General features: G+C 31.3%; 2 protein-coding genes across 2 annotated transcripts; one reads left to right on the forward strand and one right to left on the reverse strand.

The window, feature by feature from the left end:
* Positions 1–2592: 2592 nt before the first annotated feature.
* LOC142329249 (methylosome protein WDR77-like) lies at positions 2593–37944 on the reverse strand. Its single transcript, XM_075373665.1, has 7 exons — positions 37724–37944; positions 32289–32455; positions 14730–14911; positions 7248–7420; positions 5989–6172; positions 3936–4010; positions 2593–2924 (listed from the first exon to the last, which is right to left on the reverse strand). Exons 1-7 carry the CDS (start codon positions 37848–37850, stop codon positions 2789–2791), a joined length of 1044 nt encoding a protein of 347 aa, XP_075229780.1. The 5' UTR covers positions 37851–37944; the 3' UTR covers positions 2593–2788.
* Positions 37945–43120: 5176 nt separating this feature from the next.
* On the forward strand, positions 43121–72337 carry LOC142329047 (uncharacterized protein CG1161). The gene is made up of 5 exons (XM_075373316.1): positions 43121–43279; positions 45525–45625; positions 55346–55454; positions 66251–66376; positions 71757–72337. The coding sequence occupies exons 1-5, from the start codon at positions 43229–43231 to the stop codon at positions 71913–71915; spliced, it is 546 nt and encodes a 181-aa protein (XP_075229431.1). The 5' UTR covers positions 43121–43228; the 3' UTR covers positions 71916–72337.
* The last annotated feature ends 33916 nt before the right edge of the window (positions 72338–106253 follow it).

The following is a 106253-nucleotide window of genomic DNA, read 5'->3' on the forward strand; positions in this document are numbered from 1 at the left end:
CTATTAGCTGCACAGTTCTTGGAGCGCACTTAGCAGCCATGGAACAGTACCTCTGATTCTTTACGTTTATAAAAGTAACAAAATGTTAAATAATTGTTGTGGTGACAGCACACACTGCCAGCCATTCAATGCAAATCCTACAATTGTTTCCTGGTCATGTAATTTCCAGGTTCAAAGATGTTCCTTGGCCCCTTTGATCTCTTGACCTGAGTATGTGTGACTTCTTCCTCTGGGGATACTTAAGGGGCGGGTGTACATCGAGAAACCCTGTACGTTACAGCAAATGAAGACAGATATTTGTAGGAGATAAAACAGATTACGCAGGCGACACTTGAACAGGTGTGGGTCAGCTTCATTTCTCAACTTGAAACATGAATCAAGGAAGATGGTCATCACCTTCCAGATGTAATTTTTGCCACCAAATAAATGGCATTGTTTCTCCACATGTTCCAGCCAACCTAATAAAGTTTGGTGAAAAATTACCTGTCGTGTTCATTCCAAAATGGGAATACATCGCTCTGTCACCTATATTTTGTTTGTAATTCAAAAGTTATCTTCCTGAATGGTCCTAGTAAATGTGAAAGGAATGGTGTAGTAAATTTACTACAAAACCTTGAAATGAACCTCAAAGAAAGGCTTAACAGTAGAAGACCAGTGCTGCCACTACCAGCCTCAGAGAGACATCAATTCTATTTTTGACCATTGTTTTTATAATTAAATTATGTACAACGATGTTAGTGTGACTCTTATTAATAACACTAGACTGATTTGTTTCTCTGTCAGTATAATTATATCTGTGTACTAATGTTGATTAAAATATTGCAATATACAATATGGGATGTTAATATAGATGGCTACTTGTAAAATTAATATGTTCTACACCAGTGCTTGTATAGTTCATTGTTAGATTTAGTATTAAATTGACCCCCGGTACTGTAAAACTGCAAATAACAGCATATGCATGAAAATGAACATAAGGTATTTAAAAAAAAAGACTGAACATTTCTACTACATTAAGCAGACGCATTACTAATGCATCAAAGATTTATGATTTGGGTTCCCCTATTTCCAGGATCATAGTTAAAATCGTTCTACAACAAACATGCTCAGAAAACAAGATAATATTAAAAATTAAAAAAACACGACTGCCAAAAATACCATTGCTCTTTAATATAGGATAATTAGAGCATGGAAGTGATCATTTTGTATATAGTATAACTTTATTTAAATATATATATATATATATATATATATATATATATATATATATATATATATTTATATAGCCTGTGACACTCCAGGTAACATAAGAGATTCCAATGTAGGGTCATACATCTAAACTGGTTCAGCCGTTGAGGTCAGTGGAACAAACATATACCCTAAATACATTACACTCCTTTTTACATGACTGCCCAGTTTTGTATATGCATGTTTTTTAAAATTTATTTTAACACATATATATATATATATATATATAGCCTACAACAATCCCAGTAATATAAGAATTCCAACGTGAGGGTCATCATACATCTAAATTAGTTCAACCATTGAGCTGCTACAGTGGAACAAACATTCATACATATACACACTCTAAATACATTATACTCCTTTTTGGGCAGCATGTAATAATACAATGGCACAGTTACACCAGTAATGCCATCTTATTGTACTGAGGCAACACAGTACAAACTAAACTTTACAACTAAATAGGAACACAATAAACAAATTGACCACCGACATTACAAAAAACAGAAATAAACTGTCAAAGTACATAAAAAAACAACTCATAACAGGCAATTATGTACACCTTAACCACCTAAACTCACAAAAAGAATGGACTATCTACACCCACGTCACCTGAAGATCACATAGATCTTCACTATAAAATTAAGTAAACAGTAGATTGGAGTAATGATGGGAAGTTTATATAAATGTATCAGTGAATGGATAGATAGAGAAAGGCGAACATTTAATAAATGCAACTTTTAGGTTTAAGTTTTATAATTTAAAAAAAATAGTGTATTTTTTTAGTAAATGATATTTTTTGCCCTTGCTAAAAGATCATTATTTTTAGTCTGATTTGCTGAACTCTTTAATGAATTATATATAATAGTATTGTCCAAGACAATCAGCAGGAAAATTTTATAAACCACCTAATGGCAAAAAAAGTAATCAATTCAGTTTGACTGGTCATCTAAAATAGTTAATTTCATACATTAAATATAACAATAATAATTTTAAGTCAATTATTCACCATACTGAATTGCTGGAGGATTTTGTGAATCTCTGTGTTCTAAATGAATCATACAATTTATAGAAGGATATGCAAAAAAAGGGTTAAATGAAGATTTCTACAGCAGTTCATTCTATCAGGTCAGATTTATTACATGTAACAGATACTAAAGCAAATGAATAAATAAATGTTTTTCCTGTTCACTGAATATAAGGAACTGGAAATCTCTTCTTATTCATATTAACCTTCATGATAATGATGATCTTTATTATAAAATACATGCATATGATATTCAATCAAACCGTATCTCAATTATAACTGAATTCAACAGATATAAGGAATGTAAATTAAGACAAGACTACCATATTCAAAAACTTTATATTTAATGAAAAATGTGTTTTATATAATAAACAAACAAACAAACAAACTGATAAAAAAAAAGTAACACATGAAAAAAAATTACATTCAATAATTGTACTTTTCTTAACTTCTCATAGTCTATGTTATTACAGAATGTTTAATCACAGTAAAACAGAATTATATTTATAAGATGTATCAACTGCTTATGGCATCATCGTTTATGGTATGACAGAGTAATTGTTCATCCAAACCACAGGAATATAACTGATAACTGCGAAGTGGATGCCATGAAAGACCTCTAACAAAATAATTATGCTCCTCGCTACTATAACTGAAACAAAATAAAAGCTCTGTAAATCAAAATTCCTTTAAATCCAGTTATGAAAACAAAATGTAATCAACTAAATTATAAACTAATTTTACTATTATAGATAGTAAAATATCCCCTACCAGTTTTTCTTTTATTTTGAGAGAGGCAGGTAGTATGTAAGAGCTGTGGGCCCCAAACAAATGTTATTATAAATACCTTAATTTGTTGTTAATGACTACTTTTATAGCAAATAACAGTTGAGAACTTGACATTTACAAAATTAATTTAATAACCAGATTCATTACCTAAGAAATGCTTTTTGTATTTAGTATTGGTTTATTTACGTTTGAGTAAACATAAAAAAACTATTTTATTTATAAAGTAGGTAAATTTTTCTGCCTCACTTTGAATATAATATAGCCATTACAAATTTGTGGTCTGAATTTGACAAAATTTAAAAGAATTTTTAAAAACCATTCTTTTTTTCAGCTCCTAAAGTACTTTAAAGATGTTATTCCTCAATGTACATTTCAGCAGAATAAGTTACTAGCTTGTTTATTGTTTTTTTTCTATTATATCCAACTGTAAAACAGCAACTGAATAGTTGCTGTTTTTAAACAGTTAGAATGAATGTAAATACAGCTTCAACAATTAGTTAAACAGTTCAACAAATTTTGTTTACTGCGAACAATTTTTTTTTGAAAATAAATGAATTTATAAGAATGGCAGACAAAAAATACAACTGTATTATACATAACAGTTATATATATAACTGCCAGCTACTGAGCTATGCAGTAGTGAGGTACACAAATCAACAGGGAAAATAAAAATGTTTCAATTCATTGACATGGACTGCCATCCTCCTGGCTGTTTGGAACCAAGGTCTTGTGTCTGATTTCTTAACTTTATAATTTATCAATATGATTTTATGGGCTAAAGAATTGGTCGAGCAAATTTTATAAATCAGGCTCAAACTCCACTAAATATCTTAATTATAACATATACAATATTTTATCACATGATTTTACTCACATAGTAATTAATGAATGATCTGGCTTAGACTCTAACATTTTTACTTCGTGAGTATCTCCACACGCAGCTAAAATCCTGTAAAATAATAAAGAATAATTGATAATGAATAGCTGATTAAAAAAAGTTTGTATTAATTTTAATTTGGGGCATCTTTTATAAAATTATTATTTATACAATGTTAGCTCTATTTTATCTGCATAATTTCAGTATTGAATGAGTCAAATGAAGTAGAAAAAGACAACTGAAACAAACACTATCAACAGTGCAGTATGTCTGCTATAAATATTAAAAAGAGCTTTTAGGAAATTTGAAAGTTAGGTTATCATATTGTATTATAACAGAGCAGACATGAGATAGGTACACTTGCTTAATTCTTGAGTGTTATAATATGAATCTTCAATAAACCAAAATAAATTTATAACTACCCAAGTTATCTACATTACTGTTCATTGTAACTATGTAAATGAGTCATACTTGTCTGAATATTTTAACATTACGTACATCATACTTGATTTAAGATACTTAAATAAACATTTGATTAAGATATACTTAAATTATACTTGATTGAATTTTCTAAGATTCAGTTGAAAGTAAAAGTAAATAAATATACATATATTTTTTAAACAATAAACTTACATACAAATTAGTAAATATTACAAAAAGATAATCTAATGAAATCAAAAATTACTTTTTAACATTTCCATTAAGTATTATTATTTACATTTCAAAAAAGAGATGAACACAGTAATATACTGAATTCAATCAAATGCAAAGAATGAAGAAATATTTACATCAGCTAAAACAATTTGTTTAAATTATTTCAATCATTCCATACATAATATTTTAACCATCTAACAAAAGGTAGGTTATAATTACAAATACTACAAACGTTTTTCACTTTGAAGTGGAAATACTAACTAAATTCAGCGTTACAATAAATGACAATATGGTAGGCTAAAAGTCAATTTCACCAATTATTCTTGTAAACAAGAATAACGTTCTCTTACTAATAAATGTCTGTTATGTATCAGAGGAAGTGTTCCAAGTCTTGCTTTTATGTATTCATGGCAGCATTTAACCAGTGATATTTCTCCAGTAAAGTTATGTCCTGTTTTATAAAATCAACAAATGGAGGTGAATCAGGTCATTTAGATTTCACGAAAATACCCTGTATATGATTATTCCCCAGAACAAAAAATTGGAAGATGTCAAATCACATCAACACAACGGGTATTCAATTATTCCTTGGTGTTAGTTCTATCCATTCAACTGTTTGACTTAGGTTGTTACCAACCTACATTGCATAATGAGGAGGAGCCCTATCCTACAGTCAAATACACAGACAGTTATATCTAATAGGGTTGTTTAATAATTCAAAAATAACATCTCAAGATATGAATTGTCTGTTACACTTCAGTCGAAAAAATACGATCCCAATATTTCATTTTTTATGCAAATATGATATGAAATGTACAAAGTAATCATGGCCGATAACATTTAAAACTCAGTCCCTTTAGAATCTTTGGGATAAAGTTGTTTTGGGTATTTCCAGCCTAAGGATGTATTTCCAGATGTTTGATATGTATCCACAAGTCTGTTTTCTAAAGTCCAATTAGTTCTAGTTGTAACTGATTGTAGCAGTTCCAATATTTTCAGATTTTATGTTCAACTTATGCTAGCATTGACAGGTCACTATTGAAAAATCAGGAAGTTTTCATATTCAGCAGTATTCTTATTATTTCTTCACTAACACAAAAAACTCATTCTTGTTTATTGTTCTTAAAAACCATTATACTCAATTCAAATAAAAACAATGAAGTGAAAAATAACTGAATGATAGTAATTGTAACAGATTTCTAGTAACTACAAAGCTAACATTTTACACCTTAAGGATATTTAACTTTTTTTAAATTTACGTAATTATATTTAAAAGAGCAATGACTGATAAGGACACTTAAAATTTAGTAAGTCGCAGTTATAAAACTTAAGGGAATTTTTTAAACATATTTCATATCAATTATCTGTATATATTATAAGTAATAAAGAAAATTACCCAATAGAATTAAATGTTAATCTATGCAAAGGACGGTCAAAACATTTCACCATTGTTAAAGGACTAAGGGCTCGTATATCATATAATGAAATTAAACCAAAATTAGAACCGATAGCCAGAATGTTATCATCTAATGGATACCAACTGAGAGATGTAAGTCCTTCTCCATTACCGTGTCTAACAACTGAAAAATAAAAATTAAGTATTAGAAAACAATAATATAAGAGAAATGAAAATATCTATAGTCTGTCCTCCTCAACTTTTAATATACATATACTCTTCTAGTGAAAAAGCAATTTTGACATTCAAATAACACGTGCAACGATACCATTTGTGTATAATAAGTTACATGTCTGTACAAACATTTTCTTGTTCAAGGTTTCACTAGTAGTGATTGTTTTACATTATTTCTGTAAAGATTTTTTAGTTATACATTAACCGATGATGATTTTCGAATTAGTCTTTACTACACAAATGACTGAACTGTAGCATGTATGTTTTTCTTTGTTAATTCTGATCTTTAATTTTTGTGTTCATATGCCTTTGATTTTCCTATTTTATATATATATATATATATATATATATTATTAATATATATTAATAATACCATGATATAATGTGTTATATATATATATATATATATATATATATATATATATATATAAAAACACTGGGTTTGTTTTATAATTTAAAACTATCTTTAAGACCATATTCACATATGCTTTCTACATTTTAAAAATGAGTTGAACACTTATCAATTTTTTAAGTATTGTTTATGTTTTTATTTAATTTAATATTTCATTAATTCACTATTTCTATAAACTTTTCAATCACAAAATATTTTAATTAAGTAATTTTAATTACTCACAGTTAATAAAAACTTGCAATATTAACAGCTCATCGAAGAAGAAAAAAGAATACAGATGCCTATAATCAGTTAAAAATTCTTTGCCATCTTCTTCACTCTTTACATTACTTCCATAAGAAAAAAAATCTACTATCAACTTTTTCTGTACCTTTTTAATTTTCATAAAAAAATTTTTGTTTAAAGTTTTTACATCATAACCAACAAGAGTGCTATTTCTTATGATATAATAATTTATTTACAAACATTTACTTAAATTTCACATATGTAGCATACAATAAGATTTATCATTAAATTCTTTTTTACATAATAATTTTTTTCTGAATCTTTAACTACTTAAATTTTCCAATATACTTGTCAATATGCAAAAAAATAAATAAAAAAATACACATACCAGTAGCAGGTTTATCAAGACGAGTATCCCACATAAGTGCAAAACCATCTAATGAACATGATGCAAAAATACTATTACTATTGGAAGAATATTCTACACTTGTAACATGATGGATATGTGCTGGGCGGAATGTATAGTGTGTAACAAGACCTTCAACATCCCATACTTTAATACTAAAAATAAGCAAATAATTCAAAATTAAACACTAAAAATAAAACATACATATAAGAATACTACTTATCAATAAAGTTATGAACATCTTTATCCATTTCCTTCAGATTACTCACAGCTGACCTTCAACACAACATCTCCACTTCATTTTCTGCTGAAAAGTTTTTTTTTGTGAACTCTGACTAATCTTGACTAATAATTTTTTTCCTGACTAACTAATCAATAAATATATTCATTTTCCTTTTGGTCCTTTCTTTTTGGTATTTTTTTCATCCTCAATTCTACTTAGAAACCCAGATCAATTCAGTTTAGTTTTCTCAATCCACAATCAATATATTTATGAATATACAGTATGAAACCCAATATAATTTTCAAATAACCAATCTTAATTTCATGAAAATCAAACAACATATTTTTTTAATTTCTTTTTATCAGTATAATTTTCTCAATCCGTCAGCAAATCCAACAAATCTATTTTTACTTACTTGCAGTCTACTAATCTTATGAATAATTTCATCTCTGATCAAATTTCTTTTGATAATTATTATGGATGGCATTATTATGTCATTAAATAACTAAAAAAAAAGTACAGATATCTTTTTATGTGCGTAAACATTGAAGTTTGAAATATTCTAAGTAGAAATTTTACAAGTCACAGACTTTTGAACATACAACTAGCCATTCAGAGCACTATCATGGCTAATACTAGGCTATTATTCAAAGGACTATTTTTCAGTTGACTGCGAATATGAAAACTGCTAATATGCATAGACATTTAAAGCAAACTACATACATCTCATGCAAAATATATATTACAACTTAGATAAAATATATTAAACATACATTAATTTTTCATTAACTGATTTATGGAAACGTCTAATCTAATGGATGCAAAAACCAAACTACTTTCTTTCCCACACCAGACTTAACAAAATGATAAAAAAAACTTTTTAAAGATAAGTTGCATTTTAAATGCAAAGACATATATATATTCCTTGCAATAACAAATAAATTTACTGGAGACCTTTACACATGTTATATATATATATATATATATATAGTTCCTTTGTTTTATCAGCATAATAATAACTTTAAAAAAATATTTTGGAAGCATATTTTTATATACTTAAAAAGTAAGTTTTATATATTTTAAAAATATAATTTCATTATGGTAATCAACAAATGAAAAACCACTGAAGAATAACACCAGTATTTACAAAGATTTGATCATGTCACAAGCTAGTTTATTTAGCAGTATATATTATTAGATGCTGTATATTAATTTTGTCATAAAACATTTTCACTAGTAAATCCTTCAAAAACAATCTGCTTATGTAAGCTTCTGAAAGGGAAAGACACCTGTCATTAGTATTACCTACGATTTATATCAGAAATGATAGCAGCGTGATGGGAATCAAAATAGTGTTTGTACTGATAACTTATAACCTTAAAAAAATTATACAAAACAAATTGAAAGTGTAAAAAAATGAATTCCCAAAACTAAAAACACTGATAGACAAAAAAAAACTGTTTTAATCTTTAAGTGTGATATAATTTCTTGAATTGCCTTTTTTGTGTACATTACAATTCTGTAAATACAATTTTTCTACCACCCTTAATTTTAAATTAATTATGCTTAAAAAAAATTAAGGGAAAATATAGTTAAAATCGGTAAAATTTATAATTTTGCATGGCGATACCTGAGTTGAATCATTTTGCTAATGCTTTTCTTTTATAAGTAGCCTCAGGCACATCTCAAATTAATATCCAACAGTAATCAGCCATTCCATTTCCCTTTATAGTGGCTTACCATCACTAAAATGTCTTGGTGAAAACGTTCACCACCTTCGTCACTTACATCTCTGAGGACCAGGAAAAATTCCAGATGTGAATGAAGGAAATGTATTTTCAAAGACATATTACATCCTATAGCTCTGTACGAAGTAAAAAGTTGATTAACAATATCATGGTAATTGTCTAATTTTTGTTTGCCGAGAAAATTTTTGCAAAAGTTTTTAAATGAAGCCCCAGCTGCACTTTCTACATTATTTAACAATGAGTTAAATACATCATCTTTGACCAACTATCTTATTTGAGGACCAACAAATGTTTTTTCTTTAATTTTTCCTTCACTTACGTTCGGAAATTTCTGCCTGATGTACAAAATTTCCGGGACTATCCTTCTTCATTGCTTTTACAACATTTTTCATTAAAAGCAGGGTTCAACTAAGGGCTCATGAATAATATTTTTCCCATTTGGAGTTAAGATGTCTTGTTTCTTCCATTCTTTGGTAACATAATGTTTATCCCTAAGTTTGCTGTCCCATTCGCAAAGAAAACACATATACTTAGTATGCCTAACAAAATAGCTATAACTTCAAATCACCATGTATGTTCCAGCTATGTTTTTTATAATTTATTTTTTCAAGAAAGTCTTTCATCATATCATATGTCTCTTTCAAATTAATACAATAAGCATGGTATTGAAGGATATTTGTTATCGTTGAGTAGTAGAACCACTTTTAAACTATACTTGGATGAATCTATAAAAAGGCTCCAGTCCTCAGGTTTATGAACTTGTCCTAAGTGCAACATAAGCTCATCAATATTTGTGCAATAAACCAAATTGTTTTCATCAATAAAGTACTGTGAAAGTTCTTTAATTGGCTTTCAAAGCCCGAAATGTTTGTATTTTTTTAAAATAAATTCCCACCTTGCAGTCTTGAACCTAACAGTTCAAAATCATTTTTTGATAAATTTAAATTCCTAACAAAGTCATTTAATTCACCTTGTGATATATCATATGGCTTATTGGAAGATAATTCAAAATCAAAATCATTGTTGTCTTCTTCAGTACTGCCTGATTCTTCATCGCTGCTTTCAAAACATACATTCAGACGTAACTCAGGAAATGGAATAATTTCACTGTGAGGTAAAGGCCTGATTGCAGAATGCAATGAAGGATATTTTACAATATGTTTAGATTTTTAGAAATTCCAGACACACTTGTTAAACAAAAGTAACAATCAGTTACATGAGCCTTTGGTTTACGCCAAACCATAGGTACACGAAATGACAAAGCCTTCCATGTATCTTTCAGCCATCCTCTTAAGTATATAGAACAATTAGTGCATACTATATGAGGAGCTCACGTTTTATCCTAATCAACAATTTTACACTGAAAGTACAAATGATATGTTTTTTCTATTTGATTTTATGGTAAACTCATCACATACATAGCAAAAGGCATCCACATCATTTACACAATTTCAAGGTATTATGACACTGCACTGTGTTAACAAACTTAAAACATCAAAAAGACTGAACAAAATTAACTCATTCCTAAATCCAGTGCTTAATACAAACAACACAACTGTGTTTTCAGCTACATATTTTGTCCTGCACAGACATGATTAATCTTGTCAATGAAGGCTCACTCCAGTAATAGATATGTTGTCATAATATGTGGCTATGATATGATTTAATTCTTTGTCTAGTATTGTTTATTTATAGCTCATAAATTATGTTAACAAAGTTAAACAATAAAAAAATGAGCTAACAAAAAATGCAATATACGAGCTAAAATGCTAACTGTACGCTGAAAAATGAAAAAAAAAAATCCGTTAATAAAACTTTTTCAAAAATGGTGAGTGACAGAAAGATTCTGAGTTCATATGCGTTTTTAGCATCAAAAACACATTAAAATCATGTATCACATGTTAGGAAACAAAGATTATATTAATCAGTGTAATTAGCATATTACACTTATGTATTGTACAATATACAAAGTTGCAGATATTTTACAGAATAATAAGATTTACATTCTTAAATGCAAATTTTTCTGTAATCACTTCTTAAAGAGTTAAAATTATTAATCTGATGCTAAATTACATCAAGAATAATGAGTGCTACTTTAGTATGCGATCAATAGCATCATGAGGTCTACCACTATAGTTCATGTAGTCTACTACACCATTGTGTATACAATTTATATATTTAATGTTAATTAGACAAGATTAGCGAGCATTAGGTTAAATTTGCTATGTTGATATCATATGAAGTTAAGTAAGAGAAATGACATTACCTTTTTTCTTTTCTGTTTAGCTTCTGGAACCACCATCAGGATTACTTCAGAGGATGAATGACGATGACATGTATGAGAGTAAATGAAGTATAGTCTTGTACAGTCTCAGGTTGACCATTTCTGAGACGTGTGGTTAATTGAAACCCAACTAACAAAGAACACAGGTATCCACAATCTAGTATTGAAATCTGTATAAAAGTAACTGCCTTTACTAGGATTTGAACCTTAGAACTCTCAACTTCAAAATCAGCTGATCTGCAAAGACGTGTTCACTACTAGACCAACCCAGTGGGTTGAAATGACATTACCTAACCAAACTTAACCTAAGGTTGTTTTGCTCACTAACTTTGTCTAATTTAAGATTAAATATAAAATTTGAGTATAATTTATAATATTAGTTTAATATTTAAAACAAATTACATGGAATGCTAACCAAGTTGACGGGATGGTGCTACTTCAGATCTTATGATAATGACTACATATTAAAGTAGCACAGAGCAATGAAGCTCTTGCAATACTTTCATTTGGGTCAATTTTTTATTTTTAAATGTTTTTGTTTTATATTTTGTGCTCAAGTTTAAATTAATATTTAATATATTTCTTACCTAATTACATTAGAAATTATATAGTTGACAATTAAAAAAATATATATTTTTTTAAATTTAAAGCTGTACAGTTTATCTTGGTAACCATCTTCAGTTTTAAATATGTTTTAATCCTAAAATTAACATGGAAAAACTTGTCAACTTTTTTATAAAAGAGATTTGGTTAATTTAATAAAGTAAACTTTTATTTTTAAGTAAAGAAAAATAATATAATTTTTTAGCCTGGCAATACTGGTTGGTAAGGACTTTTTTCTTTTCTTTTCCTGTTTAGCCTTTGGTATCACCATCAGGTATTACATCAGAGGATGTATTAGGATAGTTATAATACTGTAGAGTTACAGCGTTCAAGTCCTAGTAAAGCCAGATATTTTTACATGGATTTGAATACTAGATCGTGGATACCGGTGTTCTTTGGTGGTTGGGTTTCAATTAACCACACATCTCAGAAATGGTCAAACTGAGAATGTACAAGACTACACTTCATTTATACTTATACATGTCATCCTTATTCATCCTCTGAAGAATTATCTGAACGGTAGTTACCGGAGGCTAAACAGCAAAAAGAAAAGGAAGGTAGTCATTTTAAAGATATAAGTATGAGTGTAAGTGAAGTGTAGTCTTGTACAGTCTCAGGTTGACCATTTCTGAGATGTGTGGTTAACTAAACACTACCTCCAAAGAACACCGGTATCCACGATCTAGTATTCAAATCCATATAAAAGTAACTGTCTTTACGAGGATCTGAACGTTGGAAATCTTGATTTCAACATCAGCTGTTTGCAAAGATGCGTTCACTACTAGACCAACCCAATGGGCCGGTTAGTAAGGACTGTGCTCATTCAGCCTTCTTTTACTTTTTTTATTTATTTTTACATTATGTTTCTTAGAATTAAATGATCACAGTAAAATTTCTAATATGTAACATTTCTAATATGTGTAAAAACACAAGTCTTTATTTTCTTATCATGGTGGTTGGTTACAATATATTTAGCATACTTTTGTTCTTTTGCATAAGAGTAAGCAACCACTTTAATAATTTTCAGTACAATTCAATGTTTTAAAAGTGAATGCTGTGCTCAGTTGCAAATCTTGTTTCATTATTTATTGTTCATATTTTTTCAGTTAGTTGTATTTTGTTTTGTACTTTTTATTTTTCTACACGTTTTACCTTGAGTTATTTCTATTTTAACCATTAAAAGGCTATTTTTTCTTTTTTTTTTTCTTTAAATTATATAAAATAATATGGCGGATGCAAGCTTAACTGGGATTCGAACAGATCCTGTGTTCTAATCCCGGTTGGGCTTGCAGTTTTCATGTGCTACAAAATTTAATTTCCCATGCACAAGTGTCAAGCTTATGTGGTAAAATCATCAACCAAAAAAACAAAAATTTAAGTTAAAATTGATTTTTTTTTACTTTCTATTTTTTGAAGATTGTAAATGATTATCAACATAAAACAAAAAACAAAACATTAGGTAGTGTTTTTAAACCCACCAGGTTGGTCTAGTGGTTAACCTGTCTTCCCAAATCAACTGATTTGGAAGTCGAGAGTTACAGCGTTCAAGTCCTAGTAAAGCCAGATATTTTTACATGGATTTGAATACTAGATCGTGGATACCGGTGTTCTTTGGTGGTTGGGTTTCAATTAACCACACATCTCAGAAATGGTCAAACTGAGAATGTACAAGACTACACTTCATTTATACTTATACATGTCATCCTTATTCATCCTCTGAAGAATTATCTGAACGGTAGTTACCGGAGGCTAAACAGCAAAAAGAAAAGGAAGGTAGTCATTTTAAAGATATAATCTAAGAATTAGGTGCTTATTATTTATTTTTGTTTTAAATCCATTAATTTCTAAAAAAAAACATATTATTTTAAAAAATAGTAATAATCACAAGTAAAACAAATTAATGTGTGAAAATTTTACAATAATATTTTCATCAGTAGCAGAATAAAAATGGTAAATATATAAATATTGAATTTTATCTTTAAAGAACATTTCTAAACTATAATTTAGCAAATCACCAGCAATATAGCTTGAAACAGAACAAAAACAAAGGAGTACGGTGTCCACTAGCTATTAATATCAAAGTTCATGCAGCTAGTAATACCAGATAAAGAAAGGTTTTTTTAACTTGATTTGAGTGATATTTTCTGCCACTCCTAGCATTGTCATTTTAACATTCGTAGTTGATGTGTTACGGAGTACCTCCATTCTCAAAACTACTTTTAGCACTTCTAGTTTTGAGAATAAAGTTACTCAAATGCATTAACTATGAATGTTAGAGAGACACTGCTAGGAATGACAGAAAATAATACTTGAATCAATCATGATGAATTTCTAACGGAAATATAAAATACTGTGAAAATTTTTTTTAAATTAATCAATTTATGTGCTATCAGTAGATTATTATTTTTTTTTAACAACCTGAAAACTTGAAAAACCTGCAGTAAGAAAAAAAATTTTACACAGCACAAAGTTTCAAGTAAACAATAGTACACAAAAATACACAGAGAATAATAAGTTATCTGATTATATTAATCAGTACAGAAAAATACAACTATCATTAGTAAGTCATAGAGATAACAAAATCAAGTATTTAATTTTTTACTCACCATTTATCCATACTACCAGAAACAAATGTATTTTTATCAGGAGAAACAGACAATGAAAGTACAGCACTGTCATGATCATAAGTGACAACATTTGCTAGCACGTGAGTTGATTTAACTCCCTCGTTATCTACATCAGTTAATTTTAATAAACTTAGACTGCCTGAATCTTCACCGATAATTACCTGAAGAAAATAATATACACCTATATTACACATATTTAAGCGTACTAAGCAAGGTTAATAAAACATACAAATTTATAAAAAGCTTTACAAATCCAAGGACCAGCTGATCATGACAATTATCAGTTTTTACATGTAACAAAGTAATGCATTACTTAATATACACGCATAATTACTAAATTAATACACACATTAATTATTAACATGCGCACGCACATATACACACACATTAAGGGGTGAATGAAGTGTAATGCAGTCACTCAAACTCACAAATAAAAAGAGACAGTCAAAGAAAACAAATATGGCATAAAGGTACATTTTATTTGGTCCAAAAATTATTTATTTTTGTACTTAGTCACCATTTACAGCTAGACATTTTTTCCAATGGTAGACGAGTTTTCTCATTCTCTCAATGAAGAATGATAGTTATCTTTCCTTCATCTACAATCTGTGTCCTTCAGTACATCATCCATGGTGAAAAAATACACACACCATGTATCTTAAGTGTATAATAGCCCTCTTTATATTTCAGTACTTTAATCAAAAGTTTCACTACATAAACAGCTTTTAGATGACGATGAATATCACTAGCATTCACTTTTTCTACTGCAAAAAATTCAATCACAGCACACTGTTTTAAATGCACTGTCATAGCAGGCATATTCGACTCTAACAGAAAATGAGAGGGCATGGGTTAACAAGTTTTGGAATATTAGTATCAAGAGAATGAAAGTTCAGAATGGGAGCATCTGTTGTCATTTTATCCAATATTTAATTTTTCCATTACACTCCAATGTGCATTATATTTACATTTAAAAATTATATATATATTGTATATATATATATATATATATATATATATATATATATATATAAGGTTATCTCTAAAGTAAAGACCGTTTCATTGTAAAAAACTTTATTCTGAAAATTTTATAAATATTTTTTATTTCTCTTAAACTACATGCCTCATACTTCTTCTCATAATTGCCACATAAATTAAGACATTTATCGTAACAATACACCAGCTTCAATATACCCTCATTGTATTCTTCTGCCACCAGTCTATTTAGCCACTGATTTACAGCATTTTTAAGTTCATCATCATCCGCAAATTGCTTCCCACTAAAAACTTCTTTCAATTTCCCAAACAAATGGTAATCAGAAGCTAAGTCCGGACTATATGGTGGGTGATCATGAATTTCCCATTCAAATGTTCTCAGTAAATTACATTCTGGACCTGTAACATGTGGATGTACATTATCATGCAGCAGAACCGACAACATCAGTCAGCTGCCCACCACGCTGATTCTGAATGGTGTGCCATAACTTACAGTAGGCTTCTGTATTTATAGTTATTCCACATGCATGAAATCAATCAGCAGTATGCCAAATTGATCCCAAAAGACTGTGGCCATCACTTTGTGTCCAAATGGCTGTGGCTTGTCCTTTGTTAATTGAGGATGACACTGTTTTCTCTTTAGCGTGTAATACGAAATCATGTTCCATCGCCAATAACAAATGAATTAAGGAACTCATCATATTTTTCTGTGTAGCGCATCAAAAATTCCAAAGCAGAGCTCATTCAGATTTTTTTGTGATGTTCCGTTAAGATGTCCGGCACCCAACATGCATAAACCTTTCTGAAGTCTAAATAGTCATGAACAATGCGACCAATAACAGCTCTTGAAACATCAGGAAAAAGAAGAGCAGGGCACCATTTTCAGATGTTTCTTTCATTCATTACATTATCACCGTATGCAGCAACCAACAGCCTATGAATTTCAGCCGGCTTAACATTTTGATGGTTTAAATAACGTATGACCACGTATTTCAGTCAGTGGCAACATTGATTTTCCTATTTATTTTATTACGTAATAACTCACACATAATTAAAAATACTATAACGCAACAACTTACAGACTACAATGCAGTGTGTACATTACTAGTGTGGCCATGAACGACACAGGTTCGCTAACCTTAAGAAGAGAAGTTTCCCAATGGTCTTTACTTTAGAGATATCCCTCATACTTATATGTAGTACTCTGATACAATAATTAATTGTAGTTTTTGTTTAATATTCATTTCATAATAATATGTAATTCTAATAAAAAAAATATAACATATATTTATAAAAATTTTGATATATTTAGACCAAGTAACATTGTAAACCACCTGAAATTCCAAATGGTAGTCTCCCTCTAGACTCACCATATCTTCCATCTAGCCATGTTAACAACCCTTTTTGTTAACTTTGATTTCTTCTTTCCTAGATAGATATAATGGAAATCAGGTCAGACACCACAGTAAACCATCTCCATCACTACATAGCAAGCATTATTCCAAGAATTGGACAACAAAAGTGGAGAAATGATGACAGAAATTGAATTAGAATAGCAGGGTTTAATTAGCTGAGATGCCAGATGGATAAATTGAAGCACTTCATCCTTCAGAAGATAAGGATATTTCTTACCAAATCTACCATAAAGATACTTCCATAAGTCACAAGATTCTGGGGATGGGCAAGGGTTATCATTATGAAAGCCTAAGGCTGTTCTCAAGTGATTTTAAGTATTTGAAGAAAAGTAATTTGTTGCAGCATATATTTTTGGGTCAATGTCAAAACTGTTGGATCAGTAATTTGCTGCTCCCATCCACACTAAACATGTAAATATTAATTTTAATATCAGTCAGTATGCTAATCTCCTTGAATGTACTGACTATTTTTCACACAAAGTTAACTGTCATTATAAAAAAAATTGCAGGTATGTAGCAGTAATTGGGAATAAGCCAATAATTACTAGTGTGGCAAAAATAAATATCTAATCTTCAATAGGATAATGAGCAGGTTGAATACCCTCTGCATGGAAGAAGCAGTGTAGTATTCCTCCTACAAGTAGACTTGTCTCGTGTTAGAAGATTTTTACTATTTACCTTTTTACTATCCATCCTTTCCCACATCTTTCATCCCTTTCATCCCAAGTGATAATTGCAAGTTTTGAACTAACCACTCACTACTAGGGAGATGTTCTGCATCCTTCATATTTGTACAGTTTTTATTTATTAGCGGCTCTACTTCTATCCAGTGAATATTCATAAAGCCTAACCAGGAGCTGAGTTGATTATTGTGCAAAGTTAGGCCTTTAAAGAAAATACAATCTACTATTAAAATGTGTAATATTATTCTAAACATATAAAATTATTTTAAATTCTCACAACATGGTTATCTTACAGAATAACATAACTATTTCATATTTCAAATTAAGTATAAAATAATTTCTATATTTTTTTATTTTATACAATAATATCTTATTTTATCAATAATATCTGTAGAACTTAACTTTTATATTATAAAAAAAGAAAATGTAATATTAATAATTTTATAAAAAATTGTAGGTTTAATAAAAAAAGTGGAATTTTACAAAAATTAGTAAATATTTCAAGTTACAGAGCACATGTACAATCAAATTTAATTTCAACTAGCAGAATTAAAACAGTCAAAATTTAATTATCGAAAATAAATAAATTGTGGGAAGGCTTCAATGAAATAAAAATGAAAAATAAAAATAAAGGTGAAGTATCTTAATAAAAGATTATCATCATTATTAAATAATTAATATAACTATTCGTCTTGAAGCTTCTATAAAGTCAGACTGAATTTTCATGATACAAAAATGAACTGTCAGATCACTGCTTGGTGCCCATAAATATGAATCATATAGACCAGTGGTTCTCAACTTTTTAGCTCTGCAATCCCCAAAAAGTTAAAAGAGTATATAATGAATATTTTGTGACTCCCAACCCCAACCCAATGAAACCTATTTAAAACTATTTACCTTCGTTGGTAGAAACAAGTATGAAAATGTATGAAGTGTTCAAATATGAGCAATTTACAGGTTCCAACTTGATGTGTATGTGATCCTTGTAATTTGGCCTGCTTGCATAATATTTGCTGTGACAGCGTCATGTTCGAACATGCATATGATACGTTTGAACACATCGTGCTCTCAGCAATATAAGAGGCTTAAGGGATTGCAGAATACCAGTTTAGTTTTGAATGTAAAGCATGCATCTGGTGCCTTTATTTAAGTTTTTAAAAGAGTAGTTTCATTGAAAATAATAATAATTGAGATTTCGGTTTTTTAATATGCAGTCAAATGGTGTAACTGATTTATTTTTTAATTACATTATTATTCAAAATCGATAAATTTCTGAAAAAACAAAGTGAGCCACCTACATCCAGCAAATCAATTGGTAAAATGGCAAGAATGTACAATGACAGTTATTTAAAATGGCAAGAATGTACAATGACAGTTATTTAAAATGGCAAGAATGTACAATGACAGTTATTTAAATTATGGTTTTACCTCATTGGATGGAAAGCCGATAATGCATTGTTTACTTTCAACTCCTCTCCAATGAAAGTATGAAGTCATTAAAATTAATCTAATATTTGGAAGCTGAACATCCACATTATAAAAGCATACCGTTGGAATTTTTTGAAAGAAAATTACATACTTTGAGAAATCAACAGCTCGACTTGTAAATCAAGCCATACTGATAAAATAACAATTGAAGCATCTTTAAGACACAACTGTGTCTTGATCACAGTTGATTTACTTATCAGATCCCTGTTTGGAAATTTATTATTAAATAAATCACTGAACTCTATGTTACTATACATATCTTATTTATTAACGTTAAGAGTAGCTAAGATGTCCAAACCTCATACAATTACAGAAAACCTCATATTACCGGCTGCAATTTATATGGTCAGTGTTAACAGGCATGGAAGAAGCAAAAAAAACTGAAAAAAATTCCACTTTCAAACACAGTATCAGCGCGAATCGATAACGTGGCTGCTGATGTTCATGATTGGATAATTCAGCAAGAGAGTTCAAGTGAATGTTTTCATATCCAATTTGATGAATCAACAGATGTGGCAAACATTTCTCAGTTGTTATGTTTTGTGAGATATGAATGCGATAGGGGCAGATCAATCAAAGAAAATATGTTGTTTTGCAAATCAACTTGGGTATGGAACGGGACAATGTCTTTTTGATGTTTTTTATGAAGCTACAGAAAACTATAACATAGATTGGACAAACTGTATTGCAGTATGTAGTGATGGTGGAAAGGTAATAACAGAAAAAACAGTGGATTTCTGAAAAAATTAAAAGATCGTCTTATACCAGGGGCGGAATGGATGTACTACTTCCTTCATAGAAGTGCTCTTGCCACAAAAAATATGACGGAAAATTTTCAACTAATTCTTTGTAAAGTGGTAAAAATGGTTATTTTATTAAAACTCGACCAATACAGAATAGATTGTTTCCGACGGTTATCATGGGGGAAAGTGTTAACCTGGTTATTAGAATTGCGAAATGAATTATTTATCTAGGATAAACAAATGCCATTCTCAATGTTTTTACAGAATTATGAGTATAATTTGCTGCTGGCTTACTTAGCTGATATATTTTCGCATTTAAATGAGTTGAATGTTAATTTACAAGGGCATGATAAAAAACATTTTGTAAATGACAAAGTTCATGATTTCATTAAGAAGCTTAATATCTGGATTATTTGCCTTCAAAGTAAAAATTTTGATATGTTTCCACTCACTTCCAATTATGTGGAGAAAAATTTGGATAAAGACATTATTGTTCACCACAATTTGGATAGCATGAAGATATATTTGTGTGAGCTCAAAATTCAGTTGGCAGAGTATTTCCTGGAAGATAAAAATGATTTATCTAAGAGATGGGTTTAGTGAAAACATTTTGCAGCTGCTAAGTTACCAGTTGAGATTCATGACAAGCTCATCGAAATGTCTGCCAATAAAATGTTACAACTACAATTTACATTGGAAGATTTAGATATGTTTTGGCTTGCTCATAAAGTGAATTTGGAAATTTAGTCAGAGAGCATTAAAAATATTAATTCCTTTCATAACATCTTATCTCTATGAAAAGGGTTTTTCTTCCATGTTTGTGCTAAAAACTAAATATGAATAATCTTTTATCACTTGAAAACAATTTGTTTTTGTGTATTTCTAATATAGATTCACATATGAAAAAATGTTTAATGAAAAACACACACAACCATCTCATGAATTTATTTTCTTTACATCTGTATTTATAAATACAAGTAAAATTTTTTTAATAAAAGATCTTTTGTATCATATAATGATTTTATTATTGTTTATGTGTAAAGTTATAGTCTAACTTCGCGACCCCCTTTTATACCATCCTGACCCCCACATTGAGAAATGCTGATAGAAACCAATAGTTGTAAATTAAATATTCTAACTTATCCAAACATATTTATTTACAAAGGTACTTAAAAAAACATGAAATATACATTTATATACAAAGAGTTGTACAACTTTCTCAAGTGTAGTTACAATTTTCATTTCAAATACACCATAGTTTTTAACTGTTAATGACCTTATTTGCAACATTTTGAGTACATTTGAAAAAAAGATCAAAATCTTCAGTAAAAAAATTTTGGTCCAATTTGGTACCCTTGTTCAAAGAATGTTTTTACCTTTAAAGCTATGCACTTTTAACAGTATAATTGATAAAAGAAATCAAAATTTTAAGAAAAAAAATATTGGTTTCCACTTGACATTTTTATCATCAAAATTATACAGTTTTAAGAGTATAATTGCTATAAAAAAACAAAACCTATAGCCAAAAAGATATTTGGTTTCCATTTTATCCCCTTACTTGATAGTTCATATAATATTTTTAATAACAGCTACAACTCACAAAAAAACTAACAACAGAATAAAAAAAAAGGATAAGCATTCAAAAGCTATTTTTAAATTTTAAGTTAGGCACCATGGGACTCTTTTATTGAAAACATTTTCATGCTATCTACATTAGATAAAGTTACATTTTTCAGTTTTGAAAATTGAAGTTGTTATTTTAAGTTTTTTATCTTCAGTCATTTGACTGGTTTGATGCAGCTCTCCAAGATTCCCCATATAGTGCCAGTCATTTCATTTCGATATACCCCCACATCCCAAACAATTTCTTTTTCATATTCTAAACGCTGCCTGCATGCAAACATTTTCCCATCTACCTGTCTCTCCAATATCAAAGCGACTATTCCAGAATGCCTTAAGATGTGGGCTGTAAGTCTGTCTCTTCTTTTAGCTACATTTTTCCAAATGCTTCTTTCTTCATCAATTTGCCGCAATACCTCTTCATTTGTCACTTTATCCACCCATCTGATTTTTAACATTCTCCTATAGCACCACATTTCAAAAGCTTCTAATCTTTTCTTCTCAGATACTCCGATTGTCCAAGTTTCACTTCCATATAAAGCGACACTCCAAACATACACTTTCAAAAATCTTTTCCTGACATTTAAATTCATTTTTGATGTAAACAAATTATATTTCTTACTGAAGGCTCGTTTAGCTTGTGCTATTCGGCATTTTATCTCGCTCCTGCTTCGTCCATCTTTAGTAATTTTACTTCCCAAATAACAAAATTCTTCTACCTCCCTATCTCCGTTACTTTTTAATCTTTACATGGAACTAGCAGTTAATGATGTTAAAGAACAATTTAGATTTGGAGTAACAGTACAAGGTGAAAAGATAAAGATGCTACGATTTGCTGATGATATAGTAATTCTAGCCGAGAGTAAAAAGGATTTAGAAGAAACAATGAACGGCATAGATGAAGTCCTACGCAAGAACTATCGCATGAAAATAAACAAGAACAAAACAAAAGTAATGAAATGTAGTAGAAATAACAAAGATGGACCACTGAATGTGAAAATAGGGATAGGGAACATCCTTGTCGGACTCCCTTTCTTATTAGGGCTTCTTTCTTATGTTCTTCAATTGTTATTGTTGCTGTTTGGTTCCTGTACATGTTAGCAATTGTTCTTCTATCTCTGTATTTGAACCCTAATTTTTTTTAAATGCTGAACATTTTATTCCAGTCTACGTTATCGAAAGCCTTTTCTAGGTCTATAAACGCCAAGTATGTTGGTTTGTTTTTCTTTAATCTTCCTTCTACTATTAATCTGAGGCCTAAAATTGCTTTCCTTGTCCCTATACTTTTCCTGAAACCAAATTGGTCTTCTCCTAACACTTCTTCCACTCTCCTCTCAATTCTTCTGTATAAAATTCTAGTTAAGATTTTTGATGCATGACTAGTTAAACTAATTGTTCTGTATTCTTCACATTTATCTGCCCCTGCTTTCTTTGGTATCATAACTATAACACTTTTTTTGAAGTCTGATGGAAATTCCCCATTTTCATAAATATTACACACCAGTTTGTATAATCTATCAATCGCTTCCTCACCTGCACTGTGCAGTAATTCTACAGGTATTCCTTCTATTCCAGGAGCCTTTCTGCCATTTAAATCTTTTAATGCTCTCTTAAATTCAGATCTCAGTATTGTTTCTCCCATTTCATCCTCCTCAACTTCCTCTTCTTCCTCTATAACACCATTCTCTAATTCATTTCCTCCGTATAACTCTTCAATATATTCCACCCATCTATCGACTTTACCTGACCAAAATCACCTGACCAAAAGTCGTTTTCCTCTTCCCATAGAACGTCACTAATTCCTACTAAATTTAAATTTTCTAAACTACCAACCTTTTTTAGACTTCTAACATTCCATGCTCCAACTCGAATGTTATTTTTTAATTTTCTGGTGACCCCTTCTTAGCATGACAGTCCCCACCCAGAGATCCGAATGGGGGACTAGTTTACCTCCGGAATACTTTAACAAGGAAGGTGACTCCATCTTTGTTACATGAAAATGCAGAGAGCTACATTTTTTTCTTGGAAAAAATATTTGTATTTTTCCATTACTTTCAGCTGTGCAGTACTCAGAAGACTGAGTGATGTTGATATGCTCATTTAAGTCTTCCTGACTTATGCCCTTAACAACTACTGAAAGAGCTGCTGCCCTCTTTCAGGAATCATTCCTTAGTCTGGCTCTCTACAGATACCACTCTGATATAGTTGCTTCTTTGATCCAGGTACTCTGTATCACTGAGCACTCAAGCCCCCTCACCATCAGCAAGGTCTCATGATTCATAAACGGGGTTATTTTAAGGATGGATCCCATTCATGCTATACGATAAATAAAAGTTAATTTATCATAGTAATTATTTATTTCATTAAATTAACTAATTTAACCCACCGGGTTGGTCTAGTGGTGAACGTGTTTTCCCAAATCAGCTGATTTGGAAGTCGAGAGTTACAGCGTTCAAGTCCTAATAAAGCTAGTTATTTTTACACGGATTTGAATACTAGATCGTGGATACCGGTGTTCTTTGGTGGTTGGGTTTCAATTAACCACACATCTCAGAAATGGTCGAACTGAGAATGTACAAGACTACACTTCATTTATTACACTCATACATATCATCCTCATTCATCCTCTGAAGTATTATCTAAACGGTAGTTACCGAAGGCTAAACAGGAAAAAAAAATTAACCAATTTGGTGTTGTTTTTCAATAACCTTTAAAAAAAATAATTGGGTACTGTGATGCTAGATTATCTAATGGGGATCAAAATCAGGCCAAAGCTGGGATATATATATATATATATATAATTTTTTTTTTTTTTAAATCAATTATTTTAAGAATCATACTCCTTTGCATTATATACAAATATATTTATTTTATTAGATCAACCAAAGTATAGTTTCGATTTCTAAATAATACATTCTATTCCACGTCATATTTATTTATGTTCACGACATAACCGTACTATTTTAAATTTTTGTGAATGATTTTTATAATTATACTGTGTATCATGTTATAATTGTGCAGTGTATCATTTGGATATTATTATAATTTTTAACAGAAAAATAATAATAACATAACACTTTATAAATAACTTTTTTGTCTGTTAATCTTTATACCACCTCAAAAAAGTGTAAGTATTTCTTCCTTGCTTTTTATTTTATTTTGATTTTTTAATCTGTTAATTGTTAAATTATTTCATTCATTAATTTTGATCAAATTTATTTATTTAAATAATAAATATTATCATTTCTTTTTTTCAATTTCAGTATAATTCCCCGGAAAAAATTCAACCTTAACAATGCGTGTAGCAAAGATGCACGATGCATGCGTGTTAAGAGAGCTCATGAATCGGAAGAAAAAATTGCAGCAAGAAATGCAGCTCAACAAATCAGAATAGCAGAAATTCGTAGACAAGAATCTCGAGAACAGCGTGATGAACGTCTGTGACAAAATATCTAAAAACCGTGTTCGGGTTTTACTGGGTTTTAATTTTTTTAAAAGTGCGACAATGACTCTACCAATACAGCCCCTGCCATTATTACTGTGTATGTGACACGAATGGCTGCACCAACCTCTGGATTACTTAACTAAAATACATAAAATAAAAAAACAGTTGAATGCAACGGGAAAGGCAAACAAACATATTTAGCGAGCAAAGCTAAATATGTTTGTTTGACGGGGAGGCTAGTATACTATATATATATATATAAACATAAAGAGAAATGTAATATGATTAACCTTCAGACAGAGTATGAGGATGAAAGTATTTTGAAAGCTGCAGCAGATGCGCCACCACCATCTATTTTGATAGTGATGTATAATTTAGCATATTTAAATCAGTATAGTAAAGTAAGTTCAATTAAGTGGGCAACATGCATAATTGCTTTACTTAAAATTATTTTTATTTGATTTTAATTTTTGATTTTTAATTGTTAATTTTAATTTGATTTCATGCCTAGACAAAATTTTTACAATTTTATTTGTTAATTTTAATTTAACTGAATAAAAAATTTTAATTAAAAGATTAAAGGTTTTAAATTTTTTAAATAAAATAAATGAATGATATGTTATTATATTTTACAAAGTTGTAATGTAATTTGAGATGAATATATAACGCAGCTGATGATGTGAGTAAATCACAAAAGCGCTCTTGCATATATAGTGGAATAAGGTAAGTCATCCTACTTTATTTATTCTGAACTTTGGTTGATCTAATAATATATATATATATATATAATGTATATGCAATCCAACTTCATCCACCTAAGTACATAAAAAGTAAATAAGATGACAGTTACTACCTTATTTTTTCATAACCTTTACAATAGCACTTTCGTGGTAACCCTCAAACTTAAATTGTAATTTTTTTTTTCAATGTTTATATCAAACTACATATTAAACTCAAAGACAATATAAAAATTTATTTGATATTTTTTTCTTTAATTTTTTTCTTTTTTTTTATAAAAATAAATTAAAATTAAAATTGAAAATTAAGAATTAAAATACAAAAATTAAAAAATGTATTATTATTAAAAATCACAATTTAAAACTTTTTTTTATTAAAAACATATAAAAATTAAATGGGAAATAAAAATAACATATATAAAATATAATGTCAGAATTGATAAAATTAAAATAAACAAATAAATAGGATAAAATATACTATGTGTCTTGGCCAGTCAATGTTATAGTATAGTACAGTATGGATTTAAATTAAATTGGATCTGTGCACTATTCATTATTACTTCCTTCCACGAAGTAAAGGACCATCCCTGAATCCATTTTGACTAGTTTCAGTATGACATCTGTACATACATATGGATCTCGAATAACTCAAAAACAATTAGTCGTAGAATGTTGAAATTTTGGATTTAGGACTGTTGTAACATCTAATTGTGCATCTCCTCTTTTGATTGCAATCAAGTGGTCTTAAAGTGTCCAGAAAAACCCAAAATCCAAAACATTTGGTTCATAAGTGGTACTTATTTTCATTGGTTCCCGAGTTATAGCCAAATAAAATTTTAATTAATGAAATACTTTGATCTTACAAGGGGAAGGTACATCGGTTCGAATCCAACTTCATATACATATATTTTTTTAAACTTAAATATATTGATTTATTAATAATTATTAACCTCTGATTGTAAAAAATAAATAAATAATTCAATAATAACAATAAAAAAAAATAAGAAAAAATAGTGAAATAAAATTTTATGTGCTTTTCATTTTAATTCAAAAATTGTTACAGAGGTTAACAATTATTAATAAATTAATGTATTTAAATTTAAAAAAAAAAAAAAAAAGTTAAAAAGATATATGTGTATGAATTCAAGATTTGAACCCCCGATGTGTTCGTGGTTATTGATCCAACACGTTCTCACTTACACCACATAATTACTTGAGCGATGTGAAACAAAATTAATATATAAACTAATATAAAATGCTGATACAAACACCACTAAAAAATGTGATTCAATGTGGTGTCCACCACAATGCAATTGTGTAACTGTCCACTTTTATTAAAGAATTGGAGGACTGTATCTCACTTTCAAATGAAATAAGTTTAAATGAAGTGTAGCAAAAAAAAGTATATGCAATTTAATATGAATACAAGAAAGTTGTGTGGTGTCTGCATCAGATTTTTTTGTCTAAATAAGTACTGGCATTTATTCCAGCCATTATAAGTGTGTCATCTTCATATTCTGTTTGCAAGTTGATCAAGTTGAATTTCCTCTTATATTTATATATATATAATAATTCTCCAAAATGTCTAAACATTTATTATTATTACTTATATTTCTTAATTTCTAATATTTCCAAGTTGGTTTGATATCAGAAATAGAATTTTATTGTTAATGAGGTGGTCAGTAACATTAGATAAACCCAATTTTCCATTTTCATAGTGTCTAATATGTCCAAGAAATCTGGTTTTAAAAGATCTACTAGTTTTACCTATATAAATGTGGTCACAGTCATTACATTTTATTTTATAAATTCCACACAAATTGTATAAATTTGTATTATTTCCAAAATAATAGATAAAATACTTAGGATGAAAATGGATTTGGATTATAAATATAATACAAAAAATGGATTTGAATTTGTAAATAAGTTAAAAGACTTGACAAATGGAGCAAAAACTAGGATGGTTATCTATTATATTAGTAACATGTATTTTAGCATACCCATAGACAAAACAATTCATATAATAATAAACAAATTAATATATACAATCATGAAGACCCTTTGTTTGTTGATAATATTATTACTATAATTAGAAATATATGCCAACAAAACTACTTTAAATTTGCTGACAAATATTATTATACATATTCAGGAAAATACCTTACCAATGGGTTTTCCTTTCTTAGCAATCATGTCTTGAAATTTATTTACAAGATTTTGAAAATAAAGTTATTTATGGCATTATTAATACTCATGATATCCTAACATGGACTTTGTATGTCAATGATATTTTTGTTGTTTATAATCCTGTTATATATGAGGCATATTCATAAAGTAAGGGCTGTTTTGTCTTTAAAAAAAAATTAATAAGTGAGAAAAGGTTTTTAGTTACAGTTTTAGTTTAGTACAATCTACTTCACTTTCCACATTATCACCATTCAATTCTAAGCACTTTTCGTAATGCTGCACCAGTTTCTTTAACCCCCATGCATAGAAGTTTGCTGCCTGGGAATTGAACCAGTTGACAATAGAAGTTCCTCGTTTTCAAACTGTTGTCCACCAAGCCACTTTCTTAAATGCAAGAAGAGAAAATAGTCACTCTATGTGCAAGGTCGGGACTACATGGAGAGTGGTCAGAAAGCTACCAACGAAAATGTTGAATCTTCTTGTTGGTTAAGGCAGCGGTGTGAGGACATGTATTGTGAAGGAGGATTATGTCGAACAACAGTCTCCTGCGTCGTCGATTTTGAATCGCACATCTCAGTTTGGTGAGCATTTTGCAGTACATGTCAGCTGTAATTGTAGATCCATGTTCCATGAAATCAACCAAAATGACGCCTTTTCGTCCCAAAAAATGGTAGCCAACATTTTTTGACTTGAGTACAGAGATTGCTTAAACTTTTACAGTTTTGGGGAACTTGAATGGCGCCACTGCATCGAATGTTGTTTCCATTCTGAGTTGGTGCAGGATATCCACATCACATCATCCGTAACAATGTGGGAAAACAAATCATCTCCATCTTGTCGATAGCAGTTCAAAAATACTAATCCACTGCACATTCTTTGCTCTTTGTGTTGGTTGGTGAGCATTTTTGTTACCCACCTTGGACACAATTAGCGATATCAGAGGTTTTCTGTGACAAGAGGGTCCTGTGACTGCGCTAGAGGTGCGTCCAACATGAGGAAATTCATCAGCCAGAGCACTAATTGTCAATTGCCGATCATATCGCAGTTTTTGGTTCATTTGTTCAATAATTTCATCAGTCTGAATACTGGGCCTGCCACTCTGCTTTTTGTCATGTACATTTGTGCGGCCATTTTTAAGGTCTCGACACCATTGTCTAACCTTTCCTTCATTCATTACTGTAGGTCCATACACTAGGCACAACTCCCAATGAATTTCAGCAGCTGAAGATCCTTTTCAACACAAAAATTGAATCACAGCACGCACTTCACAACAGGTGGGAGAAACCATTGTCGTGGACATTGTGATCTGCACTCATCGGCAGACAAACGACTACTAAATCAAAACAACTGCAGTAGCTTTGTAAATAGCCAATAGATGGCCCTGCATGCATGAAACTGTGTTTACACCTGCTAATATTTAAATACAAGCCGACGGGGCCCTTACTTTATGAATATGCCTCGTACAATGAACATCTAATAATTTTGAATAAACTCAATTCATATTATAATGGCTTGAAATTTACCTTTGAAATCAATATAAATAGAACAATTAATTAATTACTTAAATGTTAGTATCAAAATTAATAAAAAGAATCAATTTATTACATCAGTATATAGGACACCCACAACCAATAAAACAACACACAATTATGGGTCAATCCATTTGAAGTGTCCCAAAAGCACATAAGCTGGTTGCTTGAGTTGTTGTAATTCTGTTTATAAACCAATAAACTGTTAATATATAAACATTCTAAATTGTCAATCTCTTAATATCCTGATCGAGCCGTGAACACATGACAATATAACAAAAAACAAATTTCAAAAATTAACAATACTACATCTCTAATACCAATGAATGATACACAAAAAATTGGCAAGATATATTTAAAATATTTATATAGTGATAACATGGTTGAAAATATAACTAAGGTTTATGATAAAGTAAATTTAATCCTGCATACAAAACAAATAACCATTTAAAAAATAGTAATCATACTGATTCATATACTTTATACAATTTGTGTGGAATTTATAAAATAAAGTGTAATGACTGTGACCACATTTATATATATATAAAGATCTTTTAAAACCAGATTTCTTGAATTTATTACACACTATAAAAATGGAAAATTGAGTTTATCTAATGCTGCTGACCACCTCATTAAAAATAAAAATTCTATTTCTGATATTCAAACCGATTTGGAAATTAAGGAATATAATATAAATAAAGATAATAAAAGTTTTAGACATTTTGGAGAAATATTACAAGTTACATATTAATAACATTTTAAATTTACAAAAGAAATTTATTGACTGAACAAATATTTGTTCTATAAATTTTAATGTATTAGATTTTGTTTTAATGTGTAAATGTAAGGAAAGAAGAAACATCTTAAAGAAAACATTATTGAAGATGGGCTTATGCCTATGATGAGCAAAAAAAAAGTAAAGGTAAGAATGTTCTTTAATTCTGTACTTTGTGGAGTGGCTGAAAAAAATATTATATTATATGATTAGCTAAAATTTACATACAGAGGAGACATGGACTACAAAAAGTTTAATTTAAATATATAAATATATATATATATATCCAAATTTGAACTTTTTATATCAAGGAATTTTCAAGATACAAGACAAAAACTGTTTAGAAATACTGTTTATAGCCCCCATACCTAAATATGATTGATTTTAAGCTTTGGAAATTTTAAATATTTCATTGTACTAATGCTAAAGTATAATTCACTGTACTAAAGCTCAATTTCTGCAACCCTTATATAAAAAAAATCGTCAAAACTCCCTTCCTCCTACTTGAATGTTGCCTAAAATTTAATTTCATCAATGCCCCAACATAAAACTTTTTGAGCAATTTTAAAAGAATTTATGTAGAGTCACTCCAGAGATATTAATCTAACAAGCCTTATTATGTGTAATAAATACACATACTTAAGTACATACATATAACTCCAGAAATGTTTATTACCCTTTTTTGTGTTTTATAGACTAAGGGAGTCTTGAAACTTTAACATCTGCAAAAACCTAATACCCAAACTTTTGCCTGATGCAATATTTTCCTGATTATAGCAACATCAATAGATCTATAATTGGGAAAATAATAAAAAATAAAATAAAAACAGTTTTGTATAACTCAACATAATTCTTTAGAGTACATGCTTTTGTTATGCTTTCATTGCCATGTTTAATAAACAACTGATCAATTTACAAGATTTTTCCAAAATATTTAAAATAAGTAATACTTTCTTTTACAAAAATAATATTACCGCAGATAAATTTTCTGCATCTTTAATATGTACAAATAATGAATCGTTAAATGCTTTTCATTTAAATATTGCCGTTCCACCAACCTATGTGGTGAAGTGGTAATGTCTCTGCCTTTCATTCAGCACATCTTGAGTTGAAATCACATAGCCTTGGCATTTTTCACATGCTATAACAATTCATCTGTCACCATGTTTTTGAGTGATTAGCATGGATTTGCTTGAAAAAGAAAATAAATACATTAATTTTTTTTTCTTTTTTTATCTATATAGTAGCATATCCACTCTTTCCTAATGTGATCTATGTAATGTATTCATGAATATTATGTACTGATCAGAATAGAATACTTACAACAGAACTTATACTAACATATTTGTATTACTTTATATTTTTAATTTGGTACATATTAAGGAAAGTCACTTTTAAACAAATACAATTTAATCCTTTAGGAGTTAATTACTAGCTTCTTCAGTAAAGTACGCAGTAACAATGTTGTTAACGATACCCATCTTAAAAAAGTTAATTAATGCCTTGAATTTATAAATTTTACATTGTTCATGAGTGTTAAGAGGTAGGTTGTTTTTATTTTTATTTTTTTTTATAGTTTTTCATTTTCAAAAACTGTACTACTATTTGTAAATTAAAATTAAAATATCATTATATCAAACCATTACGAACAATTTACAATACAATTTTTAAAAATTATCAAAATATCTTAATAAATTATTATTAAAGTAAATAACATAATGCAAGTTAGGTAATTTTTTACTTCATTCTATCATAGTAAGAAGGAATGAAGTGAAATAAAATATAGTTATAAAAAGTTCAAATCTGTTCTGTCATTGAAAACTGTTTAGTGATGCTACTTTTGAACTGCGATTGGTGGATTTGATGTAACCTATTATTACACAGATTAGTACAAACTTACACTCAAATAAACAAACTTACCTTATCTCTAGAACTGACAAACTTTCCTTCCGTAACAACTGACTGACAATTCATTCCAGATAAGGAGGTATTTTTACTTATAGTTACAGTTGCTTCATTAAAAAAATGCAAAGTACCAGTCCAGTATCTTCCATTTAATGTATTTGAACCCAATAACATACAGCCATCTAAGACAAATTAAACTATCTTAACAATAATAAAATTAAATAATTTAAAATATATAAAGACCAATCCACACAAAATGGACTGATTCTGAGAAATTTTATGAAGACAATTTTGAAAATTTGTAAATAATATTACTGAATGAAACACTAGCCAATAAATACAAGCATAAATTCACATGAATGAATATAAACAAAAACAAGATTAAATATCTATTCATCATTATAGCCTTAAAAAAATATCAATACCAATTGCTGGAAGATCTCAATATACAGCTAAAAGTTTTATAAAATAATAACAATAAGAATTAATGTTATTAATTCACCAAATGCATTAACCAAACTTGCGCATCAATCAGAGACAGAAAAAAGTGAAGAAAAATTTAGATTCAAACAATGATTATCAGTGTTCTGCTATTTAGCAGTTCCTTGCACAGCATTAACTTTCCATTCTTTTCTATTCTCAGCTAACCTTTTTGTACGAACATAACTTCTTCCTATTATCATCGAGCAGAATCCATTTTATCTTCCTCTCCCTCTCTCAACCATTCACTGTACCCTCTAAGACAATCTTTAACAAACAGTCCTTCCATAACAAATGTATAGTCCAATTATGAGTTAGTGTTATCATAAACTCTATAGATTTAAAAATTTGCTTAATTCAGTAAATAAAACACATAATATTCTCTTGCAACCACAAGAAATAAGTTCTGTAAATTTTGTGACAGTAGTGATTATAAGTGAATTATATAAACTAGACTTTTCAAATTGACTATTGCTAAAAAATGTTTTATTAAAATTTGCGATCATCCTTTACCAGATATTAAAATAGCTCAGCAGGAATAAGCAATAATAATAATAAGTATATCAGACATTTTAATACAGAGTGGTATAAGAATAAAAGTTGGCTACATGGTTTTAAGTGAAAAATGCACTTTCTTTTCATGATTGTTATTTGGAGCCTAAGTGAAATGCACAAAGGATGGTTTTGAAAATTAAAAATAAAATGATAGAAAAAACTGAAAAACATGAAATATCAAAAATATGCTGAAAATGTCATTTCTTTTTTGTTTTTAGGAACAGTAGACATTAAACAAAAACTAAGTGAGGAAAATGAATTTCAATTAACATAACAAAAGTGTATCTAAAAACCATGAATTTTATCCAAAAAAATTGAGTGAACTTTACTACATGGAAATCTTGAAATTCTTCTTGATGAACAGATAATTCAGTCGTAACTGTGTCTAAATTAAAGCCACATAACAAAACTGATTAGAAACCAGTACAGTCCTTAAGGGTCAAGCCATTTGAAGTGCCCCAAAAAAAAAATATAATAAGCTTGATGTTTGACAAATTAAAAAAAAAAAATTTAACTTACTTGTTTCGTATATGTTTCAGGAACTTAAAACTATTTTTTTCCTACATGTTTCAGGACCTTAAAAATATATTTAAAAAATTTTTTATTTCAGCAGTTTACCTGTAGCAGCTATTTTTGTGATGGTGCACACACCTATTTTTGTGAAAAAACTATTGGTCCTGGAAGGATGAAATAAAAAGTAATTTAATCATATTTTCTCAAGGTAAAAAATTAGGCTAGCGGTTTATTTACCTATCTCTCTTCTTTCTATGAGAAAATTACCAATAAAGTTGAACATGAAAAATGGTAAAATTTCACTTTTGGTAATTTTTTTCAAGCGGCAGGGATGGCATACACAGTTTGAATTACTTTTTAATATGAAGATATATATTAGTTTTACCATAAATAATATTAATGTTAACTTACTTCTAGATATTTATGTATTTTTGAAAACTAATTTTTTTTTTAAATTCAAATTTTGGCTTCAAATAATTCTGATAGGGCTGGTGATAAATGCGAAGACCAAGAGCAATACATGCCCCACATCACAGAAAGTTAACATCACTTGAACTAACTACAGTGACGGGTTGTTCTCACACAATTTCAAAAGAATTATCAGAAGAGATATCACAACTGTTGGTTAACCACACTAAATAATAAACTTTCATTATTACAAAAACAGGCTATTTCATTGAAAAATAATTTCAATTTTGCTACAATTTATTTTTTCTTCAATAGTGTTTATAAAAATAAACCAATATAAAAATAAAAATTAATTCTTGAGAAAAGATGTAGGCTACTGATTGAAATCTCAGTTTGGGAAAGTTTTACAGGCATTTTTGAATCAAAATTAGATTAAGTTAGTAGTATTGGTTAAGTTGTCATTAAATTACAACCTATCATTAATAATTTAAAAAGAAAACTATTTTTAAAATATTGAAAATGTCAACTTCAACAAGATAGGAGCTAAATATAAAATATATAAAAAGTGTAAAGTGCAAAGAAGACAAGCAACCCCCTTGGGGCACTTATTTAGTGAATCAAAATGGTATCACCTTTAACAGGTTTTTCATGATTTTTGAGAGGTTACAACATTTTTATTAGTACAATACATAAGAAACTTTTTTATTTGCCATAAACATCTACAATAACACTGTAAGTTGTGTAAAATTGAGATTTTTATCACCAGTCCCATCAGAGTTATTTGAAGCGAAAATTTGAATTTAAAAAAAAAATTAGTTTTCAAAAATACATAAAAATCTAGGGGTAAGTATATCACCATTAATATTATTTATGGTAAAACTACTAATGTACCTATACATAAAAAATAATTCAAACTGAATGCCATGCCAGCCAATTACCAAAAGTGAAATTTCACAGTTCATGTTCAACTTTATTGGTAATTTTCTCTTAGAAAGAAGAGAGATAGGTAAATAAACCACTGGACCAATCTTTTACCTTGAGAAAATATGATTACATTACTTTTTGTTTCATTCTTCCAGGACCAATAGTTTTTTGGTTATGATTTTTTCAGCAAACCCTTACAATCACAAAAATGGCCCCCACAGGTAAACTGCTTAAATAAAAAACCTATTCCAGAGAATCAAACCGTAGACCACTTATCCAAATGTATTTTAGGGCAGTTAGATATTATTATTCAAGGTAACAGGCAAAACTAATAGCTCAGTCATTTGATAGTGCAGAAGTCATGAAGAGTAAAAAGGTGGGTGTTCAAGCAAAAATAAAATAATTTTACAATAATGCTCATTTCACTCATTGTAATGCGCATTGACTCACTTAAAATGAAAAATGCAGCAGTTGCTCAGAATTCAAAAAAATGTTTTCCTAATAGTATGGTTACATAAATCTTTTTCTCAGTCACCACAACCTACAACAATTCTTCATAAGTACATGAATGCCACCATTCCAAGGTCATCTACTACAAGATGGAACATAGCATTGTCAATAAAGTTAATGAAAATTTGCAACTCTTGAAAAGTTGACTGGCTGAAATTCAGTCAATATTGAATACAGATCCTACTCCTACTATTACATAAGCTACAGAACTATTATGTAATTTAAACAATGAAAAATTCATGTTTTGGTAAAGTTATTTCATCAAATTATGCCACATGTTGAAATAATTTATAATGAAATGTGATCTCATGAAATTAATGTCTTAAACATATAAATATATAGCAAATTTTAAAACTACCATTTTGAAAATAAGAAATTCAGAATTACAAGTTCTTCAAAGGTAATCACTGCCGAGTCAAAGGAAGTATGTGACTGCATTTGTATTGATATGGGAGAAAGGTAAACTTTAACTAAACAACTAATATTTTCTAAATTATTTAACAAACATAAATGTGCTAGTTTTAAGAATAAATTACCTACAAAAGATTTAAAACTCACCACTGAAGCAAATCCCGTGATTAATAAGAAAAACACTTTAAACTGAACTTTTGAGTTTTATACAGTAGATCCAATATGCATGCTGCGTATCATAAATTAATTGACTTGTTAAAATTTAAAACAGAAAATAATTTAGATTGTGAAATTACTATTTTGATAAAATCATCTAGAGAATTTCTTTAACTACATCAGACCCTGAACACTATTTTATTCATTAAAAAGAATAAAATCCTTTCTTGGAAACACCATGAATCAAGACAGATTAGATGCACTTTCAATGATTTAGGAAACTAAACATTTTCAATAATCAGGCAAATATCAGAAAAATGTTACTGATCTATTAATTCAAAAGTAAACAACAAAGTGGATGTTATTTTTAAATAATTTGTATCATACAAATAAATAACATTCAATTATGTTTAATTTTATTTTACTCTTACAAAAAACTTTTTTTGTGAAAAAATACAAATAATTACCCTACTTTATGTTTATTTTAAACATATGTTTATTTAAAATTAAGTTATGTCCTATGTTAAGACATTACACAAGAAGAAACGTCATCCTTTATTTCAGGACAATTTCAACCTTTTCTAATTCATAGAAATTATTTACAATCTAAAGAACAAACAAGCTAATATATTTATCAGGGCCAAAGAATAGCTTATAATAAGTAACTTATTACTATTTTTTAATTATACATTACTTTTAGTAATTATTCAGGTAAAATTTACACTATTTAATGTACTCTTATTAGCAAATACAATGCGCGCACACCATATACTTTATATGATGAACAAAACATCAATTAAATAATATTCATAAATTATTCTAGTTTGGTAACTACTAGAAATCTGAAATTGGCTTAATTATTCCACAGATCTGTTTTCTTATTTCGATAATTTTCTTTAAACTGTCCTTAAGAAAATGTTAAACTTTGCAAAGGAAATTTATTCTTCCAGTTCAAAAATTCAAACACTGTTAACATTTAAATCATTAGTGATATAATTGCTCAGGTACTACTAAATCAGCAGTTATATACACAAAACGGTCCTCACTAATCAACTCATTACAATTTTCTCTTTTCCCGAATAGATAAATGCCAGAAATCTACAATGATCATTCCGAACAGTAGGGAAACACAACCAAAAATTAATTTTACTAAAAATTTCCTAAAGTAAAAAAAGACCTTAAGCTTACGAATTCTGTATTTAGTTGCAAATACAGAGTATTTCAACTAATGCATACAACTCGAAATGCATTAACCACGAGTATGACAACATCAAAAGCAGAATGACATATATTTACTGGAATTGGGACCACTTAACGTCAATATAACCTATATTTTTCTAAATTTAAAAATAACTGTGATATTAAAACTTGAGAGCATTATATTCATTTCAGTCTTAATAAAACTAATTAATTTGATAAATGTACCAGCAGCGTTTATTATTTTTTGTGCTAAGATAATTTACCACGCTGAATCTTCCAATAATCGTACTCACCATCTGATATGTCTACAAAAGTCAAATGTTTCTCAATTTGTAACGGTACTGGAGCTGGTTGAAACCTGCGATAAATTTCGGACATCCGATTGGGTTCGGTAATTACATCGCAAAGTTCTCCGTTCATATTTATCAGAATAAAAAAAAAATAATTAAATCGGTAACCCCAAATCGAACCTGCCTCTTTACAGTTTACACACGAGGTACGGAACTGGTGAGAGGGGAGGATTTATTGATGTTTTTAAAAAATATCGTTCTTAAAGACGTACTTGTACGAAACAGTTCACCCAATTTTTAATGCCATTCTAGGAAACCTCTTTTTGCTTTAATCTCTTCTTAAGAGATCTTAAATATAAGATAGAAATTAATGGAAAAGATATTTTTAAAAAAAGGCAAAATCTAATCTCTCTATATAACACACAATCAGTTGCAAGTAACTACTCGCGTTGCTGGCTGATTCCGATTTTGAACTGTTTACAAGTGATGATTATATTATGTTTTACTGCTGAATTTGGTAATCAAATGTGAGTTGGTTTCTAATTCTTAAAATAATCTCCCTAACTAATCTTATCTCTCAGGTTTACTGCGCTGTCATAGTTAAATAATACAGGATTCGTGTCATAGATGATATTATGAACCTTTTGAAATAAATGATTCTCTAGATCAGAGGTTCCCGACCACTGGGGGTTGGTCTAGTGGTGAACGCGTCTTCCCAAATCAGCTGATTTGGAAGTCGAGAGTTCCAGCGTTCAAGTCATAAAAAGCAGGCCCTCACTTCAATAAACACAGCCCTCTGATCTTGTTTATCATTACCTTTTAGGATCACTTTAGTCAGTCCATTATCCAAGTCTCTTTGATGGAACTGTTTGGGCCTTGCGGTTCTCCCAGTACATTTTCATACTTTCCAATCTGTGTCCCTTTTTAGTATTGAAAATGTTCATGTTGTGAATGTTTTTGTTGATTTTCTTGCTTACCTATGCTGTCTTCTGGTGTAAGGTCAATTTCCTTCAGATCATCTCTTATTTCTTGATCCATCCGCATCCTGTCTGGTGTTTTTTGAGTCGAGATTGCACTATACTAGCCGTTTCAGAAGTCATGAATATTGCATCCGTATGATATATCCAAAGAAGCCTAGTCTCCTCTTACACGAGTGTTCTAACTCTTTGTAATCAACTTTGTCGGGCACGATCCACCACACCCTGTGTTTCTGGTACTTTTTATTGATGCAGGTTCTTTTGATTTTCTGGATTCTGTCTGTCTTTGATTGTTCGTTCAGGTGAAAGACTGTTTCTGACACATATGTAGCATCAAGTATTATAACTGCATTGTAGTGTCTTATTTTTTTGTTTATTGTAAGTGTACCAGGTTAATTTTTTAGCTTTAGCTAATTTGTTTCTTCTTATTTGGATACAGTATTTTTCATTTAGGTTGTTATTATTTCTCCAAGGTTATTTATTTTGGGTTATTATTTTGATTTTATTACCATTTGATCGTGATTACATCCTTTAATCGTGATGATTTTTGGGACATAATTTTTGTCTTTTCGAATGATATTTTGAGGCCAGTTTTATTTGCAATGTTTTGAAGTTTTAATATCTGGGATTTAGCTTTGTCGATCTCATTTGCTAGCAGTGCTGGGGAAACGGACACAGTGTGTTCTGTTTTTTTGGTGTAGTTTTACTTTCTTGTCTGATAATATTGTGATCATGAAAAATTTCGGTTTTCAGATATCAATGGAAATATCCATTTTGATCATCCCTGAATCCATTTTGACTAGTTTCAACTGGACATCTGTATATACGTATCATGCGTAACTCAAAAATGATTAGCCATGGGATGATGAAATTTTGGATTTAGGACTGTTGTAAAGTGTAGTTGTGCACCTCTCCTTTTGATTACAATAAACTGGATCAAAAGTGTCCAATCCAAAAAAATATGGATTTTGGACTTTTTCTTAATTGTAGCAATAAACCCTCATTGAGAGATTTTCAACAATATATCATAAATGGTACTTATCTTCATTGGTTCCAGAGTTATAGCCAAATAAAATTTTAATTAATGAAATACTTGGATCTTGCAAGGGAAAGGTACATCGGTTTGAATCTGACTTCATCTCCTTTTTTTTTCAATTTAAATATACTGATTTATTAATAATTATTAAACCGTCATTATAAAAAATTTAAATAAATAATTATTCAATAATAATAAAAAAAATATGAAAAGAATCAGAAGTTATTAGTAAAATAAAAGTTTATAAACTTTTAAAAATGTGTAAATGCAATTTTATAGCCATTATTACATATCTGTATGTGTAATAGATTTGGTGAAACATCTGATTATTTAATATAATGGCTATTATATTAAATAAAATAATACAAATCTAAATTATAATTTAGATTCGTATTATTTTTGGATTTTCTATTTAATTATTCTGAAATTTTTGTTTAATTTTATCTACATTAAAGTTGACTGAAAAATAGACCCTGACAATTAAAACAAATGTACTGAGGCATACATGCCCAATCTTTAATAAATTGCAAAAAATTCTTATCTTTTAGTTCATTACTCCTCTGATATTGTTAGACAATACTCTCCCTAAGTCAGAGTTGATAATTTCATTTATTATTTTTTTTCAATCATTTAATCGCTCTGGTTTGATATAGTTCTTGTGATCTTAATTTGTGTTCATGTTCTCTAGTTTTCAAATTTTCTCTCTCTTTATATTCATCATCTTCTCTTAATTTTTTAATTCTTTCTTTGGTTTTAACATTTTCTTCCTCTTTATATATATATATCATCTCTTATTGTTTTTATTCTTTCTTTTTTTGCAATATTTTCTTCCTGTTTATTTTTTTGTTTGTAACATTTTCTTCCTTTTTATTCTTCCCTTGATCTTAACATTTTCTTTCTCTTCATATTCGTCTATTTGTCGTTTTTTTGAGATATATTTCTTATATATCTTTTTTGTTCCTGTACAATTATTTCTTTTTCATTTTTGATTAATTCACCAAATAATCCAATAATAAAAATTGAATATTTTACACTGTAAGGTCGAAATTAACATTTTAACCAGTACACAGGAGTTCAATAAGCGGAATACTTAAATTATTATTAATTTTTATTTGTATGACACACTAGAAATCTTTTGTTAATCAGCAACTCACAAAGATGCGAATAAAACTGATTTAGAAGTATGAGTAATAAAGGGACTTTTACTCACTCTGTCCTAATATTTCATGAATTAATAATTGTATAAATATTAGATGTTAATAACTAATATTTCAGCAATTGTGTAACTGTCCACTTTTTTAAGAAATTGGAGGATTATATCTCACTTTCAAATGAAATAAGTCTAAATGAAGTGCAGTAAAAATGTGTATATGCAATTTAATAGGTATACAAGGAAGTCATGTGATGATCACATCAGATTTTTACTTTTGGGAGGCATTTTTTGAGCCATTCCCTCATTACTGTTTCTAGAGCGCAGTTGAATAATAGCAGTGCCCATTGCCTTGGTGCAGTCCTGTTTTGATCTCAAATGGTTCCGAGAACTCACCTCTGAATTTTACTTTCAACTTAGAGTTTGTGAGGGTCAGTTTTATCATGTTTATTAATTTTGTATGTAGTCCAAGGTGTCTTAGAATTTTTAGTAGGGATTCTCTGCAGACAGTCATAAGCTTTTTGAAATCTACAAACATTATCACTACGTCCCTGTTTTTTTTCTTGTTGTAATCCATTATCAGCTTGAGACTCATGATCTGGTCTGGAAAGCTCCTCCAGGGTCTGAAATCTCCCTGGTATTCTCCTAGTTCTTTCTTGAGTTGTGGACTGACTGTTTCCTGCTGAGGATGATTTTTGAAAGAATTTTATATGTTGTTTAGAAGAATGAGATTCACCTGTAATTGTTGGGGGTCTGTTTTGTCCCCTTTTTTGTGTAGTGGATAGATGAGGGCTGTTGTGGTAGTTCTTTGATACAGATATTGACAAGCTGTTGATGAAGGGCAAATGTTGCTGATCTTCCTGCATGTTTCCAGATCTCTTCAAAAATCTGATCTCCCACTGCTTTGTAATTCTTCATCTCACCCAGTGCTCGGTAAACTTCTTTTATTGCGTTAGGGTTGATATTTTCTGTTCAATGTTATTGTTTTCATAGATGACACCTGTATCTATATCTGAAAATAATCATTATAGCCTTGAAAATTCTACATTAGCCTATTAAATATTGGTGCTTATAAATAAATATATTATGAATTGTGTAAAGCAATATTATTTGCAATTACGTGTGTTTCCATTGATATCTATGAGGTCTGTAAATAAAGTAATGAGACTAGTTCAGAAAAACTTTTTATTTACAATCCAATTATACATAGACTCTATCACCTTCAAAGTAGTTTCCTTGGTAAACCATGCAACGCATCAAACAGTTTTCGTACTCTTCATAACAGTGTTGGAACTCAGAACCGGAATATCATTCAGATGTTGGTTAAATTTAAAAAAAATATTTTCTACTGTTCCAAGATGATGTCCTTTGAAGTGTTTTTTTAAGTCAGGAACAGGAAAGTCGGGACTCGACTTATTGTTTTGGCGACCTAAGCGAGTTCTTCGAGAGTTCAATGCGCCGTCCCTCTGTAACACAGGAATGGCGAGCGCTACGGCCCTCCGAGGCCCTGACTTGGATCCAAGTTACACTTTGGCCTTGAGGGTCCAGATTCTGACTAGTCTAATAAATTACTGAATTATTTGAAGGATTATCACATAAATTTATATGAATAAAATTAAACATTTTTTCTTCAGAAATATTGCTCTTGTACACTTAAAATTTAATTGAAGTATAATCAACAAAAAAATAAAAAGAATGTAGGAATTAGCTGAATGATATGAATAATTTAGATAATGTTAGATATTTAAAACAGTAGAATTTTAATGTAAAGTTTTAAACTTCAAATTTCATTATAAAAATACTGCATCGTTGTCTGACTGTATAAACGAATTGAAGCTCACCGATTCTGTACAGTAGTCTTAACTCTAATCGCATTTCAGTTTGAAAGAAAACAAATTGTGTAACAACAGTGCTAAGTAAAAGTTTGAATTTCGACATCAACGATCCTATTTATGTTAAAAAACTGATAAGTTTTTAAAATCTACTACTTATGTAAATTTACTGTTTTTTGAAAGTTATACAAGCTGTACGTGTTCCAGTTGTCATAATAGAATAAAATTTAACTCGGTCACCGATGAAGTTTTTATATACTTCATCTTAAAATAAAGAGCATTTTAGTCAATGCTTTGAAAAGTTAATTGACTTCGCAGTACTAATAAAGCTAATAATGATTATCTCTTTTTATTCCAACACGTCGTGACGATCTTGTTCCTCACCAATTCTTGTCATGAAGACCGACTCAGTTGACCTTGTTCCATCGTTTTGGTGCGTGCATTTGTAGTAAGGGGCTGTATCACTTTTAGCAGTTGATTAGTTTTATAAATGATTAGTAAAGGATTATTATTATGCTGTTTAAAATTGTAGCAGTTGTATTCTTTCAAGTGTTAGTAACTGAGGTATGGTTGTGACAATTATTATTATTGTAAACTCGTGGTTAGAAATTTTAATTTTTTGTAGCCTCGACAAAATAGACTTCCTTATTTAATGCATTCAGTATTTTTAAACGAATATTATTGTAAAAATGTTATATAATTGAAAACTGAAAGCTATTTGTATTATTGTATGCATTTAAAATATTACTTCTATGAAATTCATTGAGTAAATTTTATAACCTATGTATACCAGCCTAATATTGATTTTTATTAACAATTTTCAGTACTGGCGGTAATTTGTTGGAATATTTTCTGTTATTTATTACAGTGTTTGTGGAAGGACTTTGTTGCACAGTGGTATCTTAATTTTAGTTTGTGTAGGTTTTCTCTGGCAGATAATTTTGGTGTTGAAATTTTTACTGTTTTGTGTGCTGTTAATTGTATCTTACACCCACATAATTTTCACTTAAGACCTATGTAAACTTAAACTGAAAAAACCAGTGAGTTGTCATGGTCATTTCTGAAATTAATAATAGCTCAAGAATCATTATTATTAGGTAAACAAAAAATATTTTATTTTATTGACTAATTGCTATTGATGAAATATGGTTTAGTTTAAAATATATGTTTGCATTTGAGGATAAGTATTTCTAAAATGGATTTAAGATTTTTAAATACTATACTGAAGCTTAGCGTGCACTTTGGCTAGAAGTTTTTCAAAGACTAAATTTGAAGATATTAATGTCTGAAAAAGGGCCTCTTTTATAGCTATTATCCAAAGTCCTTTCTTTCAATAATAATTAATGAAATTTGTAACTAGATTGTTTCAAATTTTATAAAGCTATTGATCGTAGCCTTTTTAAACTAATCCTGATCTCGAAGTATTATTAATTTTAATGATGACATGATGTCATCTCTGTATACACTGTAACTTGTATACATAGACATATTGTATTCATATTTTTATGAGTTTAATGTTATAAATTAAAAATCTAATAAAAATAAAAGTTTTTATTAAAAAGTTAATAAATAGTAATTTAATTATTGATTAAACATTAAAGTGAAGTTATAATGAACATATTTTTTAAAAATTATTATAATTATGTAAACATTTTCAGGAAAGGGCTCAATAATGAAAACTCATTGCAATTTTATCAAGTATAAAAGTATTTTAGGTTAAAAAAAAAATTGGAAGAATGTATTATATAATTCTTGTTTTTTTGTAAAAACATCTTTCATAATAATTTTTACTATTTCCATTGGAAAGTGAAGTAGTTTCGTTCCTATAATCATCTGCCAGTGGTAGTTTTTATTTAAGGTTAGTAAAAAAAAAAAATTGATTGTTGTTACTATCTATTAATATGTGATATTCTTTAAAAATATATGTTCTCTTCATAATTACAAAGTGTGTTTTAACTATTAAAATAATTTAAACAAAACTTCACTTTCTAAACTCATGGAAAAGGGTTTTCAGAAGATATTTGTAGAGCTATTTGTAGCTCCTTTGTCAATGATGTTGCTGTTTTTTATGGTGTATATTTATCTGCTTTTATTTATGATGCATAACTTGAATTATACAAACATCTACGTAATCTCTTTAAGACTGTATTAATTGTTAGATGCATTCATTATTTTTTAATTTAGTGACAGAAACTTTAATTTTTTACATTTTTAAATTTTTTTTAAATTTACTTCAAGGTTTGAAACTAATGTAATTGTGATTGTAATTAATAAGATGTTTTGTCCCTTAATCTCAAAGTTTATTAAGTAAATTTTATTCTTGAAACAACTTAATGATGTTACTAAAATTATACTTGCTTGCAGTTTTAATTCTGTTATCATTAATTTAAAAAGGTTTAGAGAAGTTCTGGTTGGGATTGGGAACAATGGGAATTTGTCATTTTCTGAATTTGAAAGCATAGCAAATATTTAATTAAGACTAAATATGAAAACATACTATATTTGTATATAATATTCTTCCATTGCCTGTTAATTTAGACATTTATTATGAGAAGAAAAAAATTAATTTTAATTTTATAAAGGTTAAAGGATAATTACTTTTTTGTAGATTTGTAAAAATATAATTCTAAATATTTCTTCATGTTTGGATTCTTGAATAACATTAAATATAAAAAGCAATGTGGTCAGTGTTCTCCATTGTAAATAGGAACTTAAACTAAATTCGTATGATTGGTACTTAAATTTCATAAATATATGATTGATGTTTATTTGATAATTAAAAAGTTTTTTCTATTTTTGAATTTAATAGGCTCAGTCATATGAAGATGCTAGATGTAAGTGTGTCTGTACAATTGAAAATGGAACCAAAATTCGTAAGGACTTATATGTAGCTAATGTTCCTCCAAATAAGTAAGTAACATTTTTTAAAGTTCTATTTACTACATTCATATTTTTTTTTTTTTAATTTTTATGTTTAAATTTATTTTAATTGATGAACTGAAAAATATAATTTATCTAGTGAACAGAAACTTAACAAAAACCTTTTCCTTACTGTAAGCAGCTTATTATTTATTTTATTCTTATATATTTTCTAAAATAATTTTTTTGCTTTTGAAAGATTCATTATATTAATTGTTGTTATACATATGACAATAGTATTGTGAAGTCAAGAAAAGCATACAAATTGAGTAGTAGTCCCAGAATTCCTGAAGGCAAGATGAAATTTAAAATTCTAGCTCTGCAAATCTGTGAACCGATTTGAAAAACAATTTTCAAGAAGCATATAAGATTATACTTAAAGATTAACAGATGCTCAAATACTTAGCTCATTACTTATTTTAAAATATTTTTTTACAAACAACTGAATTTATTTTTCTTACCAGATCAACAGATTTCAGAAAAGCAGTGAAAGTGATACCATTCTTTAAAAACAATAAAACACATTGTTAAGCTGAGGATTGGCCACCTGATTGTATAACTATTAAAACATTAAAACCAATATCATCTGCATGATTACTAATTAATAAATGAATTAAAATCCACTTAAATCAGTTGTCATTAAAGAAATATAAAATGTAGATGTTGGTTTTGGTGTAAAGTTTGTTTTTAACAAGATCAGTGATGAAAATTGTTTAGTCTATTTTTACCCACTATTTACTATGTATGTGTCAAATGATCTCATTCGGTATTATGAGTAACCCACCGGGTTGGTCTAGTGGTGAACGCGTCTTCCCAAATCAGCTGATTTGGAAGTCGAGAGTTCCAGCGTTCAAGTCCTAGTAAAGCCAGTTATTTTTACATGGATTTGAATACTAGATCGTGGATACCGGTGTTCTTTGGTGGTTGGGTTTCAATTAACCACACATCTCAGGAATGGTCGAACTAAGAATGTACAAGACTACACTTCATTTACACTTATATATATCATCCTTATTCATCCTCTGAAGAATTATCTGAACGGTAGTTACCGGAGGCTAAACAGGAAAAAGAAGGTATTATGAGTAAAAATGTATTGGATTACTATATAATTTGGAAACATTTAGTTGTTTAAGAATCATTTAATTTAATCATAAAATTATTTAATATTTTCATTATTCCATTTTTTCTATTCTAGTGCCAATTTCTTACACTCTACATATCTAAATTGTTCTTGTCAATTATTTGTTTCAGATATTGTAATGTCTTCTATTTATTATCATGATTTTGTTATTGTAGATGTCAATTTTGTCAGCGTAGAATACTTGCAATGATTTTTCTAACATAATATGCAATTTGTTAACATTTAAAATGGAATATCAAGAATAGTTCTGTTATTTAATAAGTTATTTTATTAGTTAATAATTTACTTAATTTTTTTCTTTGATGTCTGTTTTATTAATTTTTTGAACTTAGACAAAATAGATTTTTGTGTTGTGACTAGATGTTCATTCTTGCACCAATAGAAAATCCAATTTTTTTAATATTAAAAACTTTTGAAATCATTTTCGTGCATTTGATTTTAGGAGGTTGTTTTTATATTCTTTTGTATTATTACTACACCTATTTGATTTTATGTTTATTTTGTTTTGCGCACAAAATGCAAATATAAAATTAATATTAACAACATCAAGTAGTTAATCAGAATAGCATTTAAATAAAAAAAGGAGCAAGTACTCTACATTAAAAAAAAATTATTCTCCTAGTTTTTTACTCTAATATTATTTTATTTACAAATTTATATTTAATAAAATAAAAATTTTGTACAACTGTTATTGAAAATTTTTCAATTTTCAAAAAAACTTTTTTTTTCTAGTTACATGACTTTTGGTTAACATTGCTAAAAATGTAATCTGCTAAAGTCTTAACATCTAAAATTGTGATGAAACTGGAAAAATGTCTTTGTTATCAAAAAAAAAATTTGGGTGGGGCTACGTCAGGGCGCATGGCCATTGGTTTAACATGAAACGTTACAGTCCTTGGATGAAGTTCCTTTGAGCTACAGACGGACAAGCTTATCAGTAGAGTTAAATCGGAGAGCTACCGTTCTATTTTGTTTAATAAAACTGAAAGTCTCCAATGGAAAATTTTAGTTCCTTCATTTGGCCAACTCTATAGATAAATTGGTCGGTCTGTATATCAGCAAGTCACTGTTAGTGTATTGGATTGAAATAAAAACAAAACATTGACTGTGTATTAATTTTAACATAAAACAGATACTAAATGGGACATGATATTTATTTTGACTAATATTTGAAGACAATAGAAGTAAGACAACAGAAAAATAAGAGACATAAGGCAAAATATCAACATGAATGTGCCTGGTGAATGTACAATCGATAGTGGTGTTGCCCAGTCTTGTTGGTTCTATGGGGACGTAGTTGAGGCAAATTCATTCTTCATAAAGTCAGTGAGGCAGCTGTTGTGTCATTGATCATTATTGAAATCACCATAGAGAATGATCAGTCTTCAAGTTTGGTCGAGAGCTTGATAAGTTCACTGAATATGGCAGGAGTGATTGATAAAGAGCTTAACATCCTCGACAGACACTTTGTGATGTATATATGGCACCGAGGATAAGTGGATGATCTTTGACTTTCACGACCACCAGACATATATCGCCGATGTTATGTTTTCTCAAGACAGAGTTACCAAACAGACTGTAGTTGGCATCAATGATGATTTCTCTGCAGCTTGTAAAGCTTTGTAGGTTTTTGTAGATTGCAGAAACTCGTGCCATTAGGTGGTTCGGGCGAGGTAGACGGACTATCTTTATGCTATTCAAGCGCGGTGTTATTGCTTGCTTTTAGTTCTAAGCCGTTGAGTTTCACAGTCTTCACATAATCCATCCAAGTCTCGCTAACTGCCATGTACTCGGAATGCTTGAGTATGCTGTCGTTTTCAATATCTGCTGCGTGAGCCACCAAACTTTGTGCATTTAAGGCAGAGGCCATGAAAACTAGTTGCCATCGTCGAGGTAGATCGTCCCCGTCTTCATCGACTTAGGCTACATCTCACTTGCAGAAGTCTGTTGCTCGCATCTTCAGCGTGGGCAGCCGATGTTTGGCCATCCGCTCGTACTCGTTGCGTACTTCTTTCATCGTTGGCGCCACGCAGCCTTGTCCGTGATAAAATTTAAAATCGTCTGTATCATTGGTGAGATACAGACCGTCGATCGATGTGACTTTACTGAGCGCAAAGTACACAAGCTGGTTTTGTTGTGATTTGTCGTAGTTGCAGACATCTTCGTTGAATACGAATGCGATTTGTGAATGGTGATCGCGCTTGTTGACACAATCGGGAACTGATTATTTCTACACTTTACAATTCCGCCGAGCGGGATATTGGCGGCTTTGGTTACGATGGGCGTTCACTTTAAATTTAACACATCACGCTTACACATAACGTGCGGCTTTGCTTTCACTCTGTTCACTCTAGTTGGCCCATGCTTGGATTTGGAAACTCTCTAACGAATTCCAGTTGAGGTTCATTATATCCTTCTACCGTTTCGTAGTTTGCCGCTTGCTCGTCTTCGTTGAGGTGTTTATGTATTTAAGCGTTGTCGATCGCATCATTCACGAGACCGTCTTCAACATCTAGGTTTATGGTAATCATATATGGATAGCTGAAGTTAGTTTCAAACTGTACGGCAAGCCGCCCGACTCGACAACGCTCATCTTGTGCAAGTTGCGCCGAGCGGTCGTGACCTCCGTTAGCGTATTGTAGCCAATCATCTGGTCGTCGTCGATGCTCTCGAACTCAGGCATGAAAGCTTGTTGTTGTACGCGTCGACATTATGATTGCGATGAAAGAGCCGAACAGTAGCCGGTAAGTTCTCTTTGCACCAAAGAGAACTTGTAAAGCGAGTTTCGATTAGAGCGATTTGCTCAAGATTGAATCTTTCACCGTTGCCGATCTTCGTGAGTATTACCGAGAAGGTGGAATCACTTTGTCTCATCACCTGCTCAATTGGATAGTAATTGAGCGATTGCCACAGCGCCGCTCCACCGATTGCGTTGCGCGGCGCTTTGTAGATCGGTGTGGCATTTACGGATGGTAACTGACGAAAATCTCCTCAGATGATGTTGAGATGGCCGACCTGTTGGTCGTGTGCGCCGGTGATCCTTGCAGGCGTTGATTGATCTTATGTAGGATGTCACACATGTTACCTCGTAGAGGTAAGCATGATCGGCTGTGACAAATACGATGTCAAATACGATGTATTTGACACCGATGAATATGCTTCTGTAATTCTGAAGCACCTCTCTGGCCATCGTGTCAATTCGTCTTGAATGCACTGTGTACGGTCACACCGTCCAAGTTTACGGCAGCTTTGCCAGCGGAAGCGCGGGCTACATACGCGTGAGCGAATTGTGCTGATGGGTGTATCGATTTTACGTCTCCATTAGCAACCTGAGCACATAGGTCTTGCCAGCCGGGCCGGTGAAGAAGATTTGAATGGGATTCGATTCGGGCATATGCAGCTGATGTATTGCCTCTAGAAGCAATTCATGCGTCTTGCTTAGACATTACGTTGCTGCGTTGACAAACAGTCGATGTACCGATTGTATTAACGGTATTCTCCAAATCGTCGTTGGGCTTGCCAAACTGGCGCATCATCGCAAAGAATCTTTTTTGCGTTCCATCCAATATTGAATGGAATTCGGTATTGACTTCAAGAAGGTTCTTGTGGATGGAATCATCCATAAAGTCTCGGTTCTTGACTATTTTACGCGTGATCAACTCGGTTTGTCTTACACAACGAAACATGTTGTAGATACCTTCGGCAACGCGGATCCGAAGCATCTTCATGGCCATGTAGAGGGCATGGTCCGGAGTTGCACCACGCCGATCGGTACGTCGAATCTCGCTGGTTGACATCATGTGTGGAGTGACTCGCACGTTGAGGTCGAACTGGCGGACTACACTGTAGTATATCTGAGGGAAGGATAGTTACTTCCCATTAACATTGTAGATTATCTTAATCGGAGACGTATTCTGCCCCGGGGCAATGTTCAAACATTACTCCTCATTCAGTATGTTGTGTGGCGAGCTGTCTGATTCTGGGGCAGAATTAGGGTCGATAGACTAAATCTGATACTGGAGGATGATATTGATATACTCGTCATTGCCGAATGGACTCCAGTTTGTCTCTGTGTTGTAGTGCTTGTACAGCAGCTGGTTTACCAAGTAGCGCAGCCCCGCCTTGATCACTGACTTGTGTACAGAACCACTCAGATAATTAGATTTTGTGGATGAGGTTCTTCTTTATGTTGACTTTGAAGGCAAAGTCGTCATCTATCCTCCTCGGTAGTTGCTGCAAAATGTTGTTCACATCGATGGGTACGTTGATCACCTGGCCGACCATACCATAATTACCTTCATAGCGTAGACAAATTTGCATAAAGGGTAAGCGTGGCGAAATCAACTGAATACTGATCGGATCAAGCGGTGGCAGGCTGTCTGGCTTCAGAGGATATCGAAATCTGTTTGAGTGCGACAGTGTCGGGACTTTATTGGCATCTATTGAGTTGCTATAGGTACTAGATAAACGAAATACCTCTGCATTTTCGCTGGGGAATTTAATCTGAAGAAGAGGAAAGTTGCAAACTTTTGCCTGCTTTAAATCTGTCGAACCACAGTCTTGCAAGATAGACCAAACGGATTGTTTTCAAATACCATTTTGAAGCGTTTGTTCGCTGCACGCCAATGGTCCTGCATCACATCAGTTCAATTGATGTTGATATCCATCAGCCCAGGGATGTCTTCGACTGATGTGTGGGTGTTATCTTCACTCGTTATTTCCATTAGTTTCGGGTACTGCAACGGTAGAGGTGCTCATGCTGTCTGCATCATTCACTAAGTGCGCCATGCCAGCTTTGTGACGCTCCCGAAACAGTCTCGCTTGCTCGGCACAGGACATCGGGGTACCTGTGTGTGGCCCATAACCTCCCCTTTCCAAAGATATGTGTAATTTATATTTCTGGCTGACTTCTGTGCGGGCTGAGGCTGACATATTGAATTTTTATACTTTTTGCATGTCTACTTTGAATTTTTACACATAAATATTGCTCAGAATACACTTATTATTACTTAAATCGATCTATCTTCATAAACCCCAAACATAAACACAGGAATCACCATGTTATCACATCTAACTAAGTTGTGAGCTACTCTGAATGGAAATGAGTGAGAGTACCAGTTTTGGCTGATCAGCGCTGTACTCCCTCCCTGGCAGTAACGCCACCAGTGATGAAAACTCAAGATCGTATTGGTGAGCTGACCATGTAAGTTACTGTCTCTTTCTATTTCTGGAAGTTTCTCTACCTGTTACTGCCCCCTTCTTAAAGCAGTTCATTCCAAACAGCCCTCTGATAAGGCACCAGGTGATCCAGATGATATTTTTCGTTCTTGGATTGCGCTGAATTCTGTAGAGTACATCGTTGATTCTGTTCAGTTTGGTGTAAGGTCCTTCCCAATTGGTCTGAAGTTTCAGACATCTTTTGATTGTCTTCCTTGGATGGTAGAGCCAGATTTGATCTCCTTTTTGATATTGTCTCAGCCGGCCATAAATGGAACATGCTTGGCTCTGAAGACTGAAGAAAAGAACTTCTGCTGCTTGGCTCTGAAGTGCTGTAATCAGGAACGTGGTTTTCTCTGGTGCTGTCCAACTATTATGACTGAATATCACTTTAATACAGTTCACTATGTACTTCCATCAAACTTGAATGGCTTCATCATTGTAGGACGACCCATCGATGCGCCTTATCCTTGTTCCTGTGAACTGTCAACACAAAATTCCCTGGGGCTAAGGGCTACTTCCATTGCACATGCAATGTACCTATGGCTAACTTCTACAACTTTACTTATATTAGTTCCTAACTATTAACTAATTCCTCAACCTTAACTAACCTATGATCTAACTTATTAAAACCTATCTTAAAATCATCTAAATTAGACTTAAAACTATCTGCTTCATCTTTAAGTTCTGTACTAAGGCTACCTAATTTATACTCAATATGAACATGGTTATCGATTCCTTCTTTTAGTTTATTCATATTTTCATTCATCTTTGTTAACAACACAATAATGTCCAAATTGTTAGTGTCCATCTTATTGTGAACAAATTTACAATTATAAAAACAAACAAAAAAATAGAAAACCTTCTTAGTAACTTAAAAGCTTACTACTACTCCTTGTAAATTTTAAACACAAAACCAAGTTTACAAAATAAATAACAAACAAGCGTAAATCAAACAGCAACCAAGCAGATAAAACTAAATAGCAAATAATAACAAATACGAGGGCTGTTTTTCCCAAACTTCTGATTATGTATCACAGTAAACAAGAGAGTCTGTGTGTTGTGCGATTGTGCCACCCATCCCCCCCTACACACCCTCTGCCATTGCCGGCTCCATTGCATCAGTTTGAGCCGATCTGTGGGCAATTGAACATGCCCACTACGATCAATGCTCCCACCAAGTGTGAGTAGCGAAGTGTGATAAGTTTACTGCAAGCAGAAAGATATAGCTGCTGAAATCCATCGCAGAGTGAGCCTAGTAAATGGTGAAAACTTTATGAGTGATGGTAGTATACAGGATTGGTGTAAGAAATTTAAAGAAGGACGAACGGATGTCCATCACAAAGGTGAGTAAGGATGCAAGTCTGTCGCTATTGTATGCCTGGTTGAGTGTGTTGATGATTTTTTCTGTGACAAACAGAAGTTTACGATAAGTGAACTTTCTGCAGAAATTTCAAGGTCTTCTTTTACATAATTGTGACAAAAGACCTAGGATACTGGAAACTGTGTACACATAGGGTCCCAAAAATGTTGAATGACAATCACAAAATGCAGTGAATGGCATCAACATTCATGTTTCTCACACATTACAATAATGAGGGGGAAGAGTTTTTAAAGTCAATCATTACTGCGTTGAGACTTGGATCCAGTATGACAATCCAGAAACCAAATAACAGTCTAAGCAGTGGATGCACACTTCTCCAAACATGTCGAAAAAGTTCAAACAAACACTGAACCACAGGAGAACAATGACTACTGTTTTTGGGACCATAAAGGCATCTTGTTGGTGGACTTTATGGAGCAGAGGACAACAGTAACAATGGAAGTTTATTGTGTATCTTTATGTCGCCTATGAGCAATTCAGAACAAATGAAGAGGCATGGTTTTTCTCCATGACAATGTACCACTTCACTATGCCAACGTGACGCAAGACCTTCCCAAACAATTCAAGTGAGAAGTTTTTGACAATCCACTGTATAGTCCAGACGTAGCACCTAGCAGTTTTCACCTCTCAAGAATTGAAAGCATGGTTGGGCTGACAACACTTTGTTACCAACAAAGAACTTGAGGTTGTCAAAATGTACCTTACCTCACTGGTGGCAAACTTCTTTGAAGAGGGCATCGGAAAGCTGGTGTCATGATACAACAAATGCCTCAATCGTTTTGGCAGTTATGTCGAAAAATAAGTTAGATACTACTCAACTTTTAGTTATAAAAGCATTTTGTTATGTCAGTGTGTATTTGTATTTTATAACCCATCTGAGGTTAAAAAAACAGCCCTTGTATTGACTAAATACAAGGGCTGTATTTAACAACCCTTAAATACCATTGACTAATGCCAGCACTCTCAGTATCCCACTTGACAGCAGTGTCACATGTTCATGGTTCGACAAGGATATTGAGAGATTAACACACATAACTAATAATAATAAATATATAAAATAGTATAAAAGCATATAAAATTAAAAGCAAAATAGATATTAGCAGTTTAATTATAAATACCAAAGCAACAGTTTGATTTACTAAAAACTTTATAGTAACTAATAGAAACTATTATTGAATTAACAATGACATAGAAAGAAAAATCTACAATTCTTGCAATTCAGTTTCTGCAAGTATTATTTACTTTTATTGTATACAAAACAACCCTACCACTTTATGAATAAATAGATTACTGTACTTTCACTCATGTTCACAAGTTACTCATCAAACAGCTTCTTGTTTCAACCACTATCCAAAGTGGATTACTTGTGACGCACTCTTCACTTGTTTCACTCTTCCTTTCAATTGTTTAAGTGAAATAATTTTTTTGTCTGCGACTTCTATGCTTTTTTGTAACTATTCTAGAAAAAATTCCTTTGTCATTCGTTCCAGATTCTTGTTTCTTTATTTTCTCTCTCTTTATTTCTGGAAGCTTCTCTTCTCGTTACAATAGCTTCTGTAAAGAATTACTCATGATAACTTCTGATTTGTTAATGTAGTTTTAGTAATCTCTGATTACTACATTTAAATAAAAAAATATTAAAGATAATTATCTGATAAGCAAATAAAACTCCACATTCTGCTTTGGTCATTCATTGATCTTTATATTTATTTGATATGCAAATGAGCATAGATCAACAACTGAAATATCACACAGAATTATTTTAAAACTTTGTTACAAATATATACTTTTAAGTCGAATTCAAGATTTGAAATTTTCATATGAAGACAAGCAGAATAATTTTTTTAAAGATCAGATGGTTATGAATTTGTATAGATCTCTTAACAGTTCTGTTCTCCACAAATTATGTTAATGTGTTTTTATTTTACTAAATATTTAAATAATTTTATATTTTGATGACCTGTTTTAGTGATTGTAGTGGAGTAACTGTACCAGCAATAGAAGATGCTACAGATAAAAAAGAGTTGTGCCCTCGTTGCACATGTACATATGAAAGTAGAAACACTACTGTCATCAAGGTCAGTTAGTGAATATATTCGTCTCTTGTACATATTTGATTTTGTTTAATTACTTATTTATAGACATTTTCATAAATTGTATTTGCTTTTTCGAGTAATCTGATGTGACTAGGGTACATATGTCGGCTTGTCTATAAAATTACCAAATTTTTTAAAATGAAGAATACTTACCTTATAAACTATTCAGCTGTGTACCTTCAAAATAGTCCCTCCTCCCACACTTCAAATACACCAATTCTAATGTGTCTTTCATCTCATTTTGGAATTCTACATACGAGCCACTATGTAGCTCTGTCATTTCACATCATCTAAAATGGCTTTAGCCAAAAATTGACTATTGAATAATAAGAATTTATGCACAGATGGATTGTCAGTCAACCATCCAATGCTTCAGACCTTTTTTCTGATAAGACTCATGATATTTCATTACTTTAAGATTATACTCCTTATTCACTGTTTTGCCTTCTAGAAGAAATGTATGGTGAACAGTGCCTTCACAATAAAGAAACACTGCGTGACTAATGTTTGACTACATTTTCTTGCTTTTTACGGTTGTAGGATTCTTTTGACACTGCTATTATGGTGATTAATCTTTTATTTCAACATTGTATCCATTCACCCGTGTCTTATCTCCAGTAATTATATTTCTGAAAAAGTTTTTATTCTTGACAGCTAAATTCAGAAGCTCTTGACTCACATCAACTAGATTCAGTTTTAGCTTGTTAACTAACAAGCTAAAAAAATACAAAATACAAATTTCTTCATTTCCTTTTAACTAAAAGGAAATGAAGAAATTTGTCTGCTTGGCTGCAATGTCACTCATGCGTAAATTTGCATAAAAATTTCATAGCACAGAGTTTTTTAAACACTTCTTTAATTCAAACAATTTAATGAAAACTAGAACTTTTCCAGCAGTTTCATCAGTTTTGGATGTTGATGTGATGATCAGCCTGAACAAGGATCATTATCAATTGAAGTTCTGTCATATTTAAATGTTTCCATTATTGATATGTTTAAGTCTGGCTTAAAACCTTATCCCCATATGCTGTTTTTAGTATTTCAAATGTTTTGGTCAAAGATTTTCCCAGTTTTTAACACATTTAACATTTCATATTAATTCATTGCTCGTGAAAGTCAATAATTTTAAATGCAATAAAAATTGCATAGCATATAATACAAGTAATACTTATAAGCACAAACAGGCATATCATGAAGACTAATTAAAAGCTGCTTTGCAGTTTTCACTGGGCTGCTACTTAATGTTGCTTTAATTACATCTCTTGGTATTGCTATTTTTGCACAATTTAAAAAGTACAGGAATTTTATGGACAAACCTCTTGTGTATATATATATATATATAAGTTAATTTATACACTGTCCTGGGAGGATTCTGCTGAACTTCATAGGCATATTTATTTCATTAAAATAATGAAATCATTCTTATAAAAATGGGTTTGAAAATGCTTTGTAAGTGAGTTACGGCTACTAAAAATCTTTTCCCAATTTCTGCTACTCTGCTGAAATGAAGCCGTATGTTAGTTCTTGGAAGGTAAATTAAGGAGTTAATTTAGAGGTTTCTTAGGCATTTGCCTGAAAATTTTTTAAAAATGGGTCCCAGAACTGTACCACCATTATTTTCTACAAAATAGGGTGTAATAAAGAAATGAGTTGAAACAGCTTTTTAGCTTTGGTGTAAAATTAAATTGTCAATAAACAAATAAAACTTACTGGTTAAATTGATAGAGAACTTTATTCTTAGAAAATCAGTGTAAATAAAGTCAATAAAAAATAAATAATAGTGCAAGAAAATAATGTATTCTTTAAAGAACAATACATACCAATATGGAAAATACTAAATTACAATTTTAGACTAATATGAACATCTTCCTGTTACTGGATGAAATTGTAAAAACAAACCAAACTTCTAAAAATAAATAAAATAGCATAATTTATTTTTACATTAAATCAACTGGTCAAAATGTACTAACATCAACCTGAAAATACATCTCAGCCCAGGGGGTTACAGATGAGATAGCATTTTCTAGCATGCTTGATTGTTTTAGATTTCATCAGTGGCCCACATGATTCTTTTAAAGGTTAATCTGCATTTCTGATTTTTGTGCGTACACTAATGCTTTCATACATCCCCATAAAAGGCAATCAAGGGATTCATATCAGGTAATCTAGCTGGCCATAGTTGAGATTCACCTCGACCAATTAAGCAGTTAGGAAATGTTACATTCAGATAATGAATAACAGGGCTATAAAAATAGGCTGGTGCACCATCATGTTGGAAATACTTGTCAGTTATTGTACTAAGTGGAACGTCCTGTAAAAGTATTAATAGCTCATTTTGAAGAAAGTTCAGCATTACCTGTGAATCTACTATTGAAAATGTGAGGTCCGATAAGAACATACCTATTATCCCTCACCAGACATTTAATGAAAAACTGTACTGGAAATTAGTTTCAGTTGTTTCATAAGGATTGTTATGTTTCCAAAAATGTTTGTTTTGTGATTGTTTACACCATCTCACGTAAATGTTACATCATCTGTAAATAACATCAGCAAAGAAAGCACATTATTTTGTAATAACCATTGACAATAATTTAGCTACAGATTGTAATCATCATCTTCAAGACAATGAACTGGTTGAGTTGTAATGGATGAACCTTCATTATGTAATGTCTGCCATATGCTGTTGGGTGGAATCCCGAAATGTGCAGATAGTAGCTTTTAGCAGATATTTTCAATAACTTTTAAAATCAATGTAACTACTTAAATACACATGATGAAATATATGAGATAACATGAATCACAAATGCACACTTAACAAATTAAATAAAATTTTATACTGAAAATTAAGTTCTCAGTAACAAATAACAGCACACTGAAGAGAGATTCTGAATCATAACTACAATAATGTTTAAAAATTTTGTTTGTAGAGCTTTGCTCTCTGAAACATTTCTTATTAAACACAAACTACTTACATTGTACAGCAGTGATTCCCAAACTGTGCACTGTGGCGTCCGGGGGAGCCGCGGCTTCTTCACAGGGATGCTGTGAAATATTGTAAAAGCTACATAATTAATTGAACCAAGATATTTAAAATTATTAATTTAATGTTAATAAAGTATAAAAAATAATGAAGATACACGAGTTTTATTTATTTTTATCTGTTACTTATGAGTAGTCATACTTTTACTTGGGTAGGACGCCATGGAAAAATTTTAATTGAAAAAGGGCACCGTACCTCAGAAAAGTTTGGGAACTACTGTTGTACAGCATTACAGCACCCGTAGTGGGAAATTAATGCACTATAATTAAAAAAATAACATAAAACTGCAGGCAGACAAATATGTATAAGTGTAATTTTTGTTTGTTGTTTCACATGAAACTACAACTAAATAGCTGTTGTTGGTAGATAATTTACATCAATTTTCACAATTAAATTCTCTATCAATTTAACAAATAGGTTTTATTTATTTTATTTATTACACTCCGTTTCATAGAAAATAATGGTAACATAATTCTGGGACTCATTTTTATAAATTTTTCAGGTCAAAAACCATAAGAAACTAAATTCATGGTTTGATGTGTTTATTACCCAATTAACAAAGTTATTGTACGTCAAACATAAAAAACAGGGGATTTTTATCCCAATTTATTGGTTTTCACCAATTTATTTCAGATTTCACAAAATTTAAGAAATCACTAATTCTGCTCCTTAATTAATGTCCTAGAAATTTCAGTACGATCTAATTTCATCCATGTAGTTGAAATCTGAGTGAAGTTTTTCAGTAGATGTAACTTGCAAATGAAGCATTTTTTTTAGGACATACGTTTATATGAATTTTTCCATTATTTTCACAAGTAGAATAGGTTATGAAAGTCCCGGGGGAACTTCATGACATATCCCTTGTATATATTTATATTTTTCTTACTTTTTTTGCCCATATATATATATGAACATTTTATATTTATAATTTACTTTTTCTATGTTTGTGCCCTTGATAGTCGTTGATGAGAATAATTAAGAATACATACTTTATTAGCTTAACCAGATATTATAATAAAACATTTTTCATAATTTATATGATAAAACAGTTTTAATATGGTTTAAGTCGTCTTTGTGATCATTGTCCATCATTTTTCTGTTCTAATCCCAGTGTCAGATCATTTTACTGCTAACAATTTTTTTAGTTAATCAATAAAAAAAAAAATACTTTGTAAAATATATACTTTTTAAATATATAGAATACAAAGTGACCTACACTTTTGTTCAAAACACTTCAAACCACACAACCTCATATAAACAAGTTGCTTTTAAAAGTGTGATTCACTGATTGTAAACACACTTAAAGACTGTGTAGAAGAAGTCAGTACTATAAAATACCTAACACAGATAAAAGCACACTCACTGACAAACACTCACACAAAACATAAAAAAAGTTAAACAAAACAAAATGCAATCATATTAACATATTTAAACAACTACTCAGAGAAAACAGCTCTTTAATTAGAAAAATCTGGTTGCAGTATAACCTTCAGAACAACAAGCAGACAGAACATGTCACCAAACAAACACAATATCCCTGAAGATGAGAGTTGTTTGAAAAGTTTATAGCCTCAACATGAAGATGGCAGCACTTATCAACAAACATTAGGGAATATGTTCGCTCATGCGTTGAAAGGTACTCACTAAAATTTCAGCCATTTTGGATGCTGTTATTGTTTGATAATCGTTTGAGTAAGTCATTGTGAGTGTTCTTGTGAAAATGGAAAAAATCACAAATTAAAATTAACACTGTTTACAGGTTATGATCTGTCTCATCATTTGCTACCATGAAAAGATGGGCAGCTGAATTTAAACATGGTTGTACCAGCTTGGTTGATGATGAGAATTTGGGATGGCTAAAAACTGCAACCACCATGGATATCATCAAAAACGTTCAACAAATGGTACTGATGAATTAAGGTTAGAGAGATAGCAAAGCAAGGCTATGGGATATCGAAAGAATGTGTTTCTCGTACATTAACTGAAGAATTGAATACGCATAAGCTATCCGCACATTGGGTGCCACATTTGCTCACTTTTGACCAAAAACGCATTTGAATGAACATTTCCAAGGCCTTGCTGGAGCAGTTTATGCAAAAAAGGTCAGAATTTTTGCGTCGATTCACAACTGTAGATAAAACATGGATCCACCACTATACCCCTGAGACAAAACAACAGTCAAAATAATGGACTGCAAAGGGCGAACTTGCTCTGAAAAATGGTTCCATCAGCCAGGAAGGTGATGGCAACTGTTTTTTGGTACAGTAATCAAATTTTGTTTATTGATTATCTTCAAAAAGGTAAAAAAATAATGGGACAGTGTTACGCATCATTATTTGATAAGCTGAAGACAGAAATTACAAAGAAACAACCACATTTGAAGAAGAAGAAAGTGGTTTTCTATCAGGACAATGTGCCTGCAATCGACTTGAAAGGAGACTTTGTTGAAAAATAAAACCATATTTGACAGAAAAAATATGTCTTTCTATGTTAGGCACAAAACTTTTCAGACAAGCCTCTCATATATAAAAGACTGCTTCGGTGGACAGTTTTCTGTTCTGGTCAAATGGGACACAGTGCTCTACATCTTCAGATAATTATACAATGAACACTTTAAACACCCTCCATAGCAGCATAGAATCAAATTTGCCAGCCATTTCATAGTCACAAATGAAAAATCTATCAACACTGATAACAAACTTCATATTCTACTTTTACAAAAAAAGGACCACATCTTAACACTGATAATTACATTATTGGATTATACAAACATGCAAATATCCCCTAATTTAACAAACTGCCAGAAGTAACATCAGCTGTTGCCTGACTGAAAACGGCTGAATCACTCAATGATGAAGCTTGCAAAGACAGAAAAGTTTTGAAATAGTTTTTTAAAAACATTTTATAAGGTGTGTTTGAAGTTTTGTGAATTGTATATATAATTTGATTTCCTATAAATATCTGTTATGATTTTGTTATTTACTATTTCAATATTATTCCAAGATAATTGATGCTGTGATTTACAAGGTCTGTAAATAAAGTAATGAGACTAGTTTTTTTGGCAGCCAAAGTGGTAACACTGTAAAGTTACTAGTAAATAAATGATTATATGAACAGCTGATTCATAGTAGATATTAATATTTTTAGTTTATTGTTGCCAAATGAGACGTAAACAAACTTTTAGTGAAAAGACGCTCTGTCATGAGCCCAGGTTTTTAGGTGGTTTAAAGCATTTTCAGATGGCCAGGAATCAGTTGCAGATGATCTAGGCTTTGAAAGACCATGTCAAAAAGTAATGACAGTGTTGAGCGAATCAGAGAGTTGATATGGTACGAATGGCAATTAACTGTTTTAATGATTGCAGAACAATTGAATTTGAACCTTACTATAATCCATCAAATTTTGACCAATCAATCTGACATGAAAAAACTTTTTGTGTAAAATTGGTCCCAAAAAACTTCACTGTTGAAAACAACAGGGTGGAAGTGTGCCACAATCTTCTAGGGCTAATTGAAACTGATATTGAAATTTATTACTGGTGATAAATCTTGGATATTTGTGTACAACCCAGAAACAAAATGCTAGAGCAAGGAGTGGCACACTTACTCACCATGTCCCAAAAAAGCAAAAATGAACAAATCAAAACCAGGCTAATCTGTTTCTTTGATAGTAATGGCATTGTCTGTAGGGAGTTTTTACCTACAGGACAGACTGTAACTCAATATGTTTACCGAGAAATTCTTGAAATACTGCAGAAAAGAGTTGCCTGCATGAGACCAGCCATAAAAGACAACTGGATGCTGCATCATGACAATGCAACTTATCACACTGCACTCTCAATTAATGAATTTGGCAAAGAAAAACATTCCTGTAGTTCAACCATCTTATTCACCTGACTTGAGTCCCTGCAATGTTTTCCTATTCCTGATTTTAAAAAACACCTCAAAGGACACCATTTTGGAACAGTAAAAACATAAAAAGAATGTAACTGACCATCTGATGGATATTCTGGTTTTTGAATTCCAACAGTTTGTGAAGAGTGATAAAACCATTTGAACCATTGTTTGGCCAAGGGAACTATTTCGAAGGTGATAGAGTCCATGTATAATTGGATTGTAAATAAAATGTTTTTCTGAACTTCATATATCATCCTAGTCTCTACTTTATTTACACACCTCGTATATCGTCACAATATTTGTTGCAAAAAAAAAAAAAAAAAGAATCGACTAATGTATTAACTAATTTTTTTTGCTACTGTTTTTTCAGTTCCTTTTCTTGGAGTTGCATTTTTAGTTCATGTACATCTTTCTCATTTTTAGTTACGTTTTTTTTTTTATAAACCACTAACTCTAACTTTTTGTTTGCTTGACAGGTAAGTAAAAAAAGTTAGCAACTTTTTCCTAGTAATTGTACTGTCCAACTTACCCTTCCTTGTATTGGCTCTTAGCTGAGAGACTTCTAAGGTCTATAAGATTTGGTAAAACTTATAAACAAACTTTAATTTGTTTTTACCAAAACTTTCTTACACTGTCCTTATTGAATTCAGCTTACATATCACAATTTTATTCTCAACAAATACATTTTCAGTGGTATTATTTTCAACATTGAATGGTTGTTGATCATTACTCACTTATAATTCTGTAACGTTAGTATTTGGGTAAATTGTAAATTTTTCAAGGTTTGTTAGGATTATAGCCAATTCAGTGGGAGCTAGTATCACAACACTGTATGAACCATATTTTTCAATTGTTTGCATTTTCCTTCATCAGAAATATACACACATGTATATTTTTAATATTAGATGAAATTTAAACCACCAAAACACAGTAAGTAGATAAAACTTTCTATATTAATTCCAAGAATCAATTTTTGCAGGATTCCACATCTTTAGTTGGTGTTTATTTCAATAGTAAACATTAACATGAATTTTTTTTTTTTTAATAAATTTTGAATTTTAAATATGTCATATGTTAACTGATGTCATGTTGGACAACATCTTTCTGAATCGATGAATGAGGGTCTTAACAAAAGTCTCCAATACATCTAATAACTTTGCATCAGTCGTGACAGTTCTTGGTCTACTGGTGCAAGAATGATTCTTTACAGTACCAGTTTCTTCAAATTGCTGTACTGTCTTGATCACAGTTGATTTACTTATCAGTTCCCTGTTTTGAAATTTATTATTAAATAATTCACTGAACTCTATGTTATACTATACCTGTACATCAACAGCAGAGTTATTTTTTGGGTTTCATTTAAAGAAAGCATTGTTATGTGAAGATTTAATATTTAAAAAAACTAAATAAATGAACAAGGAAACTAATAATGAAACTTTCACCAAAAAACAAATTTAAACCAGTAGGACTGCTATTTAATTTTTACTTGCACTATCAATAAGTTGTTATAAATTAACAGCTGATTTACTCTACTAAATTTGCAATATATTTTTTAAGTAAGTATTTCCAGCTGATTTGTTTCATGTACAATAAGTGATAAATATCAACTGATGTTAACTCTGGAAGTTAATTTTTATTTAGAAAATATCAGTTGATATAGCCATTTAATTTGTTGTTGTGTTGTTAATTATTAGTTATTGTTTATTATTATCAATATTATGCACTCTTTAAAGTTCATTATTGTATGCATTATTAATGTAAAATACAATAAAATTGTTCATGCAGCCCATTTTTAATTCATTTTATTGTTGACATGATTTTTCTGTCATTGTAACTGTGAATGCTTGTAACTCGATAACGAAGGCATTAATAAAAAATTGGTTTACACTATTATTTTTCTTGTAAAATTTTAAATCAAAATCATGTGTCATATGTTCATCTTACTGTTTAAAACAATTAAGTTTGGTTCAATAGCAGACAAAAATTAAAAACTCACCATAATGCAAATATTTTTTTTAACTATGTAGAACCCCATTTCTTTCTGCCTGCAAATACATCTCGCATATGCAGTATAAAGAGGTTTCCATACTTAAATATCACCTGGTATTTTTTTTAAATTAATTATTTTAATAACCTTACTCCTGTACCAATATCGCATTATCTGCTGAATTATATATACATTTATATATATATGTTGAGAAAGTGATGTAATCTTATGGAAAAATGAGTTAGTTTTAATTGTTCCTCCATTAAGAAAGTGGCCTCCATTAAGTGTTTTGCATAATTGAATACGATGTTGCATGCTTTTAAACACATGTTATAATGTTTTTTTGAGGAATTGCAGCAACACATCATTCAATTTCTTTCTGCAATGCAGGAATGGTGAGAGGATAAGTTTTGTAAGCAGCATCCTTAAGATATCCCCCAAGAAATCAGGAGACCGAAAGGACACAACCTCCTTCAAAATTAGTTGTCCATAAAAACGCTAATTCATGAAATTCATAGTGTTGTATGAGCCGTAGCATTGTCCTGCTGAAACCATGTGTTCTCTAGTCGGTCTGCAGGTGTAGTGTTTACAGATTGTTACATCATCTGTATATAGCACTCGCTGTTCACTGTGCCATGAAAGAATATCATGAAGATTCATCTACGTGACATTGCCGACCAAATGCCCACTTTTTGTTTGTACAGAGGAGACTCGTGCAGCTGATCTGAATTTTCCATACATCAAATTTGTGAATTCTGAGCATTGATGTATCCATCAAAGTGGAACTATTCAATCAAGTTCTTCCCCCATGTGGCGTTACAGATGACATGAACCACTCACAGAAAGCTCATGAACAACACTGCCGCTTGATGGAGGACTTGTTTGTTGCATCCACACCATTTTTTTCTGTGAAGACATTTTGTATGTGGGCATAACTGGCCCATCTAATGAATTTGGAGGCAATTAATATTCTCTACTGGATTGTGTAACCCATTTTTCCTCAATTAAACCTGCAACAAAAGAAGGAAACATTCTTTCATAATGTTACATCACTTTTTGAATACCTGTAGTTTCTTGCTCACATTTCTTCCTGTTTGCATGTTTTTTTTTTTCAATTTATTGTATTTCCTCTTAATATCTCACCAATCTCAAACCTTTTCCCACTTTGACTATTAAATAATCAACTAACTCCTTTCAAATCTTTTCCTTCTCTTTATTACTTATAGTGTCAGTTTTCTTACTCTTTAAAATGTCTTTTATCAAATGAACTAACTAAAAGAAATCCACTTTCCTCTTTGATCTCGTATTTAATGTTTCTTAACCGTGATGACTTATAGTTACATATAATGAAACATGAATTCAATCACCTGATAACTAAATATGCTCATGATTTTTATGATAAAATTAAAATAATAATATAAGAATTTAACCATATTCTGTTTTAAACAGAGTTTGGAACTTTGGTTGAAATTAAAAATAGTTTTCATTAAAGTTACTTTAAACCACAATTATTCTTATTGATCCCTTAAAATAAGTAATTTAATCTTGACTTACTAAATAGCCTATTCTTTTAATATGTTTAATATTTTTTCTATGTATTATCTTAATAATTAAGTCTTTTTAATAACAACACTAAATTCTAAGTAATGTTGATAGATATAAATAATCATAGTAAACTCTCAATATCTATTTTACTTATTCTAGAACTGTAGCTTGAAATTGGTGTTGTATACATGACAGTAAATACTAATAGTGTTTTTGGCTAGTTTCACATGCCATTTACTCTTAAGTTTTATTTATTTTATTATTATTATTACTACTACTACTACATTGTGTTTTTTTGTTTTTTTTTTAGATAGTAGTTATTATTGTTATTTGGATTATATCACTGCTTGTAATATATATGTTATTCTTGATTTGTCTGGATCCGTTACTTAATAAAAGAGTCAAAAGCAGTTATGTTGAACATACCAATGAAGAGGTTTGTAAAATTAATATGTAATATTGTGTTAAAAATTTGAGTATTTTACTGGGATTGAGTAAAATGATGTATTAATATTAGCAATGTTTTAATTTTGATTAACGTTTTTATTTTGATTATTTTTTCTTATTACCTGCTTTAGTTTTTCTTACAGTTTAGTCTCATGTAGACCAAATTGGCTGTAAACACGTTTGTAAGTAAAACATATTTTAATAAAAAGAGAATTTAAATAACAATTTTTATATGTGAACGAGTTTAGGTTAAGAAATAAAAGAAAAATAGAAAAGAGCATGCCCATAAATTAACAGTAAATAAAAAATCCAAGCATTCAACTGAGGAGTACAGAACACTAAGAACTTTTAACTTTTATATAAGGTAAAGTGTGGTATCACTGTTTCCAAGATGGCTAACACTATCAAAAGTGACAAACACTCTGGCAAACCTTCCATCGACAAAAATCCTAAAAAAATCATGCAAGTTTGACAGATGGTGATAAATGATCGTCATATAACAATTACAGAGATTGGTGATGAAGTAGGAATTTTATTTGGCTCAACACAGTTGATTTTAATGGAAGCACTAGGGATGCACTATGTAGCAGCAAACTTTGTCCCAAAACTCCTCACTCATGAACAGAAGGAATGTGCTAATAATGATCCTGATTTTAGAAAAAATGTAATAACTGAAGATGAAGCATGAGTATGGCTATGACCCTGAGGCATAGTCATCCAATTGGAAAACTAAAAGATCTCTATGGCAAAAGAAAGCCAGACAATCAGGAAGCAATGTGAAGGTCATGCTGAGAGTTTTTTGATTATCAAGGCTGGTTCATCGTGAGTACACTCATTAAAGAAAACCATCAAGACATAATTGTTCTTCATCGGTTAAGAGGTGTTGTTTGAAGCAAAAGACCATAGCTTTGGGAAGGTAGTGATTAGAAAATTCATTACAACTACAGTCCTAGTTCATGCATCATAATTTATCCAGATATCCTTGGCAAAACACAAGTTAAAACAGCTTCAACAATAAAATAAACATAACTAATAAAAATAATAAAATTTAAATGTATTATTAATATATGAATATTTTATATTTCAATATATATACACACAAGTATAAATACAAATAACTGAAAAATGCTTCCAACAATGGGAATTTTGCTTTGGTAAGTGTGTTTGAGTGGGATAGGTCATTAATCTAAACATGCTAGATATTTTTGTTTTAATGAGCCCAGGTCTGATACTTATTGATCACACCTCGAATGTTACATGGTCTGTATGTATATACTGTGTATATTAGTCAGTCTGTATATTATTTCTCCCTGACAACTTTCACCCATTGCACTATCTCAACTCAATATCTGTTTCAAGAATTCCATTTCTTCCACATATTAATTATTTGCTTAGGTTTATTCAGAATTTTTATATCCTATTAAGTATTTTAATTTCTCCTGGAATTTGTTAAAAAATGCTGTCCACAACAATGTTTGTTTGAATTTTTTTACTTTAGGCTTTTTTGAATAAAGCATTGAATAAAGCGTTGATCTAGTTTTATAAAAGTTGCCCAGATTATGTATTATAACATTTTATGTAAAATTATTTAATACTTTAAAAATGTGCAGATGTTTAACAGGTAACCGATTCAATTGTTTGTATAAAGGAAATTAAGAAAAACAGCAATTTTTCTTTACAATTATATGAATGAATTTGTTTTGTGTCTTCCTTAAAGGAAAAATAAAGATGAATGTTTCATAATTTCCACCCCAGCATATAATACCATAATGCAACTTTTAATGAATTTAAGGCACGATAAAGAATAGACATCGTCTGCATGTCATAAAAATTTCTAATGTAGAAGGGTGAATCAAATTTAAACAGCAATTTTGCTATTCTACGCAGCAAGCAGTTGCGAGCTGGATGGCGGAGTGGGAGGTTAATGTTTGGTGTGTTAGAGAGAGGGAACCAGCTTGGTTCTGTCGTCAGTACAGCCATGAATAAGTAAGAGGTTCCATCGTCTATTGCACCATGTATAATTATAAAGTTTTTAACTAATGAAGGCATTAAACCCGTGGAAATTTTAACTCATTTAAAGGTACGGTTTGGGGATGCTACACCGTCCCAGAACCAAATTTATAAATAAGCCAGACAATTTAAGGGTGGGCGAGAAAGTATAGAAAACAAAAGATGATCAACACTCAAGGTAAGTCTCACAACTGAAAACATCCGTGCTGCTCGAGAGCTTAAGGTTCACTGTTCGGAGGCTGGTTCACTGTTGAAGAAATCGTATCAGAAGTGGGTATCAGCTATGGGAGCACTAAATCCATTATCACTGATCATCTTGGCTTTAGAAAAATTAATGCTTGATGGGTTCCAAGGTTGTTGACCATAAATCAAAAACAGGTCAGGTAGGAGATCTGTGAGAGACATCTGAATCAGTTACAGCAAGAAGGGGATGATTTTATGAGGCGCATCATCACATGTGATGAGACATGGGACCATCATTATACTCCAGAGTCAAAAATGGTGAATAAGTAGTGGCGAAGGAAGGATGAGGGCCCAGTGAAGGCCAAAACCCATTTGTCAGCCAGAAAAGTTCTTGCAGTGATTCTTTTGACTTGAGGGGAGTTTTTCTCATTGATTTTCAATCAACAAAATATGAATGCAGCTTAGTATTGCCAGCTGCTACAGTCAAAAAAAGCCACCTACCAAAACAAAAGACAGGATATGCCCATCAGAGACGTCGTCCTTCTCCATGACAATGCTAGGGCGCACACCACGATTTTGACAAGGGATAAATTGGAAAAAATGTACCGGGAAACCCTTAAATACCCTCCTTAGAGTCCAGATTTGTTCCCCCTGTGACAATTTTTTGTTTGCGCCCATCAAAGAATTGCTTGGAGGGGAACGATTCGAAAACAATGAAGACTTCGAGGATTGCATGTGCAATTGGACACAAACCTCAAACCTCAAACATTTTGTTAACAAGGAATATTCAAGCTTCCAAATCGTTGGCAAAAGTGTGTAGATCATGCAGGAAACCATATAGAGAAATGATGAAGGTATGAATTGCATATTAATCAATAAATCTATTTAAAAAAAAATAAATTTGATTCACCCTAATAATAATATATTATATTTTAACTGTGACTGCATTGTATTTATATGACTCTTCCATGATAGCTTCTCATCTGATTACATGGCTAGATATTTGTAAGATTTCAGTTTTTCTAATAGTTTATCATTTCTGTACATTTATGAAATGTTATTGAACTCCCAATTTAAAATATTATTAGATTTTATTCATTCTTTTAAATTAAAATTAATAAAGTTTTAAATGTTCAGCATTGATTATCATTCTATTAATGTTACCTCATTTTTAAATCCTTGTTTATATTTTCACATAATGTTCTGCGTCGTTATTAACATACAACAAATCAAAATCAACTGCAAAACTGCTAACATACTTAGTAAAATTTTAACTGACCCAAGTTTAATAAAAATTGTTATTGGTTTTTTTTACATTAGCAAAAGATCATTATTAAAAATTAATAATTTATCAGTATCAGCTACATTAAGAAATCAATATTATCAGAAACATTAACAAAAATGTCATTGATAATACTGATTCTTGTAGAATTCATGTTATTGTATGCAGGGCACTTGAAAATTTACTTAATTATAATTGCTGTCTGTAACCAAAAAAGAAAGATTTTAAACCAATTAACTGTTGTTTTTTTTTTGTAATTTATGAGTTAGTCAAGTCAGTTTACATAAAAGAATTTTATGGTTTACAAAATCACTTACTAAAAATCAATGAAAATACCTGTTTTCAAGCATAAGTTCTTATTGCATATCACAGAAAATTTAATTTAATTGTACTGTTATTAGAGATTATTTTTACTTTAAAAAATTATTATTTTTTGTGGCATTACTTTCTGTATTATTTTCAAAAATACTGGTAATAAACTAACTGGTCAGAGATATTTAATTATGTATTTGTAAATTGTTTAAAGCATTAGGGTTATTAAACTTAAATTAAGAGCTTCTTGAAAAATTCCATACATATAAATTACCTTATTTTTCAATATAGTTTCCTTGTACAGAAATACATTTTCTCCATTGAATAGGTAGCTTCCTGATCCCGTCATCCAAAAAACAAGATGACTGACCCAACTACCAGTTGTGCACATAATGCTTGACTCACCTTCAAATATTTCTTCTCTTAAAGCTTATTTCAGCATACCATACATGTGGAAATCACATGTCTGGACTGTACAGTTGGTGTTCAAGAGAGTGTCCAATGAATTTTAGTAAGTTTATCATGAGTCTGAGATGCTGTATATGCGACTGTGCTTTATGGAGAAGGAGGATATAACAAATTAGATTGCCAGTGTCTGTTGCGATAAGCAGCCCTGATGTCATCCAACAACTGGCAGAAGTATGTGCCACATTTACCATCCTTCGTTCATGCAGAAAAATCAGCAGCACACCTTTGAGTCCCAAAATACAGTTGCCAAAACTTTTCCAGCTAACAAGCATTTCTTGGCCTTGATCAATGCCACCTCCCCAGTTTTCCTCCTTTCCATACTTGTTCTCTTGCTTTCCAGGATGTGGTGGTGGACCCATTTTTCATCGCAGGTCACAGTGTTATCCAAAAATGTTTCTTCCTGAAAGTGATTCACAAGTCACTAACAGACATCTTTCTAGACATTTTTCAGTGCCTCAATAAGAAGGTGTGGAACCCACCTCTGATGTAATTTCAGTGACAGTTATGCATTTGTCACCTTCCATAAAGTCACGAATGGCCTGAATATTTTCATCATTGATGCTGGTCCACAGATGACGTTTGTGGCTTTTGTTCTCCACTGCATTATGGCCACTTCAAAATTTTTTGGCGACAAAACTTGAGTTTTTGAGAAGGTAGTGTCTCCAACTGTGCCTGGAATTGAATTAAAATTTAGAGGATTCGACACCTTCATTGTTGAGAAATCAGATTAAAATACATTGGACAACAGACAGTAATGCCCCTCTGCTCAGACATTCTGCTATTGATGTGGGAACATGATCTATAGGTATGGCTAGCCGGTTAATCCCCTCCACACATATCCAATTAACTACCCACAGCACCTCAACACATTCACACTCTTCCTCAGTCCGTACGGCAAAATCCCTGTTTATATTTGAATTACCCTCGTAATTGATGGGCTGTAAACAGTGATTGAGTTCTTGTTGAACGCCTTGCTAAAGTGCTCCAAAATGAAAAAGTTTTAAAAAATAAATAAGCCTAACTATTAATAATTATGAAAGTGATACTCTAGTTTAAGACATTTACTGTATTTCATAGTAATAGTGATTATATTTATTTATATCTTGTTCCATAGGATGATGGTAGCAGTGTAGGTCCTGGAGTATCATCTCATGCAATGGGAGTTCGTGGTGGAAATGTGTTAAATAGAGTTGGACATCAGCAGGATAAGTGGAAGAAACAAGTACGAGAACAACGTAGGAATATTTATGATAGACATACTATGCTTAATTAAAAGTTTTTCACCCCTTTTTTACTAATTATACTATAATTTTAATTTGTGGTAATAAATTATTCTTTTTGCTTTGTAGCTATTAATAGACATTTGAAAATGCATGTACATGTATGTATGTTATTAATTCAATTTATAGATATGAACTATTTAATTAGAATAGTTCGAAATCAGATTAAAATCATTTAAAAATGTATATGTATTTAGTTACAAATAATCCTGTAATTTAAATACTTTTGTAATTATTACTTAAAGTAGGTTTAATAAAATTATTATTTTGAGATATTTATGGAGATTGTTATTTTAATAAATATTAAATTAATATTAATAATTTAATAAATATTAATTATTTTGTGTTGTAAAGGGTGTAATATTTACTTTTTTCTATGATGTACATACTGTAAAAATAAAGTACCTAAAATTTCTTCTTGTGTATTATTATTATCCTTAACCTGCTGTTTGTTGTTTTATATACATGTAATTAATTTTTGTATGCTATTACTTAGTGAAATGGACTTATTGAATAATACCTGTTTCAGTTTATATATAACATTAGTTAGGGTTATTCAGTAAAGCTGATATCAATCAAAGTGCATTACTTAGAAGGGCATTACTTTTTATCAAAGAGTTTAAGGAAGCAATTTTAAGACAATCCAAGCAAAAGTATTTTACTTTACTGGAAAAGAACCTGGGTGATGCGGCTTCACAGAACAGCTATAACTGCTGTTAGCATTGCTGTGGCAATGAAAACTTCTTACCCACACTGCTGATAGTGTTTCTACTTATACTGGTATACATAACTTGAGATAACTTTTAGGAAAATACAAGAAAGAGCAAGGTATTGTTTGATAAATTTCCACAAAATCCTAAAAATATTAATAATAAAAGATGTTTAACAAATACAGTTGGAAGAAATTCTTCTGCCATAATGACATCTTTGGCTCATTCATATTCAAAGTCATAGCTAAAAAATAAGAATAGTAATTACATGTAGCATAGTATACTGTAACTATTTATTGTAGTTGTGTAATTATACATGATATAAAAACTGAGCCAACTCAGGGGTTCCTCGGAACCTACCCCATGGCCGAAAAGCACACTTTGCTCGCCATTCCCTTCTACCCAGACGGCACCAACCCCTGAACCCCCCCGCACTGTACGTTACTCTCATAGTTGTGAAAATAATATATTGACAAACAAATTTTCTGTTTTATTTTTTTTTAATTCTTTAGAAAAAAAACATATTTATGTGAAATTTTATCGACCTGCATAATTCGTTTTTATTATTAAAAATGATACCAGTTATTTATAACTAAATCAAATGATTAGCGTACATTAATTTTATGTAACCATATAGTGCGTGCGATAGATGACGGGAATGCTAGTATAAAATATATGAAATTAACAACGGAATGTTGTATTGTAACCCGAATTACGTCGCTGCGTAAAATGTCACCAATGTATGACATCGGGAAATAAGGTTATTTAATTAAAGTTGCAAAATTTGAGAACTCGGTTGAACCATTGGAAGTTTAAGAAAAGAACTTAATAAAAATAAGTTTTCTTTACTGATTCAATACTAACAACAAAGAAAAATTATTTGTCTTGAAGATCAATACAATATTAGTAATGAAGCGTTTAATTTGGATAACATTGAAAGTTCCAAGTTAACTTCAAGTCCTTTAGATTACTTCATATAAGAGATGCAGCATATACTGGTGGGTTTCAATGTATCTACCAAAGAGAGAAACGATGTACTTAATTTTAAAGGGAAAATTTTTTAAGCTTTTTTGGATAAGTGACATTTACACTTTCACTGTTGGGAAATTTTATTTATAATCACCGATATTCTTTAGCAGAATTTACAAAATTTGCTGGAATATTATAATTTTCAAACTATATAAAAATCACTTTTTTTTAAATAAGTGTTAAGAGAATCAAGCTCATCAATGTTTTGTTTCATTATTAAATGTATTGTAATGTATTAAAATATAGATGAACCTTCTACTATGTTTCTTATGCTACTTACATATACTATCTTTTGAACCGATAGTGTAAAAGAATTCTAATTTTTCTTTTAAATGAATTTTTATAAATGCAGTAATTGTAGTGTATTGGTATTATTTGCATTTCATTTCTGGATAAAATTGAATCAAATATTTTGTAAAACTTTTACGTTTGTTTTTTACCGTAGCTTTTAGTAAGAAACTTACGCAAACGTCCCTACTATTGTGAACATACTGGTTTCAGCAAACTCAGTGTAATGAATATAGCCGGTCAATTAAAAGCAACCGACTCGCATATGTGCAACCAAGACTGAAGTAAAAACTTCTGATATGAATAGACTGTGCAGTCTTCAGTAATTCATGTACTTATCCGAGCAGTAATCAAATAGTATTGAAAGTACATGTTGATATAAACTATGGGTGTAAGGAGTAGGAGAAAGTAAAACAAACAAAAATTATAATAACACATACACTTGCATGTGCGCACCTAGACACGAAAACGCACATTTACATACCTTAGATTAGTATGACAGAATTAAATGTACTACATATTTTTGAAGTTAAATATCATTATTGTAAAAATTAACCTTCATCCTACATTAACAGTGTACAATTTTATTAATGTAAGTTGTATTTAATTTTTTTTGTTTTTTCTTTTTTAGAATACATATTTTTTTTTTTTTAGAATTTATTCATTACCTTAAATCTGAAATCATTTCAACCTCTGTGAGCAACGTACGTATGTATAAAAACAAAAATAATTGACATACATGCATATATATAAATGTATTTTTCAGGTACACTGGTGAAGTACACGTTTAAAAGATGTGTGAACATGATATACTTTTAGGAAAGTAGATTAAACAAATAAACAATATTGGATCGTGCCCTACCAAGAACTTGGAAGTTAAATACATTTTGAAATTTCTCAATAAAATATTTAGCATACCTTTTTCGCTAAACTGATTTTACATGTTAAAATATTTTTAATATTTAAGCATTCAAATGTTTATTAACAAATATTTTTAAAAAAAATCATGTTCACTCATCATTTGAACTTGTACTTCACCAGTGTACCAGAAAAATACATTTTTGAAATTTGAGTACTACAATTGTATGCTTTATAAAGATGAAGGTACTGTTTTAAATTACATTGAACAATATAAAAATGACTACTTTTTTTTACAATTATTAATCATCTTGAGCAAATTTTACCGACAATTCGGAGAAAAGTACTGTGTTACTTTCGATCGGTTGGTGAGTGTAAGGGATGAAAATGAATTTTCTTTACAGGTTAATGAGAGAATTTGAATTTTGGTATGAAAAGTTTTGCCTTACGAGAAGAACAGGTATGAAAGGTACAAAAATATCATTTAATTAAATTGGGGTTTCCTTACATGTACGAGGTCTGTAAATAAAATAATGAGACTGGTTCAGAGAAACTTTTTATTTACAATCCACTTCTACATGGATTCTTATCACCTTCTAAATAGTTCCCCTGGGAAGCCACGCAACGCTTCAAATGGTTTTCCTACGTTCAAAGCGGTGTTGGAACTCAAAAATCGGAATATCCTTCAAACGGTCGGTTAAATTGTTTATGTTTTCTATTCTTCCAAAATGGGGTGCTTTGAGGCGTTTTTTAAAAGTCGGGGACAGGAAAAGTTACAGTAGGGCCTCAAGTCAGGTGAATAAGATGGTTGAAGAACTACAGGAATATTTTTCTTTGTCAAAAACTCAATAATTGAGAGTGCAATGTGACAAGGAGCATTGTCATGTGCAGCATCTGGTTGTCTTTGATGCCTGGTATCATGCAGGCGACTCTTTTCCGCAGTCTTTCAAGAATTTCTCGGTAAACATATTGATTTACAGTCTGTCCTGTAGACAAAAAGTCCTTATGGGCAATGCTATTACTATCGAAGAAACAAATTAGCGTGGGTTTGATTTCTGATTTGCTCATTATTCATTTTTTAAGACATGGTGATTTTCAAGCGTGCCACTCCTTGCTCTGGCGTTTTGTTTCTGGGTCGTACTCAAATATAAAAGATTCATTACCAGCAATACCATTTTTTAGAAAATCGAGTTCGGTTTCGATTCGCCTTAGAAGATTGCGTCACACTTCCACCCTATTTTTTTTTTGGCCAACAGTGAGTTTTTTGGGACAAATTTTCCACTAATATTTTTCATGTCCGATTCATTTGTCAAAATTTGATGGACTCTGGTACGTTTCAAATTCAAACGTTCTGCAATCTTTCTGATAGTTAATCGCCGATCGTACCGTGTCGAGTTTGTGATTCGCTCAACATTGTCGTTACTTTTTGACGTTACCGGTCTTCCAGTGTGTGAATCGTCCGCAACTGATTTCCAGCCATCTGAAAATGCTTTAAACCACCCAACAATTTCGGCTCGTGACAGAGCGTCATCTCCATACGTCCTTTTCAATTTTGAAAAAGTTTCAGTAGCATTCTCACCGAGTTTAACACAAAAATTGATCGCACAACGTTGTTCATAATTAGTATCACTCGGTTTTGTAACGCACAACAAAAACTCGTTTCACGGAAAGTTCACGTCTCACGTGGCAACAACAGACTAAAAATATTAATACCTGATATAAATCAGCTGTTCATATAACCATATGTTTACTAGTAACTTTACAGTGGTTGCCACCTTGGCTGCCAAAAAAAAAGAAGTTATTATAATATATATGCCTCCTGTGTATAAAATGTCTGTGGCCCAAAATTCTCAAAAATCATCAAAAAAGGTTAATATATTTGTTAAATAATTTTCACGATATAAAAGAGCGGGCACAAAAACATCAAAATTTGAATGAAATTCTATTTTTTGCAGTTTTCACGGAAAAAGCAACTCATCTGCATGCTTTTTTACCTATACTAGGATCATTATACTTCACCATTAGGGGTAAATGTAATTTTATAATATCATTAAAAAAAAATCCGGTTGTTGGTGCCCCTGCAAGTATTCCATATATCCTATTTATTATTATTTTTTATTCAATTTACTAATGAATCGTCTTTTTTAATTTTTATAATTGTAGTGTTTTTAATATACATTTTTCATATCGCGCATCCATTCAAATTATTTTCCTGCAAGGAAATTTGTTAAAATTAGAAAATAATGATTGTGCCTGTTTAAAGAATTACTCTAGTTATAGATAAATTGAGAAATTCCCCTTCGGGTTTAATCTTATTTTTTTTATTATTTTTTTTCTTGAATTTTTACGGGCATCGACTACTAAGGTCATTAGCCCTCGTCACGTTCTTAGAAAGAAATTACTATCACCATCAGGATCGTCATATGTAAGGGTGTAAAGGGCCCTTACAATTTATTTAAAAGCACAAACTACACGAAACATTAAGACACAAAAGACAAGGACAAACACAACACTTACGGGGTGTAAAGGGCCCCGATATTAAAATTTGAGATAAGGTTCTCAAAAGACCATGAAATTAAAAATACAAGATATCAATACCATTTCCATTTTTCTGCGTGTCTCGTTTATGGTTTGTTTAAGAACCCTCTGGGTAACCAAAACCGCCGTTGAGCAGTATATCAGTCGCGCCAGGGTGCCGTGGCAGTTGACTCCTACTTATAAACAGGCTACAGGTATCCATTGCACTTACCCATAGCCTCGCGCCCTCAGTTTACCCTTGAGGGTCCCCTATGCCATCATTGGACACACCCTGACTCACTGCTCTTGAATGCAGACGAGCCAGGATGGCCTAGGCAAGAGGGCTACCTCCCGTTACTATACATGCCACGCTTCGAGACTCTCATATATAAATCTACATAAAACTACCGCTTAAAGATTCTTTTATCACAGCGTTATTTTCATTTTTATAGACTTTTAAGGAGTCCTCTGGCGTGTAAAAATGCAACTATCTTTTTTTCATTTCCATTATCCAGATCAGCAGTAATATCTTTTCTAAGACAGAACCTCTTTCTGAGGTCCTCATATATGGTACACTCTTCTATTAGATGCTTGACTGTCAGTGTTTTATTACAAACACCGCACATTGGTCTCTCTTCGTCGGTTAACAAATATGCATTTGTTAATCGCGTGTGACCGATTCTAAGTCTGGTCACAGCTACTTGTTCTCGGCGAGTCAACTTAAAGTCGCTTTTCCATTTACATGGAGAAGTTTTAACAGAGTTTAATTTTATATTTAAACTCCTCCATTCAGTATTCCACTTGTTTTTAACTACGTTAGTTAGACAGTTTTTAACATCTGCCACTCTTACAGGAAATGCATCCAAACCATCGCAGACTGTTGCCTTTCTGGCAGCTTTGTCTGCGCTCTCATTACCTGTAATACCAGCATGCCCTGGAGTCCATACAAATACGCATCACTGTCCTCGTTGATTTAAAACGTATAAAATAGACAGGATGTTTGAAATTAGGACTTCCTTAATGTTTTTGTTCCGAATTGCAACAAGTGCACTTAGGGAATCGGAACAAATTAGCACTCTCTCTTCGCAATAATGTTCTGTGAAGCGAAGAAAATTACTCATGATTTAAGCTGTCATAAAATGAATTGTAATCGGCTGGAATGAACAATTTAAGCTGTTGAAAGATGGTTGGACTTTTGTTCGTAATTTATCTTTCTTTCTTTTCCTGTTTAGCCTCCGGTAACTACCGTTTAGATAATACTTCAGAGGATGAATGAGGATGATATGTATGAGTGTAAATAAAATGTAGTCTTGTACATTCTCAGTTTGACCATTCCTGAGATGTGTGATCAATTAATACCCAACCACCAAAGAACACCGGTATCCATGATCTAGTATTCAAATCCGTGTAAAAATAATTGGCTTTACTAGGACTTGAACACTGGAACTCTCGCCTTCCAAATCAGCTGATTTGGGAAGACGCGTTCACCACTGGACCACCCAGGTGGGTTTTCGTAATTTATCTATTCTGCAAGTATAATGCTTTCAAAAACTTTTAATTTTCATCGCCAAATTTGCTGAAATGCCTAGGAAGAGGTTTCCATTCATCATCGTATTTTAATTTATAAAAAATTCCATCAGAACTGTATCTCATAGATCTGATATCAGTTATGTTTGGATCTCCTGCACTACATCCTGGCCTAATAGACAATACATAATTTAATCCTGACCTTTCCCACAAAATTTTTGAATAATTATAATATTCAGCTTTTGACAGATGAAACAAAGCATTAGATAATGCCAAATTTCTATTCTGATATGTGCAACCATCACTAAATAAGATGATGGTTTCACCAGATTTTACACCAATATTTAAAAAAATAAAATTGCAGACAACAAAAGAAAATTCTTGGGAGGTGATACCACCTTCTGATTCATGCCATAAGTAGCAATCCTTTGTTTTGTAACTATAAAATGTAAAATTATGTACAGAGAGTTTCAGTTTGTAATAAAGAGCTGAAACTTTAAGGTTTGGTTCCAGAAGCACTTTTTCTAAATCCATTGTGAACACATTAACCTCATCACTACTCAAATTATCTTGTTCTTTCTCTTTCCTAGCATCCCTTTTATTTTTTATGTAGTTTTTATAATCTTTAGTTGTAATCGAGACTTAGTTGTGTTTATAACTGGTATACAGATGACACTGATCCTTTTTCACAGGTAAATCTAAGCTTTTTCAACATTTGTCGAAACATCTTGAATCTCAAGGGTGTTCTTTCTTGTGAATGGCACACTTCTTTGTATTTGAACAATTCCACCTTTGAGCTCCACATTGTTTCAAAGTATAGTTTCTCAGTATCATGACAGCGACAATGGGATTCCATTTTGGGTAAGTCTTTCAAAAATTCTTCTAGATGATTCTTTTGTTCTATAAATTTCTTCTCATCTGAGTCGCATTTGGAAACCTGGTTTGTGGGCAAAGTTTTGTTTTTTTGAATCCACAATGAGGCTGAAAATTTTCCCAATCCTAAAGTGTTTAAAAACAAAGTTCTACAACTCTTTTTCTTAGTCGTTCAGCTCGTAAGTGAAAATTATAGTATGTTCTTCGATAAACATCATTCCATTTATTTTTCTTATCTGGTGCCAGGTACACATCTACAAAAGTTACGACATTTTCTCTCCCCTGTAGTCAAGATTTGTTCAAAATCGTTCAAAAATTATTTTTCTATCATGTTCTCCAATACTTCCCAATTCAGTTTTGTATTTTCTAAACTCAATTTACAGTTGCAAGATTGTTTCAGTTTTCTTGGAAATTTTTCTTGACTATACTTCCATTTTCCTGAAACATTATCTTTTTTTAAACTTTTATAATAAGTCCTTTCTCTCTACTACTTTTATGCACATTTCTTTTCCAAGAACATAGATGTATGAACAATTAATACAGAATTCTGTGATTCTTCCAGTGTTTCTGAACCATCTTCAAAGTCCAACTTTTCAATATTACAACACATGGCTGATCTTGAACTTCTTGGATATTTGACACTAAATTTTCAATTTCTATATTCTCTGCTAACTGGTTTGTAATTGGTATATCAAAGCAATCCATTAATCTATATCTTTAAAATCATTTTCAGAGAAAATGGCATTATTTTTTGCATAAGTATGATCAAAGACAGCTGTAGAAATATTTAAATCTTCAGAGATTTCCATATGGCATTCATTGGTCAATACAGGATTGTTTAAGGATATCAGAGTTTTGTTACAGTCATTATTAGTAACAGTGACATAAGCTAAATAAGCAGCAGCTGGGTTAAGAATATCATTCAATTCAGTTAATATTTCATCTTCCACACTGTTACTACACACACTGTTTGGGTCTGTCATGCTAGCTGAAATATCTGGAAAATTTTCCCTATCCACAGCAATTCAAATAGGCATGTTACTTATATCTAAATGTTCAATGTTTTCTCTTCCTCTTGTTTCATTTTGAACAGAATTCTCTTCCACTGACTTTTTTTTGCTATTTCAACTAGTTTTTTTACGTTGGTTACTCACATTTAATTGATGATCCATCCTGTAATGGAAGAACATAATAAACTGAAAATTGCAACTGGCAATTAATCTTTTAAATACAATTTTACAGAATATAATAAATATTTGAAAAAAATCTGCTCTGTTTTGTAAAATAGTAAGCTATTAAATCAGTGCCTGTAACTACAGATTTCAAATTATTTGACAGTACTTATGAAACTGATTGATGAATAATTTATGAGGACTTTATTACTGTGACTATGAAACTGTAACTACAATATTACTTTGTTATATTCTCAGCAACAAAGTAAAAATTCGGAAAAAATCAGCAAAAATTCTTAAGATTTAATTCTAAATAAGTCAAAACCTGCTAAGTCTAAGGGGAACCAAGAGAACACTCAAACCCTAGTATATTTAAACACATTTAGAGTATACTATTTTAATGCAAAATATAGTTAAACAAATCAAAATACCTTTTAATAATGTTGTATATTTGTTTGAGATTGTTTAATCATACCAAAATAAACTATAAGAATAATCAAATTTCTTAATTAGGAAAAACATTAACCACCATGTAAAGAACAGTATACCATATACCAGACTTAGCAGTATTGTGCACATTTGAATTTTACAATGAATAAAAATCAGGCTTGAAAAATTCTCCATTGAATTCTCCAACAGGCCGATGAGGCTGCCAAGAGAACTGCAATAAATGGCATCTGAGTACAATCGACATGTGAGAAAGACTTCATGATATCAGTCTGTGTAAAATTGTGGGCTCAGTGGAATAGGTTCTGGCCACTGAATCCTCTCACGTCATTAAAAAACATCCAGGAGAATGTGCTCAAGAAACCTCTTTCCCAGAGCAACAGAAGAGACCAAATCATCTTAACACGACTAAGGATTAGACACACCAGGCTTACCCACACTCACCTACTTGGCTCTCCTCAGATGAACTGTGAGGCTTGCAAGGTCAAATGGTTCATGCACCATCTGCTCTTTGATTGCCTAATCTTTGGAACCATCTGACAAAACTTAGACCTGGGATCAGATATGAAATTTCTACTAAACCAGAAAGATGGTATAAAATGTCTGTTCCAGTTCCTCTCCTACAGTGGAATGAAGAATACAATTTAGTAGGTTTTTATCTGATTTATGAATTTTAGTTTTTATTTTTGTTATTACTTGTCTATGTTTATTCTTTATTGTTCCTGTTACTTTATTGTTTATTTTTGGTGTTTTATGTAACACTACATGATAGTGGTACTTTAGTCGCTAATGACTGTATTTGTTGATGCGACTGTAAATAAAAGCATTAAAAAAAAATCTGGCCTGGAAAAATTCTCCAAAAAACTTTTTGTTATGTTTATGGAGAATTCACCACAGTCAACGAAAACCAGATCGAACTGATGAAAACTGCTTATAAACATTATTTTGACTGTCCCTTGGGAGACAAGTTAAATCCTGGGCTTAACATGTAGCAAGGCATGAAATGTTACATTAAACTAAGCCAGTGGTTAAAAGGAAAAAAAGAGCATTTGCTTTTGGTGTACCTATGATTTGGTACAAGCCTATTAACCATACAATGACTGCTATTTTTGCTGAACAAATCTTACTTGTTTCAATTCAAATAATAAAAGCAGTATTGCATACCCTAATGTTTGTTTAGCTATGAGACTGGTTCTTCATGGTGTTGATTTACAGATTCCAAATGCTCCAACTTCTTGGAAAGAAATTTCTCAATTGATGAATCCTCAACTTCAATAGATATTATACATTTCAGAACAATCATATACTGAACCTCACCTCATCTCATAAGCAGGACTGAGTGACCTAATTCACAACTTATATTTGTCAAAACAACATGCAGAATTCCTAGGTTCATGTCTTAAAGAGTGGAATCTATTAAACAAGGATACTAAAATTTCAGTATATAGAAATTATAGAAAATTCAGTATATAGAAATCAAAACAAAAATTTACTAAAATACTTTAGAAGAGATGGTTTAGTTTGTTCCTGCCATGATGTTAGGGGGCTAACATCTGAACTGGACATTGAATATGTTATTCATGATTGGCGTTCATTTATAGACTCATCAAAAAGAAGCTTAAATGTGGTGTTGTTGCATAACTCAATAAGTTTTCTTTTACACCAGTAGCACATGCTGTAGAATGAAAGAAATAAATGAAAGCATGTCAAAAATTTTAAAAGCTATTAAGCATGATGAACACTAATGGCAAATCACTGCTGATCTAAAAGTGATGGGCTTCTTCTTAGTCTCCAGAGTGGCTTTACAAAATATATGTGTTTCTTGTATTTTTAGGATAGTCAGGCTACAGATAAAGACTATGCATTTAGATTGGCCAAAAAGAAATCAGTTTACTTCAGAAAAAGAAAGTGTTGTCAATATTCCTCCTGTTTTTTTGAAGCAGATCATATTATTTTACCGTCTCTATATGTAATACCATGCCTAATGAAGAATGTTGTAAAAGCATTAGATAAAGATAGAGGCTGCTTTAAATATTTAGCTGAGGTTTTTTTACAATTAAGTGAACCCAAATTAAAAGATGGAATATTCATTGGACCACAAAGAGAAAAATTAATTTTTGAAAATATATTTGACAGCAAACTGAATCATCAACTAGCAGCATGGAAGTTATTCAAAGATGTCATTACTGGGTTTCTTGGAAACAAAACAGCTGAAAACTATGAACGCCTATAAATGAACTCCTAGTCAACCACAAAAATTTAGGCAGCAGAATGTCATTGAAAATTGATTTTCTTATTCTCGTTTGGACTTTTTTCCTTTAAACATGGTTGACATCACCGATGAACAAGAAGAAAGTTTCCATCAAGATATATTGCAGATAGAATAAGGGTGAATCTAAGAAGAGTGACTACTTCTGGATAATAAAAAGAGAAGACTTCATTGAACACCAAAAGAAAATAAGAAAAATAAAATTTAAGATAAAAGTAAATGTCTGCAAAATAAATGTAGTAATTTTTTTGTAATTATTATTATTATTTTTGTATTCTTATTACACAAGCCAGCGATGAGTTGTGTTTTTTAGCTTTTGATAATTGATTCTTATGTATTGTCTAGCGCTGAATCCGAAAATAATCTTTTTTTCCATTACATCGGGCTTTTTTGAAAATCATAAATTTCAAGATTTGTAAAAAGTTGAAAAATTGTGAAAATGTAATACAAAAAAATAGATATAAAACCTTTATTTTATAATAAATTGATATAATATATTCACTTTTATGGCTTATACTATGCATTCTTATAGTTGAACAGTTGAGTGGTTGAAGAGGTTGACAGGGCAGGCAACCCCTTTATTTGTAATGAAAATTGCCTCAAAATAAGCCTAATTTCTATTATAGTGCATTTTAAATTATTTTTTTTTGTGTTTTTTTATTTAATTCATTTTTATGAGGTAAGTCATGCCTTTGGAAAATATTCCCCCCTCATCACCTACTGTTAATGATGAAGTATAAACTACTCCTCCTGTTTGTTCACCCACCCTTAATGACGAAGTATGTAAAGTACTTACAGTTCTATTCCATGTGTCGAAGTTTATTTGGGTGGCTTACACTCTAATTTGCACTTTTCCTTCTATGTTCTCTATAGGGTTCATCTCCGTATAACATCCAGCAATAGTCTGCTATCATCGTAGAAGTACATTTTCCTTGATACCTTCTTTCAATTTCTGATGAAATCTCTCACCATCACTTCACTAATGACACCCAGCTTTTTAGGAAAATAGTCCTAGTCCACAAGTGAATTTAGGAAGTGAAACTTCAAGCTCATGGAACATCCTAAATTTTTGTGCTTCTACAGCAAGTTTTCAATGACTGATTTGAAGTTCAGATCCTTCTTATTGCTCAGAGACTTGATTACTATGTCTTTAAAGGCTCCACAGGCTTTTTTTCTGCAACTTTCATTTGTTTCTTAAAATTACCATCTTTAAGAAGTTTTCTAATGTCAGGACAAGTAAACACACCCTCTTTTAGTTTGGTGGTTGATAATACTGAAAATTTGTCACAAATATATTTAAAACATTTACCTTTTTTTGGTAAGACTTTAACAAATTGCTTCATCCAACTTAGCTTGACATGCAGATAGCAGATATGGAAGAAGAACTTTATTCAGGTATATGAGAACTTTTCAGAGCACATTTTTGGTTCCAGGTTCTAATAAAGCTCTATTTGATCAATCTTTCCTTATCAAACAATTTTCTCTGTTTTTGCTACACCATTCACACACAAAACAAGGAAACTTTGTGTATCCTCCTTGCTGTTGTAAGAGCATAGATATTATTTTGAGATTGCCGCACATGATACTTAACACACACATAATCATTTAATTTTATTGAGAATGAATTCCAAATCATTGTAATCCTCTTTTAAATGGACAGAATGTCCAACTGGTATTGACAGACATTCAATACCAGTCATCAAAGTTATCTTTCCTCACAATGAGAATACGTGAGGAAAGATAACTTTGAAGCTTCTTTTGGATGAATCTATGAACACTCTCCAATCAGTAATTTTGTATGTAATGTTAAATCACTTAAAAGTCCACTACATCAGTGCAGAAAACTAATTCTCCTTCTTCCAAAAAATATGGCAGAAAATCCTTTTTCTGTACATGAACCAGGAAAACGAGATGCTGACTGCTAGCAGGTTCTTCTCTTTAAGCATCAAACTAAGCAATTCTGAATTTTGTTTGGTCAGATGTAAGTCTCAAACTAAATCGTTTAGTTCAGACTGTGAATAAAGCTCTGGTGCACAGCTATCTCCAGGTTTGTACTCCTCAACGTTATCATCACTTATGGAACCATCTATCTCACGTTAATTTTCTGGTGGAATTGGCACTGGTACATCTAGACCACAAGGAACCGGGTGTAAAGCAAATGGTAAATTTGGATAGATGATTCTTTTTTTATTCTTCAAAATAATGCTGTGAACACCAATCGAACAGAAGTAACAATCATTGGTATGATTTCATGGCTCCTGCCATACCATTGGAACTCAAAATCTGAACACTTCTAGTTCATCCTTCGAGCACCATTTAAGTCCTTAAACCCATGGGTAGCAAACATGGTGGGATGCCCAAGTTTCTTGTTTAAAAACCATTACAATTAACATCAGGATCAAACTTTGTAAATCACCTATTACAGGTTCAAAACTAATGAACAAAGATATTAACCATAACAGGAAACTTAGCATATAGCATGTTATTGTAATTGCAAATATGATGGAACAGAATGGAATTTAAAATTGCACTAAATTTGACAAATGCAACATATACAAACTGACATCATGCGGACTAAATAAACTAACTATTTGACTGCACATTAAGGGGTTTCCAGACCACTTTTAAGATAGGTAACATCATAACAGTAAAACGGTTCTAATAAGATGTTTAATGGAATTTGTTTGATTTGTACTGGTCCTTAATAAATTACAAGTTGAGTTACAAAACCGAGTTATTTTTTTGATAATTACTCTTAATCAACCAATCTCATATTAATCAATGCAAGACAGTTCCAAATTGAATAAGATTAATTTATAATAGTAAAGTGATATTAATGTTTGATAAAAGGTAATTTTTTTTTTTTTTTTAATGGATTTGAATTAGATTTTTGTTATTTTTTCTTTTGTGATCCCTAGTTCGATTCTTGCCAAGACCTAGTTTCCTTTTATCTGTCATTTAAATCCTTGAGTTTGTGTGTAGTATGTCAGGTATATTAATACAGTATTTTATTAAATGTTTCATCTTAAAATTTAATTTTTTTGTTACAGGATTTAAAGGATGTATGATATTCAAGAAGTAACGATTAAAATTCATCAAATTTTATTGTTTAAAAGCTAATTAAATGTAATAATAATATACAATGAATGTATCGCCAATAAATTTCTTTTATTATGTATGTGCCTTTAATACATAATAAATTTCTTGTATTATGTATATGTCTTTAATTCTGCAGCATATTACAGACATAAAATATTGTAAGCTCTTGTGACCAAGGTTTTACCATGGTTTCCTCTGGTCCAGTAGGGTAAATGCCAGAACAATTAGTTTTCCTTTCCGTGACTTAAATAAATTTCCTTGTATTCTAAACAATAAAATATTATTAAATACTTAACTAATTATTCTTTGTGTATTTGATTGCCTTAATTCTCAACTGTTAGTTCTTAATGTATTACTGTTTTATATATATTTCTGTTGTTTAATAGAAAAATGAACCCAAATTATTGTCAGATTGATATAAAATGTTTATAATAAACTATGATGCTGCTCTGATCAAATTTTACCATGGTTTCCCTTGATCTATCCAGCTAAATGCTGGAAGAATTCCTTTTTTATTAGTGTAGTATATATTAGAAAAATGAATTTAAATTATGGTACTGAAAATATATAACTATATATGTATAATTAATTGTAAATTTTGTGATATTATTATTATTATTTTATGGTACTCTTATTATTGCTTATTATTATTATATTTTAGTTAAATTTTTTATCAAAGTTTTATCATGGTTCCTCTTGATCTATCCAGTGAAATGCCTGCACAGTTCCTTTTTTATCCATGAAGTAGTATATCTATGCACTTCGAATGTGATGTGTATAATGTATTATTAAATACAAATTAGAAGAAATGGTTTATTAATCTACTTCTACTTTAAATGAATTTAGTTAATTTTTAACTTTTAAAGTTTTATTTTTTTTTTTATAAGTAATAATGTTAATACATCAGTTTTTCCAAATTGTGTCAATGAACGGAAATTTTTCAAATTGTGTTACTGCAGGGATATTCGAGTACGACCCAGAAACAAAACGCTAGACGGAGTGGTACACTTCACCGTGTCCCAAAAAAACAAAAATGAGCAAATGAAAACGTGGAAAATTTGTTTCTTCGATTGTAATGCCATTGTCCATAAGGATTGTTGCCTACAGGATAGACTGTAAATCACTATGTTTACCTAGAAATTCTTGAAAGACTTTGGAAAAGAGTTGCCGTGTGAGACCAGCAATCAAAGACAACTGGATGCTGCATCATGACAATGCACCTTGTCACACTGCACTCTCAATTAATGAGTTTTTGGCATAGAAAAACATTCCTGCAGTTCCTCAATCACCTTATTCACCTAACTTGAGTCCCTGCGACTTTTTCCTGCTCCTGACTTTAAAAAACACCTCAAAAGACACCATTTTGGAACAGTAGAAAATATTAAAAAAAAAATGTAACCAACCATCTGAAGGATATTTTGTTGAAGAGTTATTTCGTGGATTTTTAAAGGAAAACTACCCTAATAAACTGAATTGCTATAAAAAGATTAATAATAAAATGTGTATACTCAGCAGTTGCAGCAAGATTTAAAATCAGTAGTTTTGGAAAATTCTTTGAGATTTTTGTAAAAAATTGAAGTATTCTTGACAAAGTAAAATAATCGAAAACAGATTTACGTACACAGTGGATTTGAAAATATAACTTGTAATGCTCTTTTAAATGTTATTCTGCGATGGTATATTGTGTTTTTATAATTTTATGAGCTGAATAAACATTTTTAAGATGGTAAATCTCATCAAAAAATTACAGACGATTCACTGAAACTTCAGTCTACCTCATCGATTCCAGCATACCATCTGTCAAAACTTTTAATTTGAAGTCGTAATTTGCAGTACACTGTTTAGCAATAATCATTAGAATATTCTCATCATATGTTTCCAATAAACATAAAATAAAATAACCTCATCGTTACGGTTGTTCTTAAAAATGTTTTTAACATACACAGTTACGGTTAATCATACGTACGGTTAATCATACATACGGTTATGGTTAACCGTGTATTCACGGTATACAGTTTACTTGGATTTATATGGTATGTTTTATGAATTCATTTTCAATGATATATTTAACTTAAAAATACAACAGGGTTGTATTAAAAGCTTCTCAGTTAATTACCATAACCCGCTGGGTCGGTCTAGTGGTGAACTTGTCATCGCAGATCAGCTGATTTCAAAGTCAATAGTTCTAAGGTTCAAATCCTAGTAAAGGCAGTTGCTTTTATACGGATTTGAATACTAGATCATGGTTACCGGTGTTCCTTAGTAGTTTGTTTCAATTAACCACACATCTTAGGAATGGTCGACCTGAGATTGTACAAGATTACAATTCATTTACATTCACACATATCCTCATTCATCCTCTGAAATAATACCTTACGATGATTCTGGAGGCTAAACAGAAAAAGAAAAAAGGTTACTTACTGTGTAAATAACCTTTACATTATTATCTCTTCATCTCTATTAAAGCTGTATTTTGTGGCTTAACTGTTAAGTATTTTATTATGAACAAAAATGACACATCATTTATTAAAATATAATTTCAAATCATCAAGTTAAGACAAAAATGACTTGCAGGTACAGGTACAGAATTTATTTAATAATGAAGTAGATTATTTTCTGCACTAACTTATTTACTATTTGCAAGCGTGAAAGTGATTGAATGATTAAAAGGTTGGTCCATGTGGGTGAACTTTATTTTCTTAATACTTAATTGTTAATAAATGAATGAATTTTACATCGGATAAAAATTACAACAGATCAGCAAGTTTTGTAAATTTTTGCACAAGAATATCAGCGGCTATTAATATTAATTATCAAGAATGAAAGTGCAGATGTCACTTCTACCCTAAAAAATTTAAAACGTTTTCTTTGAACATTAAACAGATCATTTTTCTCTTTGGTGTATACATTAAAAATTACAGGATACACTCCATCTCTTATATGAGGAAACCTACAAATCTTAGAAGTTAACCTGGAACAGCATGAATTAACATGTTTCAGTTTTCCTGGTACTTATTTCTCAATGAATTCTTTATCGCTTCATTGTATTTTTGACACTATATCAGTGTCAGTGTTTTTCTTAAGAAAAACAGTATTCCATTCCTAAAATTGTATGCCCTGTAGAATTATCTGACTGCATCATACACCATTCACCCAGACCCCCACTGTAGGGATAAGTGGTGGCAATCCTTTACTTGGGTGAGTAGATAATATTTCTGATAATTGATTTGTGATGCTGCTACCTCGGAATGTACTTTTTGCTGCGGTTTCTCTCAGGAAGGGTCAGACTGAAATTGAACTGATGCAAGTGCCTAAATGTAATTGTGCCTGTATCCTAACATAATACAATTTTTAAGTAAATTGTATTTTGAAATTTATAATAAGATGGATATTTTAAGACTTTACATACAAAACAATAACAAAATAAACAAAATAAAATAAACCTTACAGTGATGTAACTATCAAACGGCTGTAGTGCTGCGCCACATCCAGAAGAGAATGAGGCTAGATTACGAAGAAAAAAAATTAGAATATAAAGAACATTTATTGAGGGATAATTTATCTACAGGAGGAAAAGTAGATTGACCAACGCTGAAATTGACATGTTGCAAAATATACATTTTTCCAATGGCACACGTCAAAGAATTAGGATTCTAATTAATGAGATCTGTTGGAGTTTTATCTTTTTTTAGGATTGGAACAATATATGCTTTCTTCCACTGCCACAGGTAAGTTCCATCCCATCATATCTGATAATCTGTTTGTTTGGTGAATCTATTAGATTTGTCTTCAGATTAACAGCGTAATATGGAAACAAAGTTTGTACGCCCACTATCTTCCAAATGTCTGCTGTAGTAGTATTTTTATTAGTGTACAACAAGTATTGTTGTCAGGATTGTTAATTAAGTCTTATAAATCTGAGAGTTAAATAAAACATTGGTTAAAGTATCGACATCATTATCAATAACTTCAGTTGTTTCAGGGAGTGAAGCTCATCCAATCTGCCTTATCAAACAGTTACCTTTGGAGATAGAATGCACTTTCACTGAAACTGTTTAAATGTTCACCAGAAAATGGTCACTTCCATGGAAATTTCTAAAATTTGAAAGTATATTTCATTGCCATTGATGCAGTTATAAATGTTAAATTTAGCAGGACATCAATCCGTATCTGGTATTTCAATAAGTTCAAAGCCATTATTTAATACAACAAAGTCAGAATTTAAAAGGTACCTTTCCAATACCCCCAAATAAATTTGTGTGTATTAAAGCCACCCATTAGTAGTATGTGTGGAGAAGCTTGTTAATTAATCACATTATGTCATCCTCCTAATCAAAATTCAACAGATATGCTGCAGATAGTAATCTGTAGCATTTACATTAACGTTGTTTAAAATCTATAGTGATCGGATTAACGATGTATTAAGTGAATATTTGTCTTCTTAGTAAAGACTTACACGGAATAGGCAGCACCCTATAATCTCGTAATGGATATTTGTCATATTAGGTGGCTTATAGAAATACTTAAATTCTTTCAAAAACATCTTGTCCTGGTGAGGGCACAAACTGAATGAGACTGCATTATTTCATTTAAATACAGCTGAGTTACACCTTGATTCATTATATCTGACTTGATTCGATATAAGAAATCGTATTATGTTCACTCAAAATTTAATCATCATATTCTATCAATAAATCTCAATGATGGTTGGATATAAGATTGTTTAAATTTATGTATTTTGAATTTATTTAGTCTTTTAATTGTAAAATAAATAATCAATTCAATATATGTAACAATTCTATTTAAATACATTGTATTTCTTTCCTATCATTTACCTTAAAATAGTAATTCTAAATTTTAACCTATTTCCTATTTGCTTTCTGTTGGAGAAATGAAGGTGTAATAAAAAAACAAACACGCAATATTAACAGAAATACATTTATTGACAGTTAATATATTTATAATATTTATAATATTCTCTATAATAAACTGCAAAACAGAATTTTAGTCACATTAAACAGATAACATTTCATACAGTATTAGATCAATTTACGCATTGGTACTTACCGCTGCAGGAAGAGCTCCAAATCTCCATGGTTTAGAGCGAATAAGGCACCGCGAAGAACACCACCATCACATACATTTTAACGTATAGTATAATCCTTCGACATTTAATAGTTTTCTCATTCATGAAATTATATCGCGTATCATATGGCAAGTGCATTTCGTTAGGTGTAAAGTATCAGGAACATCTAACGATCTATAGTGCAAGGTATATACAACAAAATCTTTTCTCAACGGGAGTCTGAACGAAGCTTTGGCTAGCCACGAGTCGACGATTGAGTTGAAGCAATTAACTTATAAAAGGTTTGATCCATTCATCGGTTACACATCGAATACTGAAGGTCGTAAAAGAAAAGTATCGATCAATCTCTCCCCTCTAAACTCTGTTGTTGGGTAGAGATAGTACTTGGAAACAAAATGTTCAAGAAGACGTTTATCACTTTGTACCACCGCAACCGGAAGTGAACGTGGTTTTCCTGCCGACCCTTGGCACCGTGGTAGCAGTTTTCATTCTTGAAAAAATAGAACATCTCATTGTTGATTTAACATCCCATAACTTCCTCCACGTCTGCAACAGGTTGGATATGAGGTCCGTCCTGGCCGTCGCGAAAATACATTCGTTTATCTCAGACTCGTAGTACTCGTTACACGGATGAGATAGTCTTCCCGATGTACGTGCTCACGACCTTAAAGTGTTGAGCGATGTTGAAGTGGGAACACGCGTTCTTCGAAAAACCTTCGGTCAACTGTTGTCTGTGGTGTTCAAATACGTACAATCTTTTGCCCCCAAATATTACGATGTCTCCGTCGGGCAGCTGGCACAGCGCGTCCGTTTCCCCGAACGAGCCGTCGAGATACTAACCGGTCAGTGATCTGTTGTACTTTTGGTGACGTAATTTTCGTCGATGATGTCGATCACTCACAACAGTTTCTTGTAGACCACGTAGTCTACCTATGTATACGTTTTTATTCCAAGCCAGCATCCTCTGATTGTACAGCGTACAGAACATATTTCGGTGAAAGTCAACAAATCGATGAAAATTTGTTGGTTGATAAATCTTATTAGGTTACCAAAACTATAAAATATAGTGCAAAAAAATTCAAATACAAAGACAAAATTGCAATGATAAAAAATAATTTTAGCCGGTGAAAACTTAACTTTTTTTTACACGACGATTCGTCCTGTCTTGACTGGATAATCCATTTTGATCTATGAGCTTTCAATCCTAATCTCAGTCCTAATCCTCATTTCAGTGAAATGAGCTTTCAGTCGTAACTGAAACCTTGGACTGAAAGCTCATTTCTTAGGATAACTTAGGACTGAAAGCTCATTTCGCCTGTGCTATTCGGTATTTATATCGCTCCTGCTTTGTCTGTTTTTAGTAATTCTACTTCCCAAATAACAAAATTTTACCTCCATAGTATTCTCTTCCTATTTTTATATTCAGTGGTCCTTCTACTATATTTCATTACTTTTATTTCGTTCTTGTGTTTTTTTTTCATGGAGCAGTTCTTGCAAAGGACTTCATCCATGCCATTCATTGTTTCTTCGAAATCTTTTCTGTCTCGGCTAGAATTAATATATCACCAGCAAATTGTTACTTTATCATCAGCAAATCTTAGCATTTTTATTTTTTCATCTTGCACTGTTACTGTGGATCTAAATTGTTCTTTAACATCATTAACAGCTAGTTTCATGTAAAAATTAAAAGTAGCGGAGATAGGGAACATCTTTGTCAGACTCCCTTTTTTATTATTGCTTTTTTCTTATGCTCTTTGATTATTACTGTTACACTTGTTCCTGTAAATGTTAGCATTTGTTCTATCGCTATAAATGCTAACATTTTATTCCAGTCTACACTATCAAATACCTTTTCTAAGTCTATACGTGCCATGTATGTCGGTTTGTTTTTCTTTAATCTTCTTTCTACTATTAATCTGAGTGCTAAAATTGCTTCCTTGTCCCTATACTTTTCCTGAAACCAAATTGGTCTTCTCCTAACACCTCTTCCACTCTCCTCTCAATTCTTCTGTACAGAATTCTAGTTAAGATTTTTTATGGGTGACTAGTTAAAGTAATTATTCTACATTCTTCACATTTATCTGCTCCTTCTTTCTTTGGTATAATGACAATAACACTCTTTTTTAAGTCTGATGAACTTCCCCTTTTTTGTAAATATTGCACACCAGTTTGCATGAGTATAATATATTTATCGCTCCTCACCTACACTGCGCATAATTCTGCAGTAACCGGTTTACTCAAGGAGCCTTTATTCCATTCAAATGTTTTAATGCTCTATTAAATTCCGATCTCAGTATTGTAACTCCCTTTTCATCCTCTTTAAATTATCAAATCAAAGTGAATATTGGGTGACAAACTTGATACGTATTTCTATGAAACGAGACCTCAACCGAATCTGTAAGTTATCTCAATAAACTTTTATATGCTTTTAAAGTTGTGAATCGCCCGATATTTTCAACGACTCTTTTGTCCCGGCATAAATGTAATTAAATGTGTGCTTGTCACGGTCTTAGCTATTGTTTAAAATATAGCGATGCTTGTCTTAGCATTGTTCATATATTGTTTAAAATTTATTTCAGAATTTTTTACTTTTAATACTGACCAAATTTAGAAAATGAGCTTATGGAAAATATAATGATTTAAATTAACAGCGGTCTCCGTGGTGGAGTGGTAGCGTTTCGGCTTTTCACCTGGAGGTTCCAGTTTTGAATACCGGTCAGGAATGACGTTTTTCATACGCCACAAAATTTCTATTTCATGTACCTATGCTTCGAGTTTATGAGATACTCATGTGATTAATCACACAAAAAATAAATACTAAAATCTACAGTTAAATGCATATTCCTATTACAAAACAATCGTTTTAAGTTGTTAATAATCAAGACGACTTCTTTAAACATACAATTATTAAAAAAAAAAAAAATTAAACCGACTTCAAAATGCGCTAAGACGTAAGAAATATATATATAATTAATTAAACACTTTTTTGAATCGGCACCTGCTTCTACAAACTAATTTCTAGATATAATATAAATTTATTCTATAATACTATACACGTATATTTCATAAAAACCAACACCAATATTAGATCAATCGAATTCATATTTATATGCTTTGATTCCTTTTTCGTTTTCGATTGTTGTCTTTTTACAAACTTCAGGTCCATTCAAATACTAGTTAAGTATATTTTGATATCGGTTTCGTTTTTTAAAACAATCATTTATTTCATAATTTTCTGTGTATTATTATACACATATATAACGGTAAGTCTAATAACAATAAGTTAATAACGATAAGTTATTCGGCGGAGTTAATGTGCTCCTTTCTGGTGATGTAATGCAGTTGCCTCCAGTCAAAAGTCATTGGTGTTTTGTATATGTCGATTTTTGATGATTTTATTAACTGTGCTTCATATCATATGCAGAAACTCACATTACCTGCTCTAAAGAAGAGCATATAACATCATCTAACGTGACGCATACATACAGAATTTCAGGATTCCCACTGTCCCTACCTACCCGCAGGAAAACGAAAAAATGTTTTTATCAATTTCCACACCGATTTACTGAGTTTAAAAAAATTATTCAATATCATAGTATCACCGCGAAAAGCAGCTTCAACGAGCGCAACAAGATTTATTTCAGTCAGATTAATTGAAAAAATGTAATAAACTCTTTTTTGAAGACGGTTAATAAAATAGAAAAACGATTTCATAACTTTCCCCACTGCCTTTTAAAGATTTTTATTTCAAATAAGCAATAGGGAATTTAAATTTTAATGACTTAATTATGAAATATTTAAAGTCGGCTGCAGTTGTGAAAAAGATCAAAATGTAAAATAAAGCCTCAGAATTGTTTCATACTAACAATTATTTACACGCTTAATAACACATTTCAGCGCTTTCTGTGTTGCTTGCATGTACTGCCTGTATTTTATGTAACAAATGTTACATTGCATCGAATATTATATTCAGCATTCCTGATGCTGAGTATATACACAAAATTTTACTAAAACTTTATTGATTGAACAAAAACCACATTTTTGAAAAAAATCTTTAGATTCAGCACAAGTGAATTTTCAAAACATACGTTTTCAGTTTTTTTCTTAATTTAATGAATATTACTAATACTGATTGTAAATGCCATAATCTTTCATAAGATATCGATCATTGACATTTCCAATATTAATATTCATACATTATTTTATTTCTCTAAGATAATTATATTATATTTATATTTCTCTAATATATATATATATATATATATATATATATATACACACACACACACACACATTACAACAACATTCATAATATTTGATGTAACATTGTACAGCAAATATGATTATGCATTTATATTATGATTAAATTCCATAAAGGCATAATGTTGTAGACGGTCTGAGATCAATCACAGGTTACTTCTAAAAATGGTAGAGTCATCCTCAAGAATAACAAGCATTCCGTGCCAGATTTACTAAGAAATGTGAAGACTGAAATGTTTCCTATCGCCTTCTTCATCAAGTCAAACATATCAGCATGCCGAGTACGCAGAAAAAACAACTAATATTTAGCTGACAATGGACTTTCCACTATGTACAGGGGCTGGCTTTATAGTAAACATCACTGCTCTCAGAGAAGGCTGCTCTAACTGGGCCTTGCGCCTTGTTATCTCTACATGCATTACAGTTGTAAAAAAATAGTGCAACACTACATGTAAATGTGTCCCTTTTATTTTGAAGCAATTCATTATAAACTGCTTTAACTCAGTAGGAAATATTCATGCGCTCACATATTTCATAATATTAGCGTTTTCACTTACCCGTCTGCGTAGTGCTATAGCAGAACTGTAGCTCTACAAGGGGAAGTATTGTAATCGGTCCGATTTGACATACGTGGTTTTCACCCGATCTTCAAGTTTTGACATCTAAGGAACCCAAAAAACCAAAAAGCGGATGTAAATTTTCAGGATGTTCGTACGTACGTACGTGTGTGTGTGTGTGTGTGTGTTCAATGTTGGCCTCACAAAATGGTGTGAGTCACAAAAAAGTGAACATTTTGCAATGATGCCAACCTGAGCTAACGAGAAACAAAAAAAGTGAGAATTTTGCAGGGAGGCCAACCTTCATTTAAAAATTAAATAATCTCATTTTAATACCTTAGGACTTAACATACACACTGACTTTGATCGACTTTCGGCCACAGGATTTGAAATATCAAGCAGCTTCTGTTTGTTTAGTTTAGGTGGTTTTCCGCTTCGATCAGCGTCTTCAACAAGACTATTGCCTGAAATTATTCGATAAGAGTTGGAGTTGAATTGCGGCGAGGAACAGGAGTATTTGTAAACTTTTCTGAAAACTTATGATTTAGTTAATTATTAGTATTCTTGTCACATTTACGATAGACGTCTTCAACGAGAAAAATGCGTACCTTTATCGAAAAAACCGTTACGTTTCTCGCAGCTATTTATTATGATAAACGAAACAACAAGAAAAGGAACAATCCACGTTCAATCGCAATTCAACAACTGACGTATTGGTTTATTACTGAGCAATGCCTAACGAACCCATATGGCAACTAACCTAACCAAAGAAAAGAATGCATCAAATAGTTATACTGCACAGTGAATTTCCGAACTCATTGTATGTATGAATTTTGCTTCAACAATGTTTTTTTTTTTGTGGGCGAAAAACGCCTGGGCGTTATCATAGCCCGGAATTTTATTAATAAAAGGGTAAAATAACTCCAAAATAACAAACTATATAAGGTGTAAAAGTAATATTAATCATATAAAAATAAATTTATTAAAACAAGCCAAGAAGGCAAAATAAAACTCAAAACTAACCACAGACGAAGTTGATAAAATATAAAAGTTAAAATAATCGAATAAAAAAACTATATAAAACTTACCTAATTCCGATGGGTTGTGCAAAAATCCCCTCCCCGGATAGTAAAATTAAATACATAGAACCAAAAAAATCAAAATTGAAAGTAAAGGTTAAAATTATTAAAAAAACTCTTCTTACAGAAAAACATATATGATAATATATTAAATTCTTTGCAGTAATCTGGTACTGTGCAAAAAGAGAAACATCCGGTCCAAAATCCCGGTATTATTGCACAAGATATCACGGATGTTTCTGGGTATATTAAACTGACGATGCAACGCCGCATAACATATGCAGTCCACGAGAATGCGGTGCACAGTCATGCGGCAGTTGCATTATGTGCATAGGGGTGGGGTTTCTCCTGGCATTAGGTATTCGTGTGCGATCCTCGTATGTCCTAACCGTAACCGGCAGAGGACCACTTCCTCACGACGAGATTTTCTGCAAGAGGAACCCCATGGCAACACTAAATCTTTAATCCGTCGGAGTTTATTATCGACGTTTGTCGCCCAGTCACTTTGCCACCTTGCTCTCAGTGATTGTTTTACACGATTGATAAAATCAAAGGTAGTAACTCGGGTGGTGAAAGGAGGTTGAATACACGCTTCTTTGGCAGTAGAATCTGCTCTTTCGTTACCTAGAATCCCAACGTGGCTAGGGATCCAGCAAAAACCTACCTCTCTGTTGCGTTTATATAACTCAGCGATTTTATCATAAATGTCAATGACGACAGGATGTTTGGAATAAAAGTTTTCTAACGCCTGGAGAGCACTGTACGAGTCACTGCAAATAAGAATGCTCCTATATTTAGGGCTAACGATACTTAGAGCCCTATCCACAGCGAGTAGTTCCGCGGTGAACACACTCGTTATACTGCAGTTAAATTTATATGTTATTGGCTTGTTTATGTATTTCTGTATTTTGTTATATAATTATATAATTTTTTTGTTAATTGAAAGTGACAGCAACATTTTTTTGTGTGATTTTTAGTCAATATATTAAAACAAGTGTGAGGGAAAAGTCCCTTTACATGTTAATAGCATAGTACGGTTAGATATGTAGATAAACATTGTTATGAGTACAAAAAACATATTTCAATATATATGTCTGGTTAACATCAAAGTTTATTGTGAACTAGGAGATAGGCAATGCTTCGCTATTGCCAGATTTGAGTATATTAAATGAACGCAACTAAAAGTGTGTTTTTCTCTCTCAGTCTCTCTCTGTTTTTCTGTCTTTCCCTCTCTCTCTCTCACCCTCTTTCCTTGTGTCTCTCTGTCTTTCACTCGCTCTCTTTGACTGTGTTTCCTCTCTCTCTCTTTCTCCCTGTCACTTTCTCTCACTCTGTCACACTGTATGTCTGTCTGTCTCTATCTTTCTGTATGTCTGCCTCTGTCACATTCACCTCTCAGTGTGTCTATTTGTCTGTCTCTCTCTCCCCTCCATCACACAAACTCTCTCTCTCTCTGAATGTCTGTTTTTCTGTCTCACACTGTATGTCTGTCTGTTTCTATCTTTCTGTCTGTCTGTATGTTTGTCTCTATGGCTTTCTCTCTGTCTGTCTGTATGTCTCTCTCACATTCTCTCTCCAATTATTTCTTTCTCTCTCCCTTTGTCTCATTCTCAATCTCTCTGTCTGTCTGTCTCTCTCTCTCGTTCTCTCCCTCTTTCTGTCTTTATTTCTCTCTCTCCCTCTGTCTCTCTTTCTCTTCCTCTGTCTTTCTCTCTCTCCCCTTGTATCTCTCTGTCAGTCTTTATCTGTCATTCTCTCTCCCTATGTAACTCTGTCTGTGTTTCTCTCTTCACAGTCTTCCTCTGTGTCGCTGTCTTTCTCTCCCTTCGTCTCTCTCTGTCTGTCTTTTTCTCTCTCTCACTCTTTCTACCTACCCCATTCCTTCTTTCCCTCTCCCTTTGTCACTGTCTCTCATTCCCTGTCTCTCTCTCACATTTTATCTGTCTGTCACTCTCTCATTCTCTTTCTCTGTGTTTATTTCTCTCTCTCTCTCTTCCTCTGTCTCTCTTTCGCTCTTTCTACCTCTCCCATTTTTTCTTTCTCTCTCCCTTTGTCAATGTCTCTCATTCTCTCTCTCTCTCTTTCTCTTCCTCTGTTTCTCTCTGTCTTTCTCTCTGTCTCCCTTTGTCTCCAATAAATTTAAAAAATCTTTTCTTTCGGTGTCGAAGGCCACCTACAATGATGAAAAATAATTATTTTAAGATGGTTATTTTAAAACTTCTTTGGATGTTGATCTAATCTAAGATTTTCAGTATTTCAGTTACTCGTACATTGAAAAATAAAGCTGCAGTTACCAAGGGGGAAATTACTTAAATACTTCATTTAATCACAACTAAAAGATTACGCAATGCAAATAAAAAAATTGAAGTATACAAAATTAATAGATAAAATAAAAATAAAATCATTATAAACTCTGTTTCATAGCAATCATTCAACAATTAAAATTAAAAATTAAATATTCACATTTATTATAACATTTTGGAAGTAGAAGACATGAGTAAATTGGAGAAATACTAAATAAATTAACTCAAAGCCATAAACACAATGACTAACAGTAGATAGAGGTGTATATTTTGGATACTGGATGCAAAATAGTAAGTCTGAAAATTTAGTTTTATCTTTATAAATCAACAAAAAGATTTTATCTTTGTAATACATTTAATATGGAATAATTTTCCAAATTTAAAAAAATTAAAAGGTAAAAAATAATTACGAAAATAATTAAGAGGAATGATAAAACAACATAACTAAATAACTTACAAGATGACTATATAATTACAACATGACTAAATAACTTTTTTTTGGGGGTTAAGGGCATCGACTGCTGTGGTCATTAGCCCTTTTCCCAAACAAAAAAGAAATAACTTTCTTTTCCTCCCTGGTAAAATAAGTAGCGATCTACTCAGTAGTTTTGTCAGACAGATCATCCTGAAATAAACTTAAATCTCAGAACAACAAGATGACAAGGCCCTTGTAAAGCGGTTTACATTCCATTACATATAGAATGTAATGTAATATATACCTATATATTCCACATGTATTCTTTTATATTGTAGGTAGTTGAGGATTTTCACAAACAGTCCCACACCGTCTTCCTTGTCTCCTTAACAGGATGTCCTGTAGCTTCTGTGAGCCCTCCAGCTATCACAAGATCTTAGTTTAAAATCCTTTTATTCTATTTATCACCAAATATGTTGGCAACGCTTCATTATCTTTTGGTGGAAACTTAGTTTGATCCTTTTTTTATTATCATCAAACACAACGCTCTTCTTTCAGAAAAGCTATTCTGCACGAAGGTTTTATATGCACTCTCTGCAACAGAAATCGTGGAAGTTAAAGTTTCAATGAATGAAGTGACGCCAGTCAATACGTTGGAAGGTGCGGGCGGAAAGGCGGTTAGGCATATCCAGATCATGATCCTGACTAGATTCCCCCAGTCAGCTGCCTCCCACAGATTTATTTAACCCAGGCGGGAAAGTCAGGTACTGCCTGACCCGGCTATAACGACATCCTAGGTTTCGCACGTAGGAGTAAGGACTCCGATACTCTTACCGATGGGAAAATCCCTGCCAAGGACCGAAGTGACTGACTCACGTTAAACGGCGCAAGACTTCGACAGAACAAATTTCCACTACCGGAAAGGGGGATAAGCACTCCCCGTCCACATTCCGCTCGACGTCGACAAAATATCAGACCGCATTCATGACTCATGCCCCCGCTGCAAGCAACAAAAGCGAAAAGTAACACCGCGAAAACCACAAACGCGACCGATTAGGAAAGTTCGGGTCCGCCAATCTCGTACTTCACAGGGAGGCTCCTGAGTAAAACCAATTGATCGACATAGACTAGGTGAAAGTACAGAAGTACCTCGTCGTCGCCCGCTCCGGACGTGTGTGTAGATGTAAGTGCACGGATGTGGAATTGGATTTTGTCTGGGGTATTATTATTAACAAGATTAACTTGTACATTTTTAGCTTTTTCTTCAGTAGGCCTGTATCTTACTCTTAAGTTGGGGTTTTTCAGATGTTAACTATTTATACAGTAATAAATGTGAAATAAAAGAAATAAGAATACAATACCCTATATTGGGATGAATATTTTGAAGTAGCGGGTATTAAAGTAATGTAAGATTGAAATGAAAAAAAAACAAAGTTTTTACAGATAAAATCCTCCTATTGTTTTAAAATATTTTAGATATTAACTACATGAAATATTATGTCATCTGAAAATAATTTAAAAGTAAAATAATTGTTCTGTGTTACCGTGCTTTCGCTCCACCCAGTTCCTGACATCGCTTATGAGCCCATAGGTCCACCTTCCTTTGTCCGAATCCCGCCATCTGTAACGCTAAGTAATCTAGAGACCGTCAATTGCTTCCTTTCTGTCCCGTCCGGCCATTATTGAAGCTCTCATTTGCGCTTGTAAGTTTATCGGCGGTACCCAGCTATAATCGATTTCGCCTCGGCGCTGATCGCACGATACCCCGCGATGATAAGTATGTTTAACCTACGTTGTTGTATAACCAAACGCCTCACGTTCCTGGCTGTAGACAACGTTATCAACCATACGAACTCTTTATTTTATTGTTAAGGATTTATAATATGAGACATACTGTTCAATTATACATGTGTACTTTTATTTTCGCATTAGTAGGGTTTTTTAAAAGTTTTTTCCAAGAGCTAAATTTGTACTCGGTATGTTGAGCAACGGTAAAAATTATTAACCGAATTAAATATTTTCAAACTTTTCTTTAAATTTATATTGGAAGATATGGTGTAAGTATTTAAATTTTATAAAATTTTAATGAAAAATTATTAAGTAATGTATCAGGGTAACATTTATCTTTATCATCATATATATAATTTCAGTTATAAAATATTCTGTATTATTTTAATGCATATTTAATTTTTTTCAGATTAAAAATCTATAAATAATACTCAACTTAAGAAAAAGAAGATATATTATATACATATTTCTTCAATTAATAGTTATCAATCTGATTGATAATATAAAAAAGATTTAATACCGGTATGAATACATATATATATAAAGCCAATTGCCGTTTTTTACATGACTACGTCCAAAGGAGGAGTGGTAATGTATTTAACTGTCATGTATGTTTGCTCTCTTCTGTCAATTTTTGGTTAGATCTACGGGACTTCGGTGTGTAACATAGGCTATTTTAAACTGTCATACGTAGAACGAAAGGGGGGTGATATACCGGGAGAAAAAATTTTTTAAAGATGGTATTCTACAAAACAAAAACACCTTTTGCATCTTGTGTTCATTTTTGAAAATTTATCGTTCTCTAGATAAAAGCGAAAAATTGTCGGGTACTGACTTCAGAGGCCTTCACTTTGTTAAGACTAACAGAGATCCGAATATAACATAAAGTGTAGGTAAAAATAATGATACAACTACGGTAAATTAATGGAAAAAGTAATATGATGGATAATGAAAAATGTCGTTTAAAAGGTATTTGCACATACTTAACTTTATAATTAACAAACTGTTAAAATACATCAAATAAAAATATAACATTATAAAATAGAAATTTTATTTGGAACATTTTCCAGGCTTTAACTGTACATCGAATTATCATTTCAAAATAACACACGCGCGCGAGCGCACACACACACACAGACACATCTTTTATATACAAAAATGATTGTTTTCTTGTTCCGTATGCGTTCCTTTACCATTCATCCGATTTTGATGAAACTTTGGTGAGTTGTTGTGCGCACTCCCCGAATTAGTCTGGATCCGCTAGGTGGCGCTGGGGTCGAGATATTTACGAAAGAAACAAATATACAAACAGACTTTCTATATATATATATATATTTATATAAAAGACAATGCTCGTATGTGTGTCCGCTATAAACTAAAAAACTACTTGACCGATTTACGCGCGAAAAAAGGGGAAAAATGATAAAGGGAAAACGTTGAAAAGGGAGGAAGGAAAAAGATAAATAGAAATAGGGAAAAAGGAAATAGGAAAAATGGAAATAGGCAAATCGGGATAGAGGGAAAAGTGAAAAATTAAATTTTTTGAAGTACCGTAATGTTCAGTTTTTTTAATGTTTTATCAAACTTTCAATTGTGTTCATTTAATCTATACCTATACTCAAATTTAGCAATAGCGAAGCATTACAATAGTAATGATTAAATGAAGATAGGAAATTAATTTGGGAACTGATTCTAGAGCTTGAAATAAGGAAAAACATTTCATCCAAAAATATGTATTTTGAATCTGTAAAAATTAAACAGTGGGTTCTGGTGTTTATACCATGCATTGGTATCCATTGTACCTGCATTGTTTACACTCTTTTTCAGTTTTAATGCTATATTTGTGAAATTATTTATTATATTATATATTCTTTTTCATTTGTTAATAACATTTTTTTACTCTCTCTCTCTCTCTCTCCCCTCTTCTCACTCGCACTCTCTCTCTCTCTCTCTAATATATATATATAAATACTGAAATGGGAAAATATTCAGCAAAAGCATTGACAAATTATCGTTTGTAAGCATTTGAATATTTAAAATTTGATATCTCATGATACGTTGGGTTAAATAAACAAATTTATGTACGTATTTAATTTTTAAGTATATAAATTAATTGATATTAACAATATAATATTTTTAAATTATTAGAAATCAAATAAATTTTTATAATTTACATGAATATTTTAACTACCGTATTTATTCGAGTACCCCTCGCCTCCGAATAAGCCCCGCACCACGATTTTCCGGACCGAAAATCTAAAAAAAAGATAGAGTATATACCGGTATTTTAAAGTCTAAGATTAATTACGTATTTGTGAAAATGTAATACTTTTTGTTCATAAGCGTCTGGAAGTCGTTGAGAAACGGTCGTCTTTCGTCTTATTGACAAATCATTTCGTGCAAAAAATCGTGTTATCCATCCACGGCTTGCTTTAAAATCAACTTTATTCAATGATTTAGCGATTTCACGACCATATGATTTCTGTCGTGACAGCATAACCGCATTTCCTTTTTTCCATAGCAATCACATACAATTTTTTTTCTACGTCTGTGTATTTTGGTTTTAAGCCACGAAAAGCCCTTTTATTACCAGTGCCTTTCACCAGAAGTTGTTTCTTCTTACGCCAGTCTCGAATGCAGCTTTCATCTACATCAAAGTTTCTTCCTGTCGCCCGATTTTCAATTTTTTCAGCCTCTTCTATAACGCGCAGTTTTTTATTTACTGTAAAAGATCGTAGACGCTGTCCTTTTTTACTCATTTTAATACCGTAATTAAAATATGTCACCGTATTAAACTTTACAAGGTAAACTAAACAGATAAAATGCACATAACCGTCCGCATATACAAACAGTACAGTGACTATGGCGAATAGACAAGACGACGATGGGTAACTGACACTGTAACTGTAGTGTCATTAGAACCGGATGAAGCCTATACAGAATGAATCAGTTTTATAAAAATACCGTAACTTCGTTCCTATCGATAATATGAACAGGATGTTAATAATTAAGGATGTATTCTGTATAAGCGGCATCCGGTATTGATAAACGAAAGCGTAATGTAACTATATTTTTGTGACTGAGTTTAGGTACTTCTAAGAAAACGTTCTCTTCATATAAATTATCCTGGCTAAAGGCTATGTTTCAAGTAAGCCCCGCACCCTTATTTTTTCTCTCAGATTCCAAGAAAAAAAGTGAAGTGGGGGTACTCGAATAAATACTGTATTTATTTTATAACAATTAATATTATGTTAATTATTTTTCTTTTACATGCTCAGCTTTTATTTTCTCGACATTTTATAATAATTTTCTTTTTTCAGGCGACAATTTTTTTATTTTCCTAATGTGTACGTTGCAATCATTTGCAATCCTATGAATGACATGTAAATGAGGTGTAGTCTTGTACAGATTCAGACTGACCATTCCTGAAACGATGGTTAATTGAACCCCAGCCACAGAAGTACGCCCGTCGGGCTGGTCTAGTGGCTAACCTGTCATCGCAAATCAGCTGACTTCAGGAGTTCTAAGATTCAAATCCTAGTAAAGGCAGTTACTTTTATACGGATTTGCATACCATTTTGTGCATACCGGTGTGCTTTGGTGGTTGGGTTTCAATTAACCACACATCTCAGGAATGGTCGACCTGAGACTGTACAAAACATATCATTTACACTCATACATATAATCTTCATTCATCCTCTGAAGTAATACCTTACGGTGGTTCTGAAGGCTGAACAGAAAGGAGAGAGCCACAGAAGTACACCATTATCTACTATCTAGTATTCAAATCCGTACAAAAGCAATTAATCTTTACTAGGTTTTGAAACTCAAACTTAGATTTCGAAAATCAGCCGTTCAACAATTGATTTTTGACGATGAGTTTACTGCTAGATCAGCCCAATGCTATAATTTAAAAATAAAATGTAGACTATATTTTATACAAAATTTTTGTGCTTAGAATTTCAGAAAAACTAAATATGGAAAGAAAGTTCTTAACGTTGAAATAAAAAAGTAATTTTTTTTAAAATTTGATTGAATCCAGCTGATTATTTTA

This window comes from Lycorma delicatula, chromosome 8, assembly GCF_047948215.1.
Source record: "Lycorma delicatula isolate Av1 chromosome 8, ASM4794821v1, whole genome shotgun sequence".
Classification (NCBI taxonomy): domain Eukaryota; kingdom Metazoa; phylum Arthropoda; class Insecta; order Hemiptera; family Fulgoridae; genus Lycorma; species Lycorma delicatula.

Bases quoted from the DNA above. Each gene is read 5' to 3' on its own strand.
- LOC142329249 (XM_075373665.1), bottom strand. From the start codon at position 37,850: ATGAACGGAGAACTTTGCGATGTAATTACCGAACCCAATCGGATGTCC. The intron at 32,456-37,723 runs GTGAGTACGATT...AATTTGTCTTAG, and splicing joins TTTTGTAGACATATCAGATG to ATGGCTGTATGTTATTGGGT. The intron at 14,912-32,288 runs GTAAGTTTGTTT...TATTTTCTTCAG, and splicing joins TTGTCAGTTCTAGAGATAAG to GTAATTATCGGTGAAGATTC.
- LOC142329047 (XM_075373316.1), top strand. From the start codon at position 43,229: ATGCTGTTTAAAATTGTAGCAGTTGTATTCTTTCAAGTGTTAGTAACT. The intron at 55,455-66,250 runs GTCAGTTAGTGA...TTTTTTTTTTAG, and splicing joins GAAACACTACTGTCATCAAG to ATAGTAGTTATTATTGTTAT. The intron at 66,377-71,756 runs GTTTGTAAAATT...CTTGTTCCATAG, and splicing joins TTGAACATACCAATGAAGAG to GATGATGGTAGCAGTGTAGG.